This window comes from Pipistrellus hanaki (assembly GCF_964339955.1).
Source record: "Pipistrellus hanaki genome assembly, chromosome: 1".
Lineage (NCBI taxonomy): Eukaryota > Metazoa > Chordata > Mammalia > Chiroptera > Vespertilionidae > Pipistrellus > Pipistrellus hanaki.
The window spans coordinates 140,013,760-140,157,938 of NC_140503.1; the positions used below are offsets into that span (position 1 = coordinate 140,013,760).

Consider the following 144,179-nt stretch of genomic DNA (forward strand, 5'->3'; position numbering starts at 1 on the left):
CATTTTAAAAAATGTAGCATCTTTGGTATTATTAAATTTGGGATTAATTCAATGCTAATAACACAGTTTGTTTTATTTTCAAGGTCAAATCTATATTATTAAATACATTTAACAGGGGATCAAAACTTAACCCTTTGCAGCAGCATGGATGGCCCTGGAGAACAGTATGCTAAGTGAAATAAGCCAATCATGTGATTTCACTTACATGTGGAATTTCATGAACAAACTGAATAGAGAAAGATTCATACATAGAGAGCAAGCAGACAGCCCTGATAGTGGCGATGGGAGGTGGGGGAGCTCAGAGGGATTGAATAAAAAAGAAAATAAAGGAGAGAGAGAACTCATGGACATGGACATCAGTGTGGCGATTGCAGGAGTGGGGGAGGTAAAAGTAGAGGAGGGCATAGAGGGGATACATGATGATGGAAAAAAATAAAATTAAAAAGACTTAATAAAATTAGGTGCAATTGTATAAATACTATTTATTAATTCCATATTCATTTTGTTTAAAAGTATTTTCTGGCTAAACCCTAAGGGTTAAAAATATATCAAGTAGGATGCAAATCTAAATGAATTGTTGAGGGTGAGTCACTAACAACTAAAAAACAGAAATGTAGAGCAGAAATATGAATAGGTCTGCACATCTGTCACTTACGTTACTAACTGGGATAAGTATCTTCATTCAATTGGATCTGGAGTTTATGTGCATTTATTCTGGACACTTGGAATCTAGCTATTGTGACAGTGTTTGCTGTTGAACTTTTAATGGGTTAGATGTTGTGCCAGTATTTCTTCTGCTCAAAGGGCAAGTGTGTGAAAGCCACAATAAAGTGGAAATGCTGATAGATGTCCGGCTTGAGTATTCCTACGGTGGATATAAGCTAGCTTGTGTTTTCAAGCTCTCTTTTCTCCTCAGATGCTTCAAAGAAAACCTCTAAACAAACCTTGGAATGACATTGCATCTTCCCTGAGACCTCTCTCATGAATTCTGCATTTTTTTTTTTACTCTCGAAGTATGTAGTTTAGAACTACTAGATGTTTAGAGCTAAGCAAAGAAACACTAATTTACTAAAAAGAATTGCTCCCTCTAGTGAATTCACAATATTACTTCACTTTTTGGCACTGCTGCACTGAGTAATGTAATAAATGATATAAATGATGATGCCTATTAGGTTGATGATCGTGGTCTGGCCTGCGTTTGTGATATTACATTTTAATGTTTTCTGTGCTTGAATACAGGGAAGTTTCATAGTGATTGGTTAGAGCTGCTTGCTGGATATTTGAGAACACTACATGAAAAACCTTGCTCTGAAAAAAATTGTTGGTAAAACTCTTCAGATTTACTTTTGAAACCCATTTGGAACCATGTTATTTTGAGGGCTATGGCCATGTTAACATTAGCAAAGTTTAGTGAGGGCGTTAAAGCAATTGTCCTGATAGTTGTTATGACGGGAATAAGTTTAATTAGAATCTAATTCTAGATGTGATGGCTGTCTTTGCTCTGGCTACCATATACCTCAAAAAATTAAGACATCATCGACCTTATTCCTCTCTTCCGGTCAGAAATGATGTGCAACCAACGATACAGATCTAAAAATATTTTCAAATTCTTTGGAGTTTTATTGAAGTCATTATACCTGAATATAAAGTCAAATCCTGGGACCGCCGCGAAAGGCAGACCTGGTTTTAAAATAACTCATTTTAAACCACAGGAAGAAGTTGAAATTGGGAAGTTGCATGGGTGATTAGATTGACACACCTGATTAGATTAAATATGGCAACAAGAATGGGACACAACACAACAGAATCCACCAGGAGATTCACTCTTTTTCAAAGCAGGGATCCATTTTCTGTGAAATCTAAATTACCTGGGTAATTATTGCTATACCCTACCATTTGGCCTGAATAGGCAATTCCTTTGTACAATGTAATCTCAGTTAATGTAGCAGATGGCACCGGCTACCAATCCCACCGAGTTATCGTTTTTCTCTGTCCCAATAATATTCGGGTAACTCCACCTCCCAAGCGCTCAGCAAATATTAATTCATCGCTGCAGCACTCCTAGCAGGAGGTAGAACATTTTAATAAATAAAGTATAGTCTAGATTAAATTACTTGAAAGCACCCGTGAAAGACAAGCGGAGAAACTTTAAAAAAAAATTAAGTGACTTTATTAATTATGTGAAAGAAGGTAATCTTGTTTTAGGAGTCACTCTCCCTTGAAATAATTTCAGGAGGAACTCGTGGGAGTAAGGGGCCCATCATGGTGTAAAAGTGTTTTGTTTCCACTCTCTTTTTCTCAGGTAAAGGAACCATTAGTAGGATTTCCATGGAGACGTGAGTAAGTCCAGGCAAGGGACGAGCCTGCTGGCAGGTCCCGGCCCGCCCGCCTCCCCGGTCCCTGGGTCCGCGCAGGGCACTGCGGGGGCTTCCCTGCCCCCTGTCCCGGGCAAGCTCTCCCTGGTCCTCTGGGCCTGTCTGGCTCTTGGTTGGAGGTGGATGGAGGTGGATGGAGGTGGGTGGAGGTGGGTGGAGGTGGGTGGAGGTTACTGGAGGTGGATGAAGGTGGATGGAGGTGGGTGAAGGTGGATGGCGGTGGATGGGGCGCGCTGTGACCCGGGCGACCGGCCGGCGGCTGCTGGGGGTGGGGATGGGCATGGCCCCGGAGGGCGAAGGCGCGACCCCTGGCGGCCGCCCTGGAAGAAGCGGAGGCCACCCTCTGGGGCTCCAGAGGACAAGGAAGGGTGTTCCACCCCAGGAAGGCGCCTGAGGTTTGCGGTTTCGCCATCACACACCGAGCCTGGTGAAAAGCCCAGAGAGGCGAGGATCTGTGAAACTCTACACGTCCTCTCTGAGGCAGTGACTCTGTTTGGGGATACTTTAAAAATGCCAGCCCCTCCCTGGACGCTCACCGCGCTTTCTGATCCATCCTGTAGACGGGTGTCGCGTGAGCATCGTTTGTGCCCCAGCAGTAGAGCTGTCCATCCCTGTGGCAAACCTTACCTCCCAGGAGCACTCTCTGAGTTTTATTCACGGTAACCTTGTCTTTATAGCAATAACTGGCGAGAAAGAACACTTCAATTCTTTACGTATTCATCTTTCATTTCTTAAGTGGTTAGAAACCAAGGGTTTGAATGACTGAAAGGCAGGGGTGTACATGAAAAACATATTTATTTGGTATAGTCCAGCCTTTTTCTTGCCCTGCTGGAGGAAGGGGCCCCTTTTGAAAAGATGCGATGAGATTCAGGTAAATCCACTGTTTCTTGAGTGGAGAAGATATTTCTATTTTCCTCAAAACATTTCTACTTGTGGTCGCTCCTATGCAGACAGAAAGCCTAAGGGGCAGCTGGATTTCAGTTCCTCAAACCTATATGTCTTCATTTAGGTTTTTGCCAGTTTTTTTTTCTTTCTTTCTTATAATAAAATACTCATATCATCTCCATGATTCAGATAATGGCTTATTCAGTTGATAGCCTATCTCTGTTCATAAAGAATTTCAGGTTGTTTTTAAAACTACACATATTAAAAAAAAAAAAAACACAAAATAAACTATAAGCATTAAGAACACTCAAGCTGTGGTGAGATTACACATAATGGTTAAAATTGATTTGGCTCTGAGCTTCCTTGAGTTCCTTGGATGAAATGTACTCTCTGCTCAGAGCAAATACGGTCACGAGCTGTGTAATGCAGGGATATGCTCTGAGAAATGCATCATTAGGCAATTTCATCATTGTGCAAGACAACATAGAGTGCACTTACACAACCTAAATGGTATAACCCAAATTTGTGTGCCTAATGGCACACACGTAAGATATATGGTTTGGCTATTGCTCCCAGACTACAAATTGGTACAGCATGTTACTGTACTGAGTATGGTAAGCAACTATAACACGATGATAAGTATCTAAACAAAGAAAAGGTACAGTAAAAATGTGGCATAAAAGATAAATGGTTCACCTGTATAGGGCCCATTCCAAGAACAGAACTTGCAGGACTAGAAGTTGCTTTGGGTGAGTCAGTGAGTGAGTGGTGAGTGAATGCGAAGGCCTGGGACAATACTGTACACTACTATAAACTTTAGAAACACCGTACACTTAGGCTATCCTAAGTTAATCAAACAACATGAGGTTAAATCAAACACAAGAGATAATTATGCAATAAAGAGATATGGTAAATTCGGTGTATGAGGCTGCATTTGTAAAGCATCAATGTAATGTGCATAACATTACATTGATGCTTTACAACAAGCTTTTATTGTTATAAGTGGAAGGAGTACACTCTAAAACAACAATAAAGAATGTAGTAGCCCTGGCCAAGTAGCTCGTTTGGTTAGAGTGTCATCCTGATATGCCAAGGTTGCGGGTTCAATCCCCAGTCAGGGCATGTATAAGAATTAACCAATGGATACATAAATAAGTGGAACAACAAATCAATGTTTCTCTTTCTCGCCCCCCCCCCCTCTCTGATCAATAAAATAAATTTTTAATGTCGTAAGTGAATGGTGATTACAAGAAGGAAAAGAGGGTGGGGAGAGCAAGGTGGGCAAAGGATGTCAAATACATGGTAATGGAAGGAAACTAGACTTGTGTGAGGAGCACACAAATTATATCCGGGTACACCGGAAAATTATATAATTATTAACCAGTGTTTCCCTGATAACTTTAATTTATAAAATTGAAGTATATATATGTTTTAGTACAGTAAATACATAAATTTATAACAGTCACATTATTATAAAAAATTATGTACTGCATATACTTATATATGCTATACTTTTATATGACTGGCAGCACAGTAGGCTTGTTTACACCAGCATCACCACAAACATGTGAATAATATGTTGCATTATGACTTTAAGACAGTTATGGCATTGCCTGGATGGTTTGGCTCAGTAAATAGAGCGTCAGCCTGTGGACTCAAGGGTCCCAGGTTCGGTTCTGGTCAAGAGCATGTACCTTGGTTTCGGGCAGATACCCAGTGGGGAGTGTGCAGGAGGTAGCTGATCGATGTTTCTAACTCTCTATCCTTCTCCCTTCCTCTCTGTAGAAAATCAATAAAATATATATTTTTTAAAAAGACAGCTATGCCATCATTAGGCGATAGGAAATACTCAGCTCCATTAAAATCTTATGGGATTACCATCATATATGCAGTCAAAATAGGGCGCATAATTATAGTAAAAAAATAAGAGGCATTTTGGTTTCTGTAAGGTCACTTTGTAAAATCCCTAACCTGCCACTAGAGGCTGCTCTTAATTCTTTTTTAAAATTGATTAACATTTTTAACAAAGCAAATAATTTTGTAGTATGGCACAAATGAAATCTTTCTAGAATTTAATAAACTTGGCATTCCAAGTAATTATTGTTATTTAGATCCAGTGGTTTCATGATTGCCAAAAAGGAAGGGATGAGTTCAAATGGCCAGGAGGTAATCAGCTCTTGGTTTATTTTCCTTTGATGGGTTTACAATGGAATATTTGCATGCTTCCTCCAAGGATGTTGTATCTTCTTGCTGGCTAAAACATCCAGGTCACAGCAAACTCAGGCACGTGTCAAGATAGGCTGAGTGATGTCATCCACAAATCCTCTCACTGCTGCAGGGAAAGGACAGCAAACTTGTTGATATATTTTGCTTAAGCATCTTCCACATTCTCACGCCTTTTGAAAGTGGTCTCCATAGAACCCTTTGCTCCCATGACTGCGATCTCTGCTGTGGGCCTGGTATAGCTGGTGTCACCACATAGGTGCTTGGAGCTCATGACATCATAGGCAGCACCATAGGCCTCCCTGGTGATGACTGTGACTTTGGGCACAGTTGCCTCAGCAAATGCTGAGAAGTTGGCGCCATGCTGGATGGGGCCTCTGTATTCCTGTGCTGTGCCAGGCAGAAAGCCAGGGACATCAACAAAAGTGATGAATGGAATGTCATTTTGTTTTTGTTTTTCTTTTAAAATGTATTTTTTATTGATTTCAGAAAGGAAGGGAGAGAGAGCGAGATAAACATCAATGATGAGACAGGACCATTGCATGTCCCCCTCCCCCCACTGGGGATCGAGCCCACAATCTAGGCATGCACCCTGACTGGGAATCAAACCATGACCTCCTGGTTTATAGGTCAATGCTCAATCACAGAATCACGCCAGCCAGGCCTGGAAGGATGAATGCATCACAGAATCAAACAAAACAATCCCCTTTCACTGAAGAATTAATATCCAAGCATCCTGAAGCCACCTTAGGTTGGTTGCCAACAATTCCAACCCTCCTCCTATTCCTTCTTGCAAAACCATCAATGATGTTCTTGGCATAATTGGGCACGATCTTAAAAAATTCTCTCCCATCAACAACAAATGTGTGATATTCACTATGGTGAAGGCTGCGGTAGGTCCCAAAGGGACAATTGTGTTGAGCTCAGGAACAGACAGTCGCTGGGGTCATGGCACTCACGAATAGGAACCGGATTCTGGCTGCTGAGGGGCAGGTAATGGAAGAACTCCGGGAGGTTACACAGGTGTCCACATCATTTTCAAAAGCTCCGTGGGCCCACCTGACATGGTGGTGTGGGTCCTGGCACCACCAAGCTCCTCCTGCCTCACATCCTCACTGGTGACAGACGTCACAACATCAGGGCCAGTGATGAACAGGTAGGAGGTGTCCTTTGCCATGAACGTGTGTTAGGGCTAAGGAGTAGACAGCCCCACCAGCTCATGGGCCCAGGATGGGAGAAACCGGAGGGGTGACTCCCAATGCCATGACGTTCCTCAGAAAGATGTCTGTGTAGTCGGCCAAAGACTCTACTCCCTCTTGGGCCGGTGTTCCCCCAGAGTCATCCAGTCCAATCCCTGGAACCCCATGTCATGGCCTGATGGATGCTTTTGCAGAACTTTTGGACATGTGCTCCTGACAGACTGCCTCCAAAAATGGTAAAACCCTTATTCAAGACCTAAACCAGTCCTCTGTTGATTTGGCCCTGTGTAGTGACAACCTTATCTCCAGGAAACTTATTCTCATCAGCAGCTATTCCCAAATCTGCACATATGTGTTCCACAAACATGTCACTCCCAACAAAATTGTCAGGGTCCAGCAAGAGATGACCTGCTCTCTGGCCGTTAGCTTTCCTCGCTGGTGCTGCGCTTCCATGCGGCGCTGGGCCTCTGTGCCCGCAGCGATGGGGACTGGAGACTCGCTGGCTGCAGCCCCTGACACCCAGAACACTCACCCCATGCACAGCCTTGCTCCAGCCGCCGGTCCCCACACGAGGTGCCTCCGCCATATTTCTGCTTTTAATTTTTTTTTTTTAATATGTATTTATTATTTTTAAAATATATTTTAATTTATTTCAGAGAAGAAGGGAGATGGAGAGATAGAAGCATCAATGAGAGAAGATCAGCTGCCTCCTTCATGCCCCACACCGGGATTGAGCCCGCAAATGGGCATGTGCTCTGGCCAGGAATCTAATGGTGACCTCCTGGCTCATAGAGAGAGGCTCAATCACTGAGCCACACCAGCTGGGCTGCTCTTAATTCTTTTTTTTTTTTCTTTTTTTTTTTTTTTTAAGATTTCTCACATTTATTACTGAACCATCTTACTATTGCAGGAGGGGGGAAAAATCAATAGAGCAAAATCACAAGTCCGTTAATTCTCCAATTAAAATGCTCCAACTGTCCAGACAGTAGTATCTTTTCAATCATTTAAAGATGTAGGCAACCTGGATACAGCATAAATATGTGAGTCATCTCTCATGAGTGAGTTCTCATAGGCCCAGTTTGGTTCTTCTCCAATGTCTCCTCTTCAAGTTGTACCTGATTTTATTACCAGTTTTCATCCGAATCCATTGGGGAATGGGCCGATTCTGCTTTTGTTTCTTGGTCAGGAACCTCTTGATCCTCAAAGTCTTGTGGGAAGACATGGTGAAGGCGAGGCGAGCGCACACACCTTGATGGCCTGTTCTTAATTCTTAATATGTGGAGGCTAATCTAGTAAAAGAGCTTTTTCCACAGTCAGTAAGGAGCTGCAAATTACTTTGGAAATTGCTTTGCTTTGCTATTTACATTTGATTCCCCCCCCCCCATTTCTTTATTTCAAAATATTATTATTTTTGGTTTATATCAGTTCTGTTTTATGTTTTATTGATGGTCTAAATAGAAGATGAAGGCACACTTACTTTTGACTTAGGCTTTTGTATTTCAGCACTGGATGTAAGCTTGGGGTGTTTTTCATTGTTGTTATCGTTTCATTCTTCCTTCCTTCCTTCCTTCCTTCCTTCCTTCCTTCCTTCCTTCCTTCCTTCCTTCCTTCCTTCCTTTTTTTGCAGTTAGAAAGAAAATCTACTTGGTTCTGTTTCTATCCACCTTGCATTAAAAAAATCAAATTAGTATTTCAAAGTCTTTGTTTTCAGTATATTATTTCTCTATTCACAGATTTAGTCGTTCTTATATGACTTTGTTAAATTAAATTTGCTCTGTGGAGCAGAGGGTGCTGGATAATGAGGTGCAGTTCAACAACAGACCAAGAGAAATTGAAATAGAAAACTTTGTTACTCACGGAGGCACACCACACGCTTTGAAGGGCCAAGAGGGGAGACCAAGGGAAAGACAGAGAGAGGCAACACCTGGGGAACATGCTCTGTTAGGTTTGTTGGGATCCTGGGCTGAGGTGGAATTAGCCAATTCAAACTAAAGGGCAGGGTGTAGGTAAGCCCCACAGGGGTCTTATCTAAGGGGTACACAAGGGGAAAGTCCTGGGAGGCAGGGGAGACTGCTGAGCACAAGGCTTTGGGGAAGACATATTGGGGACTGGCATTTTCTTGTGACCCTGCAGGCTGCTGTCCAGGGTGTGCACTAGCATGAGGGAGCTAGTGTCAGATTAAGGCTCTCACAGGCCATTCAGCCAAACCTAATGGAGGCCGAGGCAGCAATATTTTGGAATTCCTAACTAAGCTAAGCATTCTAGACACTTTTCTTAACTGTCTATAACCCCCCAGGTTAACTTTCAAGGTTTCACGTAATCTGGACCCTCCTACATAAGCTCGGGTTTGCTTTTCACCATTGCGATCCTGTGTTCTGACCCCGGTTCTCACTGGGGCAGGAGCAGGTCCACTTGTTTTTCATCTGGCCCTGGAGCATCAATGACTGATGGCCTTTGTTTGCATGATAATGGCTTTTACTTTGATCTCAGTAACTAGGGCCATTATTTATTTTTTTATTTCTCCATTTTAAAGTGGAGAAAAAAATTGTCCATGCAAATATTGGAAGACAACTAGAAAATTCCTTCCCTTCACATGTTGATATGTGATAAAATTATAAGTCTCTTATCTTTCATTCCTTTTCAACTAAAGAGCCCCTTTTCTCTCTCCTTCCTTCTTCCTTTTCTTTCTCTTACCTTTTTGCTTCCCTAATTGTTTTCTTCCTTTCTTCTATCCAATAATAATCGCTGAGCCTTTCAATTAGCCTTAACAATTTATTTTCCATAACATTCTACCCCAGCCACATAACTTGGGGAGAAGGGGAGAGAGTGAAGGAACACGGAGTTCTTTTCATTGAATGTAAGAGAAACTCAATTTAAACCAATTTAAATGTAGAGGAGATTTATAGATTCGTGTATTTCAAAGATCTAGTGTATTTCAAAGGCAGCTAGATTCAGGGGCTCAAACAATGTAGTCCAGACTCTATGCTTCCTCTCTTAACTCTGCTTATTTCTACTTGGCTTCTCCATGTGCAGAAATCAGCCCCAAAAATCTACTAGCTTAGCAACCCCGGCAGAAAGTGACCTCTTCTTTAATGCCCATGTGTCAGAACCCAAGAACACATTAATTTGCTCTGTTTGGATTGAGTGGCCACTAGAGCTGCCCACTGTACTCCCGGGGAAGGGATGGGTTCTGTGATGGGAAGGATGGAAGGTGGAGAAAGGAAGCATTGTGTCATTTAATCCTGATGAAGAAAAATTTAACTTAAGAACCAGCTTCATCTTTGAAAGTAAATGTACATGTTATTGATTTTAGAAAGGAAGGGAGAGTAAGATCAATGATGAGAGAGAATCGTTGATTAGCTGTCCCCTGCATGCCTTCTACTGGGGATTGAGCCCACACCCAGGCATGTGCCCTGACTGGGAATTGAACATGACCTCCTGGTTCATAGGTTGATGCTCAACCACAGAGCCACACCAGCCGAGCTGTAAGGGCCTTTTGAATTAAGAAGGCAAACTCTTGGATCTGGAAGTAGAAACAATTTTAAAGGGACAAAACGCTGCATCTTGGCAAAATGAAAATTGTCACCATCTATTGCAGAGGGTATAAGCCTTCCCATGAGCCAGCACTGCCCTGTGATTTTGTTTAGTGAGGCTTTCATGAAGGAAGACGGCTCTTTAATAGCTTTATTGAGCTCTAGCTCCTACATCTTAAAGCTCACCCCTTTAAAGCATTGCAGTACAGTGTTGTTGCTGTTTTGTATATTTATAGGGCTGTGAAACCATCACCATGGTCTAATATTAGAACGTTTTCATCACCTCAAAAAGGCAGCATTGCAGTCACCTTACACATCCCTTCCCCAAGCCCCCGGAAACCACTTGTCCACTCTCTATCTCTATACGTTTGCCTATTCAGGATATTTCATATCCACCTGAGTATATTTTTCTTTTCTTTTCTTTTTTTAAAATACGTTTTTATTGATTTCAGAGAGAAAGGGAGAAGGAGAGAGAGATAGAAGTATCAATGATGAGCCAGGGCCGGTTTGGCTCAGTGGATAGAGCATCGACTTGCGGACTGAAAGGTCCCAGGTTCGATTCCGGTCAAGGGCATATACCTTGGTTGCGGGCACATCCCCAGTGAGGGGTGTGCAAGAGGCAGCTGATCGATGATTCTCTCTCATTGATGTTTCTAACTCTCTATCCCTCTCTCTTCCTCTCTGTAAAAAAACAATAAAATATATTTTTTTAAAAAGTATCAATGATGAGAAAGAATCATTGATTGACTGCCTCCCACACGCCCCACAATGGGATTAAGCTTGAAACCTGGGGATGTGCCCTTGACTGGAATTGAACCTGGGACCCTTTAGTTTGCAGGATGACACTCTATCCACTGAGCTAAACCGGCTAGGGCACCTGAGTATAGTTTACCATTGCCTTTTAGAAAAAATGGGAGGGAGGGAAAAGGGAGGGAGGGAAAGAGAGAGAGAGAGAGAGAGAGAGAGAGAGAGAGAGAGAGAGAGAGAGAGAGAGAGAGAGAGACATTGACTACTTGCTTCTTGCATGAGCCCTGACTGGTACTGGGATAGAAACTGCAACCCAGGTCTATGCCCTTGACTGAGAATTGAACCCAATACCCCTTGATGTTTGGCTATACTCTAACCATTTAGCAGCACTGGCCAGGACTACATTTAAGATTTGAGGGAATGGGGAGATCAACTTTGAAGTTTTATTGGTGGTGCAGTCTACTGTGCCCCTGTATTCCAACACCAAAGGGAACACACTGCTCCAGCTCCTTTTCCTTCACTGCAGGGAATAACATGTTCCAAATGCTGCCTGCCATAACTTCTTCCATATTCTAAATATTGTCAGGTCCTGAGTGAATTCTCTGAAGGTCAGTCCAGTCCTCTGTCTGTTCCAAACAAAGGATCCAGCTTTCAGCTTTTTCTGTGCTCAGGACAATGGGCAGGAAAGGAGCCCTGGGGGGGGGAAATATATATATATATATATATATATATATATATATATATATATATATATATATATGCAACTGTCTGATAGGTAGCTATGATGTGCACTGACCACCAGGGGGCAAACGCTCAACACAGGAGCTGCTGAGCTGCAGTGACTTGACAGTGGTGGTTCTTGGGTGATGCACCCCGGAACCAGAGAGGAGGGAGCCCGATTCCAGGGTGTGTCACCCAAGAACTGCAGTCTTGCAATCCAGTACCCCTTGGGGAATGTTGGAGAGCCAGTTTCAGCCCTATCCCCACAGGCCAGCCCAAGGGACCCCTTGCTGGCCATCTTTTAATTAATTTCAATGTGTACAAATCCATGCATCAGGTCACTAGTAAAGCAATAAAGCACAACAAAATCTGTAATTCCACTTGTATCCTCCAGGGGTCAGTTCAGGAAGTACACTAAATATTCCAAGCAGAAAAGGGAACATCTAGGGTATCAGTGAATTATTCAGGGAATTAGACACTTACGTATCATTGAAAGGTCTGGAGAAATAGAAGTTTCTGGGTCAGTGCCAAGCTTCTGGTTTCAAGGCTGCATATCGCCACTTTTCTGACCCAGAAATACCTCATGCTATCCAGGGGCGAGGAGACTACTGGTCACATCAGAGCACCCTGCACTGCAGATGGTGGCTATGTAAGAACACAGAATTCGGGCCGAAACTGGTTTGGCTCAGTGGATAGAGTATCAACCTGAGGACTGAAGGGTCCCAGGTTCGATTCCGGTCAAGGGCATGTACCTTGGTTGCAGGCACATCCCCAGTGGGGGGTGTGCAGGAGGCAGCTGGTCGATGTTTCTCTCTCATCCATGTTTCTAGCTCTCTATCCCTCTCCCTTCCTCTCTGTAAAAAATCAATAAAATATATATATTTTTAAAAAAAAGAATTCAGAGGCTGCCAACGCATGTCTACCCCAGAGACTGCTTTTCCCTGCACTGTCTTTGAAAGTATTCTCATATTATCCTTCTCTTCTTTCCTTCCAAACCTCACACAAGTGCATACATTGGGGAATGTTGGAGAGCCAGTTTCAGCCCTATCCCCACAGGCCAGCCCAAGGGACCCCTTGTTGGCCATCTTCTAATTAATTTCAATGTGTACGAATCCATGCATCAGGTCACAGGCAAAACATAAATCCAGTCTGGCAAGACAGGAGGATAGGGACATAGGTGATAGAAATGGTGGTTCTGTGACAGTAGACAATATTGTGCATGTCTTTAAATCTATCTAAATTGTCATCAGATCATAAATGTTTTATTTATGTAAGTGGCAAATATGAATATTTACGGACTCTCCAGGGGAGTATCAGGACAAAATGCTGTCAGTTGCTGGAGTTAGTCACTGCCTTCCTGCATTCTTCTTGCCCCATTTGTCTCATCCTACTCCATTACTTCCCTGACTCAATTTTTCCAATTTTTCTTTCGATTGTCTTCTAAATTCACTCCTAGATCTAGACAACCAGTACCTAAAACAAGGCTTGTAATTTAACAGATACTTCATACATTTTCATTCTTTGAATGAGTAACTTATCCAGTATTCTCTTCATTGTCATTCTTTTCACCAAGCTTCTTTCTCTCTCACTGGTTCTTCTGTTGTTGTTTTTTAAAATATATTTTTATTAATTTTAGAGAGGAAGGGGGAAGGAGAGAGGGACAGAAGCATCAATGATGAGAGAGGATCATTGATTGGCTGCCTCCTGCACACCCCTCACTGGGGATGGAGCCTGCAACCCGGGCATGTGCCCTGACTGGAATTGAACCCAGGAACCCTCAGTCCGCAGGCTGATGCTTTATCCACTGAGCCGGGTCAATGTGCTCAGTGGCTGAGCACTCACCCATGAACCAGTTTGATTCCCGATTAGGGCACATGCCAGGGTTGCAGGCCAGTGGGAGCCATGCAGGAGGCATCTGACCAATGATTCTCTCTCATCGTTAATTCTATCTCTTTCTCCTCCTTTCCTCTCGGAAATCATTAAAAATGTATTTCGAAAACACACACACACACACACACACACACACACACACGAACAAAAACAAAACAAAACAAAACAAAAAACTCCAGGCAGAATTGTTCTCAGACAGCAGCATTCTCCTTACCTGTCGCATAGCATGGCTAAATGCCTGCAGCTTCTAGTCACAAGTTTAAGATTGGGCAGTGATTTTTCACCTGGGGTGACTTGGCGTCCTACTGGAGGACATGAAGCAATGTCTGAGACAGTTTTGGTTGGTGGAGGTGCTAGTGGCAGCTAGAGCATAGAGGCCAGGGGTGTGGGAGGGCAGTCCTCCTCCATTCGCAGGCTCGCCCTCCCCAACAAAGAATGAACAGGCCCCAACAGTCAATAGCGAGAAACCCTTATTTAGAGTGTGGAAGAAGAAGGGGGGACGGGAGGAAAAAATATGGGTGCAGAAGGAGAGGAGCAAAGATGAGATCCAGCAGGGATCGCAAGCTTTTTCTGTAAAAGACCCAGAGGGTAGATATGTTAGGCTTTGCGGGCCAGAAGATTTCAACTGTGACCAGCACTGCTGTTGTAGCAGAAAACCAGCCAGGGGCAACACATAAATGAATGCGTGTGTCTGTATACCCATAAACTTGGAGGACACTGACATTTGAATTTCGTATAATTTTCACGTGCTGTGAGCTATTATTTTTCTCTCGATTGTGTTTCAACCATTTTAAAATGTAAAAACGATTTTTAGCTCGCAGGTCTTACAAAGATAAGCATGCACAGTTTTTGAACCCCTAGTAGAGGAGGGAGGAGGAGTAAGAACTGGAAATAAATAACTCTGGTAATTGTATTAGGCAGGTGAGGCTAGATGATGCTGAGGTACCAGGCAACCTCAACATTTCAGGGAGTTGCAATGACAGAGCTACGTCCCCCTGGCCATGCCCGCGCACTGCGCTGGCGAAACCCTGTTCCATGCTGCTTTCATTCTGAATTCACGCTAATCGAGCAGCCTCTCTCTGAAGCACTGCTGGATCTTGAGGCAGAAGGAAAACGTAGAACGTGGCAAGCCAGGTGCTGGCTCTGAACTTTCCTGCCTGAAATCGACATATTTCGCTTTCGCTCCTATTTCACGAGCCAGAGCACATCACACACCCACGCTGGCCCTCCACCAGGGCCTCGTGAGCGGAGTGATGATTTGTGAACAATAACAGTCTGACACATTGCCTCTCCTAAGTGCCTGCAGTTGCTTAGGCTTGGTTGTTCCTGAACCAAGTTTAGGATATTCTCCAAATGAGTGTCTGAAGTGGGGGCTGGGGGACATCATAATGGTAACAATAATAACGTCTGTCAAAAGTTCAGAAACTGCTGGAGTAGAACCAATGAACCACCAAAGCAGTAATTAGTGAAAAATGTACTGTGCACACACCAAAAAGATAGTTCAAGAACTGGGACCACTCAAAGCCAAACATGGAATGAGGTTTAGGGGTTTATTGTTATAAAGCAGCTTATTCCGTGGGAAGGCAGTGTCTGTCTTTCAGAGTGATGGGTTATATTAGGATTTTCTTACATGATAGGGAGTTGGTTAGTGGTTACCTCCGACCAACCTTGGGAAACACTGTTTAGTTTATGATTCCCAGAGGTATAAACAAGCAACGACCCAGGTCAAGTTAGTCTTGCAAACAAAGGTAAATGAAGCTCTGTTTATTTGACTAACCTGGTTTCGTCTGCTTGGAGCTTTCAAGGCTGGCCTCTGTTTTTAATGTTAACACACTTAATGTTCATTGAGTGGTAGTTTTCCATGCATGCATCCCCTCTATGCATTTTTGCATTTGATTCTCACAGTAACTCATTGAGGTAGTTATTATCTCTATCCCCACTTTATAGATGAGGAAACTGAATAAAGAGATTAAGGGCACTGGACTGCCAAATAGCTGAAATTCAAACCCAAATCACTCTCATTTTTCTTTTTAAATATGTTTTTATTGATTTCAGGGAGGAAGGAAAAAGGAGAGAGAGAGAGAGAAACATCAGTGATGAGAGAGAATCATTGATCGGCTGCCTCCTGCATGCCCCCAACTGGGGATTAAGCCCACAACCGGGGTATGTGCCCTTGACTGGAATTGAACCTGGGACCCTAAGGTCCACAGTCCGATGCTCTATCCACTGAGCCAAACCAGCTAGGGCAATCATTCTCATTTTAAGGTGTGTATTTCTACTCTAACATAGTGTTTAAGAACATAGGCTCTGGTGATAAACTCTCTATGCTCAAATCCCAGCTGGTGCCGGTAACTACTTTTATGACCTTGGGCAAGTTCTGAAACTTCTGTTTCTGCATCTGTAAATTAGAGGTAGTAACAGTACCACCTCATGGTTCTTTTGTAAAGTTTAAATATAAAAATTAATGCATGTAGAGTGCTAGTGTTAGAACAGAATCTGGTAAATTAACAGTAGTGCTTGCGCCCTAGCTGGTTTGCTCAGTGGTTAAACCATCTGCCTGCAGACTGAAAGGTCCCAGGTTCGATTACCATCAAGGGCACATGCCAAGGTTGCAGGCTCGATCCCCAGTAGAGGCAATACAGGAGGCAGCCGATCAATGATTCTCTCTCATCATTAATGTTTCTACCTCTTTCCCTCTCGATTCCTCTCTGAAATCAATAATAATAATAATAATAATAAGAAGAAGAAGAAGAAGAAGAAGAAGTGGTGCTTGTTAGTATTGTTACTTAGCAATGTTTTGGAAAACTCCATTGATAATTCTACTCCCCTTCCTTTAAAAAAACTATATATATATATATATATATATATATATATATATATATATATATATAATTGATTTTTTACAGAGAGAAAGAGAGAGGGATAGAGAATTAGAAACATTGATGGGAGAGAAACATCCATCAGCTGCCTCCTGCACACCCACTAACAGGGATGTGCCTGCAACCAAGGTACATGCCCTTGACCGGAATCGAACCTGGGACCCTTCAGTCCACAGGCTGGTGCTCTATCCAGTGAACCAAACCAGTTAGGGCAAACCCTCCCTTTTGTTTCTTCCTTATTCCTAACTTTCCTTTGAGAAAATTCCTAATTCCTTCCTTTGAGAATTACTCTTCTGGATATTTATCTATTTCTGGACTAATACTGCACCAGCATGGAAGGTGAACTGTAGGAACGCCATTGCCTTCAACCCCACTGTGTATCTCAGTTTCTGAGACCTTCCTTGCTTATTATATTTACATTCATCATTTAGCATATAAAGTTCTGGCTTGTTTTATGTGGGTGCATAGCAATGATCTGAAACACATGAGTAGGCTGCCTAGAGTGAAGGTAGTATCACTGGCCCTGCTTCTTGCTGATCATTTTTTCCAGTTACATTTTTAAAGTCGATGGTTTTACTATAGTTTAATTTTGGAAACAACATACTAATTTTTCCCCCTGTGAAAATTGTGGCAAAACCAAGTTAGTACAGTAGCAAGTTGTGCTTGGCACAGGTCTATTGGTCATCGGCCTTGTATTTTATTTTCTAAAAGTTTTTAAATTAATTTTTTTAGCCCTAACTGGTTTGGTTCAGTGGATAGAGTGTCAGCCTGTGGACTGAAGGGTCCTAGGTTTGATTCCAGTCAAGGGCATGTATCTTGGTTGCGGGCACATCCCCAGTAGGGCGTGTGTAGGAGGCAGCTGATCGATGATTCTCATCGATGTTTCTAACTCTCTATCCCTCTCCCTTCCTCTCTGTAAAAAAAAAATAAAAAAAAATAAAATAAAATAAATAAAATATATTTTTTTAAAAGTAATTTTTTTTTTAGAGAGAGAGGAAAGAAGAGAAACAGTGAAAGAAGAGAAACAGTGAAAGAAGAGGAACAGTGAGAAACATTGATGTGAGAGCAGAACAGCGATCAAACTGCCTCCTGCACACCTGTTGCCAGCGAAAGAGTCCTGGGTATGTACCCTGACAGGGAATTGAACTGGCAACCTTTTGGTGCCCAGGAAGACACCCAGCCAACTGAACCACACCGGCCAGGGCTGGTCATCAACACTTTGAAAACCAGATACCGTTTGAGAAGGGCCTGCTGGCCGGTGGAGTACTTATGGCAAAGTGTGCAGAGCTCTTTCCGTCGGTAAAGAGAACTAGCCAGTTCCTTCTCAGTTTTAGTGCTTAAGATAAAATGAAACAGATTGACTTGTAGACAAGTTGAAATCTTTTTTACTTACCATGTTATATTTTTTCTTTTAAAAATTAATTTCTTACATAAAGCAGAAAGATAAGCCATCCTAATTGTCTATTTGCATACTTGAAACAATACACAGACTTCTTCAAGTGCTGGTTTGGATTGTGGTTAATTTGAAGTTAGAGTGCAAATCCCCATGAGCACACTGATGATTTCTGGTGCTGATGTGTTTTTCTCTTCTGAAGTAATTTAAAATAATATTTTTAAAGTTTTGGTCTGGAAATCTCTTCCTTTTTATTTTTATTTTTTTATTTCTCCCCAGTCTATATTTGAATATTTCAATTTAGCTGTGCGGATGGAGGAATGATAAGAGACAGCAGTAAGAAAGTTTGAGAGAACTCGATTAGGGCATATTATTATGTAAATAAAGTCAAAGCTAAGATTTTGATGGTTTTCCTGTGCTTCAGTTACCATCAAGCCAATCTTAGATTATCTTATACTTCTGAAGGTTCCAATAAATTTAGATTTTCTAGAGATAGCAGATTGGATCATAGTAATTTAACCATCTTTTCTGCTTATTGGACTTAAATTGTGGATCAACGAGGCATCAAGTACCATATTAAACATAACTGATGTCTTTAATCATGTTACGGATATAAATTTGATCCGTGCTATTCTGTATGGATTAGGATAGGGGTTTATACATAAATGTTACTATAAGAAGATGTATCTTCCGATATGCAGAGTCATGCTGGAAATATCCATGAGTTTCCTCATTTTCACACTTAGATTGTTAGGTTAGGTTGAAACTAAATTCTAATTCCATTTAGTTTTATAGAACAACCAGCCTTTGCTTCTTCCTGACCAGTTTCCAATTATTTCGCCCCTTTCCTCTAAAATCCATGGAGCAGAGTTAAGCACTATCTTCCCTCTAATTTCATAGCATATTTGAGGGAGCTTTGCAGAGAATGGAACAAGTTGATACAGTAGCAAGCATGAAAAAGGCTGAGTTCTTGAATCATAGTTGCATTGTGCTAAATTATTTGGGGAGCAATGCGGCTGTTATTATTCAAGAGTAAAGTGACACAGGAAAACAACATATATTTTTTTCAAGGTAATCATTTCAGATTTATTTTTAAAATGAGAGGAGGGTTCTCATTGATTTTATAAGAGCAATGGCAACAGTCAGCCATTTCTTTGGCTAATTCATACAATTCTTAAGTAAAATTTAAGCCCAGTTACTTTGGCAGGATTTAAAGGAATAAGACATATGTGAAAAAAATGTTATTAGATCTGTATAATTCTGAATCATAAAATTAAGTTTAAGAAGGTAATATTGGTCCCTCAAACACTGGTATTCAAACTTTAAAAATCAATCAAGAGAAAAGATTAGTGGTGTTTCTTTGGCACTAAAAATGTAAAGCTAGGACCAAATTGTTCTATTTTCACAGAGTTAAGATACAAAGAATGATATTTAAAGACATTTAAAATGGCTATTAAATTCTCTTCCATCGGTAAAGAATCTCCTATGAAGTACACTTAGAAGAAATCCCTGAGTACATTGCTTAGCGAAAGCAGGATCTGTGTATAAGGTTCCCTCCACGGTGCTTGTAAATTGGGTCACCAAATGCTTACTAGAGTAGAAACGAGACATTTACAAAATTAAAATGATGTTTGAACACCTTATCCACTCTTGGGTAATCCTGAAAACCATCCGCTTATACTCTTTCTATTTTGCTTTAGCCATTCAATATTGTTTTTCACTGTTTCCAGCGCTTGCTCCCTAGGTTTCTCTCCTGCTCCAGCTTCCGGATATTTTTTGAAGAAACTCTCCATCTACAAAAGAGGGGGAAATAATGAAGGAAATCATTTTAAGCACAATTATTCTTCTAGAATTTTATTCACAAAACTGGATTTGTTTGCTTCTTCCCAGTGCCCAACACTATCACTATCACTGCCCAACACTAAGATGCACCTTTTGCCGAAACCGGTTTGGCTCAGTGGCAGAGCATCGGTCTGCGGACTGAAAGGTCCCGGGTTTGATTCCAGTCAAGGGCATGTACCTTGGTTGCGGGCACATCCCCGGTGGGGGGTGTGCAAGAGGCAGCTGGTCGATGTTTCTCTCTCATCGACGTTTCTAGCTCTCTATCTCTCTCCCTTCCTCTCTGTGAAAAATCAATAAAATATATTAAACAAAACAACAAAAAAAGATGCACCTTTTGGCCCGTCATTTAGATGGAGCCTGCCTCTCAGAGCAGCCATGATTGTCCATGGCTTTTGGATGCCTGGCAGCACGTCAAGCCGCTAGAGACGCCAACATACTGGGTGGGGGGAGGGGTGGGGTTTCGGAGGGGAAGGGCAGCATAATGGCACTTGGCATGCCCATTCCTGCTTCTGCTGGTTTCTTTATTTTCTGTACATGCCTCGGGGCCTCCTTGGAAGATTTGGTGTGTGGAGTGATGACTTTGCTTAGCCTTCCATTCCAGGGGGCAGGAGCATTTTAATATACTTCCAGTTCACTTGTTAAGTGAACTAAACAAATTTAAAAAAAAAAATTTTTTTTATTGATTTCAGAGAGGAAGGGAAAGGAAAAGAGAGCTAGAAACATCAATGATGAGAGAGAATCATTGATTGACTGCCTCCTGCATGCCCCCTACTGAGGACCGAGCCTGCAACCCCAGGCATGTGCCCTGACTGGGAATTGAATCCGGGACCTTTCAGTCCACAGGCTGGGACTCTATCCACTGAGCCAAACCGGTTAGGGCTGGGGAAAACAAAAATCTTGGTCAAACCTGGTTCTATCCTTCCGATTTCCTCCAAAACTCAACTCTAGTATTATTTATTATTTGCAAGAATCAGAACTACTTTGTTTCTTAACAACAGAGAAGACTGTTAACATTCCAATATCTAATACACAGAAAATCCATACAATGTGTCCAACATGAATATCCATTGTGTTCCCTCTGGGAACTGACATGTTTGAAACCTCAAAGCTTTGGGTTAAGTTTTGAAATTCCAAAACGATGAATTCTGAAAAAAATCACATTTCAATCAATTTATTCCAGGGTGACGTTTGCCAGGAGAGGAGAGACATGCTGCTGTTCACATGTCTCACCTTTCTCATATTTCACCTTTCTCAGATTTCAAACTTTGTGTGTTTCTCGCTTATTTGATTTTTTTTTTTTCAGTTTAGAAGAAATAGGTATACATTTAATTAGATATAGGGATTACTTCTTTATCCTTGTCTTCTCTGATCTTAATAGAGAAAATACCGTCTCTGATTTTTAGAAAAGCTACGTTTGTCACTCCTGAGACGAGTCCAGACGAATCTGTGGCCATACCTCCCAGAGCTGGAGCTCCGTGTTGAAGGACTCTGTGATTGAGACAACCCGGCCAAGGGTCCTGTCATTGAGTGTGAATCTGAAGAGAAATTTAGGGGAGTAAAAGAGAATATCAGTACACAGAACCTTACATTTTTTCCTCTGGATGCAAACATTGGCTTTTCATTGTGTGGGTTGTTGTAAAAAGCAGTTTTCAAAGTGAGCGAAACATTTAATTTAAGATAACTCCATTCAGGAGAAATCCTTTGTAAACTCCGCACTTCTTTGTGTAGGTAGACTCACACCAACTCTCCCCAGAGGTGGTAGACTGCATGTGGTATTACCCAAACCAGCTCTCCTTTCTTCTGGTCACACGAGAACCCAGCTAGAGATGACATTTCTCAGCTTCCCTCGTAGCCAGGTGTAAACAGGTGAACCAATTATTATCAATGGGACACAAGCGGAAGCGCTATGTTCAACTTTCATCTCCTTGCTTACGAGAAAGAAATTGCTTGTCTTAGAGCTCTTGGTTTTCCCCCACCTCCTCTTTCTCCAAGTTTCAACCACACAGTTAGGATAAGGCCCTAGGATTCAAGGGGCAAAACCACCTAGCAACTTGGAATGCTCACTTCAGGAGACTAACCTGAATGAGAAAGAATTGCTTGTATCATTCCAGCTGCTGAATCTCTATGTTCTGTTACAGCAGGAAAGCTCTACCACCTTTACGTTAACTACTACCCTATGCATCTTCCTGCAGTTACAGACATTTGCATATAGGCTGTTTTTTTGTTTGTTTTGCTTTAGAAAAGCTTTATTAACTACTTGCATATTTTGGTTAGTATCTGTATCAGCCTGGCTAAGGAAAGAAACTCAAAGCTAAGTGCAAAAATAGAATGTTGTTTCTATTCTTGTACCTTTCATATTTTCCTTTTAAAGAGCAAGAATCACAAATTTTCTTACAGTAACAACAATGATTGTGATGCAAGTCAGCATCTCATCACAATTAATCAGTACAAGAGGAAAAACAGCCACAGCAATGCAAATAAAATGTGAACCACTGAAATGTTGGGAAAGGATAAAATAAAATATATTAACAGATAAAGAGGTCAACTATCAGTAGGAGAAATTTTATGTTAAAAATGATTACATAGCAAAAGCAGAAACCAAAAGGATGAAAACTGACCACATTTTGTTACATACACGTTTTTCAAAGTTTTATACTAAAAATGCCATAAAAATAAAAGTCAAAATGTATTACTTTGTTGTAAAAAGAGCAAATATTTTCACTAAAAATTAAACCCTTTCCCTTGATCTGGTGTCTCTCTCAATTTCCTCTCTCACCTCTTCATTTATAGTCAAATCTTTCTCTACAATCCTTGTCTCCATCTCCTTACCACTCATTCATTGGCTTTAATTTAGATTCCTCCACTATCATTCCATTGAAAAACTCCTTCTAGAGTTATTATGAGATTTTTATGCAAATAAATTTAATGAGCATTTTTTTTAGCCTTCAGTTTACTCAAACCTTAAGTAGCATTTGACAAGGAACTATAGAGTCCTTGTAACAATCTAGCATCTCAAAAACATCACACATATACCCTGGCCGGGTGGCTTAGTTGCTTGGAGAATTGTCCAGTACATCAAAACGTCAAAAGGTTGTGGGTTCCAGTCAGGGCTCATACCCAAGTTTTGAGCTCAATTCCCAGTTGCTGCCCAAGAGGCAACCCATCGATGCTTCTCTCACTGATGTTTCTTTCTCTTTCCTCTCTCTCTCTCTAAAATCAATAAAAACATATTCTTGGGTAAAGGTTGCTGATGTGTGTGTGTGTGTTTTTTAAGTATCATTTTTTTAAAAACTGAACTTATTGCTTTTAGAATAAAAACCCTGCAAAGCTTGGCCTTTATCGTTCCTCTTTTCTGATAGTAAATACTAGTATTCAGCCAGGAATGCTTCACCCTAGTAAAGTTCTGCCCTTCCTTCGGAATTCAATGCAACATCACTTCTTTAGGGAAGCCCTTAATCCCCAACTTCTCTAGGCTTGGTTGGTTTTCCCTTTATATTCTCTTAATGTGCTTGAACCTCTTCTATTTGTAATTATTACAATTTTAATCATACATGTATTTGTGTTATTCTTTACTTAGTATTGGTCTCCATCACTAGACTCTAAGATCCATGAGAACAAGGAACCAGAATTGTTTTTTCCTCACCATTGTATGTTAATGCTAAGCACAATGTCTAATACATAGTTGATGCTGATAAGGTTTATTGGATGGGAGAATTATAATTAAAAATTAGATATCAGGTACCATGTATTCTAATAGCAAAAATGTTTTAAAATGACAACATTGGTTATTGGTAAGGATTAGAAAAATAGATCAATTTATTGGTAAATTTTTTGGGGGGTAACAATTACTTCCAGTATCCTAAAGAAAATGTTAAGAACATTAAAAATTAAAAAGATTCAGTTTCAAAGATGTCCATCAAAACATCCTATTTAGAGAAGCCCTCCTAGCTGAGACTCTGCTGATCCTCACAGCCAATTGGCTTGGAGATCAACGCTTCCCAGTGATACCAACACTAATCAAGGCTTAACAACAAGACTGCACACACAGCCCACAAAGGGCTACACCAAGACTGTCCACCGCAGGTAACTGGGAAGGCTGTGCTACTGGGCTCTACCAGAACACCTAGAACACAAAGCTATTCCATCAAATCAGGGAAACAACTAAAATGCAGACAAGAGGAAGGAGTCAAAGGAAGGAGATGGAGGAAAAGAAAAGATTGGACATTGAGTTCAAAACTACAGTTATAAGGTTATTCAACAATATCCTAAAAAAAGGCCGATAAAATAAATGAGACCTATGAGGATATGAAAAGGGAGCAACTAGAAATAATAAGGGATCAACAAGAAATGAAGAAAACATTGTCTGAAATAAAAAATATTATACAAAATCCTAAAAACAGACTGGAAGATCACAAGAATCAAGACAAAGATTTAGAACACAAAGAGCCAGAGGACACCCCTCTGCAGAAGGGAGAAGATAAGAGAATCCAGAAAGTTGAAGATAGTGTAAGAAACCTCTGGGACAATTTCAAGCGAACCAACATCAGAATTATGGGGATTCCAGAAGAAGAGAGAGAGCAAGATACCGAAAGAATACTGGAAGGAATAGTGACAGAAAACTTCCCCCACCTGGGGAAAGAAATAGACTTACAAGTCCAGGAAGCCCGCAGAACCCCAAACAAAAGGAATCCAAGGAGGACCACACCAAGACACATCATAATTAAAATTCCAAGAGCAAAAGACAAAGAGAGAATATTAAAAGCAGCAAGAGAAAAGCAGGTAGTTACCCATAAAGGAACACCCATACGATTGTCAGCTGATTTCTCAACAGAAACCATGCAGGCCAGACAGGAATGGCAAGAAATATTCAAGGTGATGAATAGCAAGAACCTACAGCCAAAAATAATCTACCCAGCAAAGCTATCACTCAGAATCGAAGGCCAGATAAAGAGCTTCACAGATTAAAAAAAAAAAAAAAGCTAAAGAAGTTCATCACCGCCAAACCAGAATTATATGGATTGCTGAAGGAGGTTATTTAGGAAGAGGAAGAAGATAAAGATAAAAATTATGATCAACAAATATGTAACTATCAACAAGTGAATCTAAAAACCAAGGGAATTAAAAAAATTTGATGAATAATATTAACTGTTGAATATAATAGAATCAAAGGGGAGTGGATTGACAATTCTCGGGGAAAAGGGGAGTGGGGGTACGGGAAGAGACTGAAAAAAAACTATGCACCTATAGATGAGGACAATGGGGGATGGAGAAAGGACAGAGGATGGAGTGGGAACCTGGTGGAGGGGAGCAATTGAGGGGGGAAAGAGGATCACATTTGTAATAATCTGAACAATAAAGATTTATTTTAAAAAAAAACATCCTATTTAATAAAAGAGTAATAGGCGAATTGATCGTACCTCAGCCACAACCATAAGCCACGCCCACCAGCCAATCAGGAGTGAGTATGTAAATTAACCCAACCAAGATGGCTGTGGCCACCAAGCGAACAGGAGGCTTGGGTTTCCCCAGCAAAGGAGGAAGCCAAGCTTCCTGCACACCCTGGCCAGCCCAGGCCTCCATTCAAGGCTACAACACATAAGATGGCTGCTCCCATGTGGACACAAGATGGCCAGTAGGGGAGGGCAGTTGGGAAGGACCAGGCCTGCAAGGGAGGGCAGTTGTGGGTGATCAGGCCAGCAGGGGAGGGCAGTTGGGAGGGACCAGGCCTGTAAGTGAGGGCAGCTGTGGGGAACCCAGGCCTGCAGGGAAGGGCAGTTAGGAGAAAACAGGCTGGCAGGGGAGCAGTTTGGCATCAATCAGGCTGGCAGGGGATGATCAGGCTGGCAGGCAGAGCAGTTAGGGGCAATCAGGAAGGCAGGCAGGCGAGGTGCAGGTTGGGTTGAGGGACACCCCCCCCCATGCATTAATTTCATGCACCTTGCCTCTAGTTATTTATATACTGGAAAGTTTAGAACATCCTGTTATCCAACAGCTGGAGATGGGCTAAATAAACTAAGATGTACCTGAACATCCATAATAATAAAAGTGTATTATGCTAACTAAACCGGACATCCTTCTGGACGACTTTCCGGACAAAGTTGGGGCTGCGAGGGAAGCTGGTGTCCGCAGCTGGGTGAAGGAATGCCTACTCTTGCATGGATTTCATGCATCTGGCCTCTATTTAAAATATAATTGAGCATTAAAAATAACATTGAAAAATCATACTTAAAGACATGAAAAGACATCTTATAAAGCTATCTATATTAATAAAAGGATGATATGCTAATTAGACTGGACATCTTCCAGACATTCCTCCCGACATCCTTCCGGACAAAACCATGGTGGCGGGGGCTGAGGCAGAGGTGGTTAGGGGCAATCAGGTAGGCAGATGGCCCCTCACCAAGCTGGTCCTGCCCCCTCCACTCCCCCCAACAAGCAGTAGGGATGATCAGGTAGGCAGGCAGAGGTGGTTAGGGGTGATTAGGCAGGCAGGCAAAATGGTTAGGGGCAATCAGGCAGGCAGAGTGGTTAGGGGTGATCAGGCAGGCAGGGGAGCAAGGAGTAATCAGGCAGGCAGGCAGGTGAGTGGTTAGGAGCCAATGGTCCTGGATTGCAAGAGAGATGTCCAACTACTAGTTTAGGCCCGATTCCTGTGGGATCAGGCCTAATCCAGCAGTCGGACATCCTCCAAGGGGTCCCAGATTGGAGAGGGTGAAGGCCAGGCTGAGGGACACCCCCCTCCCTCGTGCATGAATTTTATGCACAGGGTCTTTAGTATCTATAATACGATTCCATTTCTGTAAATAAATAAATAAATAAATAAATAAACAAACAGCCATAAAAAATGACCCAAGGAAAAAAATCTTAGTGAAATTTTAGTGTGACAACAGGGTGGTAGAATTATGGGAGGTTTTTGCTTATCTATATTTTGTACAAAACAACATTTACTCATAATAAGAAATAGGGACTTAGGGAGATGGGGTACTGGATGAAAGAAGGTGAAGAAATTAACCAAAAATATATAAGCTTAGCCCATGGACACAGACACCAGTGTGGTAAAGGATAGAGGGAGTGGGAGGCTGGAGTGGGTGGAGGTGGATAATGTGGAGAAAAATGGGGGGCATCTATAATAGTGCCAACAATAAATAAATAATAAATAAATAAATAAATAGATTTAAGAAAGGAAAGTTGCTATCATGATATCCTACAGATAAAAAGAAAGTCTGCTAATTACAGGTAAGAAAACATATTATTGGTAACCTTCCATAATTTCTGTAATATTTGTTGTATTTTGTTCTTCAAAGCTAAAAATTAAAGGATATATTTGGGAATTAACAATGAATGGATTGAATAAAAACTGTAACTACCTGTATAAATATTAGAAGTATAAGAACAAAATATGTTCATTCCCAAGAAACCAGTACCACATAAAGTGTAGCATTTAAGGAGAAATATGCTATATATTTATTATATTGATTATTTTTAAAACTAAAATAAGAATTTAATTATATCTTAAATATTTTGAAATATAATTATATAAAAATAATCTTCTTAGACTTAATATTTACCAAAGTATTATTGTTTCTCAAAATAAATGATTTTGATACACACAAAACTTTTATTAAATTATTATTTTGCTTGTGAGATAGTGTTTAAGTGGCTTTAGTCATATTCCATTGACTTAACATTTCAGCTATAGTCATAAATTAAAACCATGCTTTTTCATACCAAATTACTAATTTATTGGGTTCACCCAACTTCACAGTTTCATCTAAGAGTTTAGTGAAGTAAATAAAAAAGCAAAGAATAAATTCTGAAGAATCTTTGGAACTTTGTGGTTAAGTCTGGAAAGAACATTAGTGGTGTGGCCATCAATTGTCATAAAAATCACCTGACAAAAAATTTATAAAAAACCAGCTTATTTATTTTAGAATGACAATAAATTGCTCATAAAATGGAGGCAGTAAATCCACTCATTTTGAAGTCTGAAAAATGTTCAAGAGTTTAGAAATAGTTGGATAAAACTTGGCTAATTTATGTTTAATTTGTCATATCCAGTATTAATGGAATATTTATTTATTCAAACTAGCCGTAATTAATATTAGGCATTCTGTGTGTGTCCAGCATGTGGTTATTACATAATTTTATGCATTTGGCTATTTGAAATAATACCCAATGAGAATTAGATCACTAGACTATGAGGAAATACTAAAAGCCTTAGGTGAGGGTTTTTGGTCTAGCACTGGAAATGGTTTATCAATTAATTTTCTTGAAAAAAATTCAGTATCATGTCTAATAAATTTATTTTAAGGCCAGATGTTTATGACTTTTTTTTTTTTCTGGACTTGTGCTTGTGGGATTTTGTTTGTTTGTTTATGACTTTTATTGCAAGGTAACACCTGCTTTTATTTGTGTTTTTTTTTTTCCATATTACTCAGTTTCCTTTTAATATGAATGATCCTCCCATCTATTTTATTTTTGACGTTTGTTTTTCAGCTTTCATGGTATTATCACTTTTGAAGAGTTGTGTTTTGTTTTTAATATTTTTTATTGATTTCAGAGAGGAAGGGAGAGGGAGAAAGAGACAAAAACATCAATGATGAGAGAGAATCATTGATTGACTACCTCCTATACGCTTCTTACTAGGGATGGAGCCCACAACCCAGGCATGTGCCCTTGACTGGAATTGAAACTTGGGACCCTTAAATATGCAGTCCCACTCTCTATCCACTGAGCAAAACTGGCTAGGACAACACCTGTTTTTTTCTACTTCTCAATTTTTAAAGAGGAATAGCAATGAACTAATTTTTAAAAATGAAAAATGCATTATTTGAAATAAATTACACAGAGCTGTTTAAATAGGCCTTGAGAAATACTTTACTTAATACACAATTTGCAAAATGAACATAATTTACTTATCTTTTCACAATAATTCAAAAGTAAGCATTATTCTTTATCTACATAGGTTTCTTGCAGCATATACCAAAAAAAAGTTTTATAGGTCTTTCAATTAAAATAATATATACAGTAGTTGTCAGTAGGCATATACCTTCCAAAGTGGAAGGTATTATATTGCATAATATGAAATGACACCCCAGGTAACATGTTCTGAATAGATAGATTTATTAATTCTAAATCAAGTATTTTATTGAAACAGCTAGAGGCTCAGCGCACAGATTTGTGCACCACTGGGGTCCCTTAACCTGGCCTGTGGGGATTGGGCTGATACTGTCTCTCCGACATCCTCTGAGGGATCCTGGGTTGCAAGAGGGCACAGGCCAGGCCAAGGGACTCTACTGGTGCATGATCAGGGCCAGGAAGGGACCACAGGAGGGCTCCAGGACGTGTCTGGCCCATTTCACCCAGTCCCCGATTAGCAGAACCCAGCAGCAAGCTAACGTACTGGTCAGAGCATCTGCCCCCTGGTGGTCAGTGCACATCATAGTGACCAGTCAAATGGTTGAATGAACTATTAGCATATTAGGCTTTTATTATTGTATATAGGATTATAAACAGATAAACAAAGCATCATGTATGCATGCTCATGCATCAATCGATCTTCATAGAGATGGATGAACTATCACAATCAATCATTGCAATAGAAAAGGCAAAATATTATCACAAATAGGTAAAAAGCAATGTACATTATCTTGGTTGAGAGCTAGAGATTTAATCTGGATCTTAGAAGAATAAGAAATTTGAATCATTCTAATGGCACTCTGGTGAATTGTAGTGTAGGAAAGAGAATACAAATAAGAGTTATCATCGTAGTTAATATTTCTGATAAGGCAGTCAATTAGGCAGTGCTGAGGGAAAGACAGATGAGATTAGAAGGGGATTAGAGAGGCTATTTCCTGGTGTGGGAATTATAGACAGTGAAGTTCTTTTGGTCAATGTTTTTATATTTGCTTGGGATACATAATCTATATTCTATTTTATACTCTGCAAAAGAAATATATTTTTAATGGAAATAAGCATTACATTTAGAGGAATAGTAATATTTCTTTTGGGGGGAAAATCTCTTTAGTAAATTTGCTATTTTACATTTTAAAACTCCTAATGCCTGGAAAGCAGTTTCTTCTTAAGAACTTTTCAAAATACCTGAAGTTTAGTTATCTGGTCAAGGGAGATAAAAGCTATCAGTCATATATGCTCAGTAAGATATAGGGCTCAATGTGAACCCAGGTCCAATAGTTCTTTTTTAGTTTTCATTAAATATTCATTGAGAACTAAGTATGTGCCTGGCATTATGCTAAGTGCTATCACAACAGACAGAATTATATTAACTTGTTTTTACCAAACTAAAAATAATGTGATTTAGGCTTCTCTTCAGATTTTAGAATTCTATAGATCCAATGGAAACAATATTTTCCCAAAAGAAATTACGCTGAAAATTAATTAGTATATTGCTTCCCTGGAAGGGGAAAAATCCATGATCTATTACCTCTGGTGATATGCTATTTCAGATATTGTATAGCTGTCAGAGGAAGTACAGTAAAGAGAAAAAGAACTGTAGGTAGTATCCAACAACAAAACATTATCTGATCATCCCACCTGTTGACTAGATATTCCCAGTTGAGCTGTATCCAATTCCAGGCCATGCTCTTCCCATAGCTGTTATATGAGATATATCGGATGACCGTAAACACATCCTGACTTTTAATAAGGTTTGAGTCCTTGAGCAAGTCCAAATACCTAAGAGAAGCCAAAAATTCAAAATGAACTTTTAATGTTCACCCTTAGCTGAATTCCAATAGAACATAGCGTTCATTCCTGAAATTCAATTCTTGAGGCACTAAGCAACAAACTTAATTAAATATGACAAATAGGAAAACACAATTTAAAATTTTCTAAAATATTTAACTGTTTGTTTAAAAAAAACAAACACGACCCAACCCATGATTTTTGAGGACTAGTGAAATGTAAGCTACAGGAACATTAAAACTTGAATTATTTTGAAAGTATTAAAAACAATATAAAAACACAATTTTAACTATTAATTATTTGTGACAAAATGAATAAATCATTTATTTTACTACTCTTTTTTTTTTTTAACATATTTTATTTATTTTTTACAAAGAAGAAGAGAGAGGGATAGAGAGTTAGAAACATCGATGAGAGAGAATCATCGATCAGCTGCCCGCAACCAATGTACATGCCCTTGACTGGAATCAAACCTGGGACCTTCCTGTCCACAGGTGGACACTCTATCCACTGAACCAAACCGGTCTCGGCATCATGAATAAAATCTTAAGAATATCATGCTAAGTGAAATAAGTGAGATAGAAAAAAACAAGAACCATATGATTTCACTTATATGTGGGATATAAAACTGAAAGCAACAAATGAACAAACAAATCAGACAAAAACTCATAGACACAGACAACAGTACGATGGTGACCAGAGGGCTAACAGGCTGAGGAAGGGTTGTAAAAGGTAAAGTGGGCCAACTATATGGTGACAAAAGAAGATTGGACTTTGGGTGGTGGGTACACAATGAAATATACAGATGATGTACAATTGAAACCTATATAATTTTATTAACTAATGCCAACCCAAAAAATAAGTAACAAAAATAAAAAATAATAACTGGATCTATTGAATAAAAACACTTTATCCACTTACAAGTATTAAAAAGAAGCCAGTAAGTTAAGAGAAAGTATTTATAGTCTAACCAGAGGCCTGATGCACAAAATTCGTGCAAAGGGCTCAGACCTCACAGGCCCAGCTTTGTCTGGAAGGTCGTTCTGCTGTTTGGTCCAATTAGCATATTAGCTTTTCATTATATAGGATTCTCTGCGGGATACAAGTTGCCTTATTAGTTCTTTTATAGAATGTATGAAACATATTCCTAATATAACCTATGTGGTTAGATTGGCTTGCTATAATTATAGTATAATGCAAATAAGTCCAAATCAATAGGTTAAGTGACCAAACCAATAGATTTTTATTAAATTTATGTCATGGTTGTATCTAAAGGGAATATCTCAACATGCTATAAACTGTTGAACTTCCAGAAACTGCACTGGACGGGGGCCCCTGAATGTTTATGCAATATATCTTCATAAGACCCTTAGTAAGGCATCTAAGTACTTGGTAATTTTCTCATCAGATACAATCAGTAAAATGACATTCAAGTAATGGATCAATATGATGTTCTGTTGACTGTCAAGATGATCAAGTTCTTGGTGGACTATTTAGAGCAGTGAGCAGGAGAAATGACTGCTTTATAGCGTATTGTTGAAGGTGTATGATTGTCCTGCCAGGTAAAAACAGTTTCTGGTAGTTCTCTCAAATTGGTTATTGTGTGGTAATTTATCATTTATATTCTGCCTCTCCCATAAACCTCAAGGGTAGATATAATCTTATTCATTTTTAGCCCCACTCTCTATATACCTATACATAAAAAGGACATCAAAAGACTTGGTTAAAAGACTCTAGCTGATTTGGCTCTATAGAGTGTCAGACCTCAGACTGAAAAGTCCCAGGTTTGATTCTGGTTAAGGGCACATGCCCAGGTTGCAGGCTTGATTCCCAGTAGGGGGTGTGCAGGAAGCAGCCTATCAATGATTCTCTCTCATCACTGATGTTTCTATCTCTCTCCCTCTCCCTTCCTCTCTGAAATCAATAAAAAATATATTAAAAAATGATTTGATTAAATGAATGAAGTAACTAAGAAATAATAACTAAGCAAAAAAAAAAAATGAATTAAGGCAGAAGTCAGTTGGCTTGTGGCACAGGTGTGGAGTAGAAGATTCATAGATAAGCTTCAAGAAATCTTTATACATTTTGAGTGAAATGTAAATATTTTATTTGTGTATATGCATATTGTGGCAGACACTCCTCCTCTGCTGATAGAAACTGGTTTTGTTCTGGGCTTGTTCTTGACTATAGAAAAACTAGATTCCTTCCCCAGCCCCAGAGTATCACGATTGACCCAAATCAGTCTAAAAAATTCAAATTCATCCTATTCCAAAATGATTATGTGTTAGACCCAGAGTATGACTCAGAATGATCAAGAATGGCCCGGTTCTGGATAAGGAGGGGGAAGAGGAGATAACAGACCTCTTAACATTAAAGACAGGGGAAACTCTTTTGCTCCTTTCTTCCATTGAACATATATCTATGAAGACAAAATGTTTGGAACTCTGAAAGTCATTAGACATCCAACAGGTTGAGAATGACAAAATAAAAAGGGAAAGAGCCTAAGTCCTCGGTGAAAACTGTGTTCCTCTAGAACTTTTTCATATGAGATGACATTTCTTTACTATTTAAGCCACTATTACACAGATAGTTTATTTCTTGCGGGGAAAATAACTGTTGATAGATTTTCTTGGAAACATACCTTAATAGCATCTATAAGAGACTGGGATGCATAAACCAAAAAACACAATTCCTAAAAGTAAAAAAAAAAAAAAAAATTCTAATTTACCTTGACAGAATAGTAACATCCTTAATTGATGCTAATGCATACAGCAGCTTTTCTTTTTCTTGAGCTAATGGAGTTTTCTGATATTGTTCAAGTGTGTAGTTCCATGAAGACTCATTGCCAGAGTTCTGCATCCCATAACGATAGACCAGAAGCCTGAGATTTACAGGAATGCTAGAAAAATAAACAGTGTTTCAGAGATTTCCATTTTTCATTGTGAAGTTTAAAGTCTTCTGGAAATGAACACGTGGTGAATAGTCACCTCACATTCCCAGTGAGCCACTGCTGAAATAACTGGGAAGCGTTGCCCAAGGCTTCTTGGTCTCCCATCTTGCATGCGAACCCTAACACAGAGGTGCGGAGTAACCTTAGGAAACAAACACACACAAAGCTGGGCCTTGAGTACTTTTCTACACATTTTAGAACATGCAAACAGATATTGAATGGATGTTAGTTTAAAAAATGTAAAAAATAACTTTGTGAGGTGGTCTCCAGTGTCATTCCATGTCAGAAGATCTGCAACCGGCTTCACTTGGCCTCGGAAGTATTCCTGAAATAAAAGCACCATGTACCATGAGTAACAATTCATTATTTATCAACAGTCTTTCAACTATTATAAACTACAGTCACCCCCCCACCACCATCATAACCTTTTTTTCTACAAGTTCAGAGAACATTGAGCCTGTCACTAGGAAGGGGTGCTTTCTGTTCTTTATCACATTGCAATATTGCTTCAGGAAAAGTACATCCTGAACATTCTCTAGTGTTTTATTCAACTTTGGGTAAGCCTCTCTTAGCCTTCACTTCTTGTGAAATAGAATAACACTTGACATACTTGTTCAAGTACTGATGAAATAATAATATTATTTCAACATTTGTATATTGCCTTTGGATTTACAGAGGACATTTATATAACATAATCTTCATCCCATTACCATAGGCAGTCAAGTGCTGACATTCTTACTGTACAAAGAAAATTTAAGACTCAAATATTAAATCATTTGTCCAAGTTATTTCATTTACTAAGTGGAAGAGCCAGACATTCAAATCCAGAATTTGTTTAAAATTACAAGTGTCTTGCCAAAGTGCTACATCATTTGTAATGATGACCATCTATATATGTAAAAAGTCAGTGACCAGAACACAGAATGACTAGAATGACCAGTCACTATGATACCCACTGCGGCCTGTGAACTGGTCTGATTGGAGGATGGGGCAAGTTGGCCAATCTCCTATGCCCCTTCTCCCAGCTGGCCCCACCCCTCATTGCCTCTCTCACTCCAATTGGCCAATAGCCCTTCGCCCCTCCCCCCAGCTGACCTGGCCCTGTCAGCCCTATCCGGTCGGCTGGCCAGCAAACTTTCCGCCATATCTTCCTCCCGCCATCTCTTCCTCCTGACAGGCCCGACCCTAATTCACCCTGATTGGGGCCAGGCTGGCCGGATTCCATCCATGCATGAATTCATGCACTGAGCCTCTAGTCTCATAATAAAATCTCAATATGGAAATAACAGCAGAAATATAATGTTATATTTTGGAAAGAATGAGTCATTTTGACCTAAATGAATACAGTAAAAATAGGGTCTAGTTAGTACCTATGGTTTAAAATGTTGCCTATTTTAAATGAAGTATTAATTATTGAATTCCTTATAACACTAAAATATACCTTGAAGGGGTATATTGAACCAGAAATATTGATACATTTCAAGTTGAAAAAATGAACAGCATATTTTTGCTTTGACTAGTCAAGTCATTGTACTTTCCTTTGATTTCACTTGGCAAGGAAGATATGCTCTTGTCACCTAATGACTAAACATTTACTTTCATAAGGAATGCCATTAACATCACCTCAATGTCAGGGTATAGCTCTTTATCATCTTCAAACATGCTAATGATATAAGATACAGCTGAAATAACTCTCTGCCATGGTAAAAAGTCATTTTCCGTTTTGAGATACTTGGTCAAGTTCAGAGCCACCCCATAATCTAGAAGTTGAGCTCTAAGGAATGAAAAACAAAAAGGTTAATTAAAAGATAAATTAGTTTCCGTTTAACTGAAAGAACTAATATGGGAACTATAGAATTCAATATGAATGAGAATCCTCTTATTACATGTTTAATAAAATGCATGTTTGGTTGAAGCCTAATCAAAGACATTTGCTAACAGTGATATATTTTCAAACACCCACTAGTAAAGGAGAAGATAGAACATTCATATTATATATTTTAAAAAAAATCCCTGTGGCAAAATTTCAGATAAAGCAAAAGCCACTTAGCTATGTGGTTAATATTGGTAAGTAAAAACTTTTAAATTTTAGTTTCAGAAGCTAAATATAATAGCCAAATACACTATTATAAATGTATCTTATTGAAATGATTTGAATTTGAAATGACGAGGAAACCTGAATAACAGTACTAACAAATCATGAATGCTTAAAACATTTCAAGTGCATTTATACTTCCATAAAGCATCTCTTTTTTTTATATATACATTTATCAATAATAAGGCTAAATAAAAAGTGTAGCATGGTGTCTTGGTAAACATGGCTCTTGCTGAGGCAGTAGAACCATTGAGAGAGGTGCCTCAGTGGATGGAACTGACTCACATTCATGAGCCTTCAGATGGTGTGGAGAGTTTTGGAACGTTCCCATGTATCTGGTCTCTTGACATTAACTTGCCAATTAAATTCAGATTTCTGGCTTAAAACAGTCTGTTTACTATCAACTAGACCCCTAGGTTTTAAGGGCAATCCCCAGTGCGGAGCATTCAGGAGGTAGCAGATCACTGTTTCTATCTCATTGATGTTTCTCTATCTCTATTCCTCTCCCTTCCTCTCTGAAATCAATAAAAATATATTTTAAAAACAAATAAATAAAATAAAATGGCAAAGCTGGTCATCTTGACATGGTTGATGTTCGCCTGGAGGTTTTGATTTGCTAACCTGGCCTTCCTTCACCTTCCCTATCATTGGAGCCACTGGTCCTTAAATTCCAGTCACTGGCTGCTTTCTTTCTCATCAGTGGCTTAGGTGGTATGTTAGGCTGTCCTCTGTGCCACTCTCTCCTCACCCAGAAGCTCCTACTCCCACTCATGGGTTTGTTAGCCTGCTACCTGCTTTCCTTTATGTTAGTCTTGACCCATCCCCTGGCTTTAGCACACAGTGGGCTGCAGAGCACAGCATAAGCTATTGAAAGGAAAAAGGAAAAAAAACAAAAACAAAAAACCCTATTGCAACAGCTGTACAACAAAGGATATTTTTCTGTCTCAGTTTTGGCAAGGCCCCAAACCTAGGCCCTTTGGCCTATGCAGGCCCACCAAACTGGAGCTAACATGGCCAGGAATGGGTTTTGGGACCCTTTGCTAATAACACACCACCATCCTAATGAAGAGGTTGGAGAGGCTAAGGGGGAGAGAGTGACATTGTAGAAGAGGGCTTTTGGGAGTGCTGTCAGTGTACTGAGGCTGTCCCTTCCCATCAAGCCTAGGAAATGGGGCCTTTAATGGGAACACCTGAATAATTTTATAGGTGTATCCTAGAGCTTGGAGGCATAGTGGTCTGCTGTCTTACACTCCGAGAAATCTATAGGGCGAGAGGCCGTGTCTGGCTAGAACACTGATCTCAGAGTTAAGAGATGGGACTGCACGGGTGGCCTGTCCTTTCAGACTTTGTCAGGGCAAAGGACGGATGAATACTTGCTATGGACCAGAGTGGGTCAGCGATGTTCACCTGCCCCTCAAGGTAACTGCAGGAGAAGCACCCATGGCCATGGAACTGGTGAGTCCGCAAGGAAGAGAGTCAGTGTTAAATGCCACAAGGCTCAGAGGAGTGGAAGCAGACTGCGCGTTAGGGGTGCTCCTCCCTTCACCTGCTCCCCTTGCCTCGACGCTGGAGGAACCAGAGGCAGCATAATGAGAAGTAGGAGCTTCACACAAGAAAATGGAGAGGAGATCGAGCACACTGTTCCTGGGGGGCTGGAAATAACTTTAGATGAAGTTGAAAATGTTGATGCTTTCGTTGGGCTGGGGGTATGATGAACTGAGCCTGTTTGAGAGACTCAAAATGACTGGATGAATTTTTACTCCCTATCTCAACTAATGTGTCCAGCTAGATATTCCATCTAGGGCAGTCAGAGCACTAGCTCCTCAAATCTGGAGACAAGGGAATCAAGAATACATGTATTTTCTAGAAGCATCCTTTCAGTCCTGCTTATGAAACATGATAGTTAGATTTCTTTTTGAACATCTGAATAGATCTGCATAAATTCTAGTCCCATCACAGGCACTTATCTGTCTAACTACACATTTCTCCTTCATTTTCCTGCCTCACGTTTCAGACTGGTCTGGAGCCATCACTAATAAAACTGGTGCAGTCTGTCCCTCTCTGAGTCCTGTTTTGCAGAAGGAAATTGGACAATAGTTCAATAGCTAAGGTTATAACTCAGGTGTTTTCTGGACTGGTTATTGTGTGATTCTTGATATTTTTTGTTTTTCAAGTGTGTTTCACTCTCTTTCTTTCTGAAGCTCTTCAAAATGTTATGGGGCATGGCAAAGGAGCTGAGCAAACGTGAGAAAGTCTCTCACTTGTGCGAGTTACCGGCTTTGCACACGGTTGAGAAAACTGCTCAAGAGGCTTTCGCTCCTTAAAGCACAAAGAACTGTGTGTGTTGTGTTGTGATGGGAATTAAGCCATAAAGGCATTACAATCTCTGTGTATCATTTAACAGCAAAGATCCTAAGGTTTGTAATAGATCATTATGTATTACAGGATAGTTTTCCTGGGGGGAAAAATCTAAATAGTTCTATTATGTTTTAAAATATTGATCATCTTCTTTCATCACTTAATTTCCCAGGTCTACTCAGTGCCTGGTGGTACAGAGTAGGTGCTCAATAGATATTTATTTAATGAGTGACTGACAAACTGTATTATAATGAATATACAATATAGTGCCCCCTTTTCCATAGAGGATATATTCTATATGTGTATATGTTGTATTTTCCTATATGCACATGCCTGTGATAAAGTTTGATTTATAAATTAGGCACAGTAAGAGATTAACAGCAACTACTCATAAAATAGAAAAATTATAACAATATACTGTAATAAAAGTTATGTGTCAGACTCTAGTTGATCACAAGTAACTAAAACTGTGAAAAGCAAAAATCTCATCTTGAATAAGGGCCAACTACTGTAATTAATTTGTTGTATGTTCAGGAGATTAAACTTGGAGATTCACTGTAGGGGATTATAATGTCTATTACCTACAAAAGGAATCTACACTACAAATTCAAAAGAGCTTTTCTAAATAAATGCTTCTTGGTTGCTACTGATCAATGGTGGATGTATTTTTACAATGTATTGAGCACTCGTGACAGGCCTTAAAGGTCTGCAATGTTTTCATTGCTTGATGTGCATTTTCTCATTTATTCCTAAGAGTTTTATAAAGTCATCTTCATTTTGATAGTAAGGAAATTGAGCCAGAAAGAGGTTAAGAAACTTACTCAAGATTATATAGAAGCAGGATTTTAATCTGGCTCAAGAACTTGTTTAACCCTATAATGTTCCTCCTTAAAAATGTCAAGAAAAAGGACAGGTGGCCAATAGACATATGAAAAGATGCTCAATGTCTCTAATCATCAGAGAGATGCAAATTAAAACTACAATGAGATATCACTTCATACCAACCGTAATGGCTACCATCAATAAATCAGCAAACAAGTGCTGGTGAGGATATGCATTGTTGATAGGAAAGCAGACTAGTGTAGCCACTGTGGAAAATAGTAAGAGTTCCTTCAAAAAAATAAAAAATGGAAATGCCTTTTGACCCAGAGATTCCACTTCTGGGAATATGTCAAAAAAAATCTCAAAACAGCAATTCAAAAGAATATATGCACCCCTAAGTTTATAGCAGCATTATTTACAACAAGAAGCCCAATGCACAAAAATTCATGCAAGAATGGGCCTTCATTCTCCTGGCTGCTGGCACCGCCTTCACTCCACTGGAGCTACCTTTTCACCTTCCCACGCTGACCAAAGCCCAGAGCAGCCCCCGCTACTTGGTGCCTGCATATGCAAATTAACCCACCACCTCTGTTGGGTTAATTTACATACTCACTCCTGATTGGCTGGTGGGCATCACAAAGGTATGGTCAATTTGAATCTTATTCTTTTATTAGTGTAGTAGATGAGTATAGTAGATGAGTAAAAAGCTGTGGTATATTTACACAATGGAATACTATGCAGTTATAAAAATGATCTCTTTGAGACAGCATGAATGGATTTGGAGAACATTATGCTAAGTGAAATAAGCCCATCAGAGAAAGGCAAATACCACATGATCTCACTTATATGTAGAATCTAATGAACAAAATAAAAATGGAGGCATGGGAACATAGAACATACTGACAGCTGTCAGAGGAAAGTGGGGAGAGAACTGGAAAAAAGAAGGTGAAGGGATTAGGCAAAGAACATATACACTGAGTGGCCAGATTATTATGATATCTGAACGCATAATAATCTGGCCACACAGTGTATATCCTATATAATAAAAGGCTAATATGCAAATTGTCCCCTTAACCAGGAGTTCGACCAGCAGGCAGTATATATATACTGAGTGGCCAGATTATTATGTGTTCAGAGATCATAATAATCTGGCCACTCAGTGTATACATAACCCACAGACACAGACAACAATGTGGTGATGGCTGGAAAGAAGGGGGACAAGGGCTGGTGAAGGCAGGCAAAAGGGAGATGGAAATAGGGACACCTATAATAGTGCCAACAATAAAAACATCCTAAAAATAAAAATGTCAAGAACATTTTCTGATTTCCAGTAGTCTACCAAGAAAGTCTGTAGGCATAGGCGCCTATGCTTTTAGTGTTATTATGGTATCCTTCCAGCCAGGTAGTCAGCTCATATTTAATGAACATTCACTATGGTGTGTCACAGTCAGGAGCTGGGGATAAAGTAAATGGGACCATAATCTGGGTGCTTACTCTCATGATAGTTCCAGTTTGGTGAGTGAGACGGTCAGTTACTAAGCAATGGCAATGTATGTTGTGGGGAAATACAACATATATCGGGCCATTGAAGGCTTCCTTCTCGCTACATTGCTCATATCTAGCATGAAGCCACTACATAGCCAGCAGAACAAATTACTGTATCTTCCGGCGTATAAGACGACTTTTGAAACGAAAAAAAGTCAACCGAAAATCGGGGGCAAAAGACCAAAATTGCACAAAAATTACCTGCAGATCTTGATGGCAAAGTAAGTCTTTTCTTTGAAGTGGGGGGTAGTTTTATACAGCGAATATAGGCCTAAACCTATGTTTTAATTGTAAAATTAGGGGGTCGTCTTATACTCCGGAAAATACGGGGCTGTGTCCCTGGCTCCTACAGGTGTCACAAATTCAACAAATATCTGTTGAATTAATGGAGTGAGGCTACCTGAAAACAAACAAACAAACAAACAAACAAACAAACAAAACAAAACAAAAAAACCACCCTCAGAGTCACTATGGTTACTCCTCCTCCATTACCGCAATCTGTGTTATTTTTTAAATGTAGATTACCTTCAGGCCATGTAAAAAAAGTCATAATTTCTAGTGGTATCTTAATTCTGATCAATGCTAGAGCACAGTGGCTCTTTCTTCTTATCCCAATGACCTGAACAAGATTTGATGACTGTAGCAATAAAAATTTTACAACGGGATTCAGCTCACAGAAATGAATTTATGAAACACATTGTTTGCCTTTTTACTAAATTAAATTATGAAGGTGTACTTTTAAGCATTTGCAAATGTCACTCCTAATTAGCTCAAGAACTGATATAGACAAACTCTGCTCAAAGTCAACAGCATAAGTGAGCTGAAGCCCATTGTAAAATTTTTATTGCAACAGTCATCATTAGTGTTAAGGGCTAATAACAGTATTTTGGCTATGAGGATCATATGAACTTTACAAAAAAAAAAAGTTAAAGAAAACAATAATGTTATAAATAGTGGCTTTGGATATTTTAAATTAAAATTCATTCTTTAATTTTGTTGTTACTCATTAAAAAACTTTGTGACACTCAGCATGGCTCAACGGTTGAGTGTCGACATATGAACCAGGAGGTCATGGTTCAATTCCTGGTCAGAGCACATGCCCTGGTTGTAGGCTCAGTCCCCAGTGTGGGGCAAGCAGGAGGCAGCTGATCAATGACTCTCTCATCATTGATGCTTATATCTCTCTCTCTTCCTTTCTGAAATCAATATATATATATATATATATATATATATATATATATATATATATATATATATGGAGAGAGAGAGAGAGAGAGAGAGAGAGAGAGAGAGAGAGAGAGAGAGAGAGATCTTTATTTATTTAAATGTAAATATATATATATTTTAATTTTGGGACATAATCTACAGTATTTTAAATGATCTACTATTCAAAAAAACCCACCTTGCCAAGGCAAAAGCATCATCAATAAAACTTGCACGGTCAGCAGAAGAAAAACCCTGGGAAGAGGGAGAAAAAGAGGTAAGAAATGTGATTCTTAAAGCAAAGTGTTAAGATGCTGTTCTTAGAACAAAAGTAAAACAATCCCCAGTCATTGCTATTCTTACCTTGTGGTTGGAGGAAAGATTGGTAATGATCTGGTCCCAAGTTGATGCTTCATAATTTACACGATAAAACCCAATATGATCTGGGTTTATTTTGAGAAAAACATTTCCACCAGAATTAGTAGGCTTCAAACTGATTCCTGTGGTAATCAATAAACAGTAATGATAAACACGTTTGCATATAATGTAAACACAGAGAAATTAAGCCCAGGAGGTAAAGAGAACAGAAATATGAGTTCAAAAAGTTGAGTTTGAATTGGATCCAAAGCCCCAAAACCTAATTCTAATTTAGTTGCCCAACTTTAGAATGTCACTGCAGTGCATAAGCTGAAAAAAAGAGGAATGTTAGTAAGTGTCCTGCAATTTGTGACTTATACATTTATTGGCAGAAGCTTGCCAAATTTTATGCTTATCAATCCTTCAATAAAAGAAAATGCCTAAAAACAAATAAATCATAATGGATTAATTAATTACACAAAGAATATTCACTAGAACACCCGGGGAGGGGACAAAAATGTAAACATTTAAAATAATATTTTGTTTCTTAAAAATCAACATTCAAATGGATGAAAATGGCTATTGCTAAGCAGAATAATGATTTGAGAATCAGTAACTCCTTTAAAAGCTCAAGGCTTTCAATATAACTGAAATCCAAACATGACATTCTTGATTTCTTAATCCATTTCATACTTGCTCTTCCAATTTCATTTATCTCTGTAAAGTCTTCTACTTCCTTATTCCAACTGGTTACCTAAATGCCATTTCATCAATGGATTTTCTGAATTAACTTTCTAAGGTAGCATTCGCTATGTACATAAGGCTCTAGTAAATAAATGTTAGAAGCTCAACATTGAATGAACAGAGACTTATGTTTTAAATACACTCTTAAAATAGCAGCTATGCCCTGACATGACCAGATTTGTGAGGCTCTACTAAATATATGTGTATATTTGTACGGGCAGTGCACAATCTAAATAAGGGTGTGGGAACACTTAGTGTGTTTGAGGAACTGCGCACAGTTGGATATAGTGATGTAGGGTGCAGGACTGGAAAATAGGAGATGAGGCTGGAAATAGCACTGAGGCTTCCGCATGAAGCCGTGTTAAAGGATCCATTGGCTGAGAATGGTGAGATGGGAAAGATTTTTTTTTTAGCAGGGAAACAAAAAGCTCAAGTCTGTTTTCTAGAAAGGTAGTTTTGATAGTGGTATGACATACAACTTGGAAGGAAACTCAAGAGTCCGCTGTAATGATCTAGGGCAAGAGAGGATGAAGGGTTACACTCAAGTGGAGATGATGAAATATAAAAAAGATGACATATTCAAGAGACACACCACAGGTAAAGTCAACACAATTCTTCCTGTAACTTGATGTGGCTAGTTAGCGGAAGGGGAACACGGCTTGCATGATTGAATGAATAATGATGTCACCGTTAGGGAATAGTGGGAAAGGAATCAGGTTGGGAGGAAAGATAACTTAAATTTTGGAAGTGTTTGCAAGGTTTGGAAGATATCCAGGACACTGTAGGTTTTCATAATATATATTTGTAGCCTCTTCAACATGACAGTACGTTTCTTTAGGAACTTTCAGAGTGGGCGCTTGACAAATTATAAACTTTTACCTCGCTCTTCCAATATTTGTCTTTCTTTGTCATTCTCCCATGGACAAGTTGTTAAAAGGAAGTTAATCTTTTGGCAACTGTACACTTTGAATGTTTGTATCAGGAGGAGAGCCTCTTGCTAAGCACTGAGCCATATGTTGCGGCAGAAAGAGCATGGACTTACGAGTCTGACAGATCAAGGATAAAGTCCTTACTCTGTGACTTACTGGCTGATTGATCTTGGCCAAATCACTTGACCTCTCTGTGTCCCCCAGTTCACGACGAGGGAAATAGGGATAAAATTCCCTCACAAGGCTGTTGTGAAGATTAAATAAGATAACATAGTAAAGTGCTGGCCATATAGTTATATGTCCAACAGATGGTAGCTATCCCATTATTATGAAAGGGGATATGCCTCCAGTTATATAAATAGCAAAGCAAATATAAATAACATTGAGACGTTCATGGCAATCCATCTAAATGCTGCAGTATTTTAGTGTGCTTTATATATACCTAGTTAAGCCTGTCTAAAGTTACTGTGATTTTTCTCGCTTTAGAGATGAGGAAGCTGAGATCCAAAAAATTAGTAGTTAAGAGACTTCTGCAAGAAGCAAGTAGTTCATGCTTCTTGCAGAAGTTGTCAACAGCAAAATGCTGTTGGGTTGTTAAGTTACATAATGAAGTAATTAGAAGTAAAATACTGATCTTTATTCCAGATGGCATATACATTACATTATGCTTTTATCTGTGTATGTATGTGTGTGCATCTTCCAGATACATGCACATAAACACACAACACACATCATAATAGAACCTTACTGTTTTTATGGTTAGTAACCTTTTTCATTAGAAATTATATTGTAAACACCTGTAATTGTTTATATATATATATATGAAAATGTAAATTTAATGGTCACATATTCCACTGCTCAGTTTATAAATCACTTTGTTTTGTTTCTTGCTAATTTTATGCACAAAAGGGTTGAATGAATTATTTCTAGGTAAGAGTTCTTTCTATAAAATTGTTATTCTTTTCTTCTATTATTTTTCTAGATGGTATAGAAGATGAATAATATATCTTTTCAAAATTTCATGCAGAGATTATTTAATTTCAACCCAAATAGATTTTGATAACAAAGCACACATAAAAAATTTTTCATGACTATTTTATATGAATAATTACAATAAACTTTAGACAACTTAACAGCTTGTGATAGCCTAAGATCCCAGGAAAAGAAACATTTTGTGTGTGTGTGATAAAAATGCTGTGTTGCAATACTTATGTGAATTATTTTTTAGTGTAAAATGACAGTGTATCCTATTAAATTTTCTGTATCACTTAATAGTAAAAAAGCTGAAAGATACAAGGGTAGTGCTTTTTAACTAATGACACACAAATTGTACTAGAAAGCTAAAAAGTTCGAGTACAATGCACTATTAGGATTTGGGGTCAAGAAGAAAATATCAATCTCTGGAACTAAGTCTAACATAAAATATTGTATAATGGATTACTTATCCCTTTGTGGTAACGCTTTCAACAAGTTGCTTATTCAAAAAAAGTATTGATTGTGCCCCTTCTGAATTTCAGCACATGGCCTAGAGAAAGTCCCAGAAAAGAAAGGTGTAGTATTAATATGTATTATATAATAAACAGGAATCTGGAAAAAATGCACTGGGATGATAAAGGAGCTTGTAATTTACTTAAAAAAGAAAAGACAGGATATAAAACTTGAACAACAGTTATGTCATTTAAAATATAAAGTAATAAGACTAAGAATAAAGGTTAATAAAACTGACAGCATAAAATACACTATAGATGGCAGGAAGAGATTATTTTTCAGGGCAAGTTAGAGTAACCAGAGAAGCTTCTGTGATAGAGGCTCTCTTCTTTTGTTACATATTGCATGTTTATTTTTAATGTTGAAAATACTATGTAAAACGCAAATGTAAATAAAAGACTTTGGGGAAAGTCCCACTCTAGCCTGGGAAATTTCTGACTGATGACTCATCATAGAAACCTAGAGGAGGGAGATAGAGCTGGTAATCTGAGCTGATTGCCCATTCAGTACACTCAGGACTTGATCTCCTCTGTGCTCTGAGCTGAGAGTCCAACAGGTCCCTAAACAGGAAACAGGAACTTAGTGCATAGCGTAAGAATGGAGCAGGCACTTTGAAGTAGGAAGAGATGTCTAGTTTGCTTCTGGCTAAGTGACCAGTTATGATTCTGAAGTTCAGATAAAAATAGGTTTTGTCATCAAAGCTCTGCGGACATTAGAGCTTATTATCGATAATTCATTGATTGATTCACTGATTCACTCAATAAACCATACTAGGTACCTGCAGGAGATATAAAACACACACATGGTCAGAAGACAACTTAGGAAAAAATAAGCCTTGGTACTCAAACACAACACACACACACACACACACACACACACACACACACAAGCTCCATTTCTTATAAGAATATTCTGTGGTAAGGGAAGATATAGATAAGTCAATAGCTATAGCAAAACAAAACAAAACAAAAAATACAAATAAAAAAATAACAACACAAAAAAGTGCTAACTGTAATGACAGAAGGATAGAATTGCTATGAGAGCCCTCTCTGCTCTCTCACTTTTATACTAGCATTCTCTGTCCAGAGCACAATTCCTGTCCATCCTAGGTCAAACCTATCACCTAGTTAAACTCTACAGTTAGCTCCCCTAACTCTAAGCCTAGATGTCTTTCTTTTTAAATACATTTTTATTGATTTCAGAAAGAGGAAAGGAGGGGGAGAGAGAGATAGAAACATCATTAGAGAGAATCATTGATTGGCTTCCTCCTGCCACCCCACACTGGGATCGAGCCCACAGTCCAGGCATGTGCCTTGACAGGAAATCGAACCATGACCTGGGTCATAGGTCGACACTCAACCACTGAGCCACGCTGGCAGGGCTAGATGTCTTTTTCTTTAGTAACCTTTCCAGAACCCCCAAATCTGGGCCAGTGACTCTCCAGGGGGTGCCCCTGGCTATTACCGCAGGAGGCACTTGTGACACAAAATTTGATTTGCCTGCTGACCCGTCCACTACCTCCCTAGACAGTAAATACCACAGGATGAGGACTGTGCTTTCCCCCCCTTCAGTACTATCTCCATGTCTACCCCTGTGACGGGGACTAAGTTGTCCTCAGTAAATACTTGCTTGAAATAACTAACTAATTAGAGATAAAATTCATTATTCAAATATTCTGTCTAATATGCATATAATACATACAGAAAAGTGTTTATTGTTGTCAACTCTTGAAATTTTATGAACCATTTGAGTAAGCTGTAGTTATCTGAAAAATTTACCTGTGTGAAAACTTTACTCTATAAACATGATGGGTAAATTGTGTTAATGTAGGTGAATTATTCATGCTATTAAATTTGTCAACAGGTAATCAAGCAACTTCCAAGACATTTCTGCAACACTCAATTAACCAGTGGTGATTGGTGAGAAAAATATGTAGCAATAGCTAAACCAGATCCCTTGAAAACTTCTCAATGGAACCCTAGCCTCACTCTGCCTTTAGTCAGTGCTATTACACATTTTTAAAGGTTTTTTTTCTCCTCTTTATTTCTGATTCTTCATTTTCCTTTGGCAAATGTGCTTATGAGTAAGAAAATGGTCAGAAGACAACTTAGGAAAAAATAAGCCTTGATACTCAAACACAACATAATCATAAAATACCAACACAAAGCGGCATTGATCTAGAAATTCTGGAGGAATTCAAGAGGACTGCTGACCACAATAACTGAAGTAATTGTTAGCATAAATGACCAAGAAAAAATTTTGTTGTAAAAGCAACCAACAGGGATCTTAGTTCAACAATTGCAAAGCTGGTAGAGATTATACTAAAAGTAAAAAAAATCACAAAAGAACTTACAATTAAAGAAAAAAAAAACAACTCCAAAGTTGAAAATAACCTATCATATCCACTCAAAAACTTGTACCCAAGTGTTTATAGCAGCATTGTTCACAATGACTCAAGGTAGCAACAATCCAAATGCCCATCAATTGATGGATAGATATGTAAAAGGTATAGTGATATGCCATGAATGTAATTTGCAATAAAAAGGAATGACACTAACACATGCTAAGAGATGGAAGAATCTCAAAAACATTATGCTAAGTGAGAGATTGGATCACAAAATATTACATATGTCATTCCTTTTATATGAAATCTCCAAAATAGGCAAAAATATATGAAGACAGAAAATAGGTTAGTGGTTGCTCGGAGTTAGTGGTATGGCAGGATAGAGAGGTTAACAACTAAAGAGTATAGAATTTCTTTTTGAGATGATTAAAGTGCTCTAAAATTCACTGGTTATGGTTACATGTATCTAAGAATATAATAAAAACCATTGGAATGCACCCTTTAAATGGGTAACTTGTGGCATCTAACTGGTTTGGCTCAGTCCCACCTCTGCATGTGAGCTGCAGAGGAAACACCTTTTCTGATCACTCATTGGCTAAGTTCCCATACGCCACTCGCAGTGTTCTTGGTAACTTGGGCAATAAGAATCCAAGAAGGTGATCTAGGGTTTTTCTACCTCGTTCCTGGAGGAAAATATGAAGGTACACTGCTGGAGGGACTAAGAAATGTCATATCCTGCCCTAGCTGGTTTGCCTCAGTGGATAGAGCCTTGGCCTGCCAACCACAGGGACCAGGTTTGATTCGGGCCAAAGGACATGTACCTAGGTTGCAGGCTCCTCCCGGGCCCACATCAGGGCTCATGCAGAAGGAAACCAATCGAAGTGTCCCTCTCACATTGATGTTTCTCTCTGTCTTTCCCTCTCTCTTCTATGTTCTCTAAAAATCAATGGAAAAAATAATCTCAGGTGAGGATAAAAAAAAAAAAAAAAGAAGAAGAAACAAACAAATGTCATATCCTATGAAAGAGACATCTTGAAAATGCCTAAAGAAAGTTGTCATTTTTTTTGTGGTGAAGGGACTAGAGTCTGTGTTGACGAAAACACCTTGGCGACTGCGGCAGCCAGCAGTGGCTGCAGCAGCGGGGTAATGGGGCGGCGCCTTCACCTCAGCAGCCTGGTCGCCTCCTGCAGGAAGAGGCCAGACTGCAGCTTAGGCCTGCTCCCCACCTAAGCCATCAGTAGGACATCCTCTAAGGGGTCCCAGATTGGAGAGGGTGAAGGTCAGGCTGAGGGACACACCTGTGCATAGATTTTGTGCACCAGGCCTCTAGTACACCAATAAAGCTGTTTTTATAAATAGTCTACTGGAAATATGGTAAAATATTACTTACCAGGTGAAATAATACCTAATTAGTTTTTGTGTTTTGTTTTTTTTTAATATTTTGCAAAAGCAAATAGGCATATGGAAATAAAGAATAGGTGGTCTACTTTTATGCTTAAGAAGCCACATGCTATTCTGATACCAAGTCCCAGTGAGATGGTGTGAAGAACAGTCTATATATCCTGTTCTAAGTCTCCTGCAGGTTTATGCTAGATAAGAAATAGTTTCAAAACACAAAATAAGTACAGTGGGAAAAAGTATAAAAAGCAGGATTCTTATGGAATGGGTGCTAAAATGTGCCTTATTATTATTTTTTCAGTGATTTGAAGGGACATGTGATAGTTTCATTGTTTTTTTTTTTTTTTTAAATATATTTTATTGATTTTTCACAGAGTGGAAGAGAGAGGGATAGAGAGTTAGAAACATCGATGAGAGAGAATCATCGATCAGCTGCCTCTTGCACACCCCCCACTGGGGATGTGCCCGCAACCAAGGTACATGCCCTTGCCCGGAATCGAACCCGGGACCCTTCAGTCCCCAAGCCGACGCTCTATCCACTGAGCCAAACCGGTCCCGGCAGTTTCATTGTTTTTATATAACTAAAATCTTTCAAGAAAGAAGAAGACAAATCAGTGGAAACAGAATACAAAAATAAATTTTAAATCAAGTGAGCAGAATAGTCACAATTGAATTTTAACACAGGCAAATGCCAAGTAATTCATTTAGGGAGATGGATGGATGGATGGATGGATGGGTAGATGGATGGATAAAGAGTGACTTAAACTACTGATGACAATTCTCAGCTCATAAAAGATAATTTTAAGTAATTAAAGATTCTAATATGTTGATTTGGGAAAATTATAGGTCTAATTTAATGACAGCATTTTAAAAACCAGGCTTGTCACATAACATTTTAAGAAATTCAATGGCTTACTAATCTGATATAAAGAAAAAAAAAAGGAAAGGAGGAAAGAAGGAAGGAAAGGTGGGTGGGAGCAATGAAGGAAAGAAAGGAAAAAATTTTCTCCTTTGGATATGGGTATTTATTATTGTGTCAGTCATGATAAATCATCTATAATAATAAAAGCGTAATATGCTAATTAGACTGACAGATGAATGACCTTCTGGACATCATTCTGGACAAAGCCGTGGCAGTAGCTGTCAAGGCAGAGTGGTTCGGGCTGATGAGGCAGGCAGGCAGAGTGGTTAGGGGCGACCAGGCAGGCAGGCAAGTGGTTAGGAGCCAGCAGTTCCCGGTTGTGAGAGGGTGCAGGCTGGGCTGAGGAACCCCTCCCCCCATGCACAAATTTCGTACAACGGACCTCCAATTAAAAAGAATATTTCAAGGTAAAAAGTTCTCATTGTTGTATATAAGAATTTGAACTCGTCAATAAATTATTTAAGAGAGCTCTCTTAGCTGAAATTTGTTTCGTAAATTCCATCTGTACTGTTATTTTTTTACATTTAGATTACTTTAATGTGTTACATTAATCCAAAGAAGAAATAAATCAATTGATATTTACCTCCTGTTTCTGACCTATTGTAGAAGGCAATATCTGACGCTTTATCTTCATTCCATCTAACTGGAATATTCCATGTGTAACTAAAGTGATTTAAAAAGAAAAAAAAAAACTTTTATTACTAAAAAATAAAAACATACCCAAAGTAAATGTAATTTTAAAAGCATCTTCTCAGATCACAATAGCATGAAATTAAAAATCAACTACAATTAAAAAAAAAAAAAACTCTCCTGGTTTATAGGTCAACATTCAACCACGGAGCCGTGGTCAACCACTGAGCCACACTGGTCAGGCTAAACAGCAGTTTTAAATATCTAAATTTATTTAAATATCTCAATCTAATTTGCTAGAATATAAAACAGTAACTATAAAATAAACAGTTTACAGTTAACAGCATAATCACAGACTTTATTATATTGATTTTTTTGTCACTGAATTATCACCTGGTAACAAGTCACCTCTTTGTTTCAATGCATTCATATATTAAGATGAGGAAAGGGTGGGGGGGAGGGGGAGAAGTTTTTGCCATCATAATTTTTGGCTTTCAAAAATAAACAAAAGATAAAGAAGTATATACAGACACACTCTGACTGATCTCATTTGGTCTAGAAAGTCAGATTTCCTTTTGTCTTGGTGAGAACTATTATTTTTCAAAACTTGGATTACAGTCAGATATCCAGTTTTTCTGAGTCCCCTTTGCTCTGGGAGAAGGGACTGTCTGAGAGTTCCAGGAGCTGAGGCCGGGCATGGGCCTCCACACGTGAGCACCACCCGCTAACTTAATAATGATCCTCAGTTTTCTTCCAGGCCTTGGACAGAAAGTCTTTTTTGGCTGTCTGAACGTTTGTAAACACCTAACTGTGCTGGTAGTGTGACTTCGTTCCCAAAGCTCTGAACTGGAAGCCAGAACACAGGTTCTGCCAGAATGGAGTACATGGCACAGAGTGGGCCTACAGAGGCCTGCATTTCTCTAGAGCACATGTGTCAAACACAAGGCCCGCGGGCCAAATCCAGCCCGCCAGGCCTTGCAATGTGGCCCGCACCGCGCTGTCATCACTGCACTCCGCTGTCAGTTTATGACATTGTCAGTTTATGACTGCTCAGTAAACCATTCGGCCCGTGATTTAGGCTGGATTTTAGATTTTGGCCCCTTCTCTGATTGAGTTCGACACCCCTACTCTAGAGAAACATGGCTACAAACAGTATCCTAAGAGGAGACTGTCCTTTGCAAATCCATCCAACTCAATCTGTTTGCTCTTAGGAATTTTAGCTCAGCCTAATTAAAAAAAATATATATTTTATTGATTTTTTTACAGAGAGGAAGGAAGAGAGATAGAGAGTTAGAAACATTGATGAGTCATCAATCAGCTGCCTCCTGTACACCTCCTAGTGGGAATGTGCCCGCAACCAAGGTACATGCCCTTGACAGGAATCAAACCTGGGACCCTTCAGTCCGCAGGCTGACGCTGGGCCAAACCGGTTTAGGCATCAGCCTAATCTTTGGAACATCAGGGCAGCCAATCCTTCCATCGTCTTTCCCATCTCTTTACAGAATTGCCCTCTCCCATCTCCCTGTCCCACTCTTGCCCCTCTTTTCTGCCCTCCACAATGCAGCCAGATGGGAACTTTGAAAAAGATATATGTGATCCGACAATTCTTTCCTTAAAGTCTTCAAATGTGAGCACTATTGTTAGAAATCTTTAACGTGGTCTGCATGCCAGGCATCTGCCTTCCTTCCCACCACTTTTCCCAGGGCCTCTCAGCTGCCCAGTCAGTTTCTTGGAGCCAGACTACTGATTCAGATCGAGGCTCCATCACTTACAGGCTATGTAACCTTGCATAAATTATTGAGTCATTTTCTGCCCCCATTTCCCCATCTTACCTAATAAAAGAGAAACATGCAAATTAACCATCACTCTGCTACGCCCACAGCCAATCAGAGTGAGTATGCAAATTACCCCAAAAAAGATGGAGGTTAATTTACATACGCAGGCACGAAGCGGCCGGGAGGGGCAGGACACCTGCTATGAGGGGAAGTGGGGCAGTGGAGAGAGCACTGCAAAGCAAGGTCTTGTGGGCTCCAGGGCTGCTGGGGAACGGGGACTTGCCAGCTTCCAGGCACGCCAGGGAAGGAAAGCCTAATCTTGCACAAATATCGTGCAACGGGCCTCTAGTGTTACAATGATCAACCAAAAAGTATTTAAAATAGTGCCAGCTACTTAGAAAATGCTCAACGAGGGTCGGATATTATATATATAATGTTCCTTTTTAACTCTAGATCCCTTACACATGTAATAGTTTGTTTTGAACATCCCCAATAGTCAAACTTCCACACGCATTCACTCAGCTTAAACCTCCCTTCCAGAGGAAAGAGCCTCCTCTGCCGCCCTCCCTATCCCACCACACGTCCTGACCCGCCCATTAACTCAGGCTCAGCCTATCAGTGGATACACAGGACAGGAGGGAATAATTACTGTGAGACTTTCAAATGGAAGCCTGTTTCCAAAGAGACAAATACTTTTAAATTTTAATATCAAAAGGCTGCAGTAGTGTTGAATTTGACCGACTAATTTGCTCGAACATAAAACAGTAACTATAAAGAAAGGAGATTATAGTTATTAATGAAACTCTGAGACACCTTCACACCCTATAATTCTCCTTTTTCGTGTTATCCTAATTGCTACTGAATAATTGATCTGTGGTGACTTATATGTGACTGTAAAATAAGGCCAATGAGAGTAGTAAGAGAGAGATAAAGAGGGTGAAAGGCCTTTTTCAGAGGGAGGCAGGCAGAGGAGATCAGAGGCCACTGGAGTTGGGGTGGATGCAAACTATGTTAAGAAGCTGAAAGAAGAATGCCGAAACCGGTTTGGCTCAGTAGGTAGAGTGTCGGCCTGTGGACTGAAAGATCCCAGGTTCGATTCTGGTCAAGGGCATGTACCTTGGTTGCAGGCACATCCCCAGTAGGAGGTGTACATGAGACAGCTGATAAATATTTCTCTCTCATCGATGTTTCTAACTCTCTATCCTTCTCCCTTCCTCTCTGTAAAAAATCAATAAAATATATTTATTTTAAAAATATCCATTCAGTTATACAGACATAGGATAAAGTATTAAGACTTCTGCACAAGTAGTATTTATGCAAGTGTGAACCAGCAACCTTTCAGTGCGCAGGATGACGCCCAACCTACTGAGCCACACCAGTCAGGGCTCAATGCCTCTATTTTTTTAGATAGTATTTATTAACTCACCCACGACAGAGGGTGATACAGTTACTTATGTTACTTTTTCTTCCATTCCCCTTTTAGCAGTCAAAACGTAATAAAGTAACGTTATTACTGTTATTAGACTTTTGTAGGTTACAGTTGTTCCTTTTTAATTAATACACGCATTCTGCTATTTTTATTTTGTAAAAGAGTATTGACACTCTCTCCCAACTGGAAAAGGATATCTTGTGGAGTGCTGGTAATTAACTAGCTTGGGGGTGGGGGTGGGTAGGATATGGTATTTGTTGAATCCCATTAATGTGCATTATGGCCAATTATTGCAAGCTACCTGCATGATGTTACGGAGGTTGGACGGGAGCCAGTGCCAGCACATGACTGAATTAGCATTCCAACACTGTCTTCTACCTTTCTCCCCTTTCCAGTTCCTTTCTTAGGTCAGCAAATATTTTCTGATGACAGTGCTGACTATTTATATTTACAACCTACTCTGCCACCATAAACAAAGTATCTGTATTTGTTATCAATTGGTTGATTATAAAAATTGAGAGCCAATAAATAACATTTATGAAATTACACTATACACATATTGTTGGCCAAGAAGTGTGTTGGAGTTATATTCCCTTCTCTATGGTCTAATTTCATGGTCCCTGAATCATGTAAATAATATTTCCCCCTAACAGCCCTAATATAAAGGTCAAGTGGACTCCTTTTTTATTGTACTTTATCAGTGGCATGAAATTATTCCACCTGCTTTATATTTTTCAATCACAATTGTTACATATAGCCATCTATATCTATCTATCTATCTATCTATCTATCTATCTATCTATCTATCTATCTATCTATCTATTATCTATCTACTTTTCTCTTTGTATTGATGTAACTGATTTGCCTTCACAAAGTCTCCAAGTTTTTCCATCTTCCCATTCGCTCTTGTTCCTGGAGATCACAGACCTTACCCCCGTCACCTGCTCTGACTCTTGACACTGTTCCCCTGAATGGCTGTGGGTCTGCCTTTCCTTTCATGGCATTCCTAGATTGGATGCACCATGTCCTGGATCCCATTTCTTCCTCTTTAGTATTTGGATTCATTTTTTCTCTCTCTTTCCTCCAAGTCTCCTGGAGACTTGGAAGAAAGAGAGAGAAAGTCAGCCTTAGTAACTTTCAAAGAAGTCTTCACTGTGCATTTTTGCATTTGGTTTACTTTCATTGGGTGGAGAATGAGAGGTTGAAAATACATCTTGCTTCACCATTTTAGGTGATTGCTCCATGTTCTTGCATTCAGGATGCTGTGAAAAAGACTAATGCCACACTAACTAGCGTATACTTGTTTTCAAAATTTTGGGGAGTTGTAGCTAGGCATGTGTGTACTCAATACAAAAAGGCCTGCACTAAAAGGGGCCTTTTCATCAAAATCCTGATGTCCTTTATTATTATTTTTTTAATATACAATATAATTTGCTCCTCAAGTTTCTCAGTTTTCTTTTTTGTGAGACTTCTATTAGTTGGGTGCTAGATTTTTCACAGCTTCTCTTTCCTATTTGCAAGTTCTATGTGTGCCTGTCTTATATTTTTTTGAGAATTCCCCAAATTTATTTCTAGTCAGTCTATTAATTTCTACAATCAAAAATTTAATCTTCCAGAGACCTTTTGTGTTCTCAGTTTGTCCTTTCACAGACATTCTGCTCTTAGTTAATGGGTAGAATAGTTTCTTTGCTCTCTCTATTCTATATGTTTATTTTCTGTTTCCTCAACTATGTTTCTTAGAGATAAAGGTGTTTTATTTGTTCATGTGGGATTTTTATCTTTTTATGCTTTTAGATTTTTTTTTTGGTGGTTTTTGAGGTTTAATTGTCCGCTCATATTTAAGAAAAGACTAAATTGATTGTTCTTGGTGTTTTGTATGTAATCCCTCTACTGTTGAGAAGAGAGTATTAGTTTTGAAAGTCTTCTCTACTGAACAAGAAGCTTGGCTGGGAGCTCTGTGGATGAATGAGGGGTGCAGGTGGCTGCACCCATCCATCCTGCAAATGCTATGATGAGGGACACTTGGCGCTAGATGTCTCAGACTAAGGGAAATCCTTAGCTTTTCTCCACTGATTAAGGCCATTTCTTTAGGGGGAAAAGGCCTCTGGCTTTTTGCCTTGGGTCATTGCCAGACGTCAGAGAGCTCTGTGCAGAGGAAAGGATGGCCACAGACAAAGGGAAAGGGGAAGGGAAGGTCCTGAGTTCATGTCAAATCAATTGCCCTATTTTCAGTCTCAATTGTCACTCCTGCTTTCCCTCTCTTGCCCCCATTTTTTATGCTTTCATTCTACCTCCAATCTCTTTTTATTGGCTGCATCTTCCTCAGTTTGTATTTTGTCAATATTTCTCCTGCTTTTTGTCTTCTAGAATTCTATGGTACATATAACCCTTTCCCTCCATTTTCTTTCCTTTTATGAGTTCATTTCTTTCAGCAATAAATCCTGGGAAGAATAGGACGTGGGTGCATTTTGAACCCGGAGACCAATGAGCTATTTTTAAATGCTTTTGCTTCCCTAAATACACCATCCTATATAATAAAAGCCTAATATGCTAAGTGTCCAGTCGTCGGCCATTCGACCAATCAAAGTGTAATATGCTAATGATATGCTAAGGTTGTTCAACCGCTCACTATGACATGCACTGACCACCAGGGAACAGACAATTGACCTATCAGCGAGTTGCTATGATGTGCACGGACCACCAGAGGGCAGACAGTAGGCCAGTAAGTAAGCTTGCTGCTGGGGTTTGGCCAATCAGGTCTGAGCAGGACAAACTGAACACGTCCTGGAGTCCTCCAGCAGCCCTTTCCCAGCTGGCCAAACTCCCACATTTCTCCCTGGTACCTATCTCACACTTATGGGGTCCCTCTGCCTGGCCTGCACCCTCACACGATCCAGGACCCCTCAGGGGATGTTGGAGAACCTGTTTCAGCCCTCTCCCAGGCCAAGGGACCCCACTGGTGCACAAATTCATGCACTGGGCCTCTAGTGCTTTTTATATTATCACCCATCAATCTTGTAACAACAAGCAAGATCTAAGCAAATGAGCAATATTTCCATCAACTTGCTGCTTTTCTCTTGAAATGCATTATAGATCCTTACCCAAACTCTGAAGGTGGCAGAGAAGGATTAGCTTTTGGGTCCAATAGAAAGCGTTTCTGTTTGATGTCGTTCATATCATTCACATTAAGGACAGGATAACCCATCTGTTTGGTCCAGGTGTCCATCACTTCTTTCACTGGCAGATTACTTGCCTGAGGTTTAAAAAAACACAGAGAATAATGAACAAATCCTAATACATAAAAAGCCAGAGACCGTCACGACCTAAACGACCAGACAGATAACTGAGCAGCGGGTTCCCTTCCAGCCCTGGCCTGGGTGTGGTGGCGGAAGGTAGCTCTGGGCCCCAGCTGGGGCATGGTGGGATTCTGGGTCTTCTGTGATCAGGGGCATGGCAGGCCTTCAAACCGGACCCTGGCAGGAGGGAGGAGGGAGGAGGGAGGAGGGAGGAGGGAGGAGGGAGGAGGGAGGAGAGAGCTCCATTCCTCACAGAATCAGCCATTGGACAGCTTGCTGTCAGCGGTCTGCCCAGCCAGGAATCCCATTCCCTTTCACCCCAGACCCTGCGAGGAGGGAGGAGGAGCCTCCTGGCTGTCTCACAAATGATCGGTAACCTCCTGGCTTTTCCACAAATTATTGTTTGCATCAGTGTTGTTTTTACAGCATGTTTTGTTGTTTTTATACCATGTCTTTGTTGTTATATCATGTTGTGATTGTTTATTTATTAATAAATTTATATATTATTTTCATATACATTTTACTAATTTTCTTTCATCCCTGACACTTCTATTATAGAGAAAGGGCAAATAGCAATATTAAAATATTTCCTCTAATTAATTCCCTCTTGATGTGCATGAATTTTGTGCACTGGACAACTAGTGAGAAATAAAAGGATAAATAATCAGATAAATAAATGATTAATAGACTATTAATAAAACAGAGAAGTATTTGGGATATACTCTTCCTTACCTCTTCAAGTGCTGCCCAAAAATCTGAAGTTTTTGCATTCCTAAATTTGTATCTTTCCAAATAAATCTGTAAGTGAAAGAAAACAAATACTTTAGGAGTCAATGTTTGCTTTTCTTATATTTCCACAAAATGAGCAGAACCCTTAGCCACATTTCACTTGGATGTATAATATAGTGTACCTGGAATAAGAATCAAGTGATATATGTACAAAAAGCATTTTAACCTAAAAAACACTATACAAACAATAACTTATTTGTAAAGCATAAGACATTTTTATTTTTTTTTAATCCTTACCCAAGGATATTTTTTCCATTGATATTTAGGGAGAGTGGAAGAAAGAGGGAAAAAGAGAGAAACATCGATGTGAGAGAAACACATTGACTGGTTGCCTCCTGCATGAGCTCTGACTAGGCTTCGGGCCTGAGGAGGACCATGCCACCAAGGTACGTGCCCTTGACTGGAACCAAACCAAAGACCCTTGGATCCTGATGCTCAATCCACCGAGCCAAACCAGCTAGTGTGAGAAATATTTTTTCTTATTAATGAGTTTGTTCTTTTTTTTTTTAATCGATTGCAATTGTGAACAAGTTTCATTTTTTCAAGACAAACAATATCTATATATATAAAAAGCCAGTGACTGTAACTGCCATAACGATTGTAGCAACAGTTGCTATGACACTCACTATGGCCAGCGAACTGGTCCGATCTGGGGGTGGGGCTGGCAGCCTGCCCCAGATTGGACTCTCCTACCACAATCAAGAGTGGGCCACTAGCCGAAACCGGTTTGGCTCAATGGATAGAGCGTCGGCTTGGGGACTGAAAGGTCCCGGGTTTGATTCCGGCCAAAGGCATGTACCTTGGTTGCGGGCATATCCCCAGTAGGGGTTGTGCAAGAGGCAGCTGATTGATGACTCTCTCATCGATGTTTCTAACTATCTTTCTCCCTTCCTCTCTGTACAAAATCAATAAAATATATTTTTTTAAAAAATAAAAAAGAGTGAGCCACTAGCCAAATGCCCTCTCCCTTCCCCCCGGCCAGCCCCACCCCCAATCAACCCTCCCCACCGCGATAGGCCCGTAGCCCATTTCTCGGCCAGCCTGCCCCTGATCACACCTCCCCCAGTCCAATAGGGGGCGGGGCTGAGTGACCAACCTCCTGCAGCCCCTCCCCCTAAGCCTCTCCCACCCCATAAGAGGCAGGGTCAGCCCACCAACCTCCTGCAGGCCCTTCCCCTGCCCAGCCCCACCCCAGATCAGCCCCCCCATCCCATCAGGGGCAGGGCTGGCTGGCTGATTACCCATGGCCCCTTCCCCTAGCCAGCCCAGCCCTGATTAGGCCCCGTTTGGGGTGGGCCAGCCAGCCAACCTCCCACCATCTATCTCCTCCTCCTGACAGGCCCAGCCTCAATCTGCCCCCATTGTGGAAAAGCTGGCCAGACCCCGCCCATGCATGAATTCGTGCACTGAGCCTCTAGTGAAATATATAAGGGGAGTGAAGTGTTCAGCAAACAGTCAGTAGTTCATAACATTTCTGATCCATTCTGAATGGATCAGAATGGATCAGAAATGTTATGAACCATAATTGCCATAATTCTGTGTTCTTTATTTAGTGGTGTTAACTTATCCACTGCCTGCTGCATCCTATATCTTCATATATAGTGGTGTTTTCTCATCTCAGACACTACATGACCCCATTGTACACATAGGTGATTAAGGTGATAATCAATCATAAAACAAATGAAATTGGCTGTAAGCCAGGGCTCTGCAAACAAAATTGTTTCTAAATTTTTAAATGGCTGAAAAAAACTTCTGCTGTAAAAAGCTATATAGTGAGGGTTTTAAGCATTGTGGGCCATAAAATCTCTGTTGCAACTACTCAACTCCACTTCTGTAGCAGAAAACCAGCTATAAATAACATCTAAGTGAATGAGCTGCCTTCCAATGAACATTGATATATGAGTGGCACATAACTTTCATGTCATGAATTAATCTTCTCTAGATTTTTTTCAGCCCTTTAAAAATTTAGAAATAATTTTGTTTGCAGGCCTTACAAAAATAAGTGGTAGGCCAGATTATAATTTTAAATAAATATACAGCCTTTTGAATGATAGTGATGATGATGCAGGGGTGGTGGTAGATAAATTGGGGAAATCATTCACTTTAAAGAATAAGTCTTCATATATTTTTAAAATACAAAATTTTAATTAGAAGACTTCCCCTTTTGGCAACTCTATTTACAAAATCTCTCTATCTGAGTTTTCAGATATGTGACTTATCCCTAGAGAAATTCCCAGTCTTCCTCTAATCTCATAAGTGAGCACCACTGGTGGTTCTCCAGCAAACCTTGCAAAGTTCCCATTGATTTAAACTACTGCCCTCGTCAGTTTGACTCGGTGGATAGAGCATTGGCCTGTGGACTGAAGGGTCCCAGATTCGATTCTGGTCAAGGGCACATGCCTGGGTTGTGGCTCAAATCCCTAGTGTGGGGTGTATAGGAGACAGCCGATCAATGATTCTCTCTCATTATCAATGTTTCTATCTCTCCCTCTTCCTTCCTCTCTGAAATCAATAAAAATATATTTAAAAATAAAACTTAAAAAAAAGAAACATTTTTGAGATCTTCTAACATATGATGCGTTCTACTAGGCACTGGTGTCTATGCAAAGATACGATGACAGAGTTCCTCACTAAAGGTGCTTTATAGCGAGAGGAGATGTGAAATCTGAGTTTGAAGCCAACGGGAAACTTACACAATGTCCTAGGGCACATATAAGAACAAGCATAAGTGGTAGCTTCCCCTTACCACCTAATGTCCATACAGAACACTTTATTAATGGACAAAAGGAGGAAGAGGTACTTGGGTACTGTCTGAATATATCCTAAATGCTGCTCTGAGTACTTTCATAGTCACCTGGGAATTTTAATATTGGGTTGAAAGGGACCATCTCCTTTCAGGGCAGTCGAGAAAATACTAATGCCATACAAGCAGACATGGTGGTGCTGAGAGCTACAGGCATGGGGGACAGGCACTGCCCTGGGAAGTCACTGCTGGGTGCTCTGCAGAAAGGCTAGCAGGGCCGCTGCTCTGACCTGTGTTCCGCTTTACTGCTCTGCCTAGCTGCCTGGGGTGTCGGAGCAGGGAGGATGGAGATGGAAGGCAAACACCAGGAAGATGGACCATCTCCAGGCTGCAATGGGGCCTGCCTGCAGGCTGGTGAGGGACACATTGTCACTATTTTGATTATCAAAAACCCTGAGAGAATTGGCTTAGAGTAGGCTAGGAGCACAAAACCAAACAGGAGTAATAAGCTTGAGTGGGATATGTGAAATGATTTAGAAAGTTTATTGTCATTTCCATTTCCAAAGAGGAACAGGCCTTGTTTATTTACTGACTCCACATAATAGGAATGTTTTACATTAACCATTTTCAAACCCACTCATAAGGAAATGGTCTTTCTAAAATCTGCAAGAGGCCAAAACCAGTTTGGCTCAGTGGATAGTGCGTCAGCCTGCGGACTGAAGGGTCCCAGGTTCGATTCTGGTCAAGGGCATGTACCTTGGTTGCGGGCACTTCCCCAGTAGGGGGTGTGCAAGAGGCAGCTGATCGATGTTTCTCTCTCATCGATGTTTCTAACTCTCTATCCCTCTCTCTTCCTCTCTGTAAAAAAATCAATAAAATATATTTTAAAAATAAATTAATTAAATAAAAATAAAATCTGCAAGAGAAGACTTTAACAGATAGGTCTGTATTTTTATATCATGTTACTATAAAAGACTAAATCATCTTCCCAGACATTCACGCATGGACGCCCTAACCCTCAAGCTAATGTAATGGCGTTTGGAGATGAGGCCTTGGGAGATATTTAGGTTTAGATGGGAAATGTCCCTCTTCACCTCCCACTCCAGAGCCTCCAGAACTGTGAGAAAGTAAGTGCCTGTTGTTTAAGCTACTCAGTGTTCCTGGCAGACTCATTCACATGGGACACACACACACACACACACACACACGCACGCACACGCACACGCACACACAAAACCAACCACATAATTTGTTTAGAATACTCTGTGAAACTTTTGCCACAGGATAATTATTGATACAACGTACAGTAGACACTTAAGTGGATGTGAAATAACTTTTTAATGTTTTGCTATGTTGCCTATCCCTGAGTAAAGAAAGTTACAATAAAAAAGATTTTCCCTTAATTACATATCTTAACATTCATCAGCCACATAGTATAGTTTGCTTTTAATATCATTAAAAATAATAAATCATACCTGACATCCTCTTTGAAAATTCTGTGGTGTTATCCAGTCTTCAATCATTCTCAGAATGGAAGCTCCCTATAATGTAAAAGAATTAGAAATTAAGCTGATAAGAGATATGTAAGGGACAAATACCAGTAATTATTATTGTGACTCATTTCATGGTCATATTTGTGAGATTTATTGAAGATGATTCTGCTAAATTACTAGGTATAGCTTTGTTACTTTGGGGTAAAAATACCACTTTGCACACCCCTGTATCGGTGCTTCTGAAACAACTTATGGATAAAGAGAAATCGAAATAAATAGCTAGCATTTCAGTGGCTTGAGGTTCAAGTAATTATTGTAGTTCACAAAATGAACCAGCAGAGGGGGCCTTTTTTAATGAAAGAGAAGGAGAGAACAGCTTATAAATACCATTCTTTCATGAATAAGGAAAGCCGTTTCAGGATACAATTTTGGCTACTCATAATTTATATTAAAATACTTGAAAAAGAATTATATTTAACAGAGGGAAGCATATATTTGATAAATTACATCAAATTACTTGATAAAGTAATTTAATATAGATATATAATTTAGCCATAAAATCCTTTCCTTGGGTTTTCTTTAGTCTGAAGAATTTGATAAATACTCCTGCTCTTTACATTCTTTTTCACATGTTATAATATTAGCACTAACCTTCCCTGTTAATAAAATTTTAAATCAATTTTCAAGCAACTAACCAGAAAAATATATAATTTGGTAATTTCCCTATAATTTGTTGAGTACTATAAATTATTTTTGTGCATAGAAGAATTAGAAATTTCTATTTTTGACCTAATATCTTAAGCCCATGGAGTATCCAGGACTTGGGGGGGGGGGGGGGAAAACTGATTCAATAAATATAAACTTCCTCTTGTGAGTTATTAGAATATTCTAAATTCTAAACTTTTGTTTTAACAGAAAAATTAAAAGGAACCACTGACAGTGTGAAAGAAAAATAAATGAAAGAAGCTTGAAAAGTACCATAGGAATCATATGAGATAAAATCACAAAAAAAGATAATGCTATACATTTCAAAGACTAGTATGTAGAAGGCTGTTTCTTTCACTCAAGACAATTTATCTAATATACACTTTAATAATTATGATATTTTGTCTTCAATAAAACATTAGGTATCACTCAGACTAACAAAATGTATTAGTTGTCGGTGGCTTTTGAGCAACTTAACATAGTGGGTAAACTCTTAAGAGCTGAGTGGAAAATGACAAAATTATGCTGCCTTCAGGTATGGATATGTTTAGAGGAGAAGCTATAGGATATGTTGTGGAAGAAAATGGGTAAAATAACTTTAGGTCACTGTAGATTTTTCTGCCACTTTTCAAAAAATAATAATGGATAAAACTGCCCTTTTACATGTTAACAAAGTCATCATTAAATCTTACCTAAAAATGAATAAAGGTAATTCCTCCAAACTGAGTTGAATTTAAATACTCATTAGAAGCACTAAATGATTCTATTGATACTAGAAAAGGTGTCCACATGTATGGCATTTCTTGTTGACCATATGGGCAAAACTTACTGCCTTTAAAAAAAATAAAAAATAAAATCCTGACTGGTGTTTCCCAGAGGTTAGAGCATCCGCCCGCACCCAGAAGGATCTCAGGTTTGATCCCCATTCAAGGGCACGACACATCAGGGCTGCAGGTTTGATCCCAGCCCCAGTCCGGGCGTGTTAGGAAGACAACCAATCAATGTGTCTCTCTCACATAGATGATCCACGTTCCCCTCTCTCTCTCTCTCTCTCTCTCCCCCCTCTCCCTTCCACTCTCTCTTAAAAAACATATATCCTTGGGTGAGGGTTAACTAAAAACCAAATAAAGCAATTTTAAAATTTGATGCTTCAAAGTTTAAATGTCTAATTATCAGAATGAGTACTGTTATAAACAAAAGTACAAACGCGAACTTTTAAAAAATCTGATTCAAAATCCTGAGGCATTGATCACATTGACCAGTTTCACTGAAGAGTACGAGCTTTTGACTATTCACTCAGAATAGGTTCTGCGCTGTTTCTAAAGCCTATCAGCATCGATGAACCACATGACCACCATTTTGTGGCATTTACTAAAAGAAAAGCCCCTGAGCAGGAAGATATAAGAACAATGCCCGAGTGTCCCCACCCACCTTGCTGTAGGATATTCCATCGAAAGCAGATGTTATTTCAGCTGGATTTGACACCGTGATGACAATGGGGTGTGAAGACATCAAAGAATCATCCTCTTGTACAGGTAGTACATCTTCAAGTAGCATCTGGTCCCGCTAAAATGACAGAATGAGCCAAAGAAATATAGTACTGCCCTTACAAGGGTTCAGATGTCAACACGGCATGTACATAACACAAATTGAGGGAAATAAATATATAAATTATCCCAATTATTTGAAGCAAGCATTCAGTGTTCAAGTCAATCCCATCTGACGCTAATTGGCCTACCCTGATTCCATTACCTTCTCCTATTTATACGTCCTTTGACGTTGCCTCTATATTACAGGCCAAGAAGACACAAGCATCTGTGGATTCCATCTGCTAACCTCTGTGGCTTTCAGACGTGTGTCAGACGTTTGAGTCCCTGTTTCCATATCTGTGCAAGGGGAATGATGATACCATCGCCTCCCGGATTTGTTCTGAGAATTACGTGAGGAAGCATGTTGATTTAGCAAAAGTTGATGTTTGAGGTTTTTGGTGTGTTTTTTTTTTTTGTCAATTAATCATTGGAATTTGGGCGATATATAATTAGTTGAAGAACACATTTACTTTTGCTTTAGTTCAATTAATAATCATCGTTTCATTCCAGTCCTATTTTTTCACCAAAATAGAGTGTTGAGCTGTCCAGCCTCATAGTCTTTCTTGGTTCAAAGCTCATTCCTTCCATTTCCTCGATATGTAAGTTCAAACAAGTTCCCTTGCCTGCTAAATAGGTCAGTGTTTCCCAAAGTGTGGTATGCGTACACGCAGGGGTACAGGAAGAGTTTGGTGGGGGTACGCGTTGCACCGGAGTTTGGTGGGGATATGCACTGCACCGTGCTTAGCTGCGCCTAATTCTACATTCTCATGAGTACAAGGGGTACTCAGTGTTACGAAAATTATAGAAGGCGTACACATATGTCAAAAGTTTGGGAAACACTGAAATAGGGTAATGATGGCATCTACTTTTTAGAATTGTGCAGCTGATTCAATGAGCTAATAGTGCATGGTAAGCAATTGGCAGTACCTGGCATAAAGGGAAAAACCTAACGCATCTATTACTTAATGTTGATTCTTAATCAATTATATATATATTCTAAAACCTAACTTGTTAAATCACTACTAATAAAAAAATCAAAAGCTTTATTGGTCTTACTGAATTTAAAATATCAGTTTACATTTTCAGATTTTATGATTTCCTTTTATAATAGTCAAGGTCCTATTGTCAATCAAGGTAAAAACTGTGAGGAATTAAGAGCATAAAGTTTTCAAATGAGGATTCAGAAGTACAGAGCTTCCAAATACCTAGAAATGTATTTATATGCAAAGTTACAGAATATTAGAGTGATGACTACGAAGTGATGGCTGCAATCAAGGTAATTTCGGCTTGGCCTTCAATTTTTTCTGCTCCAGTACAATCTTTAGGTAAGTAGACAGAATCCTGTTCTCAGTGTCAGGAAGTTTTACCCTAGTCTTAGTTGTGACAATGGAAAGTTATATTACCTTTAGCATCACATTTTCACCTGTGAAATGAGGCTCCGCTATTGTGGTACTTACCAAGCCCTTGTATGATTCATCTTTACCTGCCCTTTCCACCCACAAGACACCTATTTGGGAACTTCTTAATGACAGATATTATTTATTCAGTTTTAGGTTCTTTGTAGTGAGAAACGAATGAATGAATAAAGAATGATTGAGTTCAACTGTGTGATTAGATTTTACTTAAGAATTGCATACTAAATTCTTCTGGGATTTAATTGGTGTTTTTGAAACACTGAAATTGGAATGTTAAAGTATAGAGGATTATATGTAATAATATTGAAATGTTATAATTTATTATATCTTGATGTAAGAAGGACATCAGGCTATTTTATAGAAAAGACTTTTTTTTCTACATAGCTTAATTTCAATAAAGTATGAAACCAGCAATTTTCAGCATAGATGAGTAGTCCTCAACTAATAGATTATATTTTTGTCCCCAGGAGACATCTAGAAATATAGGAAGACATTTTTGGTTTTACAGCTGGAATGGAAGGATAACTGGCATCTAGTAGATATAGTAGATATAAGCCCAAGACATTGCTAAATATTTTACAAGACACAGAAGAACAGCCCACAATGAAGAATTATTGTGTCCAAAATGTCAAATTTCATAGGTAAAAAAAAACCACACTGATGCATATTAGATTTGTAAAGAAACAATTGTTACAAATTAACTTTTTCATTTTTTAAAGTAGATTGTGGAAACTAGGGCTTCAAGCATTTAATATTGTCTTTTTATTCTATCCACTAGAGGGCAGTAGTCCACACAGTACACAACCGTAATTCTCTAATTCTACATCTACACCCGCTTTCATATATACAAACAAATAAGAATATTCTCACTGTCTAAATAGAAATACAAACAGACCTAGCTTTTTGGAAAGACATGTCTGGAGAGTTCACAGAAGCCTCTGTTCCAGGCCCCTCGTATAATAATAGTAACTGCATGTGCATTTTGGGAGCTTTTAAGCTTACAAAATAGAGAACCATGTTTTTTCATAGAAGATGGGACTGACTCAGAGAGGATATGTAACTTGCTCAAGGTCACATTCCCTGTAAAGCACCTAAGCATCTAGGATTTGAACTTCAGTTGAACTACTTAAGTTTATGCTCTATCTTTCAGCAACCTGTGTAAGGTATGTCATTCACAAAATTAGGCTTAGACATTTTTCAGAGGGTTGGCACTACAGATACTTTCTTGAACACAGAGATGGCATTGTTGAAGGCAGCTATTTTTTCCCTGTCTTGACACATGTTCTTGAGTGACTCTATTGAGGACATCCTCAGATCCTGGTGTCAGTTGCCCTCTGGGGCCTGGGCCTGGGCTCTAAGTGAGGTCCAGTGCGGTAGAGCCAGCTGGCTCCACCCCATTCTCACAGTGGAATTCCCAATTCACCACTTCCCTTGGCCCCAGACTCTGGGTCATAGTCCAAATGCTTCCATCTGCTCTGCATGAGAAAAATAGGGACTTGGAGCTTGTATGCTTCGGACTCACCATTTGCCAGTCTTTTTCTGCGTGGTTTACTCCCAGAAACTCAAAGAAGGACGCGAAGCCTTCATTCAGCCACAAGTCTTCCCACCAATCCATGGTCACAGTATTTCCAAACCACTGAAATATAAGCAATAGAGTCATAGTTAAAGTCTTGTGCCTTTGATAGAAAATCTCAGTACGTTTGTTTGTTCATGTAAATTTTATCACTTGGCACGGAAGTGGCAGGCATTCTAGCCTTTACCTCCTGATTTTAAAATGATCTTAAATTTTCCTTCATGTCTTGCCTTTCTTTAGGCATTCCTGGGAATATTTAAAGTCATAGGAAGTGCATTTACTAAAGGCAAAACAATGTGTCTTAAAAGTTTCAACAATAAAGAATTAAATACAAAATTAAAATTTTTTTTTTAAAGTTTCTCTATATAGTACAATGTTTATCAGCACTAAGAAAGACTTTCAAGCAGGATTGTTTGAGTAGGCTTATTTTTAATTTGCTAAAGTATAACTTATTTCCATTTCAGAATGAGCTAATTTGATGCTAAGATTCCATACCTGATGCACAAGTTCATGGGCAACCACAGCGGCAACCCTCTGCTTGTTGGAGGAGGCCGATTGCTGGGGGTCATATAGCAGGTTCGTTTCCCGGTACGTGATGAGTCCCCAGTTCTCCATCGCCCCGGTGCCAAAGTCTGGAATAGCGATCTTATCTATGGAAAAAGGAAGAGTCCAGTGAGAAATACATTCTTCCCATTTGTGCATAAAACTTAAAAGTTCTTTGGATGAAGGTATTTTAAAAAATCTAAAAATAACTTCTCAGTCTTCATGCACTCAAAATTTCCATGGCCCTTTTCCTGTTGGCTCCAGATAGCAATGTGTCGTCATGTGTTTTAGTAATGATTTTACTAATTATACATGTTTACTAATGGCTACTCTTTGTGTGACCTCTGTCATTTTGTGTCTTTTGTCCCTCTCTGGACTTCACTTTAATTAGCTTTTTAAATAATTTTCACTTAAATAACACAGAGTATCTGTTTTGGAGACAAGCTGTGAAAAATTAAGAGAATGATGTTTTCAAAGGAGGACTTAGAAGTACAGAGCTTCCAAGTGCACAAAAATATACTTCTATCGAAGGTTACAGAATATGAGAAATATAAATTCTACTTTTTCCATAACTCTGTATAATTTGAAGTCAACCTGACACACTATAAATGAATAATTTACCATCCACTTGTATGTATTAAAGTAGCTGGATCAACATCGAATTGACACCCTAGCTGGTCTGGCTCAGTGGATAGAGTATCAGCCTGCAGACTGAAGGGTCCCAGATTTGATTCTGGTCAAGGGCACATGCCTGGGTTGCAGGCTCCATCCCCAGTAGGGGGCATGCAGGAGGCAGCCGATCAATGATCCTCTCTCATCATTGATGTTTCTCTCTCTTCCTCTCCCTTCCTCTTTCTTCCTCTCTGAAATCAATAAAAATATATTTCTTTAAAAAGATGGAATTGACTCAATTCTCTCTAAATTCATTTCCAGGTCTAAAATGTTGAATTTTATCACAATTTCCTATTCCTTATTTTTGCTGGGTCTTATAATCTTAGACATACTATCTGACCAGAAGACATGTTGATCAATTCTATGCTAAATCTTAAAACAGAAAATATTTTGTTTGATTACTGCACAGATTACCATCCAGTTAGTGAACTATAATAAGAATTTCTTTATCATTACATAGAATTTAAATGAGGCACATAAGTGAAAATAATTAAAATTCCATCGAACATATAAGAAAGGCCTTTCCCGGTTAAAATAGAGATTCTTAAAGCTTTTTATAAAAGAATGAAAATGGATAGATCTTAAGTGGAGGTCAAGATTATGGCTATAGTTTACTTTTCATATTATCTTCATTCTTATGTTTGGTTTTTGTTTGTTTGTCTTTTTCACAAGAATACCACTTAAAAGGTAGAGAAGTATTCCCCACAAGGGCCAATATTTTCCATAGTGTTATGAAGAATTTAATTTTGGGGGGTGGATTAATAAACACAGAAGTCATTTCTAAGGGAAGTCTAAAATGGAGTCAATACTGAAAAGATTGGGGAAAAACTTAAAGAGTTGAAATGCATGTAGAAATACGGAGGAGGAGGAATAGGAGGATGAAGACAAGGAAGAAAAGAAGTTGTAGTATAAGTTGTAGTAGTAACTGTTACAGTGATAGTTCTTATACCAGTTGTAGTAGTTATAGTAATAAAAATAATTGCGGTAGTAGTAGTAATTGTTGCAGTTGTAGTAGAAGTAGTAGTGGTGACGTGGTAGTCATAGTAGTTGTGATAGTAATAGTAATTGTAGTAGTTGTAGTAGTAGAAGTAGTAAGAGTAGTGGCTATGGTGGTGGTGGTGGTGGTGATAGTAGTAGTAGTAGTAGTGGCATCAGTATTTGTGGAGAGAAAGGAACAAAGCAAAGAGAAGAGAGAAATAAATATGTGAGATTTCCACTTCCTAGGATTTCTTGGAGATAAAGAGGGGAAAAGATAAAGAGGGGGGAAAAGTCCTTTAAATTGATGTGCGGAACATTTTATTAAACATTCAGATTTTGATGAAAAGTTGTTTCTCTTCCTGTCTCCTCTATTGGTAATAGTTGCTAAGCAATCAAAAAAGAAACTGCATCTACTGCCATTGAAGAGAAAATCTATACACTGTTTAGAGCCACAGCCATTCCCATGTAGAGAATTTGGCATTCCAGTTGCTTTGCATCAAGAATGATATTAGACATCGATATTGGTGTTCCATTTAAAGTCTTTGTTAATACCATTGAGGTTACAATAAAGAATTTCTGCTATTGATAGAAGTATCATATCAGTATCATTTTGATTTAGCTCTATTTTTATTTTTTTTAAAAACTGCTCCATCAGGGGGAAAAAAATATTTAGTGAAGGAGCACCATTGTTTTATTTTAACTGTTGAAAAATCTAGAATTAGTCCTGTGTAACAATAGAAAGACTAGATGCACATGGGACTTTGACAGCATCATTTATTCTTATTTCTCAACTCATTGATGGTAAGGAAGCAGAGTATGCTATTGAAACCCATTGATGTAGGTTGCGATTTCTGGTCCTTCATTATCAACATCTGTAGTTTTGTGCAGTACAATACTTTAATTTTTATTTGGAGAGAAAAGACTATATATTATCAGGAAAGAACAGTATAGATATTCTTTAAGGAATCCAGAATAGATCCTTCCACATCTACTAAGTATTAAACACATACTGTAGGCACACAACAAAAAGATTTAGGGATGGGTATTAACTAAGTATGATAAACCTGGAGGAAGTTAACTAACTTAAGTGAAAACAAAAACAATATTAAAAATAAGAAAATAAATGATTCTTACCTAATTTAGGAAGTGAATAATTCATAGCAAAGTATTCTTCATAATAATCAAACACAATTTGAGTTATGTTGGCAGCATATTCACCTGTGTGCTTTTGCTCTGGCTGGACATATACAGTGAGCTATTAAACAAAACACAAACATTCAGTGAAAATGAGTCTCCATTTGATAAAACTTTTGAAGCAGTGGAAAGAAGGTGGGCTTTAGAGCCAAATAAGCCCAATTTGAATCTCAGTTCTGCATGGACAAGTCATGTCACATCTCTGAAACTCATGTGTAAAGCATGGCTCGCTGAGTGATGTCAATGATTAGAAATAATTTAAGATAATGCTTGGCACACTGTTTAATACATTTTTAAAATGTTCTTACACTTTTCTACTTCAAACTTTTTGACATTTTAATATCTATGTATCGATGTACTAGTATAAAGCTACCTATCCACCTTCCTTCTGCTCTGTCATCTATTGATCTATCATCTATGTATCATCTATGTGTAATTTGTCTTTGGAAAATCAATCATGTGATTTTTTTCTCATCTAAAGAGCTCTTGGGTACATGTTTACCACTATTCTATCCATATGCTAATGACTGTTTTGATATTTTAACTGTTCTATTCGAAGATTCTAAAATAAAATGATTTAAGATTTTCCTGAGTGGGAGGTCTCTTGATAAGCTACAGCATTCTATAGGTCTCTAGAATATTATATCGTGACATCATTTATAAACCAACCACGTACTGATTACACCACCACCGCCGCTGCCACCACCACCACTATTTCTAAGCATCTATGGCCCACAATTGTCAACACAATGTTGAAAGAGGAAAAACAAAGTTGGAGTAATGATACTACCTGATTCCAAGATTTACTACAAAGCACCAGTAATCAAGACAGTATAGCAAAAAAATAAAAATACACACATAGATCAATATAACATGCTAGTCCAGAAATAGATCCACATAAATATAATTAACCAATCTTTGATAAAGAAGCAAAGGCAATACAATGGAGCAAGACAGTTGTGTGTGTGTGTGTGTGTGTGTGTGTGTGTGTGTGTGTGTGTGTTTAAAACAAAATAGTGCTGAAACAACTGAACATCCACATGTAAAAAGTAATAAATCTGGACACAAACCCTATACCATTCACAAAACTTGTAACTAGACTAAAATGTAAAATATGTAACTATAAAACTCCTAGAAGATAAAATAGAACAAAACTTAGATGATCTTGGATGTGAAGGTGACTTCTTAGATACAACACCAAAGGCATGATCCATGAAAGAAATAATTGACAACATGGACTTCACTAAAAACTCCTGCCCTGTGAAAGACAGTGCCACGTGAGGAGACAAGCCACAACTGAGGACAAATATTTGCAAAAGACATATCTGACAAAGGTATATTATCCAACATGTACAAAACCCCGAAAACAACCAGATTAAAAAATGGACCAAAGACCTTAACAGATACCTCACCAAAAAATATATCAGATGGGAAATAATATATGAAAAGATGCTCTACATCATGTATTACCAATGAGATGCAATTTAAAAGGAGATACCACTAGACACCTACAACTGCCAAAATCTGGACCACTGACAACACCAAATGATGGTGAGGATGAGGAGCCATAGGAGCTGTCATCATTGCCATGGGGAACATAAAACTGCTTTGCAGGACAGCTTGGTAGTTCTTATAAAACATACTCTGACCATACGATCCAGCAATCACTCTCCTTGGCATTCAACCTAAGGAGTTTAAAACATGTCCACACAAATTGTGCACAGATGTTTACACCAGCTTTATTCATAATTCTCCAAGATGTCCTCCAGTGAGTGAATGGATAAATTGTGGTATGGGAAATTATTTAGTTCTAAAAAGGAATCAGCAATGGAGCTATGAAAAGATAGGGAGAAAACATAAATGCATATTACTAAATGAGAGAAGCCAATCTGAAAAGGCTATATCCTGTATGCTAGTAATTCCAATTATGTGACCTTTTGGAAGAGGAAAATTATAGAGACAATAAGGAGATCAGTGGTTGCTTGAGGTGGGGGGTGGGGAGGAGGAAGAGATGAGCAAGTGAAGCTCAGAGGATTTTGAGAGCCTTGGAAATGCTTTGTAAATAGAAAGTACAACCAAAAATTAACCCTAAGTTTACTAAGGTAAACTACGGACCTTGGGTATCATGGTGTGTCAATGTAAGTTCATCCATGGCTTTTTTATTTATTTTTTTTAAAGGTATTATTTGGGGCAGTGATATTGGTAATGGGAGAAATGATGTATATGTGGGAGCAAGGGTATATGTGAAATCTTGGTACCTTCCCTTAATTTGGTTGTAAACTATACTTAAAAAAACTGCTCTAAAAATGTCTTGAAAGAAACAAGGTTTTAAAGACTTCAAATAAAGTATGCTTGTGGAATTTTAAGAAAATAATTCAAAACCATCAAGCAAAACCAAAGATGCAGTCATCTCGTTAGTTCCAGCCCATATACCTGACCAGAACGGCTGACTAATCGTTAAGGGAAAAAATTATGCCTATTTTCCTTCTTTATTATTTCAACTGCATTGCTAGTTTTGGTTTTTACTGAGGCACACATCTGGGCCATCTTTGCTTAGTAGAACAGTGGAGAGACCAGGAATTTAAAAGACAAGTTCGGAGAGGGCACACCCCTTAAATGGCCAGTGCTGGCTCTCTGCGCCCACTCCCACTGGGTACTTGACATTCTTGTTTTATCTGCTTACGTGAAAATGTGACCACTTTTGTCTCCAAAGGCAACACAACTCACTCAGTGACCATCCCAACATCCTCGGAGGTTTTTGCTCTCTAATTTATTTATTTTTTTTTTTTACTTGCCATAAGTGGAGATACATTTCCCCTCTGCCCTCCTGTGCAATGACGCGCATTCTCCAGGAGGTTAAGTGAAGCTAAGGAACCAGTTGGGGGCTGCTGAACGGAGCCAAAACGATTGCTCCGTATGAAACCCAGTGCCTCCCGTGCATGCAGGACTCCTAGGTTGCAAATGGAGCCTTTGGAATGTTTCATCTGGGAGTTAATTAGTGTGTCAACACTCCCTCAGAATTTCCACCAGGTTGGTTCGCTGCCATTAAAAACTTCAGGAAGGGCAGCTCCTCTGGACTCAGTGCTGCACAGAATGTGTGTGTGTGTGTGTGTGTGTGTGTGTGTGTGTGTGTGTTTGGCGGGTGTGTGTGTGTGTGTGGGGGGGGGGGATGAAGATTGAGGAAGCGGAAGGGGAGATAACAGTGAGGCCTCCTACCCCACGTGGAGCAGTGCAGGGGAGAAAGACAGTGCGCTCTTTCTACACAGTCTTCTCCTTTCCCATGCCAGGAGGCTCACTTCCTGCAGCAGAAGGCTGCTGAGGCCATATAATCAGATGTTCTTACTCTCCTATTTCTGCTGTTGGCAGCACAGGAATGCAGTGTCCTTGACTAGGACTGATATTAATGTAAATTCAGCCCAGATAAAACCAATCCCTTCCTCTTTTGTTCTGAGAAACACCACCGCACAGGAGTTACGTTCTGTCCTTAAGGTCAGGCCAATCTGCATATCACCTGTGAGCTATGACTCTTATCTACCCTTACCTTGAAGGCTCTGGGATCATATTTTATGACCATTGCTTTTATCACAGAATATTAAGCTCCTAAGCGTCCTCGAATGGAAGGGAGACTATTAAGAATTCCAAAACCATTATGTGACCCTTGGACAATGGTTAGACCCACTAGCTCCCCGTCTCTCAGAACAACCTAATGAAGCCATGTGCCTTCTGTACGTTCAATGATTACTAGGTTGCTAAAACCAAAACCAAGTAGAAAACCTGGTATTGTAATCATTACGAATAATTATTAGCCTTATGGAGTACTTAAAAATTTTCTAGGGAATATAGCTTTTCTCAGGTAATGTCTCATTCTACACATCAATTCTATGAACCTGACATTATTATTGATAATAGAATAGAATATTTTGCATCACTGATGATAACTTTACCCCAATCCTTTCACTAGTCCAGCTCCCACAATTATAAAATTGAAAGGCCTCTGAAAAATAAAAACTTTTTACATGTTCAAAATAAACCAAGTTAACATTACCATCTGATAGGAGGTTTTTAAAATAATCTTTCTTTTTCTGTGTGTGCAAATACTGCTGCAGAAGTATTAGTTTGATTAGCATTTGAGGCCCAGAACCCACTGCAGTTAATAATACAAAATGTTTTTACTCTATTAGATTGCACAAATATGAATTCCAACATTCAACTAGCCACAGGGTTTTAAATAAGGCTGTGGGCCCCTAATGAAAATCTTAGTTTGAAGGGTTTTAAAAATAAATTCCCTATTTGTATACATGAGAAAAAATGAAGTCTTAAGGCAGAACTGACACTAGAATTCAGTACAAAGCTTGTTTTTACTATATCATACTGCTTCTTTTAAAAAATACATATTTTTATTGATTTCAAAGAGAGAAATGGAGATGGGGAGAGATTGAAACATCACTAATAACAGAGAACCATGAATCAGCTGCCTCCTGCAGGCCCCACATTGGGGGTCGAGCCCACAATATGAGTATGTGCCTTGACCCAGCATTGACCCATGATCTCTTGGTTCATAGGTTGAAGCTTAACCATGAGCCACGCAGGCTGGGCCATACACTGCCTCTTTTCTCTACAGCTGCCACTGAAACCTGACTTTCTCTAGCTGCAAAATAGAGATAACAACTATCTCATAAAATTCTTGTGAGCATTAACTAAGAGTTTTATATGGCTAAGATATAATTTTACATCTTTAGCATATTTTAGTCCCTTTAGGGCTTAGTATCTTCCTTCTGCACATAGCAGGCACTCAATAAAACAATCAAGAGCACTGGTATCAATAGAGATAATCTGTAGAATTGTTAACCTCCGCAATTTTCCCTGTCCGCCCTTCCCCATAGGCTACTGACTTCCACGTTGTGGCATTCACATTACCATGAGAAACATGAGGGGAATGCAGGGGGGAGAAAAACTAAGTTTCTTACTTCCAAACTACGCTTTTCATGACCACAATACATTTAAAAACCAAAACCATTCGATTTGCAAGAGCCTGTTTGGAAAGGCTCTTAGCAATAAAAACAGAAGACCAAGAAAAAGAAAAGGCAAACCACGGAATGTATGTTGTAAAGATAGAGTGGAAAGAGAACAGAGGAAAGTCTAGATGGCTTTGTCTCAAAAAACTGGATGACAGTCACCTTGGGCAGGCGGGGGCTTAGTAAGGGGGATGAGGCAAGAATCTGGAAGGGTGTGTTAGGGTCTGAGATGGAGGTGGCACTGAACTTGGAAAGACCATGTGAACAGACAGAAATGAGCGTGAACAGACTGCCAGCCCCAGTGCTGCTGTTCCCCCTGGTCAGAAGTTGGCCGGGGCCTGCAGGGTTCCCACCATCCCTGGGGAGCACTGCAGGTGAGCTGAGTGCTGACTCCATGTCCTCACTGTACTTGTCTGCTGAGCATCTCCGACTGATAAAGGCGATCACCCATCCAGGTTTGCCTAGGAATGCCCCAAGTCTGTCGCTTGCCTGTTTCCACCTCTTCTCATATTTAACAATTACTAACACCTCATTATTTATATTTTATAGATGATAACATGTATGGTCACACTTTACCTATTGACAACAACTTGCCTTTCTACTGCCTCTCATCCAGCAGAATTAGCACCTGTCCATCTGTTGAGGTTTTGCAGAGTTTCATCTGAACTGCTCACACATCTCTTTAAATGGCCTAGGACAGTGGTCGGCAAACTGCGGTTCACGAGCCACATGCGGTTCTTTGGCCCCTTGAGTGTGGCTCTTCCACAAAATACCACGGCCTGGGAGAGTCTATTTTGAAGAAGTGGCGTAAGAAGTTTAAGTTTAAAAAATTTGGCTCTCCAAAGAAATTTCAGTCATTATACCGTTGATATTTGGCTCTGTTGACTAATGAGTTTGCCGACCACTGGCCTAGGATATTTATCGCAGGGCCCCTAAAATCGCAGGTGAGGGCTTTAGTAGTCAAAGGGATGGTATGACCAACAAAGACCTGAGAGCATATTTTAGTGAAACCAGACAGCTACGTTTCTTTCACATCTTTGTTGAGGTACTGATATCTTAGCATATTTTACTTCCTTTAGGGCTTAGTATCTTCCTTCTGCACATAGTAGGCACTCAATAAAGACTATAAAACAATCTGGTTGAAGGAACCATCTGTTTCATTATCAATGCTGAGGTAGAAGGATTGGAAAGAAAACATAATTTTATATTGCTTTTAATTCTATAAATGCATATTGAAGGTACATAGTTACTGAATGCAATATATATTTGTTTAATTTTACAAAGTTTTTGTTTTTCAAAATGGTTTTCAGCAGTGGGCAGGAAGTGAAGGGGGAATAAAACTTAGTAGAAAGGAATTGTGATACATTATTTTCAGGTTTTGTTGGTGACTGCCTTAATCACAGGATTGTGATACATTTTTTTCTAAATTTTAATTTGCTCCGGACACATAAATTATAAATATGCACAACCTTGGCTTGAGGTTTGGGTGACTGAGAACTATTTTTATGCTGTGACTAAAAATGTTGAAAACATGTTCAGAACTTTGAGTTCAGTCCTCAGCTGCTATGAAGCACTGTTTGAGAAGAAACCCAACGCTGGCATTTAGGATACACAAAGCATTTCTTGGCAGCTCACTTTCCATTCAAGTCAAAATTTGTTTGATGCTTGCTGATTATTATTACTGTAGTTGACTTTTTTAAAAACAAAAAATAACTCTTAAAAATATAACTTACTCATAGAACTTATTGTTTTACTAATATTTTATTTTCAGGTGTGCTTTTAAAATTTAAATAGAGAATAAGAATCACTAGCAATCTTCTATGGCTTCCTAAATTAAATATATTCCTTTGGAGAAAACTAGAGCCCTTAATTTAGAATAAACCAATAAAAAAATGAAAGAATTTAAGTACTCAATAAAATGTTATAAAATCAAAATCCTTCAGAAAGCTTTAGCAAACCAAAACACACACACACACACACACACACATATATATATATATATATATATATATTAATAAAATAAGCCTGAGTGAAAATGGCTATGAGAGGGAAACAAGAAAGAAGACCTAGGCAAGTTGGAGGGATTCATTCACAGATATAATTCTAGGTGTAAGTATTCAGAAACCATCCTGTGAGACCTTTTGGAAGAAGGTACAATATAATCTTTCACTGAGTTATTATAATTTATATGGTTATAGCATAAACCTATTTAAATGGATAGTTTCAACCAGCATTCTCTTAGTGAACAATTCTTCCCAACTTCCTCTTCTCATGAAAGCCAAGAGTTGGATAATCTGCCAGGTAACTGCACTTTTTAGCACACCGTTCTTTTAGAAGACAAAGGTCAAATGCTCAAAGAAATTCAAGACTTAATTAGAACTTACTGTTTTTCAAGGATTGCCCTTGCCATTTAATATGTCCTGAATGGTTCTTTGGAGACTAGTGCAAAACTTAAAATTCAAATTCCCTTTGAAAAATGAATATTCCTCCATTGGCTATAATTTGGATACAGCATAGGCGGCATACTAAAAACCTAGGTTTAGGATATCTCAGTATCAATCCCTACTATATCAACATTAAGGTAAATTTCCCTGGGAGCTAGTTTCACTGGCAAAGTTGCTGAGGATGTAGTTCAAATGTACCTCAGATAACATCACAAACCTATTAATCTATATATATAAGGCTAATATGAAAAGTGTCCCCACAGAAGTTCAACCAGGAGACTGGAAGTTCTATCACTCACTATGACATGTTCTGACCACCGGGGGTGACACAGAATGAAAGAGGATCCCAGCTGGCAGCCAGAAGGAAGTCCCTGGCTGGCAACCAGAAGGCCTAGTTCAGCCCTGTTTGCCAGCCAGGCCTAGGGACCCTACCTATGCATGAATTTTGTGCACCAGGCCTCTAGTTTAAAATAATTTTACATATGGTAATATGGGACTCTTCCTTTTTCCTATTTGCTTTATTTCTTCCAAAAACTTAAAAATATATTAATAACTCACATTATTCTGGATTTGAAAATGGATTGCAGTATATCCCAATAAGAGATTTAGAGCTGAACTATAAAGTTAATAACATGCCTATTGGGGATATTCTTTCCCATGATATGACTCCTGCAAGAGCAAGAGAAGCACATTTTAGCTCAAGAGTTAATTCACATAACTAAAATATCATGTAATATCTCTACATTTTATACAGTTCAGGGTATTTTGTTTTGGGGCATAGAATTCAGTGCTTTTATTTACTTTAAAACCCTTATTTCCTTCAACTAACCCTGAAAAAGACCTCAGGCATAGATTTCTTGCCAACAAAGCTGTAGAAAAATCCACCAATGGCTGGCCTCCACTGTTGCTAAATTACTGTAAATTATTCTTCAAGTTATTCTGTTTTGTTTTTTTAAGGATTTAATAAAAATGCAATACATCTAACATTCACAAAAGGAAATATGCAGATTTAAAATACCTCTGAGCTACTTTCCAACTCAGTTACCTTTTTTCTTAACATTTTTTAGGACAAGGTCCTCCAATATAATTTTTTCTCATGAGCAACAAGAATATCTATACTAATAAAAGTGTAATATGCTAATTAGGGTGAACATCTTCCAGATGATCTTCTGGATGTCCTTCTAGAGTCTAAAGCCGCGATGGCAGGGCCATGGCAAAGGCAATTAGGGGCTATCAGGCTGACAGGGGAGAGCAGTTAGGAGGATCAGGACATCAAAGGAGAGCAGTTAGGGGGATCGGGCTGGCAGGGGAGAGCAGTTAGGAGCAGTTAGGGGTGATCAGGCAGTCAGGCAAAGGTGGTTAGATGGGATCAGGCATGCAGGGGAGCAGTTAGGGGCATCAGGCAGGCATGCAGAGTGGTTAGGGTGATCAGGCAGACAGGCAGGTGAGCAGTTAGGAGCCAGCAGTCCTGGATTGTGAGAGGGATGTCAGACTACTGGTTTTGGCATGATCCCACAGGCATTGAGCCTAAACCAGCAGTCAGACATCCCCCAAGTGGTCCCAGATTGGAGAGGGTGCAGACCAGGCTGAAGGACCCTGCCTTGTGCACGAATTTCATGCACCGGACCTCTAGTTTTAACATAATGAATGGTTCAACTACTACTATTGGCTATGCTCTGTCCAAGTAAATAATTAAAAAGAGCACAGGTTTTTGCAGGAGGAAAAACTTTGTCTCCTCTGCATGGGGCAGAGGGAGGAGGCATCTACTCTTCTCAGCTCCACATCTCACTTTCACTGAGTTCTCCTGACTCGAGTCTCTGGTAAGTATCCAAAGAGAGTCTGGCTTTCTGTTCCTCTCTTATCAAACAGATGACTAGAAAGTAATACAATACAACAGTATTATCTTCATTTCCCAACCAAAAGAGGAAAATTTCACTGGTTTAAAATAGAATGTTATGCACTCAGCTCTGATAGAAGACCCATTTAAGAACTATTTACCACTTGAAAGATATTTGGGGATCTTTTCCAAATTAGATTTTCCATTACATACTTCCAAATTCTCTATATAGTGAAACCCATCCTTAGAGCTCAGCTAACTTATACAGGTTCCAATGGCTCCCCGAGCCAGTATATGTAGCTACACAGTAATATTATCTCTTAGCCAATGAGAGCATCAAAGCAACATATGTGATAAAGGAAAGACAAAAGTTGGATGTAGACAACTCCTTTGAAAAGGCCTTTCAAAGTTCCCTTGAAAAATGAGTATTCCTCCATTTGCTATAATTCAGATACAGTATAGGCAGCATACTAAAAACCTAGGTTTAGGATATCTCAGTATCAACCCTTACTGTACCAACATTAAGTAAATTTCCCTTGGAGCTAGTTTTACAGAAAATAGAGAAATCCACTCCTTTCTTCAAGTGATGGCCAGGCAGGATAAAGATATTTTCAGAATATCATATTTCAAAAGGCATAGCAGGCCACAGTGTCTGGGAAGATTTGAGGATTTTGAGTCTCCACCACTTGTGTTTTGAGTGATCTTGAACAAATTACTTAAAATTATTAAATTTTAATTCTCTCATTTTTAAAATGGGGTGATAATTTCTTATAAAATGATATTGAAAAAACTATGAGAATATATATTATTATGCAGCACAAAAACACAGACATGGAATGATAGGCCTAGTGTTTAGGAGAGAAGCAAAATGGGGGTCTCCAAAATGAGAAAAATGATTAGGTAAAACTATTTGGTTTTTTAAAAGAAAATATTGAATAGTTATCTTGATTATAAATAAACTTAGTATTTATATTTTCTTAGACTTTAATAAAATGCTTATTGACACTTAGGCTTGCAGAAATGGCACCGCCAACCTCTCACTGCTCGTCAAAGGATTTTGGTCCACCTCTGGCTTTCTCCTCCCTCTCTGGACCATCTGGTGCCCCACCCACACAGAGATACTCAACCATTTTACTAAATTTGGCATGTCCAGCCGGGACTGGTTTGGCTCAGTGCATAGAGCGTCGGCCTGCGGACTGAAAGGTCCCGGGTTCAATTCTGGTCAAGGGCATGTACCTTGGTTGCGGGCACATCCCCAGTAGGGGGTGTGCAAGAGGCGGCTGATTGATGATTCTCTCTCATCGATGTTTCTAACTCTCTATCCCTCTCTCTTCCTCTCTGTGAAAAATCAAAATATATTTTATAAATAAATAAATAAATAAATAAATAAATAAATAAATAAATAAATAAATTTGGCATGTCCTAATAAACTGAGGCTACCCATTTCTATGTCTGTTGTGTTTGTCTATTATTCACCCATATCCTTTTAGCTTACATTTTTCTATGTTGTTCAGGGTACCATCAATCTCACAGACCTGGGTAACTTTTCTAGTCTGCCCCATGGGGTGGGGGTCGGGGGAGAGAAACACTTAAAAAAGTAGAAAATGAATTACAAATGCACAAGTGATAAAAATTTTAAAAACTATAATGTGACTCACAGGTACTCCCCTCTTTGAGGTTCTCTTTATGGGGTGAAATTGATGCACAGCAAAACACACCAGGTAAGTGCTCATGGGAACAGACTTCTGGAAAACTGTTCGTTGCCATTTGTCATCCACTGACTCTTCTTTCTGTTGAAAACAAAATATAATATTTTATTTATCAAAAGGTCAACCATGTCCAAAGACAAATGACTACTCTGAACTTGACTTCCTACTCAGAAGTCCTTTGTCAAAGATTAGGGGTAAAATAATCTCTTTAGGGATAAAATGGTGTTGTTGAAAAGGTTATAAGAAATTTTATTTTATTTTATTTTCATTACTGTGAAAGAGTGATTGAACTATACACTGTATAAAACTTCTCAGGGAAATACCATTTTGACTGTGATATAAACTGGACAGGAGTTAGTTATCTTTCAACATAAAGCACACAATCCTGACCATAATATTTTTAAAAATCTTTATTGTTGAAAGTATTCATATGTCCCCCTTCCCCCCCCCCCCCCCACTCACCATAATATTTGAGGAGATACTGTGGTTTCTTAAAGAAGAAAAGGCACAGAGAAAGAACTAAATAGGTATTAGCTGATTTGAGCATGTGCAGGAGGGCAATAGCTGTAGCAGGCATAGCAGGATGTTGGGCTCTCTTTATCATGTCTGGTTGTCTACAACACAGACCTAAGAGATGGTCACTAAAGTCACTACCCCACTGAGGGAAGAGAGGATTCCATTGCTTGGTGCAACTACTGATCCCATCTGTCTGGTTTTCTCTCCATGCCAGCTTTGTTTCCCTCCTAATTCTCCATCTATGAATACTTGCCCAACTCCTGCTACCCATTATTTAAACATTCCCACTTGCCCTGCAGCCACACAGTAAGTCACAGCCCAGTGAGAAGCTTTAAAAAGGGATTAAACAAGGGAGGCTGAAGTAGAAATGATGTGTCGTTCGCAAGGCAAGAGTGTGTACACATGTGCTTGTATGGGAGCACTGGAGCTCCAGGGGAGTAATATGCTTTGCAATAAAAATCTACTGGCATTAGTTTTGATCTCCTAATGATTCAGAATAGTCTCTCCTTTCCAGGATTTCCAGAAGTATATTCTGCAAAAGTTAAAGGTCACATAGGGAGGTCTTCAGCAGAAGTTACTAAAGTTGGCATTCTTTTACCTCCCACCTTCACCTTCCCCTTCCATGCCAAGACATTCTAATAACATTTTACTATGATCCAGTCTTCTGCATTGGTGCTTCCTATGTTAAGTTTATCCTGTCATCTTTCTTCTCCAATCAAAACTCAATTGCTCAGGTGCCTGACACTGGAAGAAAAGTTGATAAACTAATTCACACTGGGGCATAGATAACTGGTGGCAATTCACTTTTAATCTTCTTAAGATTTTATTTGTTTTAGTTTGTTCTTGTGGTGTTTTTTGTGGTTTTTTTGTTGAGGAATCCTATTTAATAAAGAGGTAATATGCAAATTGACCATCACTCCAACACACAAAATGACTGCCCTCATGTGGTCAAAGATGGCCACCATAAGATGGCCAGCAGGGGAGAGTAGCTGTGGGCAATCAGACCTGCAGTGGAGGACAGTTGCGGGGGACCCAGGCCTGCAGGGGAGGGAAGTTGGGAGGGACCATGTCAGTAGGGTGGGGCAGTTGGGGGCAGCCAGGCCAGCAGGGGAGGGCAGTTAGGGGTGACTAAGCCAGCAGGGAAGGGTAATTATGGGCAGTTGGGCTGGTAGAAGAGCAGTTAGGTGTTGATCAGGCTGGCAGGGGAGTGATTAGAGGGTGATCAGGCTGGCAGGCAGAAGTGGTTAGGGGCAATCAGGCAGGCAGGCGAGCATTTGGGAGCCAGCAGTCCTGGATTATGAGAGGGATGTCTGACTGCCTGATGGGATCAGGCCTAAACGGGCAGTCAGACATCTTTGAGAGGTCCCAGATTGGAGAGGGTGCAGGCTGAGCTGAGGGATACCCCCCACACCCATGCATGAATTTCATGCACCAGGCCTCTAGTATTTATAATAAAGATGGATAAAGACTTCTAGGAGTTCAAAGGAAATGTATTCTGAAACCTTTAAATAAGCTATTAGAGCACATTTAATTTTAAAATTCAGTGGTGTTCTTTCATAGCAAATCAGATAATTTACCTGATATTTTAAACTAACTATATTCATAAACAAACAATTTTTCAAAAATACTCACCTCTACCGGCATATTTGAAAGTGCCTTATAGTCTTTGGGGTGGACAATAGAAATTGTATAAGTTGCCTTTTTGTTGGGCTCATCAAAACAAGGGAAGGATTTCCTGGCATCTGTTGGTTCATGATCAGTGGCTGCTATGCTCCTTGGAAACAAACACACACAAACAAAATCCATGTTGTCTCTTCTGACAGCCCTTATGTTTCTACTCCCACAGAAAACAATCGACTGTGTAATTATATCCGTTACATTTCTTAAAATGAGTCTACATCCACACTCAGGTGCCATAATTAAAAATATGTGAATTGTGGATAAGCAAAAATAAACCCAGTTATGAGCTATCACTCTCTTCACCACAAAGTGGTTGAGCAACAAGTCAATAATCACAAAATCACAAAATCAGCTCTGGGTTTGTCGGGAGCTGCCCTGTGAGGGGAGCAGCTGTGTTCCGTCACAGAGCAGAGGAGCATGTCCCAGGGCCTACCTCCTTTCCCTAATGGCACATTCTTTCGTATTTATGTTACTCCAGGGACAAAACCCAGTTTCATTTCCAGGCAAAGGAAGGCTCTGAGCAATCTGCCAGGTGAAGCAACCTTTGGCCAAGTTTAAAGCCCATTTTTTATGGTTCTAACTTAACATACGCTTATGTAAGCAAAAATGATTACATTTAATATTTTCATTACTTCAAAATGGAAGTACTTTTTCTGAGTAGTTGCTAAAAAAAAAAGAACAAAAAACAATGAATATATAACTTTTATGTCTAGTCATATCACAATAAGACAGTTTTATTGTATTGCTGATAGGAAGAGTAAGCAAAGTAAAAAAATAAAAGCAAGGACAAAAATGTTGGCTTATATTCATTAATAGTTTGTGTAAGAAAAATATTTTGTTCTTTGAGATCCCTAGGGATTAAGGAAGGCATATCATAAAGATCACCAAGCTAAATTATTAGATCATTTATGCATCCAACAAATACACACACACATACACACACACACACACACACATACACACACACACACTTGCTAGGCATTATTCTATGTGCTGAGAAAATAACAATGACAAAATTAAAAAATAGATATACAAATAGATAACACAATAAGTAAGTAAATAAATTAGGAGCATGATGGGAGCTCTGTACAAAATAAAACAGGGAGTGACAGAGAATGATTCTAGAAAAGTGGTGAGCAACATTAAGTATAGCAGTCAAGGACAGTCTCTTAGAGGAGGTGATTTGCTGAAATCTACATGATGAGGAAAAACCAAGACAGGTGAAGATTAAGGAAAATGTGTTCTAGCAGAGGGTGCACAACCTCTGAGGTGGAGAATAACTTGATGTGGTCAAGAACCTGAAAGGTGTCCAGTGTGACTAAAGTCTAGTGAACCAAAGAGACTGGGAAAAGGAGTTTCAAGAGCAGAGACCAGAATAAGGATCTGGATTTCATTTGGGTTCAAGGGTGTATTTTTTCAAATATATTTTTATTGATTTCAGAGAGGAAAGAAGAGGGAGGGAGAGATAGAAACATCAATGATGAGAATAATTGATTGGCTGCCTCTGCACACCCCACACTGTGGGGGACTGAGCCCACAACCTGGGCATATGCCCTAACCGGGAATTAAACCATGACCTCCTGGTTCATAAGTCCAAGCTCAACCACTGATGCACGCAGCTGGGCAAGGGTGTATAATATACATTAATTTACTTTAAAAATACTATGTCTCAGCCCTAGCTGGTTTGGATTAGTGGATAGAGCAGTCAGCCTGCAGACTGAAGAGTCCTAGGTTCTATTCTGGTCAAGAGCACATGTCTGGTTGCTCAATCCCAGGAGGGGGGAGTGCAGGAGGCAGCCAGTCAATAATTCTCTCTCATTACTGATGTTTCAATCTCTCTCCCTCTCCCTTTCTCTCTGAAATCAATAAAAATATATTTTTAAAAAATACTATGTCATAGCTCAACATCCATCTATAAGAAATTAAAATATTTTTGAATTTCTTTTAAAAATCTCCCAGCATACAAAAATTACTTGATAAAAATGCAGCCAAGAAATACAGCCAGAAATACAACCAGAAAAAGTGTTAGGGTTAGGGTTAGGGTTAGGGTTAGGGTAAGCAAAGTAACCCTAACCCTAACCCTAACCGTAACACTATTTCTATGTAAAAAATACAACCAGAAAAAGTGTCTGTCTGGAGAGGCTATTGACTCAGGGAGGGAACTTTCTGGAATGATTTAAAAAAATCTTTATCTTCATAGAAGTGTGGATAACAAAGATCATAATTCACTGAATTGTGCCTATTAGATTTGTGCATTTGCTATATACAAACTTTTCTAAAAATATCTGTTAATCAATATTGAGCTCTAGTAAGTAGTTTTGTGTTGTTGCGAGGTATAGGTTAGCAATTCGGGAACAACCTTCTCTATGTGCTTGCTTGAGCCAATAAAAAAAAGTGAAAAGCAGCTTTCTCACTGTTGGAGAAGAGAATTCTAAATTTGTAAAGGGGGAAGTTTAGAACATATAAATGCAGGTTTAGAATAAATTCAATGATTTTCATCTAGATAAGGTAGATAGATATAAAAATACACAGAGACATATGTTTCCTAGCTTTGTCTACTGAGTAGGACTGGTTGCAATGACAAGCATGTAGCATTGAACACAATTACCATATTTTTCCGTGTATAAATGACCCCATGTATAAGACGCCCCCTAAAATCAAGAAATCAATATTTTAAACATCTTTTCTGGCTTCCCTCTTAAGGCCTTCTTCTTTTTTGGCATCTTAAGGAGTTGTTCTTTCTGTTTTCCCCACAGTCTGATCAAACACTCAGTGGGAGGACATCCAAATTGTCTCTCTATGGTTCTATTTGCATTCTCTTTTGCATAGCTGATTACATTTAGTTTGAATTTTTCAGAGTAAGACAATCATTTATTGGTACTTATCTTTTTATTTTTTGACATTTTTATAGACTTAGAAAGCTCGGGTCCTTGTTCCACCTGCACACTCTCCTCCTCCACTTCCAATTATGGCACCAGCTGATATCAGTAACAATAAGGCTCATGATTGGAGGAAGGCTGTCTGACAAGGTATGGGCAGCTATGCACTCCCTTGGCTCCTCTTTGGCTGACTTCTGTGTATAAGATGCCCCTCGATTTTCAGTCTAATTATTTTAGAAAAAATAACATCTTATACACGGAAAACTATGATAGTTCCCAGATGATCATTTTTAAATATCACTCCCCACTCAAAAAAAACCAGGACTCCTTAGAGAAATGGCTGATTCCAATGCGGGGTCAGGAAAAGTCCAAAATAATCCTGGAACATCTCAGTGTGCCAAAAAGTAAGAAAGTTCTCAAAGAATCATTTGAACAAGTCACAAAAACACAAGAGTCTGATTGAGGAGACTATCACTATCCAAATCTGGGATATTTGGAATATCAAAAATAAACAATGGAATTATAACTCATTGAATGAAATAAAAATCCATGAATCCTTAATCTAATAAAAATTAATGAATATCTCTAGCCTGTTTGGCTCAGTGGATAGAGTGTTGGGCCACGGACTGAAGGATCATGGGTTTGATTCTGGTCAAGAGCATGTGCCTAGGTTTTAGGTTCTATGCACTGCCCAGTTCCCTGTCAGGGCTCCTGCAGAAGGCAACCAATCTATGTGTCTCTCTCACATCAATGTTTCTCTCTAACTCTCCCCCCTTCCTCCCACCCTCTCTAAAAATCAATAGAAAAATATCCTCAGGTGAGAAGTAACCAAAAATAAATATAAATATCCTATATAATAAGAGGGTAATATGCAAATAGACTGAAGGGCAGAACAACCAAACAACCAATCAAAGCCTAATATACTAATGATATGCTAAGGGTGCTCAACTGCTCACTATGATGTGCACTGACCACCAGGGGAAGATGCTCCGACTATAGAGAGACAATTTGGTTAGCTTGCTGCTGGGGTCCAGCCAATTGGGAATGAGCAAGATGGGACAGACATAACCTGGAACCCTCCTGCGGTCCCTCCCTGGTCCAATAATGCACTGGTGGGGCCCTTAAGCCCAGCCTTCCCTCTTGCAATTCAGGACTCCTTGGGGGATGTAAGAGAGCTGGTTTCATCCTGATCCCATAGACAACTCCCCTTGGGAAGGCACCAGACACAGGGCTCAAGGCTGGTAAGCACTGCTACAGCTGCACAAGCCTCTCCCTATCTGGACTGATTGGGCATGAGCCTGCAGCAGGCGTAGTGGGGCCGGGATGAGTGGGAGTGGCAGGTAGGAGCTGCAGGCAGCATTGGACTGCGGGTTTCAGCCCAATCCCTGGAGGCCACCCAGAGGGACCCCACCTGTGCACAAATTCGTCCACTGGCCCTCTAGTATATATATTAGATGGTAAAAGACAAAGAAAGACCAAGGGACTGTTCAAGGGAGTCTAAAGAGGCATGACACTAAAAGCAATAATGGATGTATACTGAAAAAATAGCTAAAAGGACATTTTGAGGATAAAACAAAGATGGCCACATAGGTAAATACCTAAACTGCTGCCTCGCACAACAATTTCAAAACTATAACTGAAAGACAAAAGGAACATCATCAAGATCCATGGAAGGCTGGCTGAATGGAAATTCTACAACTAGAAGGAAAGAGAAAAGCACAGAGTCTCATGGGAGAAGAAGGTATGAAGGTATGGAGGCGTACACAGAGAAGGCTGTTTTTTTTCAAGTGGGAGGGAGACAAAATTTCCCAAAAGCTCTGAAATCCAGTTCTGGGTGAGACTCTGGGGATGCAGACTCATTCGGGGAGAAACTGGACTGTCTGGCAGTGGGCAAAACTCGAGGGTGGCTTTTTCTCAGAGGTGCTTGCAGCAATTATCATGGGAGACTGAGACACAGGGCCTCTTAAAAGCAGGGCTGATGGGAAGCCATGGCTGTTGGCTCTGCCTTGAGACTCCGCCCCATCCAAGCTGAGCAGAGGCTTTTGCAAGCCTTGTCTCATAAGGGTGTCTCCAGCACATAAGTTCTCCCAGCATAGACACAGCTGATCCTCACAGCCAATTGGCCTGGAGGTCAATTCCTCCCAGTGATACCAACAACAATCAAGGCTTAACTACAACAAGATTGTGCACACAGCTCCCAAAGGGCTGCACCAAGAGTGTCCACCTCAGGTAACTGGGGAGGCTGAGCCACTGAGCCCTATAAGACACCTAGCACACAAAGCCACTCTATCAACTCAGGGAAGCAGCCAAAATGCAGAGACAAAGAAACAGGTCACAAATGAAAGAAATGGAGGAAAGCAAACTACTGGATGTAGAGTTCAAAATCACAGTTATAAGTTTTTCAAGAATTTTCTAGAAAAGGGTGGTAAATTTAGTGAGAACCTCAAGGATATGAAAAAGAACCAACTAGAAATTAAGCATACACTGACTAAAATAAAAAATAATATACAGAGATCCAACAGCAGACTAGAGGATCACAAGAATTAAGTCAAAGATTTGGGATACAAAGAAGCAAAAAACGCCCAACCGGAAAAGGAAAAAAAATCCAAAAAGTTGAAGATGGTATAAGGACCCAACATCAGAATTATGCGGGTGCCAGAAGAAAAGAGAGAGCAAGATACTGAAAACCTATTTGAAGAAATAATGCCAGAAAACTTTCCCAACCTGATGAAAGAAATAGACTTACAAGTCCAAGAAGTGCAGAGAACTCCAAACCAAATGAATCCAAAGAGGACCACACCAAGACACATCATAATTAAAATACCAAAGACAAAAGACAAAGAGAGAATCTTACAAGAAGCAAGAGAAAAACAGTTAGTTACCTACAATGGAGCACCCATATGATTGTCAGCTGATTTCTCAACAGAAACTATGCAGGCCAGACGGGAGTGGCAAGAAATATTCAAAGTGATGAATAGCAAGAACTTACAACCAAGATTACTCTACCCAGCAAAGCTATCATTCAGAATTGAAGATCAGATAAAGAGCTTACAGATAAGAAAAAGCTAAAGGAGTTCATCACTGCCATACCAGTATTATATGAACTGCTTAAGGGTATTTTTTAAGAAGAGGAGGAAGAAGAAAAAGGTAAAAATAAAACTTATGAACAAGAAATACATATCTATCAACAAGTGAATCTAAAAATCAAGAGAATTAAAAAATCTGATGAACAGAATAAACTGGTGAATATAATAGAATCAGGAACATAAAAAGGGAATGAACTGACAATTCTTGGGGGAAAGGGGTGTGGGGTGTGCAGAAAGAAACTGGACAAAAGTCGTACACCTAAGGATGAGGACAGTATGGGAGGGTGGTTAGGGCAGAGGTTGAGGTGGGACTGGGAGAAGTGGAGCTATGGGGGCAAAAAAGAGGAACAATTTTAATAATATGAACAATAAAGATTTATTTTTTTTAAAAAAAAAGACATTTTGTGGTTAATTGATGAATTTGATTATGACTGTGGATTAGGTAATTATATCAATATTAAATTTCCTGGTTTTGATAACTGCATTGTGGTTGTTGGAGAATGTTCATGTACTTAAGAAATATATACTGATTGCTGAGGCAAAGGGAAAGTGTTTCAATATACGAGAGAGAGAGAGACAGAGAGAGAGAGAGAGAGAGGCATTTAAGAGGGAAAGGAGATAGAGGAAATAGGACAAAATGTAAACTATTGGTGAGTCTGGGTAAAGTGTCTCTAGGAGTTCATTGTACTATTCATGTAACCTTTCTGTAAGTTTAAAATTATTTCAAAATAAAAAGTTACTCAAAAAAGTCTCAGCCAAGGATTTATTCTTCAATAAGTAATTACTGATGAGTTTCCATGATCATAATTTAACTAATGCATTGAAGTTTCTAACACCATGCAGATTGCAGGGAATTGCAAATACACCAGGATTAAAGAAACCTGTACACCTTGCTGGGGTACTAAGGTTTTCTAGTAAGCTGCACCAAGCTCCAATACCATGTTTTGTCAGCTGACCCTTTCTTCTGGATTCTTCTGGCTTCTGATTTCTTCCAGAAGCCGAAGAAAAGGAAAAGTCACTCTACAAGGATGTTTTCAGCTTAGTCTCACCTCAGAAATAAGCCAGCTAACTAATTTGGGAGTGTGTGTGTGTGTGTGTGTGGAGGGTGAGGGTGAGGAGGGAGTTGAATTACATGTTCCTAAGCAGTAGCCGAGAGATGGGTAGGTTTTCAAACACTTTACCACTCTCTGCTCTGTGCCCCAGCACCCAAGAGAGCAAACAATTCTCAATCCTTTCCCCATCTCTCTTTAAAAGAGATTGTGCTTGAAAATTCAGATATCCTGTATTTTAAAAACGGAACATAACAGTGGTGGAAATGGCTCTGTGTGGTGTGCTTGCTGGTCCTGTCAATGAATGTTAATCACGGGAAACCCATGCAGCTATAGTAATCTAGACATATATTGGTGCAGGTCAAGTGACAGGAATTAACAAGAAGAGTTACAGAATGCACACTGTTATTTCTAAATTGTAGAACCAATATGATTTTATGGGGGAAATTCTCTTCTAAGAGTAAAACTTCCTAGATTCTAATTAGTCTTTAGCCCCATATGTGTACTTGAATGAATTACAAAACCTACCATTCTCAGGGCCCTCATCTATGAAAGCTGGTTACCAAAGCACATCAGGCCTCTTCATGGGGCTGGGAGGAGACCGTAGGGCTAGGTCATGTGTAATAATATATTTGAAACTGCCTTGAAATTTACATAATGGGATTAGGATACACCTAATTCCATTTTCTTAAATTCTGGAAAGATAGCTTTTCTTTTCTTTTCTTTTCTTCTCTTTTCTTTTCTTTTCTTTTCTTTTCTTTTCTTTTCTTTCCTTTTCTTTTCTTTTCTTTTCTTTTCTTTTCATTTCCTTTCTTTTCTTTTCTTTTTTTTCTTTTCTTCTTTTCTTTTCTTTTCTTTTCTTTTCTCTTTTCTTTTCTTTTTTCCTTTCCTTTCCTTTCCTTTCCTTTCTTTTCTTTTCTTTTCTTCCCTCCCTTCATCCCTTCCTTCCTCTCTCCCTCCCTTCCTCCCTCCCTTTTTTCCTTCTTTTCTTCCTTTCTCATATAGCATATGAAACTTTAATCAACCAAAAGACAAAGTCCCCAATATATCTGTCACTTCTTGGTGGAGACACCAACACTTCATTCACATATCTTGCAAAAAAGGACCTTCTAGGATTGACAACACTGTGAATCCAGCATTCAGACCATGTAGGCTCCACTCGATTGGTTAAGATCCTTCCACCCTGTGACCATACCAGATGCCTAGGCCCCCAAAACAACTGTGCACAGAGTGCTCCAAAGTCAAGGCCTGTAAACCAACCTGAGATCAGGAAGCAGAGTCCCAACAGAGGTGCCATCATAGGTCCAGGCTTATGTGAGCCTGACTATGCTTTATGATATAGCACCTTCCACAACCAATAGACTTCAAAATTCATTCAGACACAAATATTTGTACTAGAACACAATTAATTTTTTAAAATGTGTTTGTAAATATTATAGGTGATATAACAGTTTTTAAAAATAACTTTTTTCTCATGAACTCCTGTATGACTCAATAGCTGTTATTTAAATATGCTAAATTCACCTGGCTGGCATGGCTTAGTGTTAACCTATGAACCCAGAGGTCACGGTTCAATTCTCGGTCAGAGTAATAACCTGCGTTGTGGACCATGCAGGAGGCAGCCAATCAATAATTCTCTCTCAACATTGATATTTCTATCTCTCTCCCTCTCCCTTCCCCTCTGAAATCAATTATATATATGTTAAATTCCATCCAAACTTACTAAAGTTTTGTGTGTATATATGCAAATTTGAAAAGGAGGTATCTGAGAGAGCAGTACAAAACAACTTTAGATCACAACTTCTTTGGGGAGGTTTTATTCAGTGTTTAAACTTTTCCTTTTTAAAATCAGCTGAATTGTGTTGCAAATTAATGTGCAAAGCCTGGCTAATAGCACAGTATGTTCAAAAGTGATTGCTGGATCTGTTCCGAATAATTACCATGCCAGGCAAAGGCGCTGAAGTAAACCACTTTCCCCTGGGGGCCTTGCTGTACTATGCTAATAAGCCCCTTTCTAGGCCCAGACCATTAAAAACATAATTCTATGTAACTTATTAATTTATAAAAGAGCAGAATACCCCTCTGACTTCTCTGAGTAAGTCACATCATGGTGATTTTAGAGAAAGCTGGAGAATAGCTTGTTACTCCAGGGAGAGAAGAGGGGATGATGATGATGCAATTCGCTATGAATCAACTTTAAAAACACACAAAACCCACCACTATCCCATAAATCATCTGGCAGACTATTTCTAATGAAGACTCTCAGGCTATCTTCAGCAATCTGATAACTTAATCTAGCAAAATAAATAGCAAGGTCTAGGTAAAAACCTTAAACAAAAGGCTTCTGACACAAATGGGGCAGCACAGTTGCTACGTGTCCGTGCAGACCAAAGCGAGTGTTCTTCATGGAAGAAGGGAAGCTGATCGGTGCCAGACAGCCCATCCCGCTTACCCAGATTCCAACACGCTTTTGGTGGTTTGAATGAAAGCGTTAATTATTTACCTTTATCTTCCAATTATCTCTCCCTATGTAGAAGACATGCAAGGTCAAGTGAAATCTTTTTTGTTTCCTTGCTCCTAAAATAAATTACTAAGCTTCCTGCAACAAGTAAACAAGACAAAAAAAAAATCAATTCTTTATTGATAAGGGATATGCCGATAGCTCGACATATCAATCTAAGAATATAATGAATAAACTGACACACACACATCCACACACACTGACCTAGGACCATCCCACTGATTTCCTTCTTTACCTCATTTCCACTTAACTCCTAAATCTTTATCACAAGCCTTCACCTTGTGCTGCAGACATATTTATCCACGTGCCTCCTAGGCATGTCTTCCTAGATGTCTGACAGGTATTCAACACATCTGACACTGAACTTAAAACCTTCCCTTCTCAATCTGGTTCTTCTCTTCTATTTCCAATTGAAGTGTGGCTATTACTCAGATCAGGTATCTGGGGCTTCCTAGGCCCATAAGTTTACCTTAACCCTCTGCATAGTCAGTTTGCAAATCCTGATTTCTTCCCTCCAAACTGCCTTCTCTATTGTGTCAGCTTCTGTCTGTCTTGAAGCCATTGTCCTATCTGACCTTCATCTCTTTCCTGGGTCATTGCACTGTCTCCCACATACCCATGTATGGACTAGGCTCTTTTCCTTCACCAACCACTTCTAAATGGTCACCAGCGAATTTTTCCTTCATAGTGCCTTTCATCAGCTACTCTTCCTTTTCTTTCTCGTGGGTTTTCCAGAGTTACCTCTAGCTAACCTCTTCCTACAAACCTCTCCCACTAACTAATTTTTCCCCCACTCTGCTCTTCTGACTTGGCGCCTTTCCTTTTTACTTGCTTTTATCTTCTCAGTTTGCCTATTAAAATCCCACCATAATATTAAGGTCAGTGTCAGTCCTACCAATGTGATGAAGATGATCCAGAAAACTCAAACTAGAAACCATCTATCCTCCTTTTAAAGTCTTGTAAATTCTATCAATTCCAATAATCTCAGTCCTTAAAGTATAATGACTGTGTTCCTAAATTTAAAAAGAAAATACATACCAATTCCACTTCCCTTCAACAAGATGGGCAGGAAAGAAACAGGGAAGTTTTCCACAATGACTTGGAAGGTAGAGATGTCATTGGTGGAAGCCGGACTCCTTCCTGGGAAAGGCGCTGTAGCCATGCGGCCAGGTTCAGCGTGTGCCAGAGGACATTAGGAGTGGGAAAGCCATAGATGCAGTCAGTAATATTTGAGTGCTCAGTGTATGCCAGACAGGGAACAAGAGAGACTTGGCTTATTCTCAGAGACCCACAGAGAGTCCACAGTCACATACGGTAGGGAAACTACATCGGCAGTCTCTGGAAATTCATCATGGACACTGTCAGATCACACAAGATATTATATTGTATTTAATGTTATTGCCCAAACTAATTTGGTCACAGTATCACTCCCCTACTTTTGTCCTGGCAAAATCTATTGCTATCCTATGCAGCTAGAGCTCTGTGCAACACACTTTGGGAAATGCTGTGTAAGATTAGTTGAAATGCTGAGAAAGAAATGCTCAACTTGTGAGAGAAAAAAAATATTATACACTCTGGAGATTTGAGTAGATGGGACTGTCTGGGAAAAGAACAACTGAAAAGAGTATGGGGCCTTGGTCATCCAGGAGGACCATGGGTGGGGCAAGAAAGTATAATTACACAGGGGTCTCCACCCTGCTTCCCTTTTGTATGACACAAAATCAAAACACTGCCCCTTTGTGTGTAAAATTAAAAAGAGGGTTCTGGCTTGTGTGGACACCAAAGAAATGGTGTCACTACTATCACTACTACCCCTGGGAGAGGGGCAGAAAATGTAACTAAGACCTTGTCCCTACAAAAAGAAATGGACAGCCAGTTTGAAATGGAATTGCCATGGCCTAGAACAAAGAATATCCTTACATGATATTATTCTACAATGTCATTAAATTTTTTCCCAGATTTGTGTTAAAAAAAAAAAAAGAGTGTGGGGGTTTGGTTGGTGTGGGAAGGCAAACATTTCAAAAGTTTCAATCCTTTTATGTGCTTTTACTCAGACCTTAAGAGAGTAGTAGGAAAAGAGACTTTTAAATGTTCACTTTCTCCTTTTAAGCCTCCTATAAGCCTGTCCCCAGCAAGGTGACAGCTTGACATAGGGAACTCTCACCCTTCTTCTACAACTCTCCTTTACCGTAGCATTTTGAGGGAAAGAAGCCACTGAGTTCATTCATGTTTAGCTTGCGTCATGGCTGCAACAATAATCTCCCAAACTGCTGCTAATACTCAATCCTGGAGTTAAATTTTACGTTGAGGCAAAAAAGTCAGAGAATATGATTTTGATTGCATCAAGGGTACTACTACAGTGGTACTTTAAATTTCACGAGCTTCAAATATTACAAAGCTCACTCTGTAATGTGAAAGCACGGTGTTGTTCCAGTGAGTTCATTCTTGCCATCCTTACACGGACAGTCATGGGAAACCCTAGAGGCCTGCATTGTCCAGCGGCTTGAAAGAAATGCATTTTTTTCTCATATGTCTGAGATATTTCCTAACAAGCCAAACCAAAAGTATTCCATTGAGCCTAAGTGAAGTTATTGAGTATGTGCCAGGACTATTCCAAAGCGTGGATGCAGTGCACAACTGGCAGCATCCTGTGTAATATGAGAGCCTCAAAAGCTACCAATGAAAACAAACTCAGGAAGACCAATCTTTCCTGAGAATCTAGCAGCACAGGCCTCCCTCACCAATCTTGCTTGTCGATTGGATTTGCTGCCCAACAATTAAGATAGCTGAGTTTCCGAATGTCAGCTCTCACACATGTATTTTATGGTAAAATTAACTGGTGTGACAACATAATCCAAAGAATCAGAGTAAGTAATATATATTTTAGTATATAGTGTGGGTTTTTTAAAAATATATATATATTTATATTGATTTCAGAGAGGAAGGGAGAGAAACACCAATGATGAGAATCATTGATCAGCTACCTCCTGCACACCCCCCGAATGGGGATTAAGCTCACAACCCAGGCATGTGCCGCTAATCAGAATTGAACCTGGGTCCCCTCAGTCTGCAGGGCAACTCTCTATTCACAGTGTGTTTTTGTTTGTTTTTTAAACTTATGAAGTATGTAACAGAAATTTATTAACAGAACCTTGTTTCATATTTTTGGCCTTCCTATAGTATATAGAATTTTAATGAAGTATTTTGATGGCTTTACTTGGATGAAATTTCTATTTATTTTCACAACCAAAGAAGCAGTTTTAAAGTCTGAGAAATAGTAATTTTAAAGCTTTGACTCACTTTACAGTGATGAATTTTTAGAATCTCTTGAAGGTGGATGTCCTTCAGAATAGTATACCCTTTCCTTTACCAAAGTGCAAACACTTTAGAAAATTATGTTACTGTTAGTGTGATTCAGAAAAGTAGGTACTTTCATGCATTGTTGGTGGAAATGTAATTTGGGACAAACTTTTTGAAATTAGGTTTGAAGACACACATACATACACATGTGCGTGCACATGTCGTGTGTGTGTGTGTGTGTGTGTGTGTGTGTGTGTGTGTGATAGCTACACTAATAAAATAGTAATATGCTGATTGACCAGAACTCTGTGACACCCACCAGCCAATCAGGAGTGAGTATGCAAATTAACTCAACAAAGATGGTGGGGTTAATTTGTATACACAGGCAGCGAGTGGCTGGAGATGGGGCGGGACACTTGCATCGTTGCCATGGCAGCCACTCAGGCATTCTGCACCACCCCAGCTGCTCCAGGCCTCTGGGCAGCATAGGAAGGTGGAAAGGCAGCTCTGGCCAGAGTGAAGCGGTGCCAGCATCCAGGGGAAGGAAGGCCCATTCTTGCACGAATCCTCATGCATAGGGCCTCTAGAATGCATAAGTGTGTATATATACACATGTGCATGCATTTATACATATGTAGGTTAGACCATTTCCTAAAGAAATCTTAGAAAATGTTATACATTATTATAGAGATGTTCAGTACATTTTTATAGGTGTTTATAGGTAAAACATAGGAGCAACTTACATGCTCAGTTTTAGTGGAACAACTGAATAAATTATATTTATACAATGAACTATCATGTATCTATTAAATCATATGGAAGGATAGCAAATGACATGTTAAAGTGTTGATATATTCTAAATGCACATTGCACAACACTATGCACAGCATAATAATGCCATGTTTATGTGTCCAGAAAAAAATGCTAAAAGAATGTTTGCCTAAATGTTAACAATGACTATACTTGAGTGATGGACTTATAAATGGTTTATATTTTCCTATAAAATGTTCTCTGTCTTCCAAGTTTTCTGTGGTAATGTGTACTTAAAACCTATTTTCTTTTCTGACTTTTTATAGTAATAAAATTCTGGAAACAACTCTAATATCCATCAGGGAATTGGTTTTTAAAAATAGTGCATTTGTGCAGGGGAATATACAATTTTAAAAATCTAACTCTTAAAACTATTTAAGAATGAATGGGAAATGCTTATAATATGTTAAGTTAAAAAGGTATATGGATTGCCATTTTGTTTGCCTAGAAAAATTTAGAATTACATTAACACGTTAATGGGGTTACCACTGAATGGTGAAAGTGCTTATTGGTTCTTTAAATTTTCCTTTTTAATAATTTTCTATGCATTCAACATTTGTAATTTTTATAAACAGAAGAATGTAAACAATGAAGATGTTTGGTTACTATTGATAGTAAGATACATCATCTTTAGGAGCATGATCCCTTCACACTGGCATTTCTACTCAATGTAGCAGTGTACTACACAGTGAGATAGGAATATTTAAATATTTTATTTTAGTACTTGGGTCTTTCTGACAAACAGAATTTGGGGCAAAATGTTCACTTTGTTCTATAAGATGCTTAAAACAACATGGGAAAGGGATGTACAGTGAGCTGGCCCCAGATTCACATTTCTGAACTGTGATACTACAGCTTCTTAATCATTTACCTGTTCAGAATCTAAGTAAGCAAAGGTCAACACAATTTCAAGTTCAGTGACACTTCAGGTGTAGCCTTCCTCCTTGATACAAGGGCCACACCCACAGTGTAAAGGTTTTTTAAGATCATTGAGTTTATACCGTTAGTACAACTCTAGTGGCAGCCTCTGATTAATTGTCAAGGCAAGTAACATCTTTGACCCTGGCCAGTTTGGCTCAATAGATAGAGCGTCAGCCTGTGGACTGAAGGGTCCCAGGTTCAATCCAGTCAAGGGCATGTACCTTGGTTGCAGGCTTGTACCTTGGTTGCAGGCATAACCCCAGTAGGGGGTGTGCAGGAGGCAGCTGATCAATGTTTCTCTCTCACTGATGATTCTAACTCTCTATCCCTCTCTTTTCTTCTCTGTAAAAAATCAACAAAACATATATTTTTTAAAAATAACGTCTTTGCCAAAACTGGTTTGGCTCAGTGGTAGAGTGTCGGTCTGAAAGGTCCCAGGTTCGATTCTGGTCAGGAGCATGTATGTTGGTTGTGGGCACATCCCTGGTGGGGGGTGTGCAAGAAGCAGCTGGTCAGTGTTTCTCTCTCATCGACATTTCTAGCTCTCTATCTCTTTTCCTTCCTCTCTGTAAAAAAATCAATAAAAATATATTTTAAAAAATAACATCTTTATTTGACTCAGGAAATGAAATTGTGTACACACACACACACACACACTTGGAAGACTATGGGGAAGAAAATGTTTTCATGTTCTTAATTATATATCTTTAATGTTGTAAAAAGCTTATAAGGCATTACCATGCATATTGCATTATGGGCAATAAGACCAAAGATTTATATATGTGCTGCCACTGAAGTGTGGACTCAGTCTTTATTGAAAGCTTATCTGTAAATGATTCTGGCTAAATGAGATAAAAGACACAGTCCTGCCTTCATTCCTAGATGGAGTCACAAAGACAATTCCATGAATTTTACATACTTTCTCAATGTCTTTTCCTAGTAAAATAGTCAAAATTATAATGGACATGTACAGAATTTCACTTAAGTTGAGTGTAATAGCATTTTAAAGGTTCAGTTTAAAATCAGTCAACATGGGGCCCAAGAATATCACCAGTGAAATGTGCCAAGTACATGTATTTCAAAAATATGAGTTAGTTTATAATAAATATTAAGGATACGGCCCTGGCCGGCGTGGCTCAGTGATTAAAGCTTCGGCCGGAGAACAAGGGCTGTGGGTTCGATTCAGGTACCTGAGTTTGAGGTTCTCCTCCCAGAATGGGGCACGTGCAGGAGGCACTTTATTCATGTGGCGGCTCTCACATCGATGTTTCTCTCTCTTCCCTCCTCCCCGCCTCCCTTCCAGTTTCTCTAAAATCAATGGGAGGGGAAAAAATCCTCCAGGGAGGTTTAACAAAAAGAAATACAAATAGCCGAAACCAGTTTGGCTCAGTGGATAGAGAGCATCAGCCTGAGGACGGAAGGATCCTGGGTTCGATTCTGGTCAAGGGCATGTACCTTGGTTGTGGGCACATCCCCAGTAGGAGGTGTGCAGGAGGTGGCTGATTGATGTTTCTAACTCTCTATCTCTTTCCCTTCCTATCTGTAAAAAATAAATAAAATGTATTAAAAAATAAATAAATACAAATAAAAAGGATATGGTTTCTCATGGAATGATTTCCCCCCCCAAAGGAACAAAAGACTTATACTGCTCTCTCTCTCTCTCTCTCTCTCTCTCTCTCTCTCTCTCTCTCTCTCTCTCTCTCTTTACTCTGTGCAGTTCACTCAACACTTTCAAATGTTATGATGATTAGGAACTTACCCCAGGGCAAGACTTTTTGGCTTCCCAGAAAAACAGGCAGCATTGACGTCAAGAATACATATCAGACCAACCACTCATTCAAGGGTGGAAATCGAAAAAGAAAGAAAAAGCAGGCATCTGCGTTTAGGAGAAATAGACGGGGGGGGGGGGGGGGGGGGGGGGAATCAGTACTTACTTGGTCTGCCCGTTCTCCACGTACGTGGTCCTGTAGAAGCCCACGAGCGAGCCGTTGAGCTGGCCGGCGAAGTGCAGGGTGAGGGTGTAGAAGGGGCCCTGGGCGGCGTTGGCGGGCAGCTCCTCCTCGGCCTCCAGCACCAGGTACTCCTGCCGCCGGTACTCGAAGCAGCGCCGCAGCCGCAGCGCCGCCCCCGAGGGCGCCGCCAGCGCGGGGGGCCGGCTGACCCGGGTCTCGCGCAGGTGCAGCCACAGGTGGCGCGTGGGCGCGCTCAGGTTCACGGCGATGGCCACGGAGCCCGTGTACGTGTCCGCCTCCAGCAGCGGCTGCACCTCCAGGTCGTAGTGCACCGGGCTCACCCAGGCGGGCAGCCTGAACTCCCTCCAGCCGCCGCTCTCGTCCTCGCTGGCCGGGCAGACCCCCTGCTCCTCGGGGGGGCCAGCGGTGGAGGGGCCGGAGGTGGAGGTGGAGGTGGGGGTGGGGTTGGGGGCGCTGTCCGCGGGGCCGCACGACGACCTGGTCAGGCCGACGGAGAGTCCCACGATCAACCCCACAGCCACCACCGTGGCGCAGATCGCGGCCGCATGTTTGCCTCGAATGCAGTATCTCTTGGAGTCCTCTGCCTCCGCAAAGTTCATGGCTGTTCCCAAAGTCGGAGGCTGCCCTGTGGGAGAGGATGTTAGAACGAGCAGGCGGAGCAGGCGGAGCAGGCGGACGTGGTCGGCAGACTTCCTTTGTTAAATGGGAAGGAATGCCCTGGTTTGGGAAGCCTGTTTTCACTTTCTCCCCCCCCCACCTCTCTCTCTTTCTCTCCTCTCTCTCTCTGGCTTCTTCTCTCCCTGCACGTTTGTCCCAGCCAACTCCAGGATGCCTGCGAGGAGCTGAGCGAGAGGAAGAGGACTGTCCAGAGAAAACTGTTCCCCAGCTCCCTTATAAGCAGTGCATCCCCACCCCGCCCCTCGGGCGCTGGAGGGAGTTAAATATAAAACAGGCCGAGCTTATCAAGCCAGCGGGAGGATGGTCCTTTGCCAAAGCCCCGTCAGCAGCTTTCTGGAGAACGCTTGGGGAAAGGGGTGTGTGCTGGCCGTAGAAAAACTCAACCTTTGTCACTGGGTCTCTCTGACTTCTTCCTGCTGGGCTCGCAGCCTCTCTCCTCACCAGAAAGGGCTTCTTGGATTTCGGCTGTTTTATCAGGTAGCTTGCCAAAGAAGCCGAGTGTTTTCTTTTCATTCTTCTCCTCGAGTTGGTAAACATTCAGACCCTGCCTTCTGCCAGAGTCACGTCCTGGAAGCGGAGGCTCAGAGGGATGCATACGTTCAGGGACCACTTAGGTAGGCAGTGAGAATGTGTTGGACGCTGGGGAGTTCGTAAAGCAGAGCCAGGTGACCCCAAAGGAGTACAGTGGATGCTGGATGAAAGAGAAGGGGAAACACAAAGAAATTAGCCAAAGCAGCACTGGACCTGAAAAGCCCAAGAGACAGAAAGGGGAAAGGATTGGAAAATCAGAACTATAAGGACGGTAAACTTGTTAGATATACTTGTTAGGTTGGATACTTGAACTGGATTAGACAAATTTATCTCTGCACTTTGCCTGCAAGGGAGATTTTCTATAGATTTTGATGTGATAGATCTCATTTGGAACAGATTCTGATGGGAAAGGAGGCCTGTTGGGAGATTCATCATTGCTTCTGAATGATAAGGTCAAGGGGAGAAATCATAAGAATGACCCCCCTTGTTAAAATGTCGGCACCTGAGCCTTCTCCATTAGTTAGCAGTACAGTCTTACCTGATAATAAAGAAACATGTAAATTGACCGTACTATCGCTATGCCCACAAGCCAAGAGTGAGTATGCAAATTAACCCAACAAAGATGGCGGTTAATTTGCATACATACCTGACCTTCAGCACCCAGGTCACTCCCAGCCAGCCATCAGGCAAAGGCTTTATTTAGGCTTGGGAAGGGGCCGAGCCTGTGATCAGAGGTGCTGGGGGGAACCCCTTCCTAAGCCTAAAGCCTGGGAAGGAGGCTTTAGGCTTGGGAAGGGGGCCAAGCTTGCGATTGGAGGTGTGTGGGGGTGACCCCTTTCAAGCCTAAACCTGGGTGGGATGCTTTTGGCTTGGAAAGGGGCTGAGCTTGGGATCAGAGGGAAGGGTAAAATATCAATGAAAACATCCTCAGGTGAGGATAAAAAGAAAAATAAAGAAAGAAATGTCATATCCTATGAAAGACATCTTGAAAATGCTTAAAGAAAGTTGTCATTTTTTCATGGTGAAGGGACTAGAGTCTGTGTTGATGAACACACCTACACCTTGGTGGCTGCGGTGACTGGCAGTGGCTGCAGCAGCTGGGTGATGGGGCTGGCACTTTCCCCTGATCAGCCTGGTTGCCTCAAGCAAAGAGAGGCCAGACTGTGGCTTAGGTCAGCTCCCAATGGGGGGCAGGCTTAAGGCATCCTTAGGAAATCCCTGAGGGCTCCCAGTATGTGAGAGGGGGAAGGCTGGACTGAGGGACCCCTCCCCAGTGCATGAATTTCATGCACTGGGCCCCTGGTAATAATTATAAAAATTTTGAAAACTTTCTATATGCCAGGTACTAAGAACTTCATCGAAGTTATTTAAATCTTTCCAACAACTCTATAAGAGTGGTGCTATTATGATGCTCATTTTAAAAATGGGAAGATTGATATTTAAAAAGGTTAAGTCATTTGCTTAAGGTCACAAAACTGATAAATATCAGAATTAAGTTTGGAACCCAGGCTGTCTGAATCCAAAGTCCATATATCTAACTCTCTGCCTCCATTCTCTGAAGAGGAGAAATGTTTAAAGCAGTGATTCCCAAAGTGGTCTATATCGACCCCCAGGGGTCTATGACAACCTGCAAGGGGTCTACGTCAGCGAAAAAAAAATTTGGGGGTCCATGAAATGAAAATGGGGGTCCAAGATAGTGGATCTCAACATACACTGATAGTACCTATTTACTTACATCATATTATCTTATAATATAAAAATATATAAATTATTTATAAAAGTACCTATGAAGTAAAAAATTTATTATATATGTTTATAAAATTGTGTAAGTTGTAGGATAAAAACCTGCACATAATGATATACCAGTATCATCTTGTTACAAGCATACGCGCAGTAAACATTCTTGCCAATTTTTGTCTCAAAGCTTCGCGAACTTGCACCGACTTGTTCAATTCGTCACTCTATAAATATGAATGTGAAAAAAATACGTTCATTCGTTTCCTGAATCTTGAATAGGAAAGTGCTGAGAAAATATTTAAAAAAATATAAACTGGTAGTTTATCATACAAATTATAGTGAATCAGTGTTATTTTGTTTGAGAATGCCGGAGAAAAGTAGGTACATTATTTTTTTATTAAATTTTAACACTAAACTTCACTACAGTTAGAAATTTACAAAAAAATCAATATCAGGTAAGTAGGGGGTCTACCCAAAACCGAAAAACATGGCAAGGGGTCTACAGCACAAACAAGTTTGGGAACCTCTGGTTTAAAGGGTAACTAACTATAAAAAAAGCTTGATCAGTATTTCCCAAAGTGCAATCTGTGGATATTAATAGATATACTTATGTTAAGGGTAAAAATAAAATATTGGGGACTACTTATGTTTCTAAGAAATATTAATCATGCTCTATTAACCATGATTGCCTTGTTCTCATAAAAGAAAGGACATTTTAACCCTAGCTGGTTTGGCTCAGTGGATAGAGCATCAGCCTGCGGATTGAAGGGTCCTGGGTTCTATTTCAGCCAAGAGCACATACCCAGGTTGCTGGCTTGACCTCCACTAGGGGATGTGCAGGAGGCAGCCAATCAATGATTCTCATTATTGATGTTTCTATCTCTCCCTCTCCCTTCCTCTCTGAAATCAATAAAAATACATGTTTTTATTTTTTTATTTTTATTTTATTTATTTATTTATTTATTTTTAAAGAAGGGACATTTTAACTTGGTTGGAAGTTGTAAGTCCCTAGGACCTGGGAGTCAACCTTAGACCTGGAGTCAACCTTGGACCTAAGAATCAACCTTGAAACCATTCGCATTCAAAGAACTGCCTATTACCATGAAAGATTAACAACCCTGTGGCTCACCCCACCCTCCTACTTCCCCATATCTGTAATCCCTACTTCCCCATGTAACCTTTGTTTTACCCAATATAAGCAGCTGGCTTATGGGGGGCTGAAGAGAAGATTTTTGTGGCTGACCTGCCGCTTTCCCATACTGCAGGCATTTTTGGAATAAAAATTCATATATGATTCAACCCTGACTCTGCTTAATTGGCTCAAGTAGTGACAGGTGTTGTGGGGTCGAACCCTGGGTTCAAAAATAAGACCACCGGAAGGCTGATTAATTAATTTAAAAAAGCAGGCAAGGATTTATTGACTGGCCAGGACAGTCACAAGAGCACCACACGCAGGTGGACTCCAAATGACTGCCCCATTTCAGGGGTAGGCAATTCCTTTTAAAGGTTCAAACCACAGGAATTTTCCTTTGTTCTAAATTCTAAATCCTAAAGACTAAATTCTAAAGACTGGGGACAGCCCGCAGGGTTGGTTCCCAGTCACATCCTGCTAGACATTGGAATGTGGCCCTACCTTGCCCATAATACAAAAGCAGAACTAAAGGTTATCTATAGTTTCTACCCCTGAAGCTACTGAGTCAGTGGGAGTCAATCTCCTGTAACTACCCTATTGTTTAAGCAAGTAATCGAAGATCGAAGTCAGATAGCAAGGTTAAAACTCAAATAGCAGTTTTTACCAAAGTATGGTTGCCACTATATTTCAACAGGCAGCACAGACCACTGATTGTCCGGTTTCACTTACAGAGCAAGCAATGCTGGGTTAGGAAAGTAAAGTTCTTTCACTACCTTCCATTCTCTCAGAGCCTCCCGATGGTATTACACATACTATGAATGTCCCAGGCAGGATATACTATTGAGTAGTTTCTACACTTAGTAGAAACACTTGTCAGTGTTTTTTCTATATCTATTGATAGGATAATATGATTTATATTTTTTTATTTTTATAATGTGGTGTGTCACAACAATTGATTTGCAAATATTGTTCCAACTTCGCATCCCAAGAATAAATCCCACTTATTGTGCCATAGGTCTTTTTTAATGTATTATTGAATTTGGCTAATAGTTTGTTGAGAATTTTTGCATCAAAATTTATCAGGGATATTGGCCTATCTCTTATTTTAGTGTCTTTTTCTGGTTTTGGCATATAGTAATGCTAGCCTCATTAAATGAGTTTGGTAGCAATCTCCCTTCTTCAATTTTTTGAATAGTTTGAGAAGTATAGATATTAATTGTTGGAATGTTTGGTAAAATTCATCTATGACACCATCAAGTCCATAACTTTTGTTTCTTGGAGGGTTTTTTTTTTTTTTTTTTTTTTTTTTTTTTGGTTACCAATTCCATTTCATTAGTAGTTACATGGACGAAAGGGGCCACATGCTGACCTGACAAGCTCAGGAGATGTCTGCATGGCAGTCTTGCTGAAATATAGTGGCAACCATACTTTGGTAAAAACTGCTGTTTGAATTTTAACCCTGCTAAGTCTGGCCCCTGCATCTGATTAAAACACTGGGTACTTACCTCAGCTTCCAGGTGGAGACCTGGAGGCTAAGGCAATTTTCCCTTGCCTGGGACCAGGACCACAGGAAAATGATTCCCACTGACTCAGTAGCTTCAGGGATAGAAACTGTAGATAGCCTTTAGAGTCTAACCGCTGAGCTCTGCTTCTGTGTTATCGGCTATCACAAGATAGGGCCACATTCCAATGTCCAGCAGGATGTGACTGGGAACCAACCCAGCGGGCTGTCCCCAGTCTTTAGAATTTAGTCTTTAGGATTTAGAATTTAGAACAAAGGAAAATTCCTGTGGTTTGAACCTTTAAAAGGGACTGCCTACCCCTAAAACGGTGCAGTCATTTGGAGTCCACCTGCGTGTGGTGCTCTTGTGGCTGTCCTGGCCAGTCAATAAATCCTTGCCTGCTTTTTTAAATTAATTAATCAGCCTCCGGTGGTCTTATTTTGAACCAGGGTTTGACCCCACAACATTGCAAACTCAAAAACCTAAAGTAATCAACCACAAAGGATGATCTGAAATTAAACCTTAACTAAAGCAGTTATTGTGGGTAGTCACCTTGTCCCTGACAAGGTCAACCTTTACCTTAACTGAGCTTACTGTCTTTTTGCATCTATCGATATGATAACATATCATTGAAATGTGGGGGTAACAACTTTCCTTTTTTCTGGTCTCCTCAGAGCACACCCAAACAGATACCACAAATTCCTTCATTGTTGTTATTATCATGTTAATTGCTGTCTGTTAGCTATCCTGTACTCACTCCAGTAAAAGAAGTGTGTATCTTATCATTTTACTCTTTATCCAATCCCAGAGGCTTCCTCGCTTTGCTTTCTCCGGCTCTCTAATCTATTACCAATGGATTGCATGTAACCCACTTACAGCTCCTCCTTTGATAGCAACGTATAAAAATAGATGAAAAACCGCCTTTCTCTGAAGCATTATTCCAATCCGTTGAGATTCTGCTTCCCAGCAATTATCAACAGTTTGACTCAAATAAACTCACAAAAGTTCTTTTACAGGTTTGAATCTTTTTACATTAACAGTAATAAGTCTGTTCAGAATTTCTGTTTCTAATTCAGCCTTGGAAGAATCTATGTTTCTAGGAATTTATCCATTTTTTCCAGGATGTCTAATTTGTTGGTGTATAATTATAGTGTTTCCTTATAATCCTTTCTTTTTTTAATATATTTTATTGATTTTTTACAGAGAGGAAGAGAGAGGGATAGAGTTAGAAACATCGATGAGAGAGAAACCTCTTGCACACCCCCCACTAGGGATGTGCCCGCAACCCAGATACATGCCCTTGACCGAAATCGAACCCGGGACCCCTCAGTCCACAGGCCAATGCTCTATCCACTGAGCCAAACCTGTTTCAGCTCCCCTTTCATTTCTGATTTTATTTGGGCCCTCCCTCTTTTTTTTTTCTTTTTTTTTTCTTGTTGAGTCTGTTTTGTGTTTACTCAAAGAACCAGCTCTTGGTTTCATTGATTGTTTCTTTCTTTTTTTAAAATATATTTTTATTGATTTCAGAAAGGAAGGGAGAGGGACAGAGAGATAGAAACATCAATGATGAAAGAGAATCATTGATCAGCTGCCTTCTGCACGCCCCCTACTGGGGGATAGAGACTGAAACCCGGGCATGTGCCCTTGACTGGTATCAAATCTGGAATCATTCAGCCCACAGACCGACGCTCTATCCACTGAGCCAAACCGGCTAGGGTTTATTGATTGTTTCTATTGCTTTCTTTTTTCTTTTTTAGACAATTAAGTGTAAGTTTAGATTGTTTCCTTGAGATTTTTCTAGATTCTTAATGTAGCTGGTAATGTTATGAATTTCACTCTTAGAACCGCTCTGGCTGAATCCCATAGGGTTTGGGTCATTGTGTTTTTATTTTCCTTTGATTTCTTTCTTGATCTTGTTGCTAACCTATTGTTTAGTAGTATGTTATTTAGTTTCCACATGTTTGTGCATTTTTCAGTTTTCTTGTCATTGATTTCTAGATTCATATTATTGTGATCAGAAAAGATGCTTTGTAGGATTTGTCTTCTTAAATTTATTGAGACTTATTTTGTGGCCTAACATGTGGTCTATCCTTGAAAATGTTCTATGTGCAGTTGAAAATAATGTATATTTGCTACTTTGGTGTGAAATGTCCTAAAATATCAATTAAGTTCCTGTGGTCTCAATGTGTTATTTAAGGCCCTGTTGCCTTGCTGATTTTCTGTCTGGATGATCTATCCATTGATATCAATAGGGTATCAAAATCCTAAACTGTAACTCCATTGCTATCCTTCCCTCCCTTTATGGCTGTCATGATTTGCCTTATATATATAGGTGCTCCCATGTTGGGTGTATGAATGTTTATGATATTTACATCCTCTTGTTTAATTTATTCCTTTATCATTTTGAACCGCCTTTCTTTGTCTCTTGTTGGAGCCCTTGTTTTAAAGTCTATTTTGTTTTATATAAATATTGCTACCTCAGCTTTTTTTCCCCTTTCAATTAAAATGACATCTCTTTTCAAACCCTTTACTTTCAGTCTGTGTGTCTATTCATCTGAAGTGGGTCTCTTGTAGGCAACAGATATTCAAGTCTTGTTTTCTTTGCCCATTCAACCACCTTATGTCTTTTTGTTGTTGTTAATCCTCACCTGAGGATATTTTCCCACTAATTTTCAGAGAGTACAAGGGAGGGAGAGAGACAGAAAAACATTGATGTGTGAGGGACACATCGTTCAGTTGCCTCCTCCATTTGCCCCTCCCAGGGTGAGAGATGGAGCTTACAACAGAAGCACATGCCCTTGACTGGAGTCAAACCAGGGGACCCTTCAGGGCTGATGCTCTACCCACTGAGCAAAACTGGCTAGGGCCCACTGTATGTCTTTTTATTAAAGCATTTACTCCATTTACATATATAGTAATTATTGATAGGTATGTAGTTATTGCCTATTATTAATTATTTTATGATTGTTTTTGTACTTTTTCTCTGTTCCTTTCTTATTCTCTTGCTCCTTTCTCTCATATTGATGACTTTCTATAGCACTGTGTCTGGATCCTTTTTCTTCATTTCTATGATATCTTTTGTAGATTTTGGTTTGTGATTGCCTTGTACTTCCTATATACCAATATAAGTTTATATCTATCTATCTATCTATCTATCTATCTATCTATCTATCTAGTTAATGGTCACTTAAGTTTGAACACTTTCTAAAATATCTAGACTCTTATCCCATCCACATTTATATTACTGTCATTATCTTTTTCTTCTTCTCCTTCTCCTCTTCCTCCTCTCCTCTTTCTCTTCCTCCTATTCTTATTCTTATTCTTATTCTTATTCTTATTCTTATTCTTATTCTTATTCTTATTCTTATTCTTATTCTTATTCTTATTCTTATTCTTATTCTTATTCTTCTCCTAAGATGGTAAAGACTTTATTCAAGAGAGATGAACAGTGAGGATTTGCAGTAGGGGAGACCAATCAGGTTCAACCCCAAATGCAATAAGGTTAAGAGGAGATGGATAGCCAAGGATCAGGGTAGGGGCAGTGGATGGAAAATGACGGAGGGAAAATGTTATGGGCAGAAATAGAATATTGGGAACTAACTATAGTTATAAGAACTATTAATCCATGTTCTGTTAACCATGATTGCTTTGTTCTGATCATTGAATCAGTTATTGATTCCCTCCAATGTATTCATCATCATTATTGTATTCTTCATTTTTGACTGATTCTTTTTTGTTTTCTATCTCCATTTTCATGTTTTCTATTTCTTTGTTAAAATTGTCAATGTGTTCATTTTTCTTCTCCTCAGTTCACTGAGTATCTTTATAAGTATTTTAAACTCTGCTTCCAGTAGAATATTGCTTGGCTCCATTTCAGTTAGTTCTTTTTCTGGAATTTTGACCTGTTTTTAATTTGGGACATGTTTCTTTGTCTCCTCCATTCGGTTGACTCCCTGTGATTGTTTTTGTGTATTAGGTAGATCTGCCACATCTCTTCATCTTGGCAGAGTGGCCTTATGTAGTAGGTGTCCTATGGGGTCAATTGGTGCAGTCTCTTTGGTCACCTGAGCCAGGTGTTCCAGGAGTGTCCCTTGTGTGGGGGTCCCGTGTTCCATCATGTTGTAGTTGAGCTTTGATTGCTGTTGGCATGTCAATAGGTGGGATTGACCCTCAGGTTTCCTGGCTGGGAGGAATGGTCTTGACTCCAGTGGACGAGCTTTTTTACAGGGACTGACCGACAAAGTAGGATTCACCTCAGGGGGCTTCTGGTGCCTGCTGAGTCTGCCCTGGGGGTGCTTCCTTTGTGGAGCTGGTTGGCTTGTGCTCTGGTGTGGTCTGAAGCTGGCCACTACGTGTGTTGGTTCTGGGGCTTCTTGGGAGTGTCTCTTGTACAGGCCCAGTCCAGCCAGTCCGTGCCCCCCCTCAGGGCCACCTGGTATGAGCTACATAGTAACCTGTGGTTGGTTTCCACCTGCTTTGGGTTAGTGTCAAGGTTTGGTGCCTCTTTGCAATTAGTATGGGGCACACTTAGGGGAGTGTAGAGGGCCGCCTGAGAAGGCACATGGACATTCTTTAAATTGTCAGCTGAGCCCGAGGCACTGGCAGAATACCTTTGTCCAGGTGTCAGCAGGAGCAAGTCTAGATATGTAAATCCAGTAATGCTAGTTAAGAATGCAAATAAGCTCCTGTGACCCTATAAGAAAACCTGCTGCATGGCTTGGTTACCTTGCTGCTTCTCCAGAGAGATGGCGCCCACCTAGCGCCCAGCTTGATGAGTCTTTTTCTGCCCCTGGTCTCTTTCTTCCTTAATCCCCAGCTCCTCCACTCAGGAACCTGTCGTTTTCCGTGATGGACACGGAAAACAGAAAAACAGCCCTCCCCCAACCCCACCCCCATCCCCCTCCTGGGCAGGGCAGCCTTTGCTTGTTTGGTGTTTGGGGACCTTTGAGAGATTTTAGGAAAGTTTGCATCTTGAATGGATTTTAGGAAAGTCTGTCACTTGACTGGAATAGCTGCTGGAAGTAGTTCAGTTTGGGCATGCAAGTTAAGTGGGGCAGAGTCTCAGGGAATCATCAGGGTGTAGCCAACAGTGTCAGCCAAGTTAATGGAGAGCTCAAATTTGGTGTCCCTATGGGCTGGGTTGGGAGAAGGCTCAGCATAAGAACAATGGCACTTGCTGGCTCTTCTGTCCCCAGAGAGAGGTGCCCTTTCCCTTCCAGGTCTTGTTCTAAATACAGTCAATTCATTTCCTTCCCTTATGTCCCTGCGGCTTTTCAAACTATGGCCTCAGCATCGGAGCTCAGAGTGAGTGAGTCTGCGCTTAGGCCCTTTAATACCTGCAGTGCCCAGGTATCCAGCAGCCCTCCATCTCACTCAGATTCAATCCACACTGGTTTTCACAGACAGATGTCATCAGGAATTTTCATCCCAGCACTGATGCCTCAGGCAGGGGACCCCAATATGGAGTGGGTTTCCCCCACTTCTTAGGGGAAACCTCCTCAGCCGAGACACCCCTCCTGTTTCTTAACCACCAAACTGTGAATGGGAAACCTGTCTGCTCCTGTCTTTACCATCTATTAGTCTCCAGGTGGCTTCTTCTTTATATCCTTAGTTATAGGAATTCAGTTTTCGGTGGTTCTCAATGATGGTTGTTCTGTAATTTAGTTGCAATTTTGGTGTAGTTGTGGGAGGAGAAGAAAGCAGAAGCCTAATATATATGACAAAAAATTATAAGATAAACTAAAATGTGGACATTAAAGGAAATGTTAATAAATGCTCTGACATGCATGTATGTAAATCTCTGCTTTGCTCCTCGTAAGTAGAGGTTTTGAAATATTCAGAAAAGCACGGGACCGGTTTGGCTCAGTGGATAGAGCGTCGGCCTGCGGACTGAAAGGTCCCGGGTTCGGTTCCGGTCAGGGGCATGTACCTTGGTTGCGGGCACATCCCCAGTAGGGGGTGTGCAAGAGGCAGCTGATCGATGATTCTCTCTCATCGATGTTTCTAACTCTCTATCCCTCTCTCTTCCTCTCTGTGAAAAATCAATAAAATATATTTTAAAAAATGAAATATTCAGAAAAGCAAGGAAAATAAAATGAAAGGACTTCTTTTCCTATAATTTTAAATTGCTTCTCTGTTGGGTTATCTAATGTGCAATAATACAGTGGAGAGAATGGCAGGATAGAGAAACAGCAGGAGAAAAATAATAATGATAATGTAGTCTACATTTCCATAATTCTAAAGAATTTTAAATTTATCTTTTTTCTTTTCAAAATTATATTTAGAAATTTCATCAGTGCTCTATATTCTGAGTTATAAAATTTTCTAAAATGCTTAATTCACTCAACATTTTCTCTCAGCCTTTGTAGTATCAAAATTCTTGGAAATATTGCTTTTCTCTCTTCTATCTGCAGAAGTCTGCAAATGTAATGTTGGTGTGGGGAAAATAACCCACCCAGTGTTCTTTTATCCCATAAGGAGCCCAAGAGCATTATACTAGCAGTGATGATTTTGTATCATGTTTCCCACAAAATTCCTAATAGATACATTCTCCACATTAATTGATAGTATTTCTTTCAGAGGAAAGGCCTATAATTTTCCAATCTTCATTTATTAGCACTGGCTGTTTTATTTGAAAATGTCTTTATTGCCACATTAATCTTAACAAATAAAGTTGTCTTTAATTTTTGTTTTCCTTGGTAATAAAGATGTTAACTGTAATATGATAAAAGTCTTCCATGGGAGTATTAGGAATGTCATTTCTTCTGTTGGTGTACTCTTTTCTTGGCATCTCTTCCATTTTTCATTTATCAGTTTTTAGTATGTTCTTGTCTCATCGTGAAAAATGGTTCCCTCGCCAAAGACATTCACATCCTAATGTCTGGAATCTGTAAATGTTACTTTACATGTTTTGTTTTGTTTAAAAAAAGTCTTTGCAGATTAAATTAATAATCTTGAGCTCTAGCCAGTTCAGCTCAATTGGTTGGAGCGATGTCCCATACTCCAAAGGGTACAGGGCTCAGTTCCTGGTTGGGGCATATGCCCAGGTTATAGGTTCGATCCCAGGTTGGGGTGTATGCAAGAGGCAATCAATTGATGTTTCTCTCTCCCTTCTTTCCTCTTTCTCTAAAAAACAGGGGAAGCATGCCCTTGGGTAAACATTAAAAAATAATAATAATAGCTGAAACTGGTTTGGCTCAGTGGATAGAGACCTTCCTGTGGACTGGAAGGTCCTGGGTTCGATTCCGGTCAAGGGCATGTACCTCAGTTGCGCGCACATCCCTAGTGGGGGGTGTGCAGGAGGCAGCTGATCGATGTTTCTCTCTCATCAATGTTTCTAACTCTCTTCCTTCTCTCTTCCTCTCTGTGAAAAACCAATAAAATATATTTTAAAAAAGAAGAAGAAGAAGAAGAAGAAGAAGAAGAAGAAGAAGAAGAAGAAGAAGAAGAAGAAGAAGAAGAAGAGGAATCCTGAAATGGGGATACTATAGTGGAATTATCTGGTATCAGAGTGGGTCCTAAACACAACCTCCTAAGTTGTTATAAAAGAAAAGCAGAGAGAGATTTGAAGATGAACGTCTTAAAGATTGGAATGATGCATCCACAAACCTAGGAATGCTGGCAGCCACCAGAAGGTGGAAGAAGCAAGGAAGAGATTCTCCCCTACAGTTTCTGAAAAAAAGTGTGGCCCGATGACACCTGATTGTGGCACAATGATATTGATTTTGGACTTGTGGACTTAAGAAATGTGATAGAATAAGTGTGTTATTTTAAGCCATAAAGCTTCTAGTAATTTGTTATAGTAGCCACAGAAAATGAATACAGTAGTGTTTATGTATCCATTCCACACACCTTTATTGGGAAACACATCTTGCCAGGTATTTCAACTGATGGGAAAGCACTAAATAAAAATACAAAAGAAAATAGTCAGAACAGAGGTTTTTCTCAATTAGAAAGAGGGTCAGAATCAGAATGTTGGCTTTTTACACCATAGTACTCTCTCATTTTTGCACTCACTTCTTATTTTTCTAGAGATAAACGTCAGAACAACTGTTATTGTTGTTCAGGAAATATACATATTTTACTGAAGTTTTTAAAGGCTTTTTATGCAGTCATTTTCCAATTGCCTTTACGTAACATAGGATATTTGTTAACAAGGTTGATAAATTATTTCTTCAGTGAACAGACTATATTTTTGTATAAACATTATTACTCCCTCTGAATTTATTTACATTATCTATAAACTTTGTGTCTAGAGAAAAATTTACATACTTCTTATTTGGAGGCTTTAATTCTAAGAGTAGTTTTTGTTGTTGTTGTTAATGATGCTACATATATTTGGCAAAATAATATTATTTCTTAGGGATATAGTGATTTCTTTCTATCCTCTGAATGCTTTGCCTCATTTATTTCTTCTCTTGTCATTGATGATAAATATCCTCACCCAAGGACCTTTTTCCATTGATTTTTTTTTTTTTAGAGAGAGTCAAAGAGAGGGAAAGACAGAAATATCAATGTGAGAAAAACACATTGATTGGTTGCCTCCTGCACATGCCCTGACCAGGGCTCAGGCCAGGGAAGGAGCCTGCAACCAAGGTACATACCTACTCTTGACCAGAATCAAACCCAGAACCCTTCAGTCTGTAGGCCAAAGCTCTATCCACTGAGCCAAACTGGTTTCGGCTGATTATTCTATTAGCTTTTAAAGGGTTTTCAGGTGACTCTTTTAATCTTGATTTGTCTGATATCTCTTTAATTTGGGCCTAAAATAATTATATGCATATCTTACAAGGGTTTTAGCTTGATTGCTTAAAATCTCTTTTTTCAGGATTCAGTCATGTCTCCATGTGTGAAATCATCAGGTGCAGCTTACAGGGGGTTGGAGCATATGAAAATTTTCAATGCCCTTTGAGAAAGAAATTATTTTGGAATTTATAAGTCAGATATGCTTTTAGTTCCAAGTAAAGAAAACTTAGCTAACTGTGACTTAATCTATAAAGACATCTAATTACCTCTGATAACAACAAATCTGGAGATAGGGAGTATTCGCATGGTTTGGCCTCTCCATAATGTCATCAAGTAAAGTTCAGCACAGTGAATATAGTCAATAAATCTCCGCTTTCTGGCTAATGAAAAAAAAATAGGATTTTAGGAGTCTTTTATCTACCTGCTTCAGGACTTCTGTGAGTACCAAATGAGAAGAGACATGTGAAACGCTTCACAAATATTTGATTAAACTGAAAATGTTTGTACCTGGCTATAAAGCAAGACTTTTAAAAAGAAAGAAGAGAAGGGAGTGAGGAAGAGTAAAGATTTTTTCCTTAAGATTTCTTTCCTTCTATCAGTGAAGGAAAGAAGTTCCCTCAGCAGGCTTTCCTGGCATTATAGTCCTGACTCACGGTCCCTCTGAAATGTCACCTTCATAGTTACAGAGGAATGTGATGGAAATGACTGACTTGAAACAACTCCAACCCATCTCCAGAGCAACACACATTCCTGCCATTAACAAACTCAGATACCGTATTTTTCGGACCATAAGATGCACTTTTTTCCCCCCAGAAGTCGGGGGAAAAAGTCCCTGCATCTTATGGTCCAAATATAGCCTACACATATACTGTAAAAAAAAAAGTTTTTTTACTTGCCCTGCTCTGTGTGGTCTCTGTGTGCTTGCCCGGCTCTAAAATGGTTCTAAATGCTGCTGTTTACTTTACAGGGTTGATTACATGTGTTTATGACTGTGATGTTGGGTTTTAATGCACATAAAATATTTTAGGACACTATTTGTTTCAGAATCTTTTTTTCTTCATTTCCCTTCTCTAAAAACTGGTGCGTCTTATGGTCCGGTGCGTCTTATGGTCCGAAAAATACGGTATTTATCACCAAGTAAGAAGGCGGCAAAGGCCACTGGCTAGACAAGAAAGACTTGGGCACCTTTCAAAGAGCACAAGTCAGCCATGGCACATCCTTTCAGTGGAGAGAACAGATCCGAGAGCAGCCGAGAGTCTGTGCTCCCTACTGTTTTCCACTGCTGCCCATCCTCCCAGCACCTTACCTGTCTCCTCACTTTTTCCTAAAGTCATTGTTCATGTTGCCATAGTACCGTGTAAAAGTCTCCAACGAGTCTCGTTCACCCATTGAATCAAGTTCTTGCCATAGTATTCAAAGCTCCACTTACATTCTCTCCAGAAAGTTCCCAACCTCTCAAAATCATTTCTCAAATTTACTCCCAAGCCAAACAGGTCAGCTGGTTATATGGCAGACATACATTGCCCAGTTCGAACACAATGTTTGTGCTAATGCTCCTGCTCAGGTCTCCTTTTCCTCCTCCTCCTCCTCCTCCTCTCCCTCCTCCTCCTCCTCCTCCTCCTCCTCCTCCTCCTCCTTCTCTTCTTCTTCTTCTTCTTCTTCTTCTTCTTCTTCTTCTTCTTCTTCTTCTTCTTCTTCCTCCTCCTCCTCCCCCTCCTCCTCCTCCTCCTCCTCCTCCTCCTCCTCCTCCTCCTCCTCCTCCTCCTCCTCCTCTTCTTCTTCTTCTTCTTCTTCTTCTTCTTCTTCTTCTTCTTCTTCTTCTTCTTCATTCTCAGGAGCCAGCTAACCCATCTTCTCAGGTAAACCTTCACCAATCCAAACAGACCACAATGATTAATCCTCCATAAACATTTAGACGTGATATTATTTATTTGCCAGTCATTTTCAGACCAGCCCCAATCTGGTCAATTATGCTGTGTATCAGTAAGGGTACTCTAACAACCCAAACTAGCTGTATCAATATTTTTGTACTATATTATTTATTTGCCAATCAGGCAGCATCTAAAGTGAATGTGTTAGTTAGTTAAAGAACTTTCCTAGATAGCACTCCTCCAAGGAGTGACACAGACTGAGGCATCGTCTGGCTTGTGGTGCTGCCCTTTTCAATATATAGCTCCAGAAAGAGAAAGTAGCATGAAGGACTCACACTGGATTTCTAATCACATTGGCCTGAAGTCACTCACGTTACTTTCACTCACAACCAGTGTCCAGAACCAGTCACAGGAGTCTTCTTAAAAGCAAGGGGTTGGAACATGTAGACCACAACAGCTCTGCCGTGTCTTTGCTGGTCAGTTAGCCATGTCTGCCCAGGCTGGCCTTCCCTCACCTTAGGATTTATTTTGCTGGTGTAGGACAGTGAGTCAGAAAAAGAAGGTTATAAGTAGAAAAAGAACTCTAGCTGGTTTGGCTCAGTGGATAGAGCCTCAGCCTGTGGATAGAAGGGTCCCAGATTTGATTCAGGTCAAGGGCACATGCCTGGGTTGCTGGCTCCACCCCCAGTAGGGGGCATGCAAGAGGGAGCCAAGCAATAATTCTCATCATTGATGTTTCTATCTCTATCTCCCTCTCCCTTCCTCTCTGAAATCAATAAAAAATACTTTTGAAATCTATAATAATAAAAGCCCAATATGCTGATTAGACCGGGCATCCTTCCAGACGACCTTCTGGATGAAGCTAGGGCTGCGAGGGAAGCTCGGGTCCCAGGTGCCAGAGGGAAGCCAGTGCTGGCAAGGGCGGGGGGGGGGGGGGGGGGCGGGGGGGGCTCGGGGAGGAAGGCCTACTCTTGCACAAATTTATTGGGTCTCTAGTAAATAAATAAAAGCCAATGTTTAAAAAAAAGAAATGCTGTTAAAACTTTTATAGAGGCCTAAGGCTATATACCCAAGGCAAACATATGTAAAAACTATTCAGCTACATGATCAATACACTAATGTTTATTTCCCATCATGGCTGACCCAAAATTTATTTTGACTTGGTTTTCTCTGAACAGTCATGTCATACTGAAAGGGGGATACTTGCAAAGGAATTTTTCCAGGTCCCACATTGCTTCTGGAATGGCCTAGATACAGCAACTCTATTTTATTTTGCAAAATGCCATTGCATTTGTACTGCAGCATATAGAAACACATGTAAGTAAATGTAGTTCCATTGAGCTGGAAGGAAAGGGAAGGAAACCGAGTGACAGAACCAACCTCCCTAGTCATACTTGATGCTAGATGTCTTCCATCTGCTGCCTTTTGATTCATCCAGCGATGCTCCAAGTTCATTATTATGAACCCAGGTTGCTACTTAATCATGTCTTTCTGCCTCCAAATCTTATCGAAGGAATTTAGCAATATTTTATGGGCTAATCCAGACTTCTCCATGAATGATTTTGTATGTTAGTTGCATTACAAGCTACATAGATCTTTGCATCAGGCTAGGCAACAAATCACATTTATAATGTTGTTTCCACGCAAGAATGTGCTAGAAGATCCAAATATAATACTTACTATCTATCTGGTCATCAGTTCTCTCAGTGACCTGGGAGAGGCCCCTTTCCAACATGCTCTGAGCTGGGGGGCTATTGCATTACTTTTTGGAGGGTGTTCCTGTTTGCTTGTGGTGTGCAGAAATTGGTCCTGTAATCTACGCAGTGTAAGTACTGCCTAGCTTATTTGGTAAATGATGATAAAAATGCAAATAACGAAATAACAACCACAAAAAAAGAACAGGAAGTGTAATGCACTAATGCTGTTTAAAAAACTGATTGTTTTTCTTTTTTTTTTAAAGTAAATCATAGATTTTAGAAACTGAGTTATCATTTCAGATAATTTTAATGAAGGCTCTTTCATTTTTTTTCTTTTTTGAGTATTTTCCCTTTAGCTTATAGGATTTTATATATATATTGTATATATATATACACTAGAGACCCAGTGCACAAAATTCATGCAGGGGGGGTTGTGTCCCTTAGCCCAGCCTGCACCCTCTCCAATCTGGGACCCCTCGAGGGATGTCCTACCAGGATCGGCCCTAAAGGAGCAGTCTGACATCCCTCTCAGAATCCAGGACTGCTGGCTCCCAACTGCTCACCTGCCTGCCTTCCTGACTGTCCCGGTTATGTTTACGTAAAAGAGTAAATTATATTTGTATTATTGTTGCTGATGAAATTTGTGATGCTTGAGTTCTCCAATGGATGAAGAGAAAGTGTCTGTCTTGTGGAAGAATTACATTTTGAGGACAAGAGGAGACTCAGGGAGAGGAGCACCAAAGCAATGTGGCATCACAGAAGCTAAGGGAAAGAACAGTCAAGGCAAGAGTTACAAATTTCATCAGTAACAATGATACAAATATAAGTATCATTAACCACTTCTGTCTGCCAGCCTGATCACCCCCTAACCACTCCAATGCCAGCCTGATTGATGCCTAACTGCTCCCCTGCCATCCTGTTTGCTCCCAACCTCTCTCCTCTGCCGGACTGGTCACCCCTAACTGCCCTCCCCTGTAGGGTTGATTGCCTCCAACTGCCCTTCCTTGCAGGCCTGGTGTCTCACAATTGCCCTCCTCTGCTGGCCATCTTGTGGCAGCCATCTTGTGTCCACATGGGGGCAGGATCTTTGACCACATGGGGGCAGCCATCTTGTGTGTTGGAGTGATGGTCAATCTGCATATTACTCTTTTATTAGATAGGATAGAGGCCTGGTGCATGGGTAGAGGCCAGCTGGTTTGCCCTGAAGGGTGTCCCAAATCAGGGTGGGAGTTCCCTTGGGGTGTGGGGCGGCCTGTGGTGATTTGCAGGCCAGCCACACCCCCCAGCAACCCAAGTGGAGGCCCTGGTATCTGGAATTTATCTCCTACAATTGAAACTTTGTAGCCTGGAGCAGAGCCAAGCCTTCTGCTGGCTCTTGGTGGCAGGGGTTTTATTTACCTTCTATAATTGGAACTTTGTAGCCTTAAGTGGAGGCCTGGGCCTGCCAGAATGTGTGAAAAGCTTGGCTTCCTCTATCACCTTGGAAACCCAAGCCTCCCTCCTGCTTTCTCTGTGGCCACAGCCATCTTGGCTGGGTTAATTTGCATAGTCACTCTGATTGGCTAGTGGGCATGGTTTGTGGGTATAGCAGAGTGACGGTTAATTTACATATTACTCTTTTATTATATAGGATATATATGTTTTTTCTTTCCTTTTTTTAAAAAAAAAAATATTTTATTGATTTTTTACAGAGAGGAAGAGAGAGGCATAGAGAGTTAGAAACATCGATGAGAGAGAATCACCAATCAGCTGCCTCTTACACACCCCCTACTGGGGATGTGCCCACACCCAAGGTACATGCCCTTGACCGGAATCAAACCTGGGACCTTTCAGTCCACAGGCTGATGCTCTATCCACTGAGCCAAACTGGTTTCGGCAATATATATGTTTTTCTTTCTTTATTAATTAGGATATTACATATGTGTCCTTGTCCCCACCCCATGCCCTCACCCCCCTGTTGTCTGAGTCCATTGGTTAGGCTTATATGCATGCATAGAAGTCCTTTGGTTGATCTCTCCCCCTTCTCCCTACCCTCCCCTACCTTCCCTCTGAGGTTTGAGCATCTGATCGATGCTTCTCTAACCCTGGATCTGTTTTTGTTCATCAGTTTATGTTGTTCATTGTATTTCACAGATGAGTGAGATCATGTGATATTTATTTTTCTCTGACTGACTTATTTCCCTGAGCATAATGTTCTCCACGTCCATCCATGCTGTTGCAAATGGTAGGACATCCTTTATTTTTTTTTTATTTTTTTTTTTTTTACAGCAGCGTAATATTTCATTGTGTAGGTGTGTCACAGTTTTTAAATCCACTCATCTGCTGATGGGCATTTAGGCTGTTTCCAAATCTTAGCTACGGTAAATTGTGCTGCTATGAACATAGGGGTGCATATGTCCTTTCTGATTGGTATTTCTAGTTTCTTGGGATATATTCCTAGCAGTGGGATCACTCTTGATGACTGATGTTTTGTGTGTCTCAACTACAACATAGATGCGAAGTAAGTGCACCCACATCCACACTCAGAGTCACCCACGTCAGTCTGAGGAAACCCAGGCAGCACAGTCCAGACCAATCTGTGACCTCAGTCCTAACACTCAGCATTCTGTTCTGTGTCTCTCTGAAGGCCAACATTGTTCGTTCCCAGCAACTGCTTATAAAGTTATTTGCATAATAAGTATGTGTCTCTCAGCACAGAATCCCTTATTTATTTTGTTGCTTTCTTTTAGCAACTGAAACTCAATGCCACTGCCTCTAAAGCAGCGGTTTACATGGCAAGAAGATATGTGGAGATTCAAATAACAGTTTTATCAAATTGACTCATGTAGATATGCAAACCTGGTAATTAAGGACAAAGTTACATTTGAAGTCCAAGGTAACTGTTGGCTTACTGGCAGTGACAGGCTAATTGCTCAGGAAGCATATTTCTTTTTCCTCCTGGACTCACAGCTGGCCAATGTTTTTCAGCCTGCTTGGCAGTGGGACATGTGAGTCCATTTTGGCTCACAGAATGTGAAAAGAAGTGCTATATTCTCTTCGGACCTTGTCCACAAAAACCACCTGTGTGATCCTATACTCTCTCTTTCTGTGCCTGCCAGCTAGATGTTGACATCAAGGGCAATCTGGAAAGGCGCACATTGAAGATGGAAAAGGTGGCAGGAGTCTGGGCTTCCAATGACTATATCCCCTCCCTAACTCTACACCACCAAAGGATTCTTATGTGAACAAGATAAATTTTATTTATCAAAAGATGGAAGAGTTCTCCTCTAGCATGGCTCTAATATTATTTACCATACATATTAGTTTTATTTAATTGCTGAATATTTACTTCAAGCCAGTAGTTGTTCATCAGGGACAATTTTGGCTCTCCTCGGGGCACACCTTGCAGTATGTGGCAACATCTTTGATTGTCAGGACTTGGGGAACAAAAGCCAATGCTTACACTTGCTATTGGCTTCTCGTGGGTAGAGATCTAAGATGCTACCAAGCACCCACAGTGCACAGGACAGCTCCCCATATATCACCTAGTCCAAATGCCAGTCATACTGAGGTTGACCAACCCTGCTCTAGGCTATATCCACATGGCAAATATAAGTTTCATTAAATATTCGGTTAGTTTTATCAAATGCCTTGTAGAGAGCATCTGAGAAGGCACACGGGCGTTTCTTTAATTATTGTCAGCTGAATCCAATCGCGTTGGCAAAGCCATGTCCTGGAAACATGCTTTGCCAAAGGCAGGAGTGTTGTCAGCTTGACCTTCAACTTAGGGGGTGGGTTTCATTATCTAAATCCAGCCAAGCACCAGGAATGAATATGACACAGGCCCACCCAAGAATGCGCATAATCTCCTTTGTCTTGACCTTTAGTAAAACTTCTGGTTTTTGTTGTATAAAATAAACACTCTGTACTGGCTCTGGGTCCTGGTCTCTCCAACAGAGGACAGTGGTCCCACCTGGCCCCAACTTTTTCCTTCCATCTCTGTGTCTGTATCTTTCTTTTATTTTCTCAATCCCCAGCAGTCCCTATTCAGGAACTAGACCACTCTCGAGCCACCTTGGACAGGAAGAAGAGAGAAATATTTACAATACTTAACTTAGTAATCTCCTGATCCTGTCCTTGATTAATTTAGATTATTATTTTGATGCTGTGATCGACTGATAGCAATTGATCACTAATTGTCATTTGTGCAAAGCAATGTAATCTCCATAGCCCTCTCACCCCGTCCTCCCTTACACAGTTCTTACTGCTATGTCCCCAGCAACAGCTGGCAGAGAGTAGGTGTTTGACAAATGTTCCATGAGCAAAGACGGAATGAAAGTAAATAAAAGCAGAAAAGAAAGAAAAGAGTCACTCCTTGCCCTGACTGTCCTTTCCCTTAGCTTCTGTGACGCCACATTCTCTTGTCCTCGAAATGTGATTCTTCCACAAGGCAGACACTTTCCCTTCCTCCACTGGATAACTCAACCAATGGAGTTATTTTTTTTCTGATAACTCTCAAATTTCATCAGTAACCAATTTTATCCTGAGATTCAAGGCCAGCATAGTGTGTCCTACTCCCTTGTGTCCCCCACATTGCATTGCATGGTGCCAAATTCATAGAATGAGGGTAAAATGGTGCTCAGATAACACTTACGCTGAAAGAAAAACTCGTTTATTCTTTTACTTAGAAATTTATGTTTAACTAATTTTAGAAAATAGCATTGTACCAGGTTTTCATTGTAGAATAGTAATCAATTCTATTTTGCCACTGTATTTAACTGTTTTAATTACTAACTAATGTAGGCTTATTGTAGAAAAATAAGAAAATGCACATAAAGTAATATATGTGAATATACATTATGCAATAAAAGCAGTCAACAAGATGACAGGGACAATATAAAACTCCCCCAAAGACTGAAAAATATAAATCAGAATGTTAAAAACAGCAGTTTCTTTGGTAATACATAGGATAGTGAAAATGATTTTTGCCCTTTTGTATTGTTCAGATTTTGCTTTGTGTATTTTCATTTTTTAATATATTGTTATTGATTTCAGAGAGGAAAGGAGAAGGAGAGAAAGATAGAAACATCAACAATGAGAGAGATTCATTGATCAGCTGCCTCCTGCACACCCCCACTGGAGATCTAGCCTGCAACCCGGGCATGTGCCCTGACTGGGAGTCAGACTGTGACCTCCTGGTTCATAGGTCGATGCTCAACCACGCCTGGTCAGGCCTGTGTAGAGTATTTTCTGAAAGATATGTTACTGTAGTATTTAACGAAAAATAAACACACATATGTGTCATACCGGGTCAAATTCTTCATTTAAAAAAAAATCTAGATGCTTATTTGCATCTGTTACTTCCCAGAATTTTTAAAGTGACCATCCCTTTCTAAATCTTGACCTATTAAATTAAATAAATCAAGACAAGATGTTTATGCCATCTCTAAAAAATACAAACCTATTTCCTGTCATCATTTCATAATTGTAGTTTTATTAGGATAAGTTTAATTATTTATCTGAGCCCCCCTTTAAATGCTTTTTCATAAATCATGTTTTCATTGCTGACCTCTGATTTGTGCTGATATTTACATTCCATGTGTTATCCACTCCCCTCCCGTCTTCCCGCCCACCCTGCCCATGCTGAGGCCCTCGCTCAGGGTTTATTAAACCTTACTCCTTCCCTTAGAAATATTTTCACAACACGAATTAAAGAACAGTCAAATAACAGATACACTGTGTTAAGTCTTTATTAAAGACATCTGACATTCAGATACACATGAGGAGGATAAAGCAAATGTTTCATGTTTTAAAACCTGATTTTATTTTTTTATTAAAGAAAACTTAGCAAAATTTTTCAATATGAAGTTTACTTTTCCCTTTCTCATTCCCAAATAATACAATATACACAGCAGCCATAGAAATTCTTTATTTTATTTATTTATTTTTAATATTTTTTATTGATTTTTTTACAGAGAGAAAGGGAGAGGGATAGAGAGTTAGAAACATTGATGAAAGAGAAACATCCATCAGCTGCCTCCTGCACACCCCCTATTGTCAATGTGCCCACAACCAAAGTACATGCCCTTGACTGGAATGGAACCTGGGACCCTTTAGTCGGCAGACTGACACTCTATCCACTGAGCCGAACCAGTTAGGGCTCATAGCAATTTTTTAAACAGATAAATAGTATTACTTCCCTCCTTGAAATTCTCATTTAAAACAATATTGAAACTCTTTTCTATGATCTGCAAAATGTCTTTTCTTTTTACCTCATAGTCTCCATCCTTATGTGCTTTCTTTCTGTTCTTTGGACACTCTAGAGTAGGGGTGTTGAACTCAATCAGAGAAGGGGCCAAAATCTAAAATCCAGCCTAAATCGCGGGCCGAATGGTTTACTGAACAGTCATAAACTGACAATGTCATAAACTGACAGCGGAGTGCAGTGATGACAGCGCGGTGCGGGCCACATTGCAAGGCCTGGCGGGCTGGATTTGGCCCGCGGGCCTTGTGTTTGACACATGTGCTCTAGAGTCCCATTTCTGGGCTATTAAAACACATTTTCCCAACACCTTTACCAGGCTGCCTCCTTTTCGCCATTCACATCTCACCCTGATCTCAGAGCGGACCTCAACAACTACCTAGGTACATTGTTACAGCCCTTCTTCCTCCTCCTTCGCATTTTCTAGTCCATTACACCATTTTAGTTCTTGCAGCCTTCTCTCCATCTGAAGTTATTTCCCTTAGTTGTCCATTAATGCATATTAACTGTCTCCCAGCTAGAATGTAAGCTCTACCAAACAGGAACCTTTTCTTTTGTTCCTGTGCCTAGAACCGTAGTTGGCAAACTGCAGCTCGTGAGCCACATGCAGCTCTTTGGCCCCTTGAGTGTGGCTCTTCCACAAAATACCATGGTCTGGGCGAGTCTAGAGTATCCCCTAACTATGCAGTGGAGGACTCACCAGTGCTTGTATGTGAGGAAAGTATCAGAGACAAAGGGATAAAACCACTCAGAAGGATTCAGGAAACAATCTGAGAACTCACAGAGTGCTGGGTATTAGTTCCTGCTCCCACCAACCACATTGGAAAATCTCAGTATTCACAGGGCATTGAATTGGTTGTTCAGAAGGGTTTAGCCTCAGTAATGGGTAACAATTAACCAAAGACTAAACACGGCTCTGGTCCCACCTAATAAATCTTAAAAGCAAACACAAAAGGATCAAACTCTTTTTTTTTTTAATAAGCTTAAATTGTATCCCAGAACAAAGCTCAAGAATATTGACGGGAATACAAAAATATCCAGCACTCAAAATGATAACATTTACAATGTCTGGCATCCAATCAAAGATTACTAGGCATGCAAAGAAGCAGGAAAATAGGCTGACAGCTAACGAGGGGGGTGGTTGTGGGGTTGGGTTGAATTTGTTGGAGGGTTTGAGAAAAAAAAGAAAAAAAGAAAGAAAAGAAGAACACTAACTCATGGACATAACAGCAGTGTGGTGACGGTGGCAGGGAGTGGGGGAGGTAAGGTAGAAGAAAGTACAGGGAGATAAATGATAATGGAAGGAGACTTGACTTAGGGTGGTGAACACACAATGATAATAATAAAAAACACTCAAGGGAAAACTTAAGTATTCAATTCTGCGTGCTTTTCTTACGGTCCTCATCGGAGCCAGAACCCATCAGTTAGAAAGCTACTTAACTTGATTTGAGGTGGAGAACACACAGTACAGTGTACAGATGATGTGTTGTGGAATTGTGCACCTGAAACCCGTATAATTTTGTCAACCAGGGTGACACCAATAAATTCAATAAAAGTGGGGGGGGAGATTACTTAATGGGTAAAAGATAAATCATGATCTGAGGTTTATTCACTCCTTTAGTTCACTTACTAAGATTCAACCCTAATGTAATCAGTAAACCTATTCTGAAAAGTGTGTGCAACATTAGGGAAAAATTAAAAAGCTAACTATGTCCCGAGAAGTGGCCTATTCACTCATGAAAATATTACCAAGAAAAATAAAAATAAAAAATTCATAATTATACTTGTCAAACATCTTTACTTTTAAAATATAAATACAAACTATACCAAGAGGTTATGCTTTAACCTCCAGGGAAAAACAACATATTGAAAATCACACTGAAGCAGCAAAATTGTACTAAAAAGGCAGTTCCCCAAAATGAAGTATTCCAAGCTTCAATATAAAAAGAATTTTTTTGGAATACCAAGGTAAAAGTCAGTGTAATGTTTTTCATAAAAGTAATTCTTTCTCCTGTATATGACAATATCATTTATCAGAATGAGGATCACTAGAAAAAAAATACTTTTAAAAACTGCTGCTATTTGGATAATACGAATAATAATGTTAGTTACCTGGGAGTTTGGTACCAATGTATTGACCCAGCTTACATAGACATGTGTATGCCAAACACTGATGGTTTCTAAAATTATGATCGTGAGGATCTCAGCTTAAATGTAATGGCACTTAAAGCTTTTGAACTAATCTCAGGGAGTCGGGAGACTCAGCACCAGTAGGGCAGACGTGCCAGGAGTCTGTTTACATCTGGATTGAGTTACCTCTTGAAGAACACTTCATCCTAAGGGAAGCCAGTAGGAAGCTTGAGTGTGTTCTGGACCAGTGCTCAGCAGCAGTAGGTGGAGGAGGCCCTCTGAAGACAGCAGTGTCTGTCACTCTGCTCAGCTGGCCTGCCTGGACCTTTGCCGGAGGCTGTGGGGTGAGGGAGAGACAGAGAGGCCCGGCTCAGCTCAGTGCTCCTGCTGGCAGCTGTGACATCCGCTGGCAACACAAGAGTTTGCCAGCACTGGCAGCACTGGCCCTGGTGGGTGCCAGTGAACACATCTGGGCTGGCAGCCGCAGCATAGCAGGGAGGGACCTGGGCAGGCCAGGCCAGCTGTGGAGTAGCAGCGCTATCCACAGCCAGTGCCTTCACAAGGCTTGGCTGACTCAGAGGTCATAACGTCACGGGGAATGTTATGACCAGAGCAGGGATGTTACAGAAAAAGATGGATATAACAGAGCAGCTAAGCGTGTTATGTGCATGGAAAGTAACTGATCCTGCAAAATCCTTGGTATCACTAGAGGACTTTTTTTTTTTTTTTTTTTAAATCCTTGACCGGAATTGAATCCAGGACCCTTCAGTCTGCAGGCTGATGTTTTATCCACTGAACCAAACTGGCTAGGGCTAACTAGAGGACTTTGAAAGGGCCTGGAGGGTTTGAGCAACAAAAAAAAAATTTTTTTAAAAAAATATATATATATATCATGATGGATCTTTTCAGCCCTTAAGTAAAACCCTAACAGTAGTGGTGAGGAGGGCCCTGGGAGATGCAGCACAGACTGTGGAAACAGACCGCCTGGATTTAAGTCCTGACTCCACTACTTGTCAGCTGTGCCGGCAACTTAATTTCTCAATTTCCTCATTAGCTGTATTTACCTCATCTGGCTCTTATTAAGAGGATGAAAGAATCTTTTCTTTCTGAACAGGAAACTGTTTCACAATTTTGCTTCATTAAGACTGTACTTATGTTGCCAACTGTGCTAGTGATTCAGAATATAAAATTTTCATCGTTGATATCCCTTCATAAGCACACATTATTTTTTCTTAAGCTATTTGACTTACATTTACTTTAATGGGGGCATTGCAAAGGCTTTGACTGTAGAAGCTTTGTTTCCAGTGATTCCTTTTACTCTGTCTCTTTGTTAACATGTCTGGAGTCAATTTGCTTTTCATTAATTATTTTGGCAGGGATAAAAAATTATCTAAATGTATACTTTTGACTATATACATATCTGTATTCATGCCCACATCTCTGTCTGTCTCCCTGTGCACACTGAATCCTGCATACCTCTGGGAGGCAGAGCTCACCTGGGCTAGCAGAGGTCCTATAGATCTACACAAATAAAAGAGTAAGATGCAAATTGACCATACCTTCATGATGCCCACAAGCCATTAAGGAGTGAGTATGCAAATTAACCCAACAAATATGGCAGGTTAATTTGCATAGGCATGCACCAAGCAGCCAGGGGTGGGATGCAGGCATTCTGGACTGCCCCAGCCTCTCCGGGCCTCTGGGCAGCATGGGAAGGCGGAAAGGTGGCTCCAGCTGGAGTGAAGACGGTGCCAGCAGTCAGGGGAAGGAAGGCCAATTTTTGCACAAATCTTTGTGCATTGGGCCTCTAGTACTGCATAACAGAGTTGTGGTGCAGGTTCTCTCTCCAGAGCAATCCAATCATGATATTCTCAAAACCTTACATTCCTTCCCACTTTCTAATAAATGTCAAACTTGTATTTGGTAATAATGTCCTAAGATTAAATAAAAACTACTTTCTGGGATTTCCCCTCTGTCTTATACCTTTTCAAGAACACTTCTCTTCAGCTTAATAAAAATCACTTAGCATTCCTAGTATTCAACATATTTTCTTCTATTTCTGTGCCTCTCTTCATGCCATTTTCATGGTCTTGGAATTCCTTGCTTTTCCATATTTACTTATACTTCTGACTTACTGGTTCTTCTTAGCTCAACTCAAAGCCCACGTATTCCATGAGGCTTTTCTGGTTCTCTCTCCCCAGCTGGAAACCATCTTTTTCTCTGAATTGCCAGCATTGGCCTTGCTTCTGCTTCTACCCAAGTCTTCTGACTTGAACTACTGTTTTTATTCACATAGCTTACCATCTTTGGCAGGTTAGGAGTGAGATGAGAACAAGATGCACATTTAAATCATCATTGTGTTCCCCACAACACTGAGCACTGAGCCTTGCTCTTAGAATGTGTGCTAGATTATCTGAAGTCAATTTGGAATCACTCCCACCCCACCTCTCCCACGGTCTCCATTGCAGGAAAATCTGAGAACTACATTTCCCAGAATCCTATTGCAACTAGAGACATCACAAGTTTTAGAACAGAAGGGAGCCATTATTTTCTGGAGGCAGTTGCAGGCAGGTAAGGGAGCAGCTGTGAGGTTCCAAGCAGCTTCCAGGCAACCTCCCTGAAAATCATCTGCAGTAGTTCTGCAGCCTGGGGGGTCACAGGGAACCTCGCAGAGGTACTTGATATTAAGGAGTATCTTGCACAAGCTCTTGAGAATCTTTTGGTGCTACAGCCTGATCGTTGCTGGCAGACTCCCTGGCCTTGTATAGGGAAGCTGGCAGCTTTCCCTATACTTCCCACCATTTTGCAAGCCTCTAATTGCTGGCATTAATACTGGAAATATATTAAATGGTATCTGTTTTCATGTCCAAACCCTGACTGACGGGTTCAAGAAATATTTGCAGAATGAAAGAAAAACAGTTCTATTATGTGGAGAGTGGCTATAGCATTTTGGACAGGTTCAAGCCTTGGACTAATGAGAAGGCATGGTCCTCTCATGGCAAAGCCACGTGCAAGTCCCAGGTTGGAGGACAAAGCCCTCCAAGCACAATTATAGCCAAAGACTATAGTAAGCTTGACCTTATGGTCCAAAACTGTGGTCCCAGGTGGCTAAGTGATATAAGTTGCCAAAACAAAGCTTGATAAAGTTCAGGTGCATGTAATTGAGTAAATTCAAAACTCATGAGAGCATTGTAAACATCTTGAGCATGCCCTTACTTGGCCTTGTGGGAGCTAGCTATAAAATAAAGACTTGGCTTGGAAGCCGTGGCACTGTCTTTCCATCATAGAGCAGTGTCCCACCTAGCCCCAGCTTTATTCTCTTGTCTGTCTTCTTTAATTCTTCACCACCACCACCCTCAGGTTCACCCCTGGCAGTTCTGAGTGTGGCACACTATTACATTGAAAATCAGTAGATATTTATTGTTCAAGGGGGGGGGGGGAACTAACATATATTATGAGTTGATTATGTGGCGGGGAGTTTCCAGTGCTTTATTTACCACCTACAATAATCCCGAGGGATCATTATTATTGTCATCATTTTATCTATGAGGACATGGCAATAAGAGAGTCATACAGATACTCTGATTCACAAGCAGTGCTCTTTTCACTCTACAGTGTTGCTTTAGAGCAGAGGTTCCCAAACTTGTTTGTGCTGTAGACCCCTTGCCATGTTTTTCGGTTTTGGGTAGACCCCCTACTTACCTGATATTGATTTTTTTGTAAATTTCTAACTGTAGTGAAGTTTAGTGTTAAAATTTAATAAAAAATAATGTACCTACTTTTCTCCGGCATTCTCAAACAAAATAACACTGATTCACTATAATTTGTGTGATAAACTACCAGTTTATATTTTTTTTAATATTTTCTCAGCACTTTCCTATTCAAGATTCAGGAAACGAATGAACGTATTTTTCTCACATTCATATTTATAGAGTGACGAATTGAACAAGTCGGTGCAAGTTCGCGAAGCTTTGAGACAAAAATTGGCAAGAATGTTTACTGCGCGTATGCTTGTAACAAGATGATACTGTATATCATTATGTGCAGGTTTTTATCCTACAACTTACACAATTTTATAAACATATATAATAAATTTTTTACTTCATAGGTACTTTTATAAATAATTTATATGTTTTTATATTATAAGATAATATGATGTAAGTAAATAGGTACTATCAGTGTATGTTGAGATCCACTATCGTGGACCCCCATTTTCATTTCATGGACCCCCAAATTTTTTTTTCGCTGACGTAGACCCCTTGCAGGTTGTCATAGACCCCTGGGGGTCGATATAGACCACTTTGGGAATCACTGCTTTAGAGTATGTCAGCTTGGAGAATGTCTTTCTGAATAATCATAAACAATTTCAAGAACCACTGGACACCAACATCAGTCAAAGTTTTGCAGGTTAGTTTTTCCTTTCCAGAGCAACAAATCTGAAGTTTTTTCTCAATTACTCTACTGAATGGACTACCTATAAATAATGGAATTGATTAAAATATCTGAATCAATTGTTCTTCAAATATTTAGATAGCACATACTTATAAGCTGCTAAGAATGAGCATTTTTCATGGTGTGAAATGACAAAGTTATAAAGAATTTTTTAAAAATATATGAAATTTGAGGTAACATGGGTTTATATATCTAAAAAGGAAAAAAAAAAAAAAGGAATTTTGTACAATAAAAAACCAAGCAATATACTTTATGAGTTATGATTTAATTGCCCATCAATATCTTTTGAGATCTTTTTGGAGCTTATCCAATAACTATTTCATGACATTATGGAAATGCTGAAGACTTTGATCTTAAGTACATCTACTTGAAATGTTTTTCAAAGATTTATTGTTCATTGCAAAATATACAGAATACTTTAGTGAATGCAATTATGTGTGCTTATAAGCATTATAGTCATACCATAAATGTATTTCTATGTTCAACAATAAAATGGAGTTATGCATTTGGTTGAAACATGAAGATACAATATACAAATTATGATGGTAGAAAATATGTAATAAGACAATGAATTTGAGAAACATTCAAAAAGAGAATTAATGTTTAGAAGTTAATATTTAACAGTTTGTTACAAAATTAGCAATCCCATAGGGATTGTTTTGTGGCCTTGGTTATTTATTCTCTGTACTACTTTTGGATAAGTAAGGGCACTTCTTGAAATAATAAAAATAAGTTAGTTTTATTTCAAATGGCAGAGTTCTTATATTTGCAAATAAGAAATTATGACACAGTTGGATATGTTATTTTTTTTTAACTCCTAATTCTGTTCAAATTGAATGTTTGCTGAGACACAAAAATGTCAATTTAAACATCCTCAGAAATGACAGATTGTTATTCACAAGTACATGTTGTTTTACTATGATGGCTCCAAATCTATTTTGTGTGTCCATTTACTCCAATTTTTTTTTAAAAAGATGATATAACTTGACAGTAAATTTTGGGTGCATAACATATTTTTCACATTTAAAAACAATATGTTGATTAAATAGATTACCAGCAAAACAAATAACAATTCAGAATTAAAAACAGAAAGCAAGCTGATCATCATCATCACTATCAGATTCTTCTTAAAGAATAATGGCATTTATAAAATAAAGAGAACATCAGTTATACCTGCTTGTACTAAAGTAAAATAAGTTCAAGAAATGCTTTAATTATAATATTCAGTTAATTCAACATTAATGTGGCAAAGAGTTTGGTGTGGCATCCACCTTGAGGTCCTTGAAAATTTTGTCACCATGGACTGAATCACAACTGATTGATTGGTTGATCAATGCATGTACAATAATTCAGATAGTTCTCCCTAAACGCCCTAAACGCCCCAGGATAACTTACTAAATAAAGATATCACATTTAGGTTTACAGATGAGGTAAAGAGCATTATTTGTCTAGAAAGGGGAATCTTATCACTTGTGGAGGAGAAAAAGAAAGATTGAATAGAAAACAAAATTGCTAATAAAGCAAAAAAGTCACTTATACTCGTGAAAAAGGAGCCTGAGAAACATAGTAGCGTACTGTGAAGGAAGGAGAATGCTGGAATATGTGATTTTTCCTCTTTCCTGGTTATAAGGTTATAACTTAGTCTATATATATATATATATATATATATATATATATATATACCTAAAAAACCACTCTTACAGCCCTAGCCAATACGGCACAGAGCGTCGTCAGATTGCTGACTGAAGGTTCCTGGTTTGATTCTGGCCAAGGGCACATGCTTGGGTGGTGGGCTTGATACCCAGTAGAGGTCGTGCAGGAGGCAGCCGATCAATGATTCTCTCTCATCATTGATGTTTCTGTTTCTCTATCCCTCTCCCTTCCTCTCTGAAGCCAATAATAATAATAAGAATAATTTTATATATATATATATATATATATATATATATATATATATATATATATATATATATATATATATTTTTTTTTTTTTTTAATTTTTTTTTTAAGAGACCACTCTTGCTGAAACCGGTTTGGCTCAGTGGATAGAGCGTCGGCCTGCAGACTGAAACGTCCCAGGTTCGATTCCGGTCAAAGGCATGTACCTTAGTTGGGGGCACATCCCCAGTAGGGGGTGTGCAGGAGGCAGCTGATTGATGATTCTCTCTCATAGATGTTTCTAACTGTCTATTCCTCTCTTCCTCTCTGTAAAAAATCAATAAAATATATTTTTAAAAAGACCACTTTTATAAAAGCACATACTTTACTATATTTAATGTGAGGCATGGTCACATCTTGCTCATCTTTGTTTTTGTTTCTTGGTTGGTTTTTATAAGAACAACAATAAAAGCAATTGTAGATGAGCAAAAGGAGAAATAGAAAGCTTCCACAATCCTACTTATAGCCCAACATCTTCAATCTGGTGCACGCACTTATAATGCCTATTTTTTTTTAATATATTTATTGATTTTTTACAGAGAAAGAGAGAGGGATAGAGAGTTAGAAACATCGATGAGAAAGAATCATCAATCAGCTGCCTCTTGCACACCCCCCACTGGGGATGTGCCCGCAACCAAGTTACATGCCCTTGACCGGAATCGAACCTGGGACCTTTCAGTCCGCAGGCTGACGCTTTATGCACAGAGCCAATCTGGTTTCAGCTATACCTATTTTTATCTTTACCTTTTCATCCAAGTCTTTTAATTTCAAGATGCACATATAAATATTATTATACAGGAATATGAGCATGTCAACATAACTTTTTGTAAAAATTTTCCTTTCACTTAATGATTATATGGAGGCAGCAGAATATCAACTGAGATAGGTATTTGGCGGAGACAACATGTTTGTTGCTTTTTTATTTGACACAAAAAATTAACCAATTTATAGCCATCCTCAAAATTTTAACAGCTAAAGTAGATTTTGTTATTTCTCCAATTTGCGTATTTTCACTAACGGTCGGGTTGTAGTCCCAAATTTTCTTATACATACTTTTCCCAATGTAGATCTCATCATTTGAAAAGCAGTTATTATAATTCCATGTAGTGTGCTAAAGTACAAAACAAAGCAAAACAATACCAATTTTCCAAGTGTGAGATAAAGTCTGAGGCTAGCAGTTTTGGATGGCTGGCAAGCCCAAAGGCTTGATTTCTGTGCATGTAAGCCTTTTTTTGGTGTGGGCCTGTACTACAATTTCTATTTTCTTAAGCTACCGGTCTAATTAGTTTGTTAGCTCCCCCTTCTTATAAACGTTGGGTGCAGAAGGTTGGGAAGGAGTCACTCAGGGCCAACATTAAATGCAGCGTTTGAGCAAAACAAGGCTCCTTGGGGATTATTATAATCAGATAAAGAAAAAGAAAAATTGGAAGGGGGGGTCATTCATTCAAATTGCTAAGTTAATCACATGTTAACATCAACCTGCTTGTAAATTGGTCTATGTAGAGTCTATACCTTTACTTAAAATAAGGATGAGTTCTAGAAACAGAAGTTGCTTTTAACAGAGTTCTCAGTGAGTAAATATTTAAAGAACTATAAGTATGTTAGATGATTGTTTCAAAGCTTCCCTCTGCTTGATTACATGGGTGCTCTGGGATGTCACCTCAACTGTTTGTTTCCTCAAAATGGCCTTTCTTCCCTCTGCCCCCAAACATAGCATGCTTCTCTTTCCTCACCCCTTTTTCCTTTTGACTCTCATACCAAGTCTCCTTTTCACTCCTGAACTGAGAGTTCTCTCCACTTCTTTATCAATCACTTTTCAGTCCATTTGCAACTAATATGTATCCTCGCCAGTCCACTCCACTGAGGAACAAGCACTGTTCAAAGCCATAGACAATTTCTCAGAGTTAAACTCAATGGACCTTTACTCTCCAGTTTCATGATTTGGATTTTCTTCTATAACTGACATTTTGTTTCGGAATTTTTCTTGACATTCTCTTCTCTTGATGTCAGGAGTTAGAAGTCGGTGGACTATTCAGTGCTTAATTAAGCTCAAGGACCGTATATGTGTGTGTGTGTGTGTGTGTGTGTGTTTTCCAGCATGGGAGTGGTGAGAGTGGGGGGTAGTCAATTCACACCGTCCTTACCTACCCCTTCACACATCACTTCTGACCACAAAGAAGTGCATATTGATACCTGTGGCACCACACTGTTGTAATTTCCCACTGACTTCTCTAATTCCCACTGCTTTTCCCAAATATAATTTGTTAGCCATCTAGTTCTTTTCATATCTGCATATTTATCATAAACATTATCATTCACTTTAATGACGTCAAGTATTCTATGTAATGTTCCTAACATTGACATTTTTCTGCCTTAACATTGCTGCTGAAAACCACTTATAGATTTCCAACTGCTGTCTAGACATTTCCATTCAGTGGTTCCACCATCGTTCTCAAACTCGACATGTTTAAAAGCAAGTTTATGTTCATGTACAAACAGACTATGGAGGCATGATTATTCTTACAATTGTTCAAATTGAGACTTTGGATTTCTTGTGAATCCTCTTTGCTTACCCGGTCAGACCTCATTAGATAAATTTGATGAATAAGGAAGCAAAGGGTTAAAGTAATAACTCTAAGGCCATCTAGCTGGTGACTGATCATGTTCTTGCATAAAAATATAAGTTTCTTGATGGTCAAATTTAGTATTCTTTTCACCAAATTGGGCTTCCTTCACATTGAGAGAATTTATTACATTTATGCACAGATTTTTAACCCAAGAAAATTCAGTAAGCAATATTTTCAGGAATATAAACATAAATTTAGGATGCTGAAAGTTAATTCCATTAACAAAAAAAAATAAACTAGAATTAAGCTAAAAAGCTTTATCTTCACTATCAGATTTACAAAGGAAAGATAGATTTTATTTTAAAAATTCATTCTGAAACTGATTTGTGTCTGAAGAAACTATGTTAGTGTGATGATGAGGATAATTATTGCAACTAACATTTCTTTATTTTAAATATAGGTTGTTGTGGGTTTTTTTTTTATTATTTCAGTGAGGGAGAGAGAGAGAGAAACATCAATGATGAAAGAGAATCATTAATTAACTGCATCCTACACAGTTTACACTGGGGATCAAGCTGCCCACCTGGGCATGTACCCTGGCTGGGAATCGAATTGTGACCTCCTGGCTCATAGGTTGACATTCAACCGCTGAGCTACTCTGACTGGGCAGCAGCTAACATTTCTTGATGATGGGTGTTATTTAATATTCACAGCAACTCCAGGAGATATGTGCATACTATTATTAACTTTGTTTTATTGACAGGGAAATGGAGGCTTATGGACATTAACCTGTACAAGTCACATAATTAAAATGACTGGAGTTAGAGTTATAACCCAGGTTACTTGGCCAGATTCCAAATTCTGTGTTCTCAAATATATGCCTGGGACAAATTGATTCCACATAATTCTGGCTCTCTCAGAAATTCTGTTTTGTTAAATTATTTATATAATTTATTTCAGAGAAGAGAGAGAGGGAGAGATAGAAACATCAATGATGAGAGAGAATCATTAATCAGCTGCCTCCTGCACTCCCCTCCTCCCCCCACTGGGGATTGAGCCCATAACCCAGGCATGAACCCCCAACTGGAATTGAACCAAGGACCTTTCAGTCCACAGGCCTTCACTCTATCTGCTGAGCTAAACCAGCCAGGGCCAGAAATTCTGGTTTGCTGCATTGTTAATTTTTTTTTAAAGCCAGAACATCTTTCAATAGACTGCATTCCTAAATGATAATCTAATGTTCTCCAGGAATTGGAAGAAACAGGGAAGAATTGGCACCTCTCCTTGGCATTTTGCAAGATACAGGAAAGAGCAGACCCCTCCATGGCAGACTATAAATTACCATTATAATCTATTTGCTTAGAAAAGACTGTGAAACTCAACACAGTATAGAGAATGATGGGCTAAAGTTACAAATTTTCACACTTGCGTTCTATTCCATTTGAAAGTCACTTATCCACTCTGGACCCCAGTTTCCACATTTATTAAATAAATTTTAAAAAAAAAAGTTGACTAGATCTCTACATTGCTTCCATCTGAGGAAATTCCTAATCCTATTTACAGTAATAATTAATAATAATAATAATACCTAACATATATTGAGCATATAAACCTTTTCCAAGTACTATCTAAGTGCATTATTTTCATTATCTAATCTTCACAAAAACTTTATGTGATATGTTTCAATATTGCTATTGATTCAGGTTGTTTTCCTGAACAGGATGCAAGGGTGATTTCTTTCCTGGGTCCTTGTCCAGATGGATTAGAATGAAGCCACAGACAAAAGGTGGTAGATGAAAAGGGTAGAAATTTATTGGAAGCAAATACAGACTCCACGCAGGGAAGGGGTTCCCAGGCGGTGACCCACTGAGCCCCCTTTTCTAAGGTTTATAAATCCTGTAGTTCTTTGTCTCTTCATGCTCCCCTCTGATTGGTCACTCTTTTTTTTTTTTTTTAAATATATTTTATTGATTTTTTACAGAGAGGAAAGGAGAGGGATAGAGAGCTAGAAACGTCGATGAGAGAGAAACATCGACCAGCTGCCTCTTGCACACCCCCTACTGGGGATGTGCCCGCAACCAAGGTACATGCCCTTAACCGGAATCGAACCTGGGACCTTTCAGTCCGCAAACCGAAGCTCTACCACTGGGCCAAACCGGTTTCGGCCCTGGTCACTCTTTTTGCAGAATATCAGCTTCAAAACCCAAACCCCACATGGCACCCCTCCTTTTCTCTCCTCCTTATCTTGTAACATTTTCTGTCTCTGTTTTCCTTTTCCTACCATTTGTAGGCATTTCTCTATCCTCCATGAAAGTTTGCTTTCTTTCTCCCCAAACCCTGTGGCTTTTCCCTGTCTCCTGTGAATGGACGGCTTCCTCTCCCCTTCCCTGTGGCACTGTTTCCCCCTGTGAATGCATGCCTTCTAGGTTCCAAACCCTCCCCTATGCATTCCTCCCCATAGATCCTCTTTATTCCCAAAACTCCCTAATCCTGCCTATTTTATCCCTAAAACTCCTTTCACTACTATTGTACTTTTACATTCAGAAAAAAATGAGGCCGGGACCGGTTTGGCTCAATGGATAGAGCGTCGGCTTGGGGACTGAAGGGTCCCGGGTTCGATTCCGGTCAAGGGCATGTACCTTGGTCGCGGGCATATCCCCGGTGGGGGGTGTGCAAGAGGCAGCAGATCGATGACTCTCTCTCATCGATGTTTCTAACTCTCTATCTCTCTCCCTTCCTCTCATAACAAAATCAATAAAATATATTTTAAAAAAAAGAAAAAAATGAGGCCTGGAAGGATTAAATAACTTACCTAATGGCACTTACTAGTAAGTGGTTTCTTTGATATTGAGGGGACTCACAAATATTCCACTTTCTGTTCCTTCCAGGCACTGGCCAGACTTGATTTCTCAGTCCCTCACCTGGGAAATTAGGATAGGCATAGTAACCAGTAATGGTGAGAAAAAAGAACTCCACCTAGCTGGTTTTGCTCAGAGAATAGTGTCAGCCTGAGGATTGAAGGGCTCCAGGTCCAATTCTGATCAAGGGCACATGCCTGGGTTGCCGGCTCAATCCCCAGTAAGGGGCAGGCAGGAGGCAGCTGATCAATGATTCTCTCTCTTCATTGATGTTTATATCTCTCTCTCCTTCTCCCTTCTTCTCTGAAATCAGTAAAAATATAGTTTGTTTTTTTTTTTTTTAAAAGAAATGATTGAGCAGGAGGAGCAAGCAGGCGAATCATAATGAGGCATGTACCGCTGACAGGAACTGTGCATTCCACAAGCATTGCCTTCTTATTTTACGTCTTTTAATGGTTTAATTTTTTTTAAGATGCAAAGAGGTTGGATCTATTTAAATGCCTGTGCTGCCCCTTTTCAAATCAGAGACCCACTGACAGTGCAGGCCACCCCTGCCTCTCCCAGCGGCCTGGCTGGCTGGCAGGGAAGGAAAGAACTTCCTTGTTGGTGAAGGAAGAAACTGGGTGGGATGACAGTGGAATCTAGAGTGAAAACCAAGCTGGTTCAAGGTGTCCTGCAGGCTGTCAAATACAATTTCATCAGAGTGCCATTGGGGGAAGTGGGGTTTCCATTATTTTATTTATTAAAATGCAAGTTATTATGCAAAATAAAATTATTTTAATTATTTAAATGAAATGTATTATGCAAATTAAAACTTTTTGAACCTGAAGAAAAGCTTAGAGGAATATAAACTGATTTTTCAAATAAGATAATCTCTTAAGAATAAGACTTCTTAAAATAAAAATTAGGAAGTACTCTAATTTATTCTCTCTCCTCAGATATTCCACTCCTTTATTGCGACTAAATAAGTCTATCAGCATGTGGGAAAACTCCCAGCAAAACTTTATCATAGTTTGTTCACAAACAGGGCTAATTTGCACCTCAATTACTATGTGAACTTGTGATTGCCACACTCCAGGAATGATATAGTGAAAACAGGCAAGTCAGAGAAGGGCAAATAAAACAATAAATCAGGTTGAAGGACTCATCCTGGGGCATAGCCTGGTAGCTTTGGAGCTATTCATTCTGAGTGGCATGCCTTGGCCAGTTCCCAGACTCTGCTGTTTTTCTGCACAGCAACTGTCGAGGACGAGCCCTGAGGGTCAGCAGGTGGGAACCCGCATCCCTACAGCTGGTTTAGCTCCTTACCTGATTCCCCTCCATTCAGGCTCTAGGGCAGAATGTGCTTAGTGAAGGGTCCAGGCCACAGTGACTTGGGAGACAGAGAATGGAGAGCAAACTTAAGGTCAAAGTCAAAGCCAGGAGGTTGTTAAGGAACAAACCAGCCCAAGTGAAGGAGAACAAGGCACAAAGTCCAAGTGCAGGAAGTCAGTGTGAGAAGGAAAACCCCTATTTGTAACAAACTGCTGTTTGGACTTTTCTGCTCTTAAATGGCCTCTTATCCTAAAATGTTGCCTTCTAGTCTGCGTTAGCCTGTGTGAAAGAAAAAAGCCACATGCTAACCTGACAAGTTCAGGGAAGGCCTGCGTGGCAGTCTTGCAAACCCAGAGACCTAAGATAACCACAAAAGATGGTTTGAAAATTAAATATCTAACAGGTTATAGTAGGTAGTCATGTCCCAGATATTTTCCCAGACAAAGATCAACTTTGGCCGAAGCCGGTTTGGCTCAGCGGTAGAGCGTCGGTCTGCGGACTGAAAGGTCCCAGGTTCGATTCCGGTCAAGGGCATGTACCTTGGTTGCGGGCACATCCCCGGTAGGGGGTGTGCAAGAGGCAGCTGGTCGATGTTTCTCTCTCATTGACGTTTCTAGCTCTCTATCTCTTCCTTTTTCTCTGTTAAAAATCAATAAAATATATTTAAAAAAAAAAAAAAAGATCAACTTTGATCTTTTTACTGAGCCCATTTGCCTTTTTGCCTCTAAGATAACATATCTGTGAGATGTCTGGGTAACTTGTAACTTCCCTTTTTCCGGAGCCCCTGGGGCACAACCAAATGTGGTGGGCGCCAGGACAGATGCCTCAAATTCCTTCTTTATCAGGTTAATTGTTCCTGCACTCACCTGAGTACACCTCCATCATTTTACTTTTTATCCAATCCCAGGACTTTCCCACCGCTTTGCTTTCTTCCGCCTCCTTGCTCCATCACCAATGAATTTCATGTAACCCACCTATGTCCCTCTTTTGATTTCGGTGTATAAATAGAGAAATGTAACCCGCCATTCTTCGGAGCATTATCTCAATCCGTTGAGGTTCTGCTTCCGGGCATATGTCGACAGTTTTGGCTCAAATAAACTCATAAAAAAAAATTCTTTACAGGTTTCAATGGTTTTTTTTTGTTAACACCTGTTTGAAGAATGAGGAAGATAAACTTAGCTGTATGACCTTGTAGGCCAGAGACTAGATATGCCCATAATCTCAATGCCATGCCAGGTGCATTTTTTAATTGGATAGAACTGTATTGTTTTCAAGGCCAGCATCGAGATAATCACTAAGTGCACATAGGGCTGGCTCTTTAATAAAAAGGGAAGTTCTGCTTGTAGCATTGCAAGTAGGAGATGGTCTGGAGGGTTGTCTATAAACTTCAATAAAGGCATTTAGAGGATGAATGAGCGACTTGGAGTTTGCCCTTGAACCACAGCTCAGTAGTTTCAACCTTATTACCTTTGATAAACTTTTCTGATATTGACTCTCAATTGGCCTAGAAATGAAGGTATCTCTTATTCTTAGATTTTGTGTCACAGTGTTCTCCACCCATTTCTTTTCTTTCTTTCTTTTTTTTTTTTAATTATTTTATTTCAGAGAGGAAGGGAGAGGGAGAGAAACAGAAAGATCAATGAAGAGAAAGAATTATTGATCGACTGCCTTCTGCATGCCCCCTACTAGGGATTGAGCCCACAACCCAGACATAGATCCTTCATTGGAATTGATCCTGGGACTTGTAATGCCCAAGTGTCATAAACCCCAAAGACTACCAGGGAGCCGAATCCGATGCAATTGCAGAAAGCCTGTATTTATTTCGGATTAGTCTGAGCTCAGTCCCACTTACACCAGCGAGGGCATGGTGAGAAAGAGAAAGAACTTAACATATCAATGGGTTTTATAGGGAGGGTGGTGCCGCTACCTTGGCTGACCTGATTGGTTGGGTTAGTTACTGGGAGCTGGACCCGCCCCACCCTGCCCTCTCACCCCGCCTGCCCTCTCACCCCCCTTTGCCCCCTTATTCCCCCTGCCCCCTCACCCCTCCCTGCCCTCTCATTCCCCCCTTGTTTTGAGACTTAACAGGCCCAATCATGGGACCGTTTGCACTTCTGAAGGGTGTATAAAGTTCCTCCTTCCCGGTGCCCTGATCTGACATTTTGGGGGAGTCCACGAGATGTGTCCAGTGGAGACACAAGACTACACAGCGGGGTCGGGAGTGTCCAGGGCAGAAGTGAGTCTTTCCCCCCAAACCAGTGTATGGGGTGTGGGGGCTCCTGCAGCCGGAGCGGCCGCAAACAAAATTTCCAGTATCAGGCAGGTTGAGTACGCCGTAACTTGAGCTTGAGGGGGTGGTTGTCTCGGTCTGGGTCGATGCTCCATCGGTTGGCGAAGTCTTCCCGGATCGCAGAGGAGTCAGCTGGCCGAACATGGGTGTGGTGGACCCAGGTCGCAATGCTGTCCACTTTGAGGGCGGTGGGCGTCGTCAGCACCACAATGTATGGTCCTTTCCAAGGTGGTTCAAGCGTCTTCTGGCAGTGTCTTTTGACAAAGACCCAGTCTCCCGGCCGGTACTGGTGGGGCATTGGGATCGGGCCAGCCTAGTAGATGGCCTGTAGGCGTGGCCAAATGTCCTCATGCGCCCTCTGGAGCCTTCTTAAAGAAAAAGGTATTTCTTGGTTGTCAAATTCAGTTAGCAGTTTTGCCTTAAGATTGGGAATGATAGGCGGGGGCCTACCAAACATAATTTCATAGGGAGTGAAGCCTAGGGTATAGGGTGAGTTCCTCACCCGGTAAAGAGCATAGGGAAGGAGAGCCACCCAGTCCCCGCCAGTCTCCATGGTCAGTTTAGAAAGGGTCTCTTTTAATGTTCTATTCATTCTTTCTACCTGTCCTGAGCTCTGGGGCCTATATGCACAATGTAATTTCCAATTTGCCCCTATAGCCTTGGCTACTGCCTGTGTTACCTGTGAGATGAAAGCCGGGCCGTTGTCCGATCCTATCACAGCTGGGAAACCGTACCTGGGTAGAATGTCCTCCAGTAGCTTCTTAGCAACCATCTGGGCTGTTTCATGCTTAGTTGGGTATGCTTCTACCCATCCAGAAAAGGTATCTACAAAAACTAGAAGATATTTATAGCCATACTTTCCCGGCCTTACCTCAGTGAAGTCAATCTCCCAGTGCACCCCGGGCTTTGTTCCTCTGAGCCGGGTTCCTTCTTTTCCACTTGACCCGGCCCTTGCTTTTGTAAGCTGGCAAGTTTTACAGGCTGATACAATTTGATCTATTCTGGTGTCCAGTTGGTGAATTTTGATCTTAGCATGCCGGACCAAATCCTTTAGTTCCCGGGACCCTAGGTGCGTCGATTGGTGTATGTGTTTCAACATCGGGATCCTAAGCTGGTCTGGTAGCAGGAGCTTCCCGTCTGGAGCATACCACCAGCCTCTGACTTCCTTGTTCGTGGGGTGGCTTTTGATTCGCTCTAATTCTTCCTGGGAGTATCAGGGCTGATCCGGCAGAACTGGGTTCCCTGGGTCTGGCAATTGCAGGGCCAGTGCAGGGGCCGCAGTGAGGGCTACTTCTTTGGCCACCTGATCAGCCTTCTGGTTGCCCCTGGCTACAGGATTGTTGGCTTTCTAGTGTCCTGGGCAGTGGATGATGGCTAACTTGGCTAGGAGCCATAAGGCAGCTAGCAAGTCTGGTATTTCTTGTTTATTTTTTATAGTCTTTCCTTCTGCAGTCAACAGCCCTCTCTCCTGATAGATTGCCCCATGGATGTGAGCTCTGGCAAACGCGTATCGGCTATCTGTAAAGACATTGAGTCTTTTCCCGGCCCCTAGTGTCAATGCCTTTGTCAGAGTGATGAGTTCTGCCCGCTGGGCTGACGTTCCAGATGGCAGAGCCTCTGCCCATAAGGTGTCAGTCTCAGTTACTACTGCCGCGCCCGCGTACCTGTGCCCATTTCTCATGAAGCTGCTTCCATCGGTGAACCATGTGGCCTCTGCATCTGAGAGGGGCTGGTCCGTCAGGTCCTTCCGGAGTCCATGCACCTGTTCCAAGATCTCGGCGCAGTCATGTAGCGGGGCATCTAGGTCGGGGTCAGGCAGGAGAGCTGCGGGGTTGAGGGCTGCACTGGGGCGGAACCGCACTCTGGGAGGATTTAGGAGGCAGCACTGGTAGTGAGTCATGCGTGCATTACTCATCCATCTATCAGGTGGCTGTTTTAGAACTCCCTCAACCGCATGGGGGGTTGTAATCCAAATTTCTTGCCCTAGAGTTAGCTTGTCAGCATCCTTCACTAGGAGTGCTGTTGCCACAATAATCCTCAAGCACGGTGGCCAGCCGGCAGCCACTGGGTCTAGTTTCTTAGACAAGTAAGCTACTGGACGGCTTCAGGGGCCCAAGGCTTGAGTTAAAACCCCCTTCGCTACCCCTTTGCGCTCATCTACAAAGAGATGAAAGGGCTTTGTAATGTCTGGCAGTCCCAGAGCCGGGGCATGAAGGAGGGCCTTTTTCAACTGATTAAAGGCAGCCTCCTCTTTCTCTGTCCATTCAAATGTCTTCCCCTCTCTGGTAGCTTCGTACAGGGGCCTGGCAATCTCAGCAAAACCCAGAATCCAGAGACGGCAGTAGCCGGCCGACCCTAAGAATTCTCTCACTTCTCTTCGAGAGGTG

The 144,179-nt window shown here is 39.9% G+C and overlaps 2 protein-coding genes, 1 long non-coding RNA gene and 1 pseudogene across 4 annotated transcripts in view; all 4 read right to left on the reverse strand.

Annotated features, from left to right (window-relative positions):
* Positions 1-5,426: 5,426 nt before the first annotated feature.
* LOC311620984 (propionyl-CoA carboxylase beta chain, mitochondrial-like) lies at positions 5,427-7,268 on the reverse strand (annotated as a pseudogene). Its single transcript has 4 exons — positions 7,253-7,268; positions 6,758-7,194; positions 6,137-6,651; positions 5,427-5,922 (listed from the first exon to the last, which is right to left on the reverse strand). The product of its transcript is annotated as a propionyl-CoA carboxylase beta chain, mitochondrial-like (transcript).
* Positions 7,269-7,606: 338 nt separating this feature from the next.
* LOC311631424 (large ribosomal subunit protein eL39-like) lies at positions 7,607-7,922 on the reverse strand. The gene has a single exon (XM_084901549.1). It carries the CDS (start codon positions 7,902-7,904, stop codon positions 7,749-7,751), a length of 156 nt encoding a protein of 51 aa, XP_084757675.1. The 5' UTR covers positions 7,905-7,922; the 3' UTR covers positions 7,607-7,748.
* Positions 7,923-17,844: 9,922 nt separating this feature from the next.
* ENPEP (glutamyl aminopeptidase) lies at positions 17,845-101,233 on the reverse strand. The gene is made up of 20 exons (XM_084872261.1): positions 100,071-101,233; positions 83,523-83,664; positions 81,324-81,455; positions 70,310-70,430; positions 67,478-67,632; positions 66,932-67,045; positions 63,837-63,971; positions 61,683-61,748; positions 57,408-57,473; positions 56,481-56,632; positions 50,129-50,208; positions 41,727-41,863; positions 41,563-41,618; positions 34,964-35,114; positions 33,592-33,665; positions 33,378-33,482; positions 33,119-33,289; positions 30,241-30,381; positions 21,143-21,221; positions 17,845-19,637 (listed from the first exon to the last, which is right to left on the reverse strand). The coding sequence occupies exons 1-20, from the start codon at positions 100,706-100,708 to the stop codon at positions 19,485-19,487; spliced, it is 2,868 nt and encodes a 955-aa protein (XP_084728387.1). The 5' UTR covers positions 100,709-101,233; the 3' UTR covers positions 17,845-19,484.
* Positions 101,234-143,220: 41,987 nt separating this feature from the next.
* Positions 143,221-144,179, reverse strand: part of LOC311620227 — a 3,310-nt gene continuing 2,351 nt past the window's right edge. Inside the window, exon 3 of the long non-coding RNA XR_014794645.1 lies at positions 143,221-143,592. This is a non-coding gene — a long non-coding RNA (uncharacterized lncRNA). The remainder of the gene's footprint in view (positions 143,593-144,179) is intronic.

Coding starts and splice junctions, on each gene's coding strand:
- LOC311631424 (XM_084901549.1), bottom strand. CDS start 7,904: ATGTCTTCCCACAAGACTTTGAGGATCAAGAGGTTCCTGACCAAGAAA.
- ENPEP (XM_084872261.1), bottom strand. CDS start 100,708: ATGAACTTTGCGGAGGCAGAGGACTCCAAGAGATACTGCATTCGAGGC. Junction 81,456..83,522: donor TTTCAAATATGCCGGTAGAG/GTGAGTATTTTT, acceptor TGTTTTCAACAG/AAAGAAGAGTCAGTGGATGA. Junction 33,666..34,963: donor AGCTATACCCTGACATTGAG/GTGATGTTAATG, acceptor CTTTTATTTCAG/GAATACTTCCGAGGCCAAGT.